Source organism: Coregonus lavaretus (genome assembly GCF_964263955.1).
Source record: "Coregonus lavaretus genome assembly, chromosome: 13".
Classification (NCBI taxonomy): domain Eukaryota; kingdom Metazoa; phylum Chordata; class Actinopteri; order Salmoniformes; family Salmonidae; genus Coregonus; species Coregonus lavaretus.
Genome location: NC_140000.1, coordinates 21,500,712 through 21,644,890, shown reverse-complemented (window position 1 = coordinate 21,644,890; position 144,179 = coordinate 21,500,712). Strand labels below are relative to the sequence as shown.

Below are 144,179 nucleotides of genomic sequence, written 5' to 3'. Positions count from 1 at the left end.
TTGAAATATTCTTGATATGTTCGTCAAAAGAGAGATCATGGTCCAGAGTAACGCAGAGGTCCTTTACAGTTTTATTTGAGACGACTGAACAACCATCAAGATTCATTGTCAGATCAAACAGCAGATCTCTTTGTTTCTTGGGACCTAGAATTAGCATCTCTGTTTTGTCTGAGTTTTTAAAAATGTCGCTTTCCACTTCATTACATCTGAAACACAGGCTTCCAGGGTAGGCAATTTTGGGGCTTCACCATGTTCAGAGAAGAACTGATATCTTTCCAACAGATAAGATCTAAACCAGGCAAGAACTTGACAGTGTAGACCAATTAGGGTTTCTAACCCTAACCTTAACCCTTTTAGCTAACTCCTAACCTTAACAACTTTAGCATTTTAGCAACTTTTCAACTACTTACTACTTTTTAGCTACTTTAAAACTACACAGAGTTTTTTTTAAACACAACATGCAACAATTTCAAAGATTTTACTGAGTTACAGTTCATATAAGGAAATCAGTCAATTAAAATAAATTCATTAGGCCCTAATCTATGAATGTCGCATGACTGGGATAACAGATATGCATCTGTTGGTCACAGATATCTTTAAAGTAGGGGCATGGATCAGAAAAACAGTCAGTATCTGGTGTGACCACCATTTGTCTCATGCAGTGCGACACACCTCCTTCGCATAGAGTTGATCAGGCTGTTGATTGTGGCCTGTGGAATATTGTCCCACTCCTCTTCAATGGCTGTGCGAAGTTGCTGGATATTGGCGGAAACTGAAATACGCTGTGTTACACGAAGATCCAGAGCATCCCAAACATGCTCAATGGGTGACATGTCTGGTGAGTATGCAGGCCAGCTTCCAGGAATTGTGCACAGATCCTTGCGACATGGGGTTGTGCATTATGAGGATGAAACATGAGGTGATGGCGGCAGATTAATGTCACGACAATGGGCATCAGGATCTCGTCACGGTATCTCTGTGCATTAAAATTGCCATTGATAAAATGCAATTGTGTTCGTTGTCCGTAGCTCACGCATGCCCATACCATAACCCCACTGCCACCATGGGGCACTCTGTTCACAACGTTGACATCAGCAAACCGCTCGCCCACACGACGCCATCTGCCCGGTACAGTTGAAACCTGGATTAATCTGTAAACAGCACACTTCTCCAGCGTGCCAGTGGCCACTCTAGTCTGTTACGACACCGAACTGTAGTCAGGTCAAGACCCTGTTGCGGATGACAAGCACACAGAGGAGCTTCCCTGAGATAGTTTCTGACAGTTTGTGCAGAAATTCTTTGGTTGTGCAAACCCACAGTTTCACCAGCTGTCCAGGTGGCTGGTCTCAGACGATCCAGCAGGTGAAGAAGCCAGATGTGGAGGTCCTGGGCTGGCATGGTTACACGTGGTCTGCGGTTATGAGGCCAGTTGGACGCACTACCAAATTCTCTAAAACGACGTTGGAGGCGGCTTATGGTAGAGAAATGAATAGTAAATTCTCTGGCACCAGCTTTGGTTGACATTCCTGCAGTCAGCATGCCAATTGCACGCTCCCTCAAAACTTGAGACATCCGTGGAATTGTGATGTGTAACAAAACTGCACATTTTAGAGTGGCCTTTTATTGTCCCCAGCACAAGGTGCACCTGTGTAATGATCATGCTGTTTAATCAGTTTCTTGATATGCCACACCTGCCAGGTGGATGAATTATCTTGGCAAATGCTCACTAACAGGAATGTACATTTTAGAGAAATAAGCTTTTTGTGCATATGGAACATTTCTGGGATCTTTTATTTCAGCTCATGAAACAAGGGACCAACACTGTTGCGTTTATATTGAAGCTGTTGAGTTTATATTTTTGTTCATTATACTTAGTATGTTAGCTAACTCTTCCCCTAACCTTAACCCATTTAGCTAACTGTTATGACTTGCCCTCATGGGCTGAGGATGAAAGATGCCGGCTAGGCAAAGGTTTGAACACCCCCTTTCCTGGGGGCCAGTTTTATGACCGGTCGTCAATTCCTTGCAGAAATGTTATTTTCCGTGCCATGCAGTATTGGGAGAGGGAATTACCCTGTGAGACAAAGGATATTCCTACTTAAAATAATGTGGGAAATGGTCGGTGGGGACTTAAAGAACAATCATGTCAAATTCGTTACTATGTTGTGATGTCATTAAAGACGGTGGAACAACCTAACTGTATCTCTGGGGGGGCTACACTTCCCAGTTATGAGGTTTTCATCTAATTGTTGTATAAAACGAATGATTAAGTATAATAATTATTTTGTGAAGATAACAATGTGATTTTAGCATTCTAGGTGAGATGATTGTTTTCCATATTGATTTGTTCTCAGTCAGTGGCCACGCCCAGATGAGCACAAACATGATGGAACGACCCTTTTACCCTGAGTGCATAAAAAGCCTAGTGACGAAATTCACCTCAGACCAACAGATGTGAAGCGTGAGCTAAACGTTGCAAATGGTTGAATTTCTACCAGACCAGGAAGCCCCACAGCTTAAAATGGTTGACACTCTACAAGACCAGCAGACTTGAAGCGTGAGCTAAACGTTGCAAATGGTTGAATTTCTACCAGACCAGGAAGCCCAGAAAACGTGAGACGTAAGTCCACACGTTTGAAATGGAGAAACTCTGAAACTCTTAACCTCTACACGAGGTGAAGAAGAAGACAATGCACTAGACCTTATAATTTCAGTCTGTAGCTGGCATGTATAGTTGTCTAGAGAACTTTCACTAAAGACACGAGAGGAGAGGACAATCCCTCTCAGACAACCGCTGGTACACCTGAAGTATTTATTCTAACCAGCACTATGACCAGAAACTATACCAAGGACATTGGGATCTCTGGTGGGCAAACCAGAGTCCTACATCATCAACTCAACTATCGAGGACAGCTACACGTAAATACATGTTGCATTTCTTATCCGAATGAGTGTTTAGTGGGGTTTTAAGCATTTGTATTTCCTTGAGCGTAGTTTCCAAAGTAACCACGATAGTTTGAATCTCTGTCTCTCCCTTCCACTCTGACCCTCCTTCTACCCAAGCATTCATGCTATTGTTAGTCCAGTCCACTAGGGACCTGTTTTCATTGTATTACGTTAGTAATCAATAACCCGTGTGTGTGTGTTTGTATTGTGTTATTATTTAGTTAGTTAGTAAATAAATAATTAAGCCAATTTGTGTATTGCTGATTCATCAAAAAGGTTAGGGTTCTTGCAGGTTCAATGATTATGCGACGTTCAGAATGCAACTGATAAGAGGTAATTATTTGATGAGTGACTGTTCTCGATATATAACATATATATCTTCTAAGAGTTTAATTCGGGAGATGGTAACTCGTTAAACAACTTCTTCCGTGGTGCCCCAAATTCCTAATGAGTTAATTGTTACATGATTAATTTAATCGAGTGACAATTAAACATAGTTAGTTGATTCAATAAATAACAGTCATACATTAAAGTAAGTCTCTAACCTGAACCTTTTAACCTAACTACTAACCTTAACTCTAGCCCTAACCCAGCTAATGCTAGCCAGCTAACTAACTTGAACATCTAGCAACCCAAAGGTTGAGTGTTCATCATGGATAACTTTAGCATTTTAGCTAATTAGCAACTTTTCAACCACTTACTACTTTTTAGCTAGACTACATGACCAAAAGTATGTGAACACCCGCTTGTCGAACATCTCATTCCAAAATCATGGTCATTAATATGGAGTTGGTCCCCCCTTTGCTGCTATAACAGCCTCCATTCTTCTAGGAAGGCTTTCCACTAGATGTTGGAACATTGCTGCAGGGACTTGCTTCCATTCAGCCACAAGAGCATTAGTGAGGTTGGGCACTAAAGTTGGGCGATTAGGCCTGGCTCGCAGTCGGCGTTCAAATTCATCCCAAAGGTGTTCGATGGGGTTGAGGTGCAGGCCAATCAAGGTTTTCCACACAAATCTCGACAAATCATTTATTGTATGGACCTCGCTTTGTGCACAGGAGCATTTTCATGCTGAAACAGGAAAGGGCCTTCCTTAAACTGTTGCCACAATGTTGGAAGCACAGAATCATCTAGAATGTCATTGTATGCTTTAGCATTAATATTTCCCTTCACTGGAACTAAGGGGCCTAGCCCGAACCATGAGAAACAGCCCCAGACCGTTATTCCTCCTCCACCAAACTTTACAGTTGGCACCATGCATTCGGGCAGGTAGCGTTCTCCTGGCATCCACCAAACCCAGATTCGTCCGTCGGATTGCAAGATGGTGAAGTGTGATTCATCACGCCAGAGGACGCGTTTCCACTGCTCCAGATTCCAATGGCGGCAAGCTTTACACCAATCCAGCCGAAGCTTGTGTGCAGCTGCTCGGCCATGGTAACCCATTTCATGAAGCTCCCGATGAACAGTTATTTTGCTGACATTGCTTCCAGAGGCAGTTTGGAACTCGGTAGTGAGTGTTGCAACCGAGGATAGATGATTTTTACGCACTACACGCTTCAGCACTCGGCGGTCCCGTTCTGTGAGCTTGTGTGGCCTACCACTTCGCAGCTGAGCCGTTGTTGCTCCTAGATGTTTCCACTTCACAATAACAGCACTTACAGTTGACCGGGGTAGCTCTAGCAGGGAATACATTTGACAAACTGACTTGTTGGAAAGGTGGCATCCTATGACGGTGCCACGATGAAAGTCACTGAGCTCTTCAGTATGGCCATTCAACTGCCAATGTTTGTCTATGGAGAATGCATAGCTGTGTGCTCGATTTTATACACCTGTCAGCAACGGGTGTGGCTGAAATACCCGAATCCACTAATTTGAAGGGGTGTTCACATACTTTTGTATATATAGTGTAGCTTGTATTCTAACAATTAGCATGTGTTGCATGAGTTTCAAGTTTTGGGGAAGCTATTTTTCACCATAAAAATGTACCTTTATAACAAAGGATTGCATGCCTCTATCATAGCATTTGCAGACTAATGTAAACCTGCTATTCCTAATGTGATGAGTAGATTGGATAGTGATAATTTAGGCTTTTAATAAGCGCGTAGTGGCATAGGTTTATAGGCTATATCAGAGAAGTTTCCTTTGTACAGGAAAGATGTGGCCTTTCATAAATATTTCATGCAATTCTACTACACTTTACATGACTGGAAACATTAGCAGAATCTTTTTTAATACGATAGTAGTTTAGGCCTACTCTACTGACACTGACAACGACAACAGATCAATAAAAACAACCTTGTCTTGAATGCAACCATGTAATCTAGATCTATGAAAAAGGGGTCCTGGCTAAAAGGGATCCAGCCTTTGTCAAATTTTCAAAATATTTTTTTGGGAATTTTAGCTAACCCTATCCATTTTCCTGACCTTAACCTAATTCTCCTAACCTGCTACGAAATGTCAAATATTACATTCATTTGACAAAAGCTGGATCCCTTCTAGCCATGACCATGAAAAGGGGAGATGCAAATTGTACAATATGACATCCATATAGCCTGGAGGACATTATTGTCCAAAGAAACTTGTGGTGATCATATATTCATATAATAACCCAGTGATAATTTCTTGAAAACTTTATTCTTCAAAGTAGGGAAAATGTATGGACATTACAGCATAGGACAATGGGATAGGACAACCTGTTGTGTTGACTATCGGTTGTTCCAGCCCAACAATAGATTTAATCTTTATATGACACTAAAACACCTGAATTAATTTAACACAACCAAACACTTAAGAGCCCTGATGATATACAGTTGAAGTCGGAAGTTTACATACACTTAGGTTGGAATCATTAAAACTCGTTTTTCAACCACTCCACAAATTTCTTGTTAGCAAACTATAGTTTTGGCATGTCGGTTAGGACATCTACTTCGTGAATGACACAAGTAATTTTTCCAACAATTGTTTACAGACAGATTATTTCACTTATAATTCACTGTATCACAATTCCAGTGGGTCAGAAGTTTACATACATTAAGTTGACTGTGCCTTTAAACAGCTTGGACAATTCCAGAAAATGATGTCATGGCTTTTGAAGCTTCTGATAGGCTAATTGACATAATTTGAGTCAATTGGAGGTGTACCTGTGGATGTATTTCAAGGCCTACCTTCAAACTCAGTGCCTCTTTGCTTGAAATCATGGGAAAATCAAAAGAAATCAGCCAAAATTGTAGACCTCCACAAGTCTGGTTCATCCTTGGGAGCAATTTCTAAACGCCTGAAGGTACCACGTTCATCTGTACAAACAATAGTACGCAAGTATAAACACCATGGGACCACGCAGCCATCATACCGCTCAGGAAGGAGACGCGTTCTGTCTCCTAGAGATGAACGTACTTTGGTGCGAAAAGTGCAAATCACTATCTACAGTGGGGAGAACAAGTATTTGATACACTGCCGATTTTGCAGGTTTTCCTACTTACAAAGCATGTAGAGGTCTGTAATTTTTATCATAGGTACACTTCAACTGTGAGAGACGGAATCTAAAACAAAAATCCAGAAAATCACATTGTATGATTTTTAAGTAATTAATTTGCATTTTATTGCATGACATAAGTATTTGATACATCAGAAAAGCAGAACTTAATATTTGGTACAAAAACCTTTGTTTGCAATTACAGAGATCATACGTTTCCTGTAGGTCTTGACCAGGTTTGCACACACTGCAGCAGGGATTTTGTCCCACTCCTCCATACAGACCTTCTCCAGATCCTTCAGGTTTCGGGGCTGTCGCTGGGCAATACAGACATTCAGCTCCCTCCAAAGATTTTCTATTGGGTTCAGGTCTGGAGACTGGCTAGGCCACTCCAGGACCTTGATATGCTTCTTACGGAGCCACTCCTTAGTTGCCCTGGCTGTGTGTTTCGGGTCGTTGTCATGCTGGAAGACCCAGCCACGACCCATCTTCAATGCTCTTACTGAGGGAAGGAGGTTGTTGGCCAAGATCTCGCGATACATGGCCCCATCCATCCTCCCCTCAATAAGGTGCAGTCGTCCTCTCCCCTTTGCAGAAAAGCATCCCCAAAGAATAATGTTTCCACCTCCATGCTTCACGGTTGGGATGGTGTTCTTGGGGTTGTACTCAACCTTCTTCTTCCTCCAAACACGGCGAGTGGAGTTTAGACCAAAAAGCTCTATTTGTGTCTCATCAGACCACATGACCTTCTCCCATTCCTCCTCTGGATCATCCAGAAGGTCATTGGCAAACTTCAGACGGGCCTGGACATGCGCTGGCTTGAGCAGGGGGACCTTGCGTGCGCTGCAGGATTTTAATCCATGACGGCGTAGTGTGTTACTAATGGTTTTCTTTGAGACTGTGGTCCCAGTTATCTTCAGGTCATTGACCAGGTCCTGCCATGTAGTTCTGGGCTGATCCCTCACCTTCCTCATGATCATTGATGCCCCACGAGGTGAGATCTTGCATGGAGCCCCAGACCGAGGGTGATTGACCGTCATCTTGAACTTCTTCCATTTCTTAATAATTGCGCCAACAGTTGTTGCCTTCTCACCAAGCTGCTTGTTTATTGTCCTGTAGCCCATCCCAGCCTTGTGCAGGTCTACAATTTTATCCCTGATGTCCTTACACAGCTCTCTGGTCTTGGCCATTGTGGAGAGGTTGGAGTCTGTTTGATTGAGTGTGTGGACAGGTGTCTTTTATACAGGTAACGAGTTCAAACAGGTGCAGTTAATACAGGTAATGAGTGGAGAACAGGAGGGCTTCTTAAAGAAAAACTAACAGGTCTGTGAGAGCCGGAATTCTTACTGGTTGGTAGGTGATCAAATACTTATGTCATGCAATAAAATGCAAATTAATTACTTAAAAATCATACAATGTGATTTTCTGGATTTTTGTTTTAGATTCCGTCTCTCACAGTTGAAGTGTACCTATGATAAAAATTACAGACCTCTACATGCTTAGTAAGTGGAAAACCTGCAAAATCGGCAGTGTATCAAATACTTGTTCTCCCCACTGTATTTATTATGGCCATTGAAATATTAGCTATTAAAATCAGATCCAACAATAATATCAAGGGGCTAGAAATCCAGGGCTTAAAAACAAAGGTGTCATTGTATGCAGATGATTCATGTTTTCCTTTACATCCACAATTTGTATCCCTCCATAGTCTCATAGAGGATCTAGATACTTTTTTTAACCTCTCTGGATTACAACCAAATTATGATAAATGTACTATATTACGCATTGGATCACTAAAAAATACAACTTTTACATTACCTTGTAGTTTACCAATAAAATGGTCTGACGGTGAAGTGGACATACTCTGTATTAATATCCCGAAAGAAATACATTCTCACTGTCACGGTTTCGGCCGAGGCTGCCTCTCTTCCTTGCTCGGGCAGGCTTCGGCGTTCGTCGTCTCCGGAATACTAGCCGCCACCGTTGCATGTTTCTATGTTCGTTTGCTTTTGTCTGATTGTTGTTACACCTGTTATCGTTTAGTGTAATTAGTGTCCTATAAGTTCTCGTTGTGTTTGTCTAGTGTTGTGTGTGATTGTTTTACTGTCGTGCCGGTAGGCTGTATTTCTACTGTTTGCTCGGTTGAGCTATATCTCCATTGTTTGGAGTGTTTTTGTCGCACCTGTTAGTGCGCCCGTTATTTTCGCCTACGTGCGGAGTTTCACCTCAGGGCGTTTGTTTGTGATTGTTTTTCGTGTGCATCAACTAAAGTCTGTTGGACTAACGTTCTGCGTCCTGCGCCTGATTCCACCACCACACCCACCTACATCTACCTTGACAGAATCACACACCCATACTCGATGGAGTCAGCAGGAGCCGCAGCAGCACAGGCGACGTTGGAGGACAGGATCCGCGAACAAAATGACCAGATCCTGCGGATGGGGTCCGCACTGCAGGAGGTGATCACCACCATCCGAGGCTGGGAGACCCGAGGGACTCCTCCACCGTCATCCTCCCTGCCCGCACCATCGGCAGGTCAGCCCATTCCCGCTCCGGAACCCAGAGGAGTTCGGCTCTCGCTCCCGAGGGCCTACGATGGGACCGCGGCCGGGTGTCAGGGATTCCTTCTCCAGGTGGAGCTTTACCTGGCCACCGTGCACCCGGCGCCCTCGGGACACGAGAGCGTGTCCGCCCTGATCTCCTGCCTTTCCGGGAAGGCGTTGGAATGGGCCAACGCAGAGTGGAGGAGAATCGACGCGAACACCATCACCTACGACAAGTTCTCCCGCCGCTTCAGGGCGGTGTTTGACCATCCCCCGGAGGGGAAAGCGGCGGGGGAGCGTCTGGTCTGCCTCCGGCAGGGGAAGAGGAGTGCCCAGGAGTTCGCCTTGGAATTCCGTACTCTAGCGGCGGATGCAGGGTGGAATGAGCGGGCTCTCATCGATCACTACCGATGTAGTCTACGCGAGGACGTCCGTAGGGAGCTGGCCTGTAGGGACACCAGCCTCTCGTTCGACCAGTTGGTCGACATGTCCATCAGGCTGGATACCCTGCTAGCTACCCGCGGACGTCCCGAGGGGGGTCCGTCCATTTCACCCTCCAGCGCTTCCGAGCCGTGCCCCATGGAGCTCGGGGGCGCTGGCGCTAGAGAGAGGAGGGGTCGGCTTACGAGGGGGTCCATCTCCTGCACCAACTGTGGTCGGGGAGGACACACCGCGGCTAGGTGCTGGGGATGGCCTCCTAGGGGAGAGGACGACAGGTCCCGCACTGGGGAGTCCTTCCAGGTGAGTAGGCGCCCCACTCACCCAGAGCTCTCTGTTGCACATTTCTGTATACCTGTGCGTTTTCCACAGGTAGCACCTCATTCCCAGCATAAGGCGCTGGTAGATTCAGGCGCGGCTGGGAATTTTGTTGATAAGAAGTTTTGCTTAGCCTTAGGGATTCCCCTTCTCCCAGTTGACGTTCCCTTCCCCGTTCATGCCCTAGATAGCCGTCCGTTGGGGGCGGGCTTGATCAGGGAGGTCACTGCGCCACTTAGGATGTGTGCGCAGGGGGGTCATCAGGAGATGATCCAGCTATTTCTGATCGACTCGCCTGCGTATCCGGTGGTGCTGGGCATGCCCTGGTTGAGTACCCATAACCCATCTATTTCGTGGCAGGAGAGGGCTCTGATGGAGTGGTCTGCCCAGTGTGTGGGTCGATGTTTAGGCGTTTCCGTAGGGGCTACCTCGGTGGAGAGTCCAAACCAGGTGCCCGCATTGCACGTTCCCCCTGAGTATGGGGATTTGGCTATTGTGTTCAGTAAGTCGAGGGCGACGCAGTTGCCTCCCCATAGGCAGGGAGATTGTGCGATAGACCTCCAGGCAGGAGCTGCGCTCCCACGGAGCCATGTGTATCCTCTGTCTCAGGAGGAGAAGAGAGCTATGGAGACGTACATAGACGAATCTCTGAGACAAGGATACATACGGCCCTCCACTTCCCCTGCGTCCTCGAGTTTCTTTTTTGTGAAGAAAAAGGATGGAGGATTACGCCCGTGCATTGATTACCGTGGTCTCAATCAGATCACGGTGAAGTACAGTTATCCACTCCCGCTGATTGCGACCATGACGGAGTCATTGCACGGGGCGCGTTTCTTCACTAAATTAGATCTCAGGAGCGCGTACAACTTGGTGCGCATTAGGGGGGGCGATGAATGGAAGACAGCCTTTAGTACCACCTCGGGCCATTACGAGTATCTTGTCATGCCATACGGGTTGATGAACGCTCCTTCAGTTTTCCAATCCTTCGTGGATGAGATCTTCAGGGACATGCAGGGGCAGGGGGTGGTCGTGTACATCGATGACATTCTCGTGTACTCGCCTACCCGAGTCGAGCATGTGGCCCTGGTGCGCCGAGTGTTGCGGAGACTGTTGGAGCACGACCTGTATGTCAAGGCAGAGAAGTGTCTGTTCTTCCAGGAGTCGGTCTCCTTTTTGGGTTATCAGTTGTCTGCGTCAGGGGTGAAGATGGAGGTAGACCGGGTGTCAGCCGTGCGTAATTGGCAAACGCCAACCACTGTGAAGGAGGTGCAGCAGTTTTTGGGGTTTGCGAATTATTACCGGAGGTTTATCCGGGGTTTTGGACAGGTGGCAGCTCCCATAACGTCTCTTTTGAAGGGGGGTCCGGTGCGTCTGCAGTGGTCAGCCGAGGCGGACAGGGCGTTTGGGAGGCTGAAGGACCTGTTTACCTCGGCTCCGGTGCTGGCGCATCCGGCTCCCTCTTTGCCATTTCAGGTAGAGGTGGACGCGTCAGAGGCCGGTATAGGAGCCGTGCTGTCGCAACGGTCCGGTGCGCCACCTAAACTCCGCCCCTGTGCTTTTTATTCCAAGAAGCTCAGTCCGGCGGAGCGAAACTATGACGTGGGGGACAGGGAGCTGTTAGCCGTGGTACAGGCCCTAAAGGTGTGGAGGCACTGGCTTGAGGGGGCTCAACACCCTTTCCTCATTTTGACGGACCACCGTAACCTGGAGTACATCCGGGCAGCGAGGAGGCTGAACCCTCGCCAGGCGAGGTGGAATATGTTTTTGACCCGGTTCACATTTAAGATCACGTACATCCCTGGGTCACAGAACGGTAAGGCAGACGCACTGTCTCGGCGGTATGACACGGAGGAGAGGTCCGTGGAGCCCACTCCCATACTGCCGGAGTCGTGTCTGGTGGCACCGGTAGTGTGGGAGGTCGATGCTGAACTCGAGCGGGCGTTACGCACCGACCCTAGTCCACCTCAATGCCCGGAGGGTCGGAAGTACGTTCCGCTCGAGGTTCGGGATCGATTGATCTATTGGGCTCACACGTCACCCTCCTCTGGACACCCTAGTATCGGCCGGACAGTGCACTGTCTTAGTGCCAAGTACTGGTGGCCCACGTTGGCGAGGGATGTGAGGGTTTATGTTTCCTCCTGCTCGGTGTGCGCCCAGTGTAAGGCACCTAGACATCTGCCTAGGGGTAAGTTACTACCCCTGCCCGTTCCACAACGACCATGGTCTCACCTCTCGGTGGATTTCCTCACTGACCTTCCTCCTTCACAGGGGAATACCACTATACTGGTCGTTGTGGACCGGTTTTCTAAGGCCTGTCGTTTGCTCCCTATGCCGGGCCTTCCTACTGCCCTGCAAACCGCCAAAGCACTATTCACCCATGTGTTCCGGCACTACGGGGTACCCGAGGATATTGTGTCTGATCAAGGTCCCCAATTTACCTCCAGAGTCTGGAGAGCGTTTATGGAGCGGTTGGGGGTCTCGGTAAGCCTCACCTCGGGTTACCACCCGGAGAGTAATGGGCAGGTGGAACGCGTGAACCAGGATGTGGGTTGGTTTCTTAGAACATACTGCCAGGACCGGCCGGAGGAGTGGGCAAGGTACGTTCCCTGGGCCGAAATGGCCCAGAATTCCCTACGCCATTCCTCCACTAACCTAACCCCTTTCCAATGTGTGTTAGGTTACCAGCCGGTTCTGGCACCTTGGCAGCAGAGCCAGATCGAGGCTCCTGCGGTGGATGAGTGGGCGCGGCGCTCGGAGGAGACATGGAACGCTGCACACGTCCACCTGCAGCGGGCCCTCCGTCGTCATAAGGCGAGCGCCGATCTCCACCGCAGTGAGGGACCGGTGTACGCACCTGGTGATCGAGTCTGGCTCTCTACCAGAAACCTGCCCCTCCGCCTGCCCTGTCGGAAACTGGGTCGGCGGTTTGTAGGGCCATTTAAAGTCCTGAGAAGGTTGAACGAGGTGTGTTACAAATTACAACTACCTGTTGAGTATAAAAGTATTAACCCCTCGTTCCATGTGTCTCTTCTCAGGCCGGTGGTAGCTGGCCCACTCCAAGAAAGTGAGATCAGGGAGACTTCTCCGCCCCCATTGGACATCTAGGGGGCACCGGCGTACTCCGTGCGGTCCATCTTGGATTCGAGACGTCGGATGGGGGGTCTCCAATATCTAGTGGAGTGGGAGGGGTACGGCCCGGAGGAACGGTGCTGGGTGCCGAGGAGAGACATTTTGGACCCGTCTCTCCTGACGGAATTCCATCGTGGGCACCCGACGCACCCTGCTCCGCGTCCTCCTGGTCGTCCCCGAGGCCGGAGTCGGCGCACGTCTGGAGCCGCGCGTCAAGGGGGGGGTACTGTCACAGTTTCGGCCGAGGCTGCCTCTCTTCCTTGCTCGAGCAGGCTTCGGCGTTCGTCGTCTCCGGAATACTAGCCGCCACCGTTGCATGTTTCTATGTTCGTTTGCTTTTGTCTGATTGTTGTTACACCTGTTATCGTTTAGTGTAATTAGTGTCCTATAAGTTCTCGTTGTGTTTGTCTAGTGTTGTGTGTGATTGTTTTACTGTCGTGCCGGTAGGCTGTATTTCTACTGTTTGCTCGGTTGAGCTATATCTCCATTGTTTGGAGTGTTTTTGTCGCACCTGTTAGTGCGCCCGTTATTTTCGCCTACGTGCGGAGTTTCGCCTCAGGGCGTTTGTTTGTGATTGTTTTTCGTGTGCATCAACTAAAGTCTGTTGGACTAACGTTCTGCGTCCTGCGCCTGATTCCACCACCACACCCACCTACATCTACCTTGACACTCACTACAATACATTTGTATAGAAAGTTAGCAAAAATAGATAAGCTCTTGCTTCCATGGAAAGGAAAAAACCTGTCTATATGTGGAAAAATCACCCTGATTAACTCTTTATTCATATCCCAGTTTACCTATTTGCTTATGGCACTGCCTACACCTAACGACTTGTTTTTTAAATTATATGAGCAAAAAATATTCAATTTTATATGGAATGGGAAACCAGAAATTTTTTTACGGGCCTATTTATATAATTCATTAGAATTCAGAGGGCAGAAATTATTAAATATTAAATCATTAGACCGCTCACTAAAGGCTTTAGTCATACAAAAGCTATACTTAAATCCAAACTGGTTCTCTAGCAGATTAGTATGAATCGCACAGCTGTGTTTAAGAATGGCCTGTTTCCCTTTATTCAGATTACAACCTCTCACTTTTGGTTATTTGAAAATGAAATATTGCTATTTTGGAAAATATGTTTAAAAACGGTATAATCTTTATAAATTATATCATAAATAGGACTGGTGGAGTTATGTCACACATACAGCTAACAAAAATATATGGAAATGTCTTCTCTATCCAAAACTACAACCAACTAATTGCAGCATTACTGCAAAAATGGAAAAGGCAAGTGGAAGGGGGAGAAAGTAAGGAACTTGTCTGTCGCCCTGCATTAAATACCAAAGTTGGTTAAAGAAAATTGTGATAAACAAACAAGTATACCAGTTTCATTTAAGGACCAAAACATTGACAGCTGTGCCATAGAGATTGCAAAATAGTTGGGAAGAGATTTTTGATGTATCGATGTACAGACACAGGAGGCGGATAGTACGAGTCTCAGAGTTTATTACAGTACAAAGGCAGGCAAGAGTCGTAATCCAAATCAGAGTCAGGCAGGTACAGGACGGCAGGCGGGATCAGGGTCAGGCAGAAAGGTCAGAACTGGGAAGACTAGAAAAAGCAAAACAGAAGACAAAAGGCTGTGAGACAGGGGTTTAATTCTAGATACATGGAAAGTGGGATGTACGGTTGAAGTAGGAAGTTTACATACACCTTAGCCAAATACATTTAAACTCAGTTTTTCACAATTCCTGACTTTTAATCCTAGTAACAATTCCCTGTCTTAGGTGAGTTAGGATCACCACTTTATTTTAAGAATGTGAAATGTCAGAATAATAGTAGAGAGAATGATTTATTTCAGCTTTTATTTCTTTCATCACATTCCCAGTGGGTCAGAAGTTTACATACACTCAATTAGTATTTGGTAGCATTGCCTTTAAATTGTTTAACTTGGGTCAAATGTTTTGGGTAGCCTTCCACATGCTTCCCACAATAAGTTGGGTGAATTTTGGCCCATTCCTCCTGACAGAGCTGGTGTAAGTGAGTCAGGTTTGTAGGCCTCCTTGCTCGCACACGCTTTTTCAGTTCTGCCCACACATTTTCTATAGGATTGAGGTCAGGGCTTTGTGATGGCCACTCCAATACCTTGACTTTGTTGTCCTTAAGCCATTTTGCCACAACTTTGGAAGTATGCTTGGGATCATTGTCCATTTGGAAGACCCATTTGCGACCAAGCTTTAACTTCCTGACTGATGTCTTGAGTTGTTGCTTCAATATATCCACACAATTTTCCATCCTCCTGCAGCAAAGCACCCCCACAGCATGATGCTGCCACCCCGTGCTTCACGGTTGGGATGGTGTTCTTCGGCTTGCAAGCCCCCCACCTTTTTCCTCCAAACATAACGATGGTCATTATGGCCAAACAGTTATATTTTTGTTTCATCAGACCAGAGGACATTTCTCCAGAAAGTACGATCTTTGTCCCCATGTGCAGTTGCAAACCGTAGTCTGGCTTTTTTATGGCGGTTTTGGAGCAGTGGCTTCTTCCTTGCTGAGCGGCCTTTCAGGTTATGTCAATATAGGACTCGTTTTACTGTGGATATAGATACTTTTGTACCTGTTTCCTCCAGCATCTTCACAAGGTCCTTTGCTGTTGTTCTGGGATTGATTTTCACTTTTCGCACCAAAGTACGTTCATCTCTAAGAGACAGAATGCGTCTCCTTCCTGATGACGGCTGCATGGTCCCATGGTGTTTATACTTGCGTACTATTGTTTGTACAGATGAATGTGGTACCTTCAGGCGTTTGGAAATTGCTCCCAAGGATGAACCAGACTTGTGGAGGTCTACAATTTATTTTCTGGGGTTTTGGCTGATTTCTTTTGATTTTCTCATGATGTCAAGCAAAGAGGCACTGAGTTTGAAGGTAGGCCTTGAAATACATGCACAGGTACACCTCCGGTTGACTCAAATGATGTCAATTAGCCTATCAGAAGCTTCTGAAGCCATGAGATCATTTTCTGGAATTTCCCTTAGTTTCAACTTAGTAAACTTCTGACCCACTGGAATTGTGATACAGTGAATTATAAGTGAAATAATCTGTCTGTAAACAATTGTTGGAAAAATGTCCTAACCAACTTGCCAAAACAATAGTTTGTTAACAAGAAATGTGTGGAGTGGTTGAAAAACGAGTTTTAATGACTCCAACCTAAGTGTATGTAAACCTCTGACTTCAACTGTATACATTTACATTTTAGTCATTTAGTAGACGCTCTTATCCAGAGCGACTTACAGGAGCAATTAGGGTCAGGACCGGAGCACGGGCAGAGTCCGGGACAAACATCCGGTTAGCCAGCCCCCCCCCCCCCCCCCCACCCCCCACCCAATGTCGTCGAGGTAGACAAACATAAATCGATTCAACATGTTACGGAGCACATCATTGACCAGGGCCTGGAACACAGCGGGAGTGTTGGTCAGTCCGAATGGCATCACCAGGTACTCGTAGTGCTCGCTAGCCATGTTGAAGGCTGTCTCCTTCCCGTATCTGAACCAGATGGTAGGCTTTCCGAAGGTCCAACTTGGTGAAGATGACCGCCCCCTGGAGACGCTCGAAAGCAGAGGAGATGAGTTGTAGAGGGTAACAGTTTTTAACCGTAATGTCATTAAGACCCCGGTAGTCGATACATGGACGCAGGGTCTTGTCCTTCTTCTCCACAAAGAACAACCCTGCACCGGCGGGGGAGGCAGATGGACGCATAATCCCTGCAGCGAGAGAGTCCTCAATGTACCCTTCCATTGGTCTCCGGACATGACAGGGAATAAAGTCGCCCTCGAGGCAGTGCGGTGCTCAGGAGAAGGTCGATTGCACGGTCGTAAGGCCGATGCGGAGGAACAGATGTGGCGTGGGCAGAGTTGAAAACCTCCCGTAAGTCCTGGTACTCTGCGGGAATGGCGGAGAGATCAAAGGCTTTACCCAAGCCCGCAGGGAGACGTCCCGGGGCAGGCTGCGCCGACTTCAGACAATGTGCATTGCAAAATGGACTCCAACCCATGATGGAACCCGTAGCCCAGTCGATTAGGGCTTGTGCCTCTGGAGCCATGAAAACCCCAAAACCATGGGTACATGAGGAGACTCCAGGAGCAGAAACTGCATAGCTTCGCTGTGGTTGCCTCACAGTCGTAGGTTGATAGGAACCGTATTGTGAGTGACTCTGCCCATAGAGCGCCCATCCAGCGCTCTGACGTCCATCGGGATGAAAGGGGTTGAGTGGAGATACCCAGCTCCAACACCAGGGTAGTGTCCATAAATCTCTTGTCGGCCCCAGAGTCAATGAGCATCCGGATGGATTTGGACTGGTTTCCCCACAACAGGGTAGCATAGAGGGGGTTACAAGTAGAGAGAGATTGGAAACTCCCCTTACGGCTCACCAGTGTACTCATACCTACTGATTAGCCTGTTCTTTTAATAGGCAGTTAGATAAGAAATGTCCCGTAGCGCCACAATACAGACAGCTCTTACTGTTCAGTCTGTGTAAGCTCTCAGCAGGAGACAATCTAGCCCTGCCCAGTTGCATGGGCTCCGGAGGAGGCGAATCGGCAGCCCTCGGTGATCTCTGAGGGAACTCGGGTGACACCGGACTCTCTCGGAAATGTAGACTTCGGGGATTTCCAGTATTGCCCGGAGGCGAGGTGGAATTCGAGGATGAGCGAGGGCGACAGGGAACAGACCCCCTCTCCCTAATACGTTCCCGTAGCCGTCCATCGATCCGGATGGTCAAGGCTGTGAGGGAGTCGAGGTCCATGGGCAGCTCCCGGACTGCGAGCTCATCTTTAATCACCTCTGATAATCCGTGAAGGAACGTGTCGAACAGGGCATCCGGGTTCCAGCCACTCTCAGCCACTAACGATGCGAAAATCCACTGCGTAGTCTGCCACACTACGGGAGTCTTGACGTAGTTGGAGCAGCTTACGAGCAGCCTCTCTCCCGGACAATGGAGAATCTAACACTTTTCGTGCCTCCGCCATGAACTCCTCCAGACTGAGGCAAATGGTGGACTGTTGCTCCCACACCGCCGGGGCCCAGGTGAGGGCCCTCCCGGACATCAGCATTATCAAGTACACTATCTTCGAGCGGTCTGAGGGGAACGAAGAGGCTGCAGCTCGAAGATGAGGGACCACTGGGAGAGAAACGACTGGCAGGTTCCAGAATCTCCAGAGTAGCGTTCCGGAGGAGGTAAGCGAGATTCTTGGGACACCGGGGTAGGCTGGGAAGAAGCGCCGCTGGTGGCGGGGTTGCTGAGAGTCTGGGGGGTTACTGTTGTGGCTTGCTGCCTAGTTGGGAATCCGCGGAATTGCTCCAGCAATGTATTGAACGCATGGTCATGGCATTCTGCCAGGATATGGAGTCCCTCCATAAGGCTTTGTATTAACCCCTCGTGTCTTCCAATGGTGGCTCCTTGGGAGGAGACAGCGTTGCGGAGCTGGTCCGAGTCTGCTGGGTCAGTCATGGCCAGTTCGTTTTATCACGGCTCAGGCTAAGACCCAGATGCAGACACAGGAGGCGGATAGTACGAGTCTCAGAGTTTATCACAGTACAAGGGGCAGGCAATCGGTAGGTCAAGGCAGGCAAAGAGTCATAATCCAAATCAGAGTCAGGCAGGTACAGGATGGCAGGTAGGATCAGGGTCAGGACAGGCAGAAAGGTCAGAACTGGGAAGACTAGAAAAAACAAAAACTAGAGCACAGGAAACATGGGAACACATTGGTAGGACTTGACGGGACAAGACGAACTGGCAACAGACAAACAGAAAACGCAGGTATAAATACACATGAGGTAATGAGAGAAACCTGATGGGGGTTGGAGACAATCACAAGACAGGTGAAACAGATCAGGGTGTGGCAGGCTCATGGTTTATAAACTGATACGCAAAATGACGCCGGATTAAAAAATGTTCCATTTAAATTATTATACAAAATTCTTGCAACCAATAGAATGTTATATACTGTATATGGGGGATAGAATCTTCCCAGCTCTGCAGATTCTGCTGCAAAGAGACAGAATCATTAGATCATTTGTTTTGGCACTGTCCATTTGTAGCTTGTTTTTGGACACAGGTCCAGGAATGGCTGAAGGATTGCAATATTGACCTGGAGCTAACCCTGCAGATAGGGTGATCACTGGGAGATCTGAAAAGTCATAGTCAATCGATCAATAATATAATAATACTTTTAGCAAAAATGTTTCTTTTCAATTTACAATCTGTAGAAACAATGAGACTAGAAGGGTTCAGAACTTTTGTGAAACATCACAGTACATATGGCAAATAGAAATCCAATATGGATGGTGTTAAGAGATAGATGGGAGGTGTTGAATGGAGCTGAAGGATGGGACTAATAACAACTAACAACAACTAATAACAACAAGATAACTCATGTAAAGCATACTGTGTCCATACTAAGTATATAGGTTATAGGTTGAGAGCTTTTGTGAAAGAGCACAGTTAGAAAGATATGGCATATAGAAGCAAACCGGATGGACATCATGAAAATGATTGGAGAGGTTGAGGGTAGAGGAAGTTCAGGAGTAAAAACAAACAAAATATAATTATTGTAAAATTGACTGTGTCCATAAAATATATATAGTATGTATAAGCTGGAAGTAGAGGCCTAAGCGTTGTTGTTCACTAGTTTACTCCAATTAGGGAAGGGGTGGTGGGGTTGTAAAGTAATAAAGGGAAATATATATTTTTTAAAGGATATGTATATATATGTATGTATTTGATTTAGATGTAAATTATGTATGTGCATGTGTATGTATACATATATACACTACCGTTCAAAAGTTTGGGGTCACTTAGAAGTGTCCTTGTTTTCGAAATAAAAGCAATGTTTTGTCCATTAAAATAACATCAAATTGATCAGAAATACAGTGTAGACATTGTTAATGTTGTAAATGGCTATTGTAGCTGGATTCATACAAGGACAGACTAGCTGCCGTATCCAAAGACATGGCTGCAGTCAAGCAGAGGGGAAGGAGAAAGGTCACCTGGAATGTATTTCAATTAACAGGTGTGCCTTCTTAAAAGTTAATTTGTGGAATTTATTTCCTTCTTAATGCGTTTGAGCCAATCAGTTGTGTTGTGACAAGGTAGGGGGTATACAGAAGATAGCCCTATTTGGTAAAAGACCAAGTCCATATTATGACAAGAACAGCTCAAATAAGCAAAGAGAAACGACAGTCCGTCATTACTTTAAGACATGAAGGTCAGTCAATGCTGAACATTTCAAGAACTTGAACCATCAAGCGTTATGATGAAACTGGCTCTCATGAGGAATGGAAGACCCAGAGTTACCTCTGCTGCAGAGGATAAGTTCATTAGAGTTACCAGCCTCAGAAATTGCAGCCTAAATAAATGCTTCACAGAGTTCAAGTAACAGACACATCTCAACTGGTCAGAGGGGACTGTGTGAATCAGGCCTTCATGGTCGAATTGCTGCAAAGAAACCACTACTAAAGGACACCAATAATAAGAAGAGACTTGCTTGGGCCAAGAAACATGAGCAATGGACATTAGACCGGTGGAAATGTGTCCTTTAGTCTGGAGTCCAAATTGGAGATTTTTGGTTCCAACCGCCATGTCTTTGTGAGACGTGGTGTGGGTGAACGGAAGATCTCTGCATGTGTAGTTCCCACCGTAAAGCATGGAGGAGGAGGTGTTATGGTGTGGGGGTGCTTTGCTGGTGACACTGTCTGTGATTTATTTAGAATTCAAGGCACACTTAGCAAGCATGGCTACCGCAGCATTCTGCAGCGATACGCCATCCCATCTGGTTTGGGCTTAGTGGGACTATCAATTGTTTTTCAACAGGACAATGACCCAACATACCTCCAGGCTGTGTAAGGGCTATTTTACCAAGAAGGAGAGTGATGGAGTGCTGCATCAGATGACCTGGCCTCCACAATCCCCCGACCTCAACCCAATTGAGATGGTTTGGGATGAGTCGGACCGCAGAGTGAAGGAAAAGCAGCTCAGCATATGTGGGAACTCCTTCAAGACTGTTGGAAAAGCATTCCAGGTGAAGCTGGTTGAGAGAATGCCAAGAGTGTGCAAGCTGTCATCAAGGCAAAGGGTGGCTACTTTGAAGAATCTCAAATATAGCATATATTTTGATTTGTTTAACACTTTTCTGGTTACTACATGGTTCAATTTGTGTTATTTCATAGTTTTGATGTCTTCACTATTATTCTACAATGTAGAAAATAGTAAAAATAAAGGAAAACCCTGGAATGAGTAGGTGTGTCCAAACTTTTGAATGGTACTGTATATTCCCCCAAAATATTGGTAATTTTTTTTGGGAAGCCTGTCTTCCCTTAGCATCCATGTCAGTAGCTATGACAATTCAATAATGATGAGATGGGAGCAATAATCAGTTCAACCATTTATCTACAATGTGCGCATCTCATACACAACAATACCCATGATGCTCTGTGCAGACAACTATGGTAAATAAAATAAAATAAAATGTTATACTTACAAGCCCTTAACCAACAATGCAGAGTAAGAAAATGTTAAATAAACTAAATGTTTAAAAAAGTAACACAATAAAAGAACAATAACAAGGCTATATACAGGGGGTACCGTTACAGAGTCAATATGCGGGGGTACGAGTTAGTCGAGGTAATTGAGGTCATATGTACATGTAGGTAGGGGTAAAGTGACTAAGCACAGATAATAAACAGCGAGTAGCAGCAGCGTAAGAAAGGGGGTCAATGCAAATAGTCCCGGTAGCCATTTGATTAACTGTTCAGCAGTCTTATGGCTTGGGGGTAGAAGCTTTCAAGGAGCATTTTGGACCTAGACTTGGCTCTCCTGTACCACCTGCAGTGCAGTAGAAGAGAGAACAGTCTATGACTTGGGTGGCTGGAGTCTTTGACAATTTTTAGAGCCTTCCTCTGACACCGCCTGGTATAGAGGTCCTGGATGGCAGGAAGCTTGGCCCCAGTTATGTACTGGGCCGTATGCACTACCCTCTGTAGCCCCTTGCGGTCGGATGCCGAGCAGTTGCCATACCAGGCGATGATGGAACCAGTCAGGATGCTCTCGATGGTGCAGATGTAAAACTGTTTGAGGATTTGAGGACCCATGACAAATATTGTCATTCTCCTGAGGGGGAATAGGCATTGTCATGTCCTCTTCATGACTGTCTTGATGTGTCCGGATTAGTGTCCCGCTCCTTGAAAGCGGCAGCTCTAGCCTTTAGCTCAATGCGGATGTTGTCTGTAATCCATGGCTTCTTGTTGGGATATGTATGTACAGTCACTGTGGGGACGACGTCATCGATGCACTTATTGATGAAGCCGGTGACTGATGTGGTATACTCTTAGGAGGCACAAAAGGTACAACCTTAACATATAACACTATGTCTTTTTAATTCTCACATGCACACACGCCCATATACACACACACACACACTTGGTCATGTAACAGTGTGGATTGCAATTGCACCAGGCCAGCAGATGTAAGGAAACATTGAAGTAATTTCATAATTGGACACTTTAAGTCTGACACCTACTACAAATCTTATTGAATTTAGTAATCAATCGCAGTAGAATATCTGAAGTGGAATAAGAATACACACAGTGTATAACATGTTGCCTGGTTCCTGTATGCCCTTGAGATCCCATGTGTAGCAATGTTAACTACTCTGTTACACATTGAACATGTGATGTTTCCTGTTATTCCCTTCCATATCACTCTATCCTGATCATTCAATTATACTGTCTTTATATCTCCATAAAATTTGAATCACGTTTTAGTTATCTATCTTAAAGACGACTCAGCCTTATCTATTGTGATAATAGCATGTGCTGCACGTTTTACATGTAGAAAACAAAGGTCACAAGGTCATTGACATAGTGACTGGTGTATAAATACCTCTGTCAGATTCAGCTTAGTCTACATAACCTTTACCTACATCAACATCAACAGTGACTTTATTATTTTGAGTGTGAAGGTAAGAGGATATATCTAATACTATTTGGAATTGCTTTATATTATATAATATTTTCTGCCTAACTACAACCCTTAATTTACATAACAGTTATGGCATAATAACAATGTAATCATTCAGCAGTGAATTAAATTGTATATTTAATCAAACCTGCCATGGGGAAAAAATTGTGGTATCTTTGTTTACACAACTAAGCTGTTTACATGTTAGGAGAGTCTATTTGCTTTTTTGTTTTACAATACAAACATATAAAAATATAAAACAGGGAGCACTGCTTTGTAAAGAATATAAATGGTATCAAACAAAAATGTATGTTTATGCTGGTGCAATATGGGTCTGTTTATATGTTACTGCAATGTGAGCCCTGTGCCTGAGCAATGTGTCTGTACCACTGAATCTGCAATGTGCCTCTACCACTGAATCTGCAATGTGCCTGTACCACTGAATCTCCTGCCACAGCATCTGTACATTTGCTTGATCTGTGTTTCCCCTCCAGGATGATGAGACAGGCCATGTTCTTCCTCTTGCTGGCTCTTCTAGGACTGCCTACTGGTGCCATTGTTCCAAGTAAACGCTTCCTCTTGTTGTTATCTCTAGATATATGATGCCCTTTAGATTGACAGAGAAATGCCTATATTTACCAACATTAAAAGTGGTATCAGTTCACAAGGAGCCAAGAGTAGCTTGTTTTGTTTATGACACACCTGTAATATAATCAATCCTTATCACACACAAATAACAAGGAACTGGTGCACCAGTGTTATTCCTATGGTAGATCTCTCACTCTGAGGTGAACATCAGGTGTAGAAGGACGTTATGTGTCTGTGGTTCTACCAGGTCAGAACAGTCTTCTAACACTCTGTAAAGTGGAGGATTATGGGTACCTTGCCCCAGCTGGTAAGGATAAGCCTCATCACGTTTAATTCCATTTGAATATTATTGAAGTAAATACTTTTAGTAAGTAACTCAGAGCAATCATGTCTTCTACTGACTCATTTAATGCAGACAAAGATTCAAGTGATGTCTTGGGTATACATACTGTATGATACGGTACACTATAAATCATGTATCATTGCCTAAATAGTAGTTAAAAAATTGGTTTAAAGTCTGCTGCCAAATCTGTAAAATGTGAAGCTGTATATCCTCTTTCAATTACAAGGGGATAACATGAACATCAGCATACTAATGCAGGTGCTAACAGGAAATAATGTAGTTTTACAAGGAAAACCCACCCAGTCATCATTGTATGGGTTTGGTTTTGCTTATAATGCCATTGATGGGAATCACAATGGTATTTTGGAAGATGGTTCCTCCTCCTGCACCCACACCAAAGTAAACTTTAACCCACACAAAGGGTTCTCTATCACCATTACCAACAGAATGGATGGGACTTTCAGTAGACTGAATGGGTCTGAGTTCCGCATTGGTGACTCCCTGAAAAAAACAAGAACAATGGCAACAACAATCCCAGGTGAACTATGGGAGTTAGAGTCAATGCTTTATTTATAGCAAACCTGTGTGCAGACCGTAGAGATAGTTACAGTGGCTTGCGAAAGTATTCACCCCCCTTGGCATTCTTCCTATTTTGTTGCCTTACAACTTGGAATTAAAATGGATTTACACAACATGCCTACCACTTTAAAGATGCAAAATATTTTTTGTTGTGAAAAAAACTAGAAATAAGACAAAAAAACGGAAAACTTGAGCGTGCATAACTATTCACCCCCCCCCCCCCCCCCCCAAAGTCAATACTTTGTAGAGCCATCTTTTACAGCAATTACAGCTGCAAGTCTCTTGGGGTATGTCTCTATAAGCTTGGCACATCTAACCACTGGGATTTTTGCCCATTCTTCAAGGCAAAACTGCTCCAGCTCCTTCAAGTTGGATGGGTTCTGCTGGTGTGAAGCAATCTTTAAGTCATACCACATATTCTCAACTGGATTGAGGTCTGGGCTTTGACTAGGCCATTCCAAGACATTTAAATGTCTCCCCTTAAACCACTCGAGTGTTGCTTTAGCAGTATGCTTAGGGTCATTGTCCTACTGGAAGGTGAACCTCCGTCCCAGTCTCAAATCTCTGGAAGATTGAAACAGGTTTCCCTCAAAATTTTCCCTGTATTTAGCGCCATCCATCATTCCTTCAATTCTGACCAGTTTCCCAGTCCCTGCCAATGAAAAACATCCCCACAACATGATGCTGCCACCACTGTGCTTCTCTGTGGGGATGTTCTCGGGGTGATGAGAGGTGGTGGGTTTGCGCCAGACATAGCGTTTTCCTTGATGACCAAAAAGCTCAATTTTAGTCTCATCTGACCAGAGTACCTTCTTCCATATGTTTGGGGAGTCTCCCACATGCCTTTTGGAGAACACCAAACGTGTTTGCTTATTTTTTTCTTTAAGCAATGTCTTTTTTTCTGGCCACTCTTCCGTAAAGCCCAGCTCTGTGGAGTGTACGGCTTAAAGTGGTCCTATGGACAGATACTCCAATCTCCGCTGTGGAGCTTTGCAGGTCCTTCAGGGTTATATTTGGTCTCTTTGTTGCCTCTCTGATTAATGCCCTCCTTGCCTGGTCCGTGAGTTTTGGTGGGTGGCCCTCTCTTGGCAGGTTTGTTGTGGTGCCATATTCTTTCAATTTTTTAATAATGGATTTAATGGTGCTCCGTAGGATGTTCAACGTTTCTGATATTTTTTTATAACCCAACCTTGATCTGTACTTCTTCACAACTTTGTCCCTGACCTGTTTGGAGAGCTCCTTGGTCTTCATGGTGCCGCTTGCTTGGTGGTGCCCCTTGCTCAGTGGTGTTGCAGACTCTGGGGCCTTTCAGAACAGGTGTATATATACTGAGATCATGTGACACTTAGATTGCACACAGGTGGACTTTATTTAACTAATTATGTGACTTCTGAAGGTAATTGGTTGCACCAGATCTTATTTAGGGGCTTTATAGCAAAGTGGGTGAATACATATGCACGCACCACTTTTCCGTTATTTATGTTTTTGATTTTTTTGAAACAAGTAATTTTTTTCATTTCACTTCACCTATTAGGACTATTTTGTGTATGTCCATTACATGAAATCCAAATAAAAATCCATTTAAATTACAGGTTGTAATGCAACAAAATAGGAAAAATGGCAAGGGGGATGAATACTTTTGCCAGGTACTGTGGAGGACGCAACATTGTATCTGTCCCATGATGGTGTCTGTGAGAGCATGGGCAGCGCCATTGAGGCCATCTCTATTTTGAAGTAGTCAAATGTTCTTCTTCTACTACTTCTATAAGTTGGTAAACAAACTGAAAGGGTGCATACTGCCACCTTGAATGTGTTGTTTGAACAGGTATAAAGCCAAGATTGACGATTTACCGCCACCTGCAGTTACAGAATATTTGTTCACAAGTATAATTTATTGGCTGATCCCTCCTGAACCCTTTAAGTGTCTAGATCGCACCTTTTCTAAGAGTGTATGTGTAGGGAAAATATGTTTAAATTCATTAACAGTTTAGCTTTTTAATTTCACACTGTAAATATAGTTATATTGAGTACATTCATTTAGATCTGTTTTATTGAAACTGTACATACTGTAATGTTTCCTATCATTGTACTGTATTGCATGTTAATGTATTTGGAGAAGATAAAGTGTAACACAACACCTACGTTTCAGAAGCATTTTATGGTTTCACCTAGAATGCAATTATCAAAGATGTTTTGATAGGAATATTATGGTCTATGCCCTATGTTTTTTGTATTCTCAAAACCAAGACATTTACTCAAGTCACCTGCGAATGCACAAAAGCATGCACGCACGCATGCACTCACATGCACGCACACACATACTGTATACACACTCACTTGGTCATGTAGAAGAGTGTGGATTGCAATTGTACCACGACCGTAAGGAAACATTGAAGTAATTTTATCATTAGACCACTTTTAGTCTACTTTTAGCTAATTGAATTTAGTAATCAACTGCAGTAGAATATCTGATGTGGAATAAGCATACGGAAAGTATTCAGACCCCTTGACTTTTTCCACATTTTGTTACGTTACAGCCTTATTCCTGGTCCTCTGTAGCTCAATTGGTAGAGCATGGTCCTTGTAACGCCAGGGTAGTGGGTTCGATCCCCGGGACCACCCATACGTAAAAATGTATGCACGCATGACTGTAAATCGCTTTGGATAAAAGCGTCTGCTAAATGGCATATTATATTATATTATATTATATTCTAAAATGTATTCAATAAAACATTTTCCTCATCAATCTACACACAATACCCCATAATGACAAAGCGAAAACAGCATTTTAGATTTTTTTGCAAATTTATAAAAAATAAAAAACAGAAATACCTTATTTACATAAGTATTCAGACCCTTTGCTATGAAACTTGAAATTGAGCTCAGGTGCATCCTGTTTCCATTGATAATCCTTGAGATGTTTCTACAACTTGATTGGAGTCCAACTGCGGGAAATTCAATTGATTGGACATGATTTGGAAAGGCACACACCTGTCTATATAAGGTCCCACAGTTGACAGTGCATGTCAGAGCAAAAACCAAGCCATGAGGTCGAAGGAATTGTCCGTAGAGCGCCGAGACAGGATTGTGTCGAGGCACAGATCTGGGGAAGGGTACCAAAACATTTCTGCGGCATTGAAGGTCTCCAAGACCACAGTAGCCTCCATCATTCTTAAATGGAAGAAGTTTGGAACCACCAAGACTCTTCCTAGTGCTGGCAGCCCGGCCAAACTGAGCAATCAGGGGAGAAAGGCCTTGGTCAGGGAGATGACCAAGAACCCGATGGTCACTCTGACAGAGCTCCAGAGTTCCTCTGTGGAGATGGGAGAACCTTCCAGAAGGACAACCATCTCTGCAGCATCCACCAATCAGACCTTTATGGTAGAGTGGCCAGACGGAAGCCACTCCTCAGTAAGGGCACATACAGCCCGCTTGGAGTTTGCCAAAAGGCGCCTAAAGGACTCTCAGAACATGAGAAACAAGATTCTCTGGTCTGATGAAACCAAGATTGAACTCTTTGGCCTGAATGCCAAGTGTCACGTCTGGAGGAAACCTGGCACCATCCCTATAGTGAGACCTGAAAATAGCTATGCAGCGATGCTCCCCATCCAACCTGACAGAACTTGAGAGGATCTGCAGAGAAGAATGGGAGAAACTCCCCAAATACAGGTGTGCCAAGCTAGTAGCGTCATATCCAAGAAGACTCAAGGCTGTAATCGCTGCCAAAGGTACTTCAACAAAGCACTGAGTAAAAGATATGAATACTGATGTAAATGTATATTTCAGCTTTTACATTTTTGACATTTCTAAAAACCTGTTTTTGCTTTGTCATTTTGGGGTATTGTGTGTAGCTTGATGAGGGGGAAGAAAAAAAACAATTTAATCAATTTTAGAATAAGGCTGCAATGTAACAAAATGTGGAAAAAGTCAAGCGCTCTGAATACTTTCCGAATGCACTGTACATATAATATGTTGCCTCCTCCTGTACATGCTCTTGAGATTCTATGTGTAGTAATGTTAACAACTACTCTGTTACAAGTTGAACATGTGTAGATGTCTCATGTTATTCCCTTCCATACCACTATATCCTGATGATTCAATTACACTGTCTGTATATCGCCATAAATTGGAATAATGTTTTAGTTATTTATCTCAATGATTATGTCACAGGGTGGAAAAGTGACAGGCTCTAAGGTCTGAGTTGAGCAGGCAGAGGCAAAAACTATATTTGTAACATTTATTTTCATAGGGCATAGTTTACAGTCGTCACCGTTTCAGTAATCAAGTTTCAACACATGAAAAATTATTTACAATTCAGTGAGAATGCTTCATCTCCATATCAAATCATCAGACAAGCATTCAATCCAAACCAAATAAACAAAGGGACCTGGTTGCAACAAGGATCCACCCAAAGCAAATGTTTCACACAAAAATAAATAAACCCCCATATTTACTCATAGCAAACAACAAAGTCCTCTTGAGCATGAAGTCCTCCAATACCTGCTAGCAGCCCTCCCACATGGTGCCCTGGGGCAGGCAGGGCCGTTCTTGTAGTCCTCTGTAGCTCAGCTGGTAGAGCACGGCGCTTGTAACGCCAAGGTAGTGGGTTCGATCCCCGGGACCACCCAAACACAAAAATGTATGCACGCATGACTGTAAGTTGCTTTGGATAAAAGTGTCTGCTAAATGGCATATTATTATTATTAGTCTTCTACTAGACAAAAGTCAACACATTATTTGTTCTTGTCATCGGGACGTTGTGTGACGGTCACAAGGAAACGTTCTCTAGGAGGCTTTTGTCTAGTTCCCTCTGTGGTCCTGGGACGTCAATGAGGACCAGATAAATATGTTTTTAGGACGTTCTCAAGACATTCAGTCTATCAGTTGTCAGGATGTATATAATGGTCCCAAAGAAACGTCACTAGGGTGTTGTAACGGATCCTGTCCGTCAGTGGTTAGATTCCAGCATTTTGCAGAAGTATCTCTTGTGTTCCCTCCTTAAATGCCCGGTCATGATACAAGCAGCCCTGTTGATGATGTGGTCCTCTGTAGCTCAGCTGGTAGAGCACGGCGCTTGTAACACCAGGGTAGTGGGTTCGATCCCCAGGACCACCCATACACAAAAAATGTATGCACACATGACTGTAAGTCGCTTTGGATAAAAGTGTCTGCTAAATGGCATATTATTATTATGATTCACTGGAGCTTGTTGAGACCTGTCTTATTGCACTGAAGTAGTGCTGGAAGTCAAACTATGGCACAGTAGTGCAGGTGATTAGTTATCATGGTATGGTAAATTATCAGGAGGATGTCCTTGGAGACGACATCGGACATTGGGTATAAATTAATCAATCAGATTCAGTTGTCTACAGAACTTTTACCTACATCAACAGTGACCTTATTTTTGTTGAGTGTGAAGGTAAGAGGATATTACAATCTAATACTATTTGGAATTGCTGTCTATTACATTATACTTTCTGCCTTACACAACCTTACATTAACTGTTGATTTACATAACAGTTATGTCATAACAATAATGTCATAATTCAGCAGTGGGTTGAATTCAGATGGGCGTGATGTTCCCATAATCCAATCCTTTACTTAAATGCATGCTGTTTGCAAGTAGGCTGTGATTGCAAAGAGACAGCAAGCTGGTCTGCATTTTATACTGAAAGACTTGCATTCTATTGAAAAAGGTAGCATGGTCACGACAGTAGAGAATAGTGCTAAGAGTAATGTAGCATCTCTCATTGTCCTCTCAGCTAATATTATACGCTCATGAATTACGTTCTTTAGTAAGTAGAAATAGTGCAGAAATTTAAAAGCCTGTTATATTAAATGAAGTGCCCTTTAAAGACCACAAGGAAAATTCTACAAATCTGATTTTTAATATAAATGAAGTATTGCTAAAGAGACAAAAATCTGCATTTTGACATGTCCCTTTTCTGAGGAAGATTTTAACCCAAAAATGTCCCCAAGTTTTCAGCATCATTGTAAAGCCCTAGTTATTTTATTGCTTTGACTATGTCATTTCTGAAGATTATTATTAATTTCATGAGATTAGTGATTCATTTACATTTGTCCCTCATTTTCAAGGTCAACCCTACTACGGGAACTGAACTCTCGTTTAAATATGGTGATTACTTTTTACATAATTTTTTCAATAAAAACATGGTGGAAATCTGAGCGGGTCAAGAATAACACGTCAACCACGTTACACATAGATGATAGGCTAGAATAAAAAAAACTAAAAAACAATTAAGTTAACCATGTGCTCTTAATGACAGAATTTTAAAATGAGTTAAAATGAATAGTAAAAAAAAATATATCTAAATTACACTGTCCAAAATGCACTCTCTTGGTGTTTATTGTTCTTCTTGAGAGGTGAGTAAAACAATGTTTAAAATGTTTTTCTTTGTTCAAGTGAGCTGAATTTATTAAAATTATCAATTGTGTGATTGAATTGCAGCCTAACAGATTGTTTCAGTGTTTGTGTCAATGTTTCTGTGGACTGGTTCCTATCAGACCATTTGTTGACTTGCTCTGTGCCTTTCCTACAGGATGATGAGATCAACCATGATGTTCCTCTTGTTGACTCTCCTGGGACTGGCAGGCTCTATTGGTGCGACTGTCCCAAGTAATTACATCTTTAATTCCATGTCCTCCTGTTAACTGACAGATATACAGCCTGGTCTCAGAGCATGTCGTATTATTCTGTACGTAAATCCAAAATGCTCCATTTAGTATGATATATTACGTTTGGTATGGCTACATAAGACAGATGGTTACTTAAGGCAAAAAACTAAAGTAGGGTGGTTGGTTGGTTGGTTGGATGGACGGATGGACGTATAACACAAACGTCTAGCAACCCAAAGGTTGGGAGTTCGAATCCCATCATGTACAACTTTAGAAAAAATTGCAACTTTTCAACTACTTACTACTTTTGAGCTACTTTGCAACTACTTAGCATGTTAGCTAACCCTAACATTAATCAGTTTCGACCAAACCTTCCCTTAACCCTTTAACCTAACTCCTAAACTTAACCTTAACTCCTAAGCCTAACCCCTAGCCTAGCTAACGTTAGCGAGCTAGCTAATGTTAGCCACCTAGCTAGTATTTGTAACTTATCATACGTTTTTCAAATTCGTAACATATCATACATTTTGCAAATTCGGAACATATCATAGTTTGCAAATACGTAACATATAAAACGTTTAGCTAATTTTTAAAATATTGTACGTTTTGCAAATTTGTAACATATCATACTAAGTGTGTTATGCATTTACATACAGAATAATACGAAATGCTCTGAGACCAGGTTGAGATATAATGCCCTGTAGATTAACAGGTCAATGTCTCTTACTATGAAACGTGAGGTTATATTATATGTCAATGTATTTATGACACCAACAGGCAGATTTATGTACTAGGATCACAGTCCGGGGCCTTGGCGTAAAAAAATGATGAAAGCGTACGGAGCCGATTAAAGCATCAAATTTAGTAGGGATGCTCTTTGGGATGTATTAATTGTCCCCAACGATGAAATCGGGGAGGGGCCTGTGGATCGGTCTGCGTCTGTCCGTCCGTCCATCTGTCCGTTCGTTAGTCACACCCGATATCTCAGACACCACTGGGTCGATTTTGTACAAACTTGTGTGAATGATGCGTCTTGCCATAGAGATCCGGCATTTACAAAATTACATTGATTGGCCCAAGGCGGGAGCTATAGCAATGAACTGAAATGTGTGAGTCACACCAGAGAGCGAAGTGAGAGGGATAACTGGGACCAAAATCTGTGGTGTTTTTTCTTTGGCACATGACATGGAGTACAGGGAGTGGACTAGCTAAAGAGACTGGTACCCAGGTTAATCACCTTCCATTTTTGAAGAATTTTCTGAGCAGCCAATTGAGTATCTGGTCAATATAATGGATAATCTGTGGTCACACAAGATAACATACATTTGTTTGTCACATGCGATATCTCAATTGGCCCAATTGGCACTGCATCCTTTCTGGGGGAAGATATGTTGTTGATATTAGAAGGGGTGCCCAAAAATGGGGGCATGGCACCACTATTTCATTTTTTTTACATAATATAGCTGACAATACGGAATCAGATTTTGGAAATGTGATATTACTGTTGACTTTTTGTAGCCATGTACATGTATAAAACAAATCTTGTGTATTTGTAAACTGGCAGAATTGGCCTGGAAACACCCCGACTCAACCTGTAAACCACTCAAATGTGGTTTGAATCACCTCAACAAATGTCCAAAAGGTTAAAAACATAATGTTATCAAATTTAAAAATTGCCAACACACCCAAGGAGTTGTATTATGTAGCTTATGGATGTGGCTAAAAACATTTCTCCCCACGCTGCAGACGTCTGTATCGGTCCGCCAATACAGGAGAAGTAAAGACCAAGTGCACTACTTTTATGAGAAAAAATGTTTCCCGCACTGCAGAGGGCTGTATTGGTCCGTTAATACAGGCAAGACCGTCACGCTCATTAGGTAGGATTAGACAGCCGCCTATGGAGGCAGATTGAAGAGGCCTTTTCTGTAGCCTACAGGCTGGAGATAAAATGTATGAAAATACAATGAGACAGACACTTTTTAGATCATGCAGGTTTCTCCGATCATAGCGTAACCTAAATGGCTGCCAATCAAAACAAAATGTGCTGACACGTTAACAAACAACATATCCTAAAAACAGGACAGCAGTCTTTTTTTTGGTGCATTCCAGACCTTGATTTGGCTCAAACATAGATGTCTATGTTCGGTTCAGATTTGGGGTGGTTCGGACCGGCCTTGATTTTAATGTCCATGGACATCGATTTTTGGTCCGGTCCGGACCAAATCTGAAGTAATCCTAGACGTCTATGTTTGGTTCAGTTTTTGTCTGGTCTGGACCAGTCTTGATTTGCCCCAAACATAAATGTCTAAATGATGTATTTTCAACTTTAATTCAGAACCGAAAATGAACCTGATTTCAACGTCCGGAAAATTATATTTTCAATGTCTGGAAAATAATATTTTCAATGTCTGGAAAATAGGTATTTTCAATGTCCGGAAAATACGTATTTTAGACTTCTTTTCAACGCCATTTGTATTACTGGGACTATTCTAGTTTTGTGGGGTTGCAATATTGAATACAGGAGTAGCAAAGGCCCAGTACACTACTTTTGAAAGAAAAACAAAGGGAAAGTTGTAAGGTGCTGGGTATGCCCATGCTGGGGTTGCCAATTTCAGGGACAGCAGACTCATTCTCGAAGGCAGCACGCTTGACCGAAACCAGGCACAGTCATCAATTTACTTTGCTTTCATTGTCAAAACTCCTGAAAGATGTCCACATGCTCTTCTTTTGATACATGGAAAGCAGAAAGCAGGTATCCAACCTTGAGGCTCTGGAACTTTGTTCTTGAATTTGAAAGACTGACCGTGCACACAGAACTAGAGATTTTGGTCTTTGTGTTGATAAGATGCCTTGACACCCTGGTTCTTTGCACTGGACATAATAAACTACGCAAGGTGGATTCCTATCCACATTCGAGACATGAAAGCTCTACCAGCTAAAATCAGAGAAGAATTCTCAGACTTCTGGGTCCTGCCAAAAACACAAAACAAGTCCTAATACATGCCACTTGACCAGGCCCATGAGCAAAACTATTAGCTGGTAAAAAGGAACAGGGGGAGCCATTGGTCTAACAGAGAACCCCACTGCCTTCCAGAGATGGATGGTAGCAGGACCTGAGCAGACCAGACTACTGGTTGATTTTGAATTTAAGCTTTTGAATTTAGAGTCCCCTTTTAAAACAAAATCTTGAACACGAGCAAAGTTCATCACAAAAGCAAACATTCAAAAAACAAGTAGCCAACTGTGCAACACAATCTCAAGCATTGGGATTCCATTCCTGGATAAATGTCCAGAGCTTCTGGTTTTGGATACACTTAATTGTGCAAGTAAAGATGCCATTACCACTGTCTGCACCATTGAGCAACTAGGCACTTAAAAACTACTACAATTGCTCAGAGAAAAAGTTTTTGTTTAACAAGTAATACTTTCTTTCTCTAAAAGGTAGGGGTCAAAATGATTGATTCTTATAAATAAAGTAGTCAAAAGTTTAGTATTTGGTCCCATATTCCTAGCACACAATGACTACATCAAACTTTTTTTCAGATTATTTTGTGCCCAATAGACATGAATAGTAAATGCATTGTGTCATTTTGGAGTCTCTTTTCCTGCAAATAAGAATATATGTTTCTAAACACTTCTACATTAATGTGGATGCTACAATGATTACGGGTAAACCTCAATGAATCGTGAATAATGATGAGTGAGAAAGTTACAGAGGATCAAAGATCCTGAGTGGCGCAGTGGTCTAAGGCACTGCATCGCAGTGCTAACTGTGCCACTAGAGATCCTGGTTCGAATCCAGGCTCTGTCGCAGCCGGCCGCGACCGGGAGACTCATGGGAGGCGCACAAGTCGTCCAGGGTAGGGGAGGGAATGGCCGGCAGGTATGTAGCTCAGTTGATAGAGCATGGCGTTTACAACGCCAGGGTTGTGGGTTCAATTCCCACGGGGGGCCAGTATATATTTTAAAAAAAAATGTATTCACTAACTGTAAGTCGCTCTGGATAAGAGCGTCTGCTAAATGACTAAAATGTAAATGTAAAGATCATACCCCCAAGCAGGGCTCTAAAGTGCGACCATTTTTGGTTGCATATGCTCCTAAATATTTTGCTGTGCGACCTGTCATTTTCATTTGAAATCTGCGCCTAGAAAAATAATCACCCAGATACAAATTGTTGTAATGACTAGGCTTCGCTGTTTTTGAGTGAACTGGAGATAAACTTTAGCACAGATTCATTACTGTCATCGTTGCACCATTACTACATTGAAAACTGAACTAACTAAAACTAGGTTTCTAGCACAAACAGGTAAAAATATATTCTCATATTACCGTGCATACTGTCGTCTTTTTCTTCCTATTATGAATTGGCTATACATTCATAAACCATTTGGCAAGATGTCCCAAAACAACTCACGGGGCATTTGTTTACACCTTGTTCAGTCATGTAACATCATTAGCTAGTTAGCTAACAATCTGGTTACTGAATTAACACTATATACAAACATTTGTGGGCACAGAAAGAAAGGAAAAGGGATAGCTTCTTCGGGAAATCAATGAATTCAATAGGTAGTGCTTTTACACAATATAGAAACCTAATATTTCAAAAATGACTGTAATTTCAATGACAGGTTTTTGTCTCAACATTTTAGCTTTTTATAATAAATCAATGTCTTTATAGGGTTAAAATATTAGTTTATAGGGCACAAAAGTAGCTAGACATTCATATAGGCCCAATATAGGCTATATCTCAATCAATTAAAACAATCTTATTTTCTGGTGCTCCTAAATGTTATGTTGTGCTCCTAACTTTTTAAAGTTGTGAGCACCAGTGCTACCAATGTAAAATGTTAATCAAGAGCCCTGCCCCCAAGATATGTTAATCTCTCACCATTACCAATAACAGGGAAGGTTTGTTAAAAGTATGGCCCTTTCTTAAACAAGCCATACAAAGCTGGTTACAATTTCAATTTTATCCTCCAGAAAAGACAGAACAAATATTACAACAAATATTATGGTTAAACTCAAATATACTGATTGATTTAAAAAAACATTCTTTATGGATTTTTAAAAAATTCAAATGGTATTATATTTATTAATGATATTATGAGTTACAGTGCCTTCGGAATGTATTCAGACCCTTTGACTTTTTCCACATTTTATTACGTTACAGCCTTATTCTAAAAGTCTTTGGGGACCTTTAACAGAATGTGACTGTCAGAACAGGTGTTGAATGTGGAGGATGAGGGCTGCAGTAGATAAATCAGATAGGGGGGAGTGAAGCCTAAGAGGGTTTAATAAATAAGCATCAATCAGTGGGTCTTGCGACGGGTATACAGAGATGACCAGTTCCACAGAGATTATATAATTTTGGACCCCACTGTACATTATGCACTTAGCAAAATAATTCCATCTGCACTGTTATTTTAGTTGTCAGTTAATCTGACTATTCTCTGATCATTGATTTTACTACTTATTTCAGCATTTTTTAAGGTTTTCTGTATAGTTGTCTGATGTTGGTGGGGCATACCATTATTTTTTTATGTTAATCCTGAATCACTATGATAAATATATACAGTACCAGTCAAAAGTTTGAACACACCTACTCATTCCAGGGTTTTTCTTAATTTTTACTATTTTCTACATTATAGAATAATAGTGAAGACATGAAAACTATGAAATAACACATATGGAATCATGTAGTAACCAAAAAAGTGTTAAACAAATCAAAATATATTTTATATTTGAGATTCTTCAAAGTAGCCACCCTTTGCTTTGATGACAGCTTTGCACACTCTTGGAATTCTCAGAGAGTCAACAAAGAGACCAAAGATAACCCTGAAGGAGCTGTAAAGCTCCACAGCGGAGATTGGAGTATCTGTCCATAGGACCACTTTAAGCTGTACGTTTCACAGGGAAGGGCTTTACGGAAGAGTGGCCAGAAAAAAGCCCTTGCTTAAAGAAAAAAATAAGCAAACACGTTTGGTGTTCGCCAAAAGCCATGTGGGAGACTCCCCAAGCATATGGAAGAAGGTACTCTGGTCAGATGAGACTAAAATTGAGCTTTTTGGCCATCAAGGAACACGCTATGTCTGGCGCAAACCCAACACCTCTCATCACCCCGAGAACACCATCCCCACAGTGAAGCATGGTGGTGGCAGCATCATGCTGTGGGGATGTTTTTCATCGGCAGGGACTGCAAAACTGGTCAGAATTGAAGGAAAAATGTAAGGCGCTAAATACAGGGAAAATCTTGAGGGAAACCTGTTTCAGTCTTCCAGAGATTTGAGACTGGGACGGAGGTTCACCTTCCAGCAGGGCAATGACCCTAAGCATACTGCTAAAGCAACCCTTGAGTGGTTTAAGGGGAAACATTTAAATGTCTTGGAATGGCCTAGTCAAAGCCCAGAACTCAATCCAATTGAGAATCTGTGGTATGACTTAAAGATTGCTGTACACCAGCGGAACCCATCCAACTTGAAGGAGCTGGAGCAGTTTTGCTTTGAAGAATGGGTAAAAATCCCAGTGGCTAGATGTGCCAAGCTTATAGAGACATACCCCAAGAGACTTGCAGCCGTAATTGCTGCAAAAGGTGTCTTTACAAAGTATTGACTTTGGGGATGTGAATAGTTATGCACGCTCAAGTTTTCTGTTTTTTTGTCTTATTTCTTGTTTGTTTCACAAAAAAAAATGTATCTTGCATCTTCAAAGTGGTAGGCATGTTGTGTAAATCAAATGATACAACCCCCCAAAAAATCAATTTTAAATTCCAGGTTGTAAGGCAACAAAATAGGAAAAATGCCAAGGGAGGTGAATACTTTCGCAAGCCACTGTAAAATATATATTGATTTGTTTAACCCTGTTTTGGTTACTACATGACTCCATATGTGTTATTTCATAGTTTTGTTGTCTTCACTATTATTCTACAATGTAGAAAATATTAAAAATAAAGAAACACCCTTGAATGAGTAGGTGTTCTAAAACTTTTGACCGGTAGTGTATATATATATATATATATATATATATATATATATATATATATATATATATATATATATATATAATATAATATATCTTATTCTTTGGAGTTTAAGGGCGGTTGGCATCCAATATGTTGCATTACCACCCCCAACTGGACTATGACATAAATCAATTTTACTTTGTGATACAAAATAAAGCAAATAAAAATAAATATTATTAATAATAATAATAATAATATGTAAAAACACCCTTCCAACTAACCCTACATTCATTAAAAACCCATTACCCCATTCCACTACTTTGACCCTATCTGCTCCTGCACCATGCCAACGGCCTGGGAGGACGGGACACCACCACTCAACACACACTGTAACTCTTCTGAAGTAAAATCTTGTATGTCCAAATACTTCTCTGTAGCTGCCACCACAAAATCTATTTTCTATGATTTTCGTTCCATTTCTGCGGTACCGTTGATAACCATTGCAATGAATGCTAAGAAGCCAACCTTACTGTATCACTTGTTGGCCTATCCCTCTGTGCTGGCACAGATCTACTACTATAGATTCATTACCGTCTACATCGGTGGCCATTTTGAATTCCGCATCCTCGTTAAGTTTGCAATGAGCACCCTTTCTAGGATGTTCATATCACCTGAGGAATGTTTGTACCAAATGTCATGCTTTAATCCATGACATTTTAGATTAGAAAACTATGTTATTCTGTTTTGACTGCATCATAAAAAATTGCTCCTCTATACTCACTCAATTATATATTTCACTGCAGGAAATCTTGCCTTGCGTGGAAAAGCTACACAGTCAGACCTCATCGAGAACCCAGGGCACGGTTATAGTCACGCCTCCAATGCCATTGATGGGAACCGCGATTCACATTTTCATCATGGGTCCTGCACTGCCACTGATGAATCCACTAACCCCTGGTGGAGAGTGGACCTGCTTGATACCTACATGGTCACCTCCGTCATCATCACCAACAGAGGGGATGGTGTTCCTGAGAGGCTTAACGGGGCTGAGATACGAATAGGAAATTCTTTAGTGGACAATGCCAGTCATAACCCTCTGTGAGTCAAGATACTGTGTTAAAAAAATTTTTTATATACAATGTGTTGCTACTGTTTATATCCTTGAAGAGTTAAATTAGAGTGACCACAGTATAAATAGCAGACATACTGTACATACAAACCCATGCAGGCAGGACAGATAGAATCAAGCAATGCTGGTGAAAAAATTCAACCCCACTCATAGGTTACCACCAGACCAGAGGCACAGTTGTAGACATCAGCATATCATCTCCTGTGCCTTGTTTATTTAGTTTAAATAAAGTTATATAGTATATGATGCAGTATCTTAACAGAGGTCAGTAAAAAACAATTTCTCTCTCCAGGGCTAAAACAATTGCCTCTGTGCCAGCTGGCAGTTCTATCACCCTGGACTTTGACCCAGGCTTTGAAGGACGTTATGTGACTGTAGTTCTACCAGGCCAGCAAAGACTTCTGACACTCTGTGAAGTGGAGGTTTATGGCTACCTTGCTCCAACTGGTAATAACTTATATTAATATATATATATATATATATATATATATATATATATCTATATATATATATATAGATATATATATATATATATATATATATATATATATATATATATATATTCTCTGTAATCATAGTCTAAACATTATCCACTCTTCTTAAAGTAACCTCTATGATTACAGTGCATGAATATGCTTACACAAGTTCAAACAAGTGTTTGATAAGATGACTTATGACAGTTATTGTCACGATCGTTGTATGAAGCAGACCAAGGCGCAGCGTGATATGCGTACATCTTTTAATGAGTACTATTACAATACAAAACAACAAAACGATACGTGAAGTCCTAAGGTTAACAAACACAAACCTCTCCGGAACAAGATCCCACAAATGACAAGTGCACAACAGGCTGTCTAAGTATGGTTCCCAATCAGAGACAACAAGACACAACTGCCTCCGATTGGGAACCACCCCGGCCAACACAGAAACACACGATCTAGAAAAGAACACATAGAAAACAAAACATAGACACTACACATATAAACTAACACCCTGGCTCAACATATAAGAGTCCCCAGAGCCAGGGCGTGACAGTACCCCCCCCCAAAGGCGCGGACTGCGACCGCGCCAACTAAACCCAACAGGGGAGGGGCCGGGTGGGCATTCCGCCTCGGAGGCGGATCCGGCTCCGGGCGTGACCACCACCCTCTAACTACCCCCCCGTAGCGCCCCTGCTCTGGTCCCGCTGGCTGGAGCTGGACATCGGTGGAGCGGATTGCTTAAGCTCCGGTGTGGAGCAGCTGACCGGTACCTGACCAGGCACCGGTGAAACAGGCACGGGCTGTGCCGGACTGACGACGCGCACCACTAGCTTGGTGCGGGGAGCAGGTACGGGCCAGACCGGGCTGACGACGCACACCACTGGCTTGGTGCGGGGAGCAGGAACAGGCCGGACCGGGCTGACGACGCGCACCACAGGCTTGGTGCAGGGAGCAGGAACAGGCCGGGCCGGGCTGGCGACGCGCACCACAGGCTTGGTGCGAGGGGCAGGAACAGGCCGGGCCGGGCTGGCGACGCGCACCACTGGCTTGGTGCGGGGAGCAGGAACGGGCCGGACCGGGCTGGCGACGTGCACCACTGGCTTGGTGCGGGGAGCAGGAACAGGCCGGACCGGGCTGGCGACGCGCACCACTGGCTTGGTGCGGGGAGCAGGACAGGCCGGACCGGGCTGGCGACGCGCACCACAGGCTTGGTGCGAGGGGCAGGAACAGGCCGGGCCGGGCTGGCGACGCGCACCACTGGCTTGGTGCGGGGAGCAGGAACAGGCCGGACCGGGCTGGCGACGCGCACCACAGGCTTGGTGCGGGGAGCAGGAACAGGCCGGACCGGGCTGGCGACGCGCACCACTGGCTTGGTGCGAGGGGCAGGAACGGGCCGGGCCGGGCTGGCGACGCGCACCACTGGCTTGGTGCGAGGGGCAGGAACGGGTCGGGCCGGACTGGGAACACGCAACACTAACTTAGTGCCGGGAGCAGGAACGGGTCGGGCCGTGCTGGGAACACGCACCATTAACTTAATGCGGGGAGCAGGAACGGGTCGGGCCGTTCTGGGAACACGCACCACTAACTTAGTGCGGGGAGCAGGAACGGGTCGGGCTGGACTGGGAACACGCACCACTAACTTAGTGCGGGGAGCAGGAACGGGTCGGGCCGTACTGGGAACACGTACCACTAACTTAGTGTGGGGAGCAGGAACGGGTCGGGCCGTACTGGGAACACGCACCACTAACTTAGTGCGGGGAGCAGGAACGGGTCGGGCCGGACTGGGAACACGCACCACTAACTTAGTGCGGGAAGCAGGAACGGGTTGGGCCGTACTGGGAACACGCACCACTAACTTAGTGCGGGGAGCAGGTACGCGCCGGACCGGGCTGATGACGCGCACCACTGGCTTGGTGCGGGGAGCAGGAACAGGCCGGACCGGGCTGACGACGCGCACCACAGGCTTGGTGCGGGGAGCAGGAACGTGCCGGGCCAGGCTGGCGACGCGCACCATAGGCTTGGTGCGAGGGGCAGGAACGGGCCGGGCCGGGCTGGCGACGCGCACCACTGGCTTGGTGCGGGGAGCAGGAACGGGCCGGACCGGGCTGGCGACGCGCACCACTGGCTTGGTGCGGGGAGCAGGCACAGGCCGGACCGGGCTGGCGACGCGCACCACAGACTTGGTGCGAGTGGCAGGAACAGGCCGGACCGGGCTGGCGACGCGCACCACAGGCTTGGTGCGAGGGGCAGGAACAGGCCGGGCCGGGCTGGCGAAGCGCACCACTGGCTTGGTGCGAGGGGCAGGAACGGGCCGGGCCGGCGACGCGCACCACTGGCTTGGTGCGAGGGGCAGGAACGGGTCGGGCCGGGCTGGCGACGTGCACCACTGGCTTGGTGCGAGGGGCAGGAACGGGCCGGGCCGGCGACGCGCACCACTGGCTTGGTGCGAGGGGCAGGAACGGGTCGGGCCGGGCTGGCGACGTGCACCACTGGCTTGGTGCGAGGGGCAGGAACGGGTCGGGCCGGACTGGGAACACGCACCACTAACTTAGTGCGGGGAGCAGGAACGGGTCGGGCCGTGCTGGGAACACGCACCATTAACTTAATGCGGGGAGCAGGAACGGGTCGGGCCGTTCTGGGAACACGCACCACTAACTTAGTGCGGGGAGCAGGAACGGGTCGGGCCGGACTGGGAACACGCACCACTAACTTAGTGCGGGGAGCAGGAACGGGTCGGGCCGTACTGGGAACACGCACCACTAACTTAGTGCGGGGAGCAGGAACGGGTCGGGCCGTACTGGGAACACGCACCACTAACTTAGTGCGGGGAGCAGGAACGGGTTGGGCCGTACTGGGAACACGCACCACTAACTTAGTGCGGGGAGCAGGAACGGGTCGGGCCGGACTGGGAACACGCACCACTAACTTAGTGCGGGGAGCAGGTACGCGCCGGACCGGGCTGACGACGCGCACCACAGGCTTGGTGCGGGGAGCAGGAACGGGCCGGGCCGGGCTGGCGACGCGCACCATAGGCTTGGTGCGAGGGGCAGGAACGGGCCGGGCCGGGCTGGCGACGCGCACCACTGGCTTGGTGCGGGGGGCAGGAACGGGCCGGACCGGGCTGGCGACGCGCACCACTGGCTTGGTGCGGGGAGCAGGCACAGGCCGAACCGGGCTGGCGACGCGCACCACAGACTTGGTGCGAGTGGCAGGAACAGGCCGGACCGGGATGGCGACGCGCACCACAGGCTTGGTGCGAGGGGCAGGAACAGGCCGGGCCGGGCTGGCGACGCGCACCACAGGCTTGGTGCGAGGGTCAGGAACAGGCCGGGCCGGGCTGGCGACGCGCACCACAGGCTTGGTGCGAGGGGCAGGAACGGGCCGGGCCGGGCTGGCGACGCGCACCACTGGCTTGGTGCGAGGGGCAGGAACGGGCCGGGCCGGGCTGGCGACGCGCACCACTGGCTTGGTGCGAGGGGCAGGAACGGGCCGGGCCGGGCCGGCGACGCGCACCACTGGCTTGGTGCGAGGGGCAGGAACGGGTCGGGCCGGGCTGGCGATGCGCACCACTGGCTTGGTGCGAGGGGCAGGAACGGGTCGGGCAGGACTGGGAACACGCACCACTAACTTAGTGCGGGGAGCAGGAACGGGTCGGGCCGGATGGGAACACGCACCACTAACTTAGTGCGGGGAGCAGGAACGGGTCGGGCCGGACTGGGAACACGCACCACTAACTTAGTGCGGGGAGCAGGAACAGGTTGGGCCGTACTGGGAACACGCACCACTAACTTAGTGCGGGGAGCAGGAACGGGTTGGGCCGTACTGGGAACACGCACCACTAACTTAGTGCGGGGAGCAGGAACGGGTCGGGCCGGACTGGGAAAACGCACCACTAACTTAGTGCAGGGAGCAGGAACGGGTTGGGCCGTACTGGGAACACGCACCACTAACTTAGTGCGGGGAGCAGGAACGGGTTGGGCCGTACTGGGAACACGCACCACTAACTTAGTGCGGGGAGCAGGTACGGGCCTGACCGTACTGGGAACACACACCACTGGCCTTGTGCGGGAATCAGGAACGGGCCGGACCGGACTGGTGACACACACCACTTGTTTGGTGCGAGGGGCGGGACTGGGTTTCCTCATAAACCTCCGCTCCCTCTGCTGCCTACTCAGTTCCTCTCGCCGTGCCTCCACACTCCTTCTCCCTCCTGACCAATGGCCCCCGAAACCTGGTGGCCTCCTCTCCTAGTCCACCAACTCTCCCTGTAGCTGCCTCCAGCAGCCCCGTCGTCCATGCCGTGTGTCCCCCCAAAAAAATGTCTTGGGGTTGCCTCTCGCCTGTCTGACGACGGCCCGGTTGGCGCCGCTTCTCCTCTCCTGCCTGGGCATCCTCCCTCATCGCCCTCCGGTAGCGGACGGCCTCCTCCTCGGTGATCTTCCCCCAACCGAGGAGGACATCCACAAACGTTACCTCCGGCGTTTGCTCCTGGACACGCTGCTTGGTCCTTATTTGGTGGGATCTTCTGTCACGATCGTTGTAATGAGTGGACCAAGGCGCAGCGTGATATGCGTACATCTTTTAATGAGTACTATTACAATGCAAAACAACAAAACGATACGTGAAGTCCTAAGGTTAACAAACACAAACCTCTCCGGAACAAGATCCCACAAATGACAAGTGCACAACAGGCTGTCTAAGTATGGTTCCCAATCAGAGACAACAAGACACAGCTGCCTCCGATTGGGAACCACCCCGGCCAACACAGAAACACACGATCTAGAAAAGAACACATAGAAAACAAAACATAGACACTACACATATAAACTAACACCCTGGCTCAACATATAAGAGTCCCCAGAGCCAGGGCGTGACAGTTATTGATCATTATGCTCTATTTTGTCCAGGAGATAATGTGGCTCTATATGGAAAGGCCAGCCAGTCGTCTTTGTATGAGTTTGGCATGCCCAGCAACGCTATTGACGGGAACCGCAACGCTATTTGGATAGGAGGGTCCTGCACCCACACTCTCGAGGACATGAACGCCTGGTGGAGGGTGGACCTTCTGAAGACCTACAAAGTGTTCTCCATCACCATTACCAACACAGTCGACACTGTTCCCAGCAGACTCAATGGAGCTGAGATTCGCATTGGAAACTCCCTGGCAAACAACGGCATCAACAATCCCAGGTGAATTACTGTAGTAGAGTTGAGGTCCTTTTTATAGGTTTTAAAGATTAGTTGAAGCAAAAAAGGATGGAAAACCAACCTAGCCAATCAGGACCCAAGTTGGAACTATAACCATATTCGTACATTTATCCTGGCTAAGGTACTTACCAGGTACCTTAAAGGGGCAATCTGCGAATGGTACATCCATTTTTTGACTTTTAAATTAATGATTTTATACCCATTGATTGTTGAAGTATATAGCTCATAAATACCTCATGAGCTTAGTTCAGAACCCAAAATATAAACTTGTTTTACTCCAATGTTTGTAAACAATGTAGATGTAAATTGACACGGTATAGTCTCAAAACACTGTTTTGAATCATGGTTGGTCAGTACTTGCATCCATAGCTTTGAAAGAGGTTACATTAATCTAGCCTCATCCCTCAGTTTTTTTTACCAAAACAGTTGCGGGGTGCCGCTTTGTTATTGTTTGAACTGCAGATGGGCGGCTAGAGATAGCGGCTAGATATCAATTTGAAATTGAGCAGAAGTTGATATAGTAGTTTGTTTATCTTTTATCCTGCAGGTGTGCTGTGATCTCCTCTATCCCAGGTGGCAATTCAAGCACCTTCCAGTGTAATGGCATGGAGGGTCGATATGTCAACGTGGTCATTCCAGGGAGGAAGGAGTACCTGACCTTGTGTGAGGTGGAGGTGTACGGGTCACCCCTGGATGGGACTGGGCCTACATGTAACTAAATCAGATCATAAAGTCTTAACAGCACCCTGCAATGTTTTGGGGGCTGTATTGTCTTACAGAAAACAATTAAACATTTTTTGTATACTTTCACTATGTTAATTATCAAAAATGTGTATTTACTTTCAGTATACAAAAACGAATTTGGTACACTATTCTGGAAGTTCTTTTTGCACACTGTTTTTGGACGTTTGGGTATAAATTGGCCAACATTTTTTGTAAAACTTTTAGCCTAATTATTGGTTAGATGGTTATCATTAATACCTAGAAAAACATGTAAAGCTGTAATACTAATGCTATTATGTTAGAATTAATGGTCTCACTTTAAATGACGTTCAGATGATAAAGGCTTCATAAAGCCTTCATAATGCCTTCATAAGCACTACATAAATCTGTTACAAAGCATCTATGACCGTATGTCATCCTTTATAAAGGGTTCATAAATGTGGCATAACTGTGTGACATAATCGCCAATGTCAAATGTGACATAACCCACTAGGTCGAATATGATGTAAACATGTGCTTTATAAAGGGTGACATGCTGAAGGATGGCAAACGCTCTAAAGTCATGTTAGTCACATTACACCTAATCTCGTTCCCAAACACTTCCGCCCAAATGCTCAGAAGGTCACTTCCTGGTGAGGCCTGATCACCCTCACTAGAAAGACTGGAGACATTGGGTGAGATTTAAATTGGCTATGGTAACACTAATAATTAGAAGAAGTTTATAATTCATCAATAGTCCTATGTGTATTTCGGATCACGAGAAGGACAGAGAGAGAGTGCTGCCTCTGAATGAGGGACACATGTCTCTAGTCTATTTTACCATTACCTTATGGGATACAATTATTTCCTTATGGAGTTATCAAGAGTTGTAATTCTAATTTGATTTGTTTTTGATTTAACAGGCAGTGTGGTTGTTTATTGGGTCTTGTCATCTTTTGGTCATTTTTTGGTCATTTCCCTCACGCTTCATAAAATGTGCTGCCGGTTTTCCACGCAGACCCCCACTGGAAAGCTCCGCAGGCAGAATCAATCATCTAGTCCATGATGCCAAATTGTCGTGGAAATTCTTACACAGGGACACTCGAAGTCAATCTTAAATTAATAATTGTTTATTGTCAGCGCGCTGGAGAGTTTCCAACAAACTTAATGCACCATAGTGAACGTCAGTCAGAAGCTCTAACGGGGCAGTCCCGTTAGTTCCCTTATATACTGACAAGCCATATTTGCATGATTTAGCTTATTCATAATTAATTAATCATTCATGTTTGCTTCATTCATGTGACCGACCAATTCTGGGTCATGAATGTGACAGACCAATACCTCACGAGGCTTCTTCTCTCTAAGCTGAGACCTTGAAACTGAGATATCCCTTTCTCTAAAGAAGGTTCTGGGCGTACTGTCAAATTGCAGACACTGGATAGTGAGGATTCGTTCAATCAGTCACTTGCATGAACACAGAAAATGGTTTATGGAAAAGCACAAACATAGAACATAGAAATTGATCAATAGAAAAGCACCAACATAACATTTTCCATCACACAACTTTAAATGGTTGATATCCCAGGCTTATGTGTGCTGTGTGTGCAATAGCCTGGGGATGACGTTACACCAAGAAACACTTACCTTGATGAAAGCCCCCAACCTAAAGAAATTGAAAGTGTCTTTCTTCTGGAACCAAGTTACATGTTCTTCAGAAGACAAACATCCAGACAACAAAAACGAGCCTTACCGCGCGGTGCTGGACCCAGTCAAGTCTTTGACACATTCACCCACTCCCCCGCTGAAAGATCAGCCACAAAATGTTAGCACCATTGTAACATGTTGTAATCAAGCCCTGGTCTCCAGCATGGGAACAGAAGAGGGAAATCTGGTGCGGTAGTCTCAGGTTGGACTACTCCAAATCATCTTGGTTCTGACACACAAACGCAAGCTTTGCAGGTCCATCATCCCATTTAACAGCCTCTCACACACTACAGTAACCTGTGGATCATGACAGAAACTTCATAAATCAGCAGAATGTTAATAACCTATTTATTGACACTTTATGTAGTGTCCTGTAATACTTAGTTTGAAATGAGACAACTTCGCATGATGCTGTACATAATTTAAAGTCAGACCCCTTTGGTCATTTATAACACATACATAAATGCCTTGTATCATATGATGCTGTACTTACTATAAAGTCAGACCCATTTGGTCATTTATAGCACATTAAGTACCAGTCCAAAGTTTGGACACAACTACTCATTCAAGGGTTTTTCTTTATTTTTACTATTTTCTACATTGTAGAATAATAGTGAAGACATCAAAACTATGAAATAACACATATGGAATCATGTATTAACCAAAAAAGTGTTAAACAAATCAAAATATATTTTATATTTGAGATTCTTCAAAGTAGCCACCCTTTGCCTTGATGACAGTTTTGCACACTCTTGGCATTCTCTCAACCAGCTTCATGAGGAATGCTTTTCCAACAGTCTTGAAGGAGTTCCCACATATTCTGAGCACTTGTTGGCTGCTTTTCCTTCCCTCTGCGGTCCAACTCATCCCAAACCATCTCAATTGGGTTGAGGTCGGGTGATTGTGGAGGCCAGGTCATCTGATGCAGCACCCCATCACTCTCCTTGGTCAAATAGCCCTTACACAGCCTGGAGGTGTGTTTTGGGTCATTGTCCTGTTGAAAAACAAATTACAGTCCCACTAAGCGTAAACCAGATGGGATGGCGTATCGCTGCAGAATGCTGTGGTAGCCATGCTGGTTAAGTGTGTCTTGAATTCTAAATAAATCACTGACAGTGTCACCAGCAAAGCACCCCCACACCAGCACACCTCCTCCTCCATGCTTCACTGTGGGAACCACACATGCGAAGATCATCCGCTCACCTACTCTGCGTCTCACAAAGACAAAAATGTCCAACGGTCTAATGTCCATTGCTCGTATTTCTTGGCCCAAGCAAGTCTCTTCTTCATATTGGTGTCCTTTAGTAGTGGTTTCTTTGCAGCAATTCGACCATGAAGGCCTGATTTACGCAGTCTCCTCTGAACAGTTGATGTTGAGATGTGTCTGTTACTTGAACTCTGTGAAACATTTATTTGGGTTGCAATTTCTGAGGCTGGTAACTCTAATGAACTTATCCTCTGCAGCAGAGGTAACTCTGGGTCTTCCTTTCCTGTGGCGGTCCTCATGAGAGCCAGTTTCATCATAGCGCTTGATGGTTTTTGCGATTGCACTTGAAGAAACTTTCAAAGTAAAAAATAGTACAAATAAAGAACAACCCTTGAATGAGTGGGTGTTCTAAAATGTTTGACCTGTAGTGTACATAATGGCTCAATGATGTAAACACAAATGTATTAACACTTAGGGAATTGTCACAAACAGCTAAAACAAGTGTCTAAACCATACATTTCTTTTTATTTGATGTTTCAAAAAGTCCAGCAATGCGATTACATTGAACATTACACAGGGCTGTGAATAGTGTGGCTTGTCCCTGAGCTGGTGGACGAATGGTTCTTGCCTCCCTTCTTGCTGGAGATACTGCATGTTGGTTCCAACCTTAAAGTAACAACAAATAAAGTTAATAGGTCTGTTAGGAAATGCCGTTGTCACACCATCTGGATAAGGGCATATCTGTGCCGTGCCATAAACTCTAAATGTGAAGATGGGAAACTCCATTAAATTAATATTATTATATTATTCTTTCATTTACAAATCTCATGACGTAACTATGAGACATAGCTGTATCTAAGGGATATGTATTTAGCTGAGCCTGCTAGCTAACTATATTTCGGCTAGCTAGCAATTGCTGTGAAGTCACCAATTATTTTTGAAACAATGATTGAGGTAGCTACAGTATGTAATCTCAACATGTAACTAGTACAAACGAGTACAAACTAATTTAAACTACAATAAATAAACATGATTGTTTTTCGCTGTCCAGTGGCAGCACAAGTGGGGCATTTGATTTGCGAACTCATCACATGATCAGCATCTCATCAGCAACACTAAAAAAGGACTTCCAGAGTCACGGAATTTCTGAAATGTTCTAAATAAAAGTCCCCCATGTAATAACAGAAAAGTGTAAATAACTATTCATGATATATGACAAATAATTATCTAAACATTAACAATGATTCATATTTGTTGATATTTAAGTGACGTTTGCATTAAATTTGGGTTTTAAAACATGTTCCAAGGTCAAATAAATGCCCCCAATGCGAATCACTGTATATGGAATACATTTTGGCTTAGAGCAAGAACTATTCTGGGTGCAGCAGTAAAAGTTTTGTAGGGAATACTCAATAGAATGTATTTATGGTGTCATTTCATGGGGCTCTAAATAATACGGCGTGTGGCCGGCCTTTTACTCCACCCATTCCATTGGCGGCCCAATCACATCACATGTGTGCTTACTGCACTACAGAAAACCTGCTAACCAAACAACAATGCAGGGCATGCTCACTGAATTAAAGGGCAACTACACTCAAAAATCTAAGTTTCTTAGATTTTTCCCAAAACTGGGGTAAACCAGAAAAAATGGGGGAAATCCGAAACCTGGAAAAACAAAACCAAGAAAACTGAATTTGGGAAAAAACTGAAATAGGCAAAAAATTAAAAACCTGTGTTTTTTATGATTGCATAATTTTCACTTCTTTACATTCTTCAATAGGCACTAAACAATCAGATGTTTGTTATACTCCACATCCCCATGTTATTACATCATTCTCATTCCTTTGCTGTATCTAAAACATTTCTTTCCAGGAATAAAATTATATTTGCTCTTAAAAAAAATAAAAAAATAAAAATAAAAATAGGATTATAAAAGGCCCTACCAATGTTTTTTGCTGTGCATGACTGCACTTTGGAGTCTGTGTTCTCCTGCAGCACAGCATTTTGTGGGGAGTTGAGGTCAGGTCCAATATTGACTATGTACCCAAGAGGGTAAGAGGTTGGGCCATTCTATAAATGTTTTAGTGAAATATAATCTAGTATATAACATTTTGCAGAAACTTTTATCGAAAGCAAATTACAGTCATGCGTGAATAAATTTTTACGTATGGGATGGTCCCGGGAATCGAACACAATATCCTGGCGTTGTAATGCTCTACCAAGATGTATGACAGGGTTATAAATGTTTTGTGAAGCCTCAATTTAATATGATTCATAAGGTCTTTATTAAGTGGTTCTTATGCCAACCTTCATAAAGCACAGGTTTATATCATATTTGACATTGGTGGTTATGTCAAACAGTTATGCCACATGTATGAACCCTTTATAAAGCATGACATATGGTTATAGATGATGTGTAACACATTTATGTAGTAGTCTTTATGAAGGATTTATGAAGGCTTTATGAAACCTTTATAAGCTGCACGTCATTTAAAGCGGGACCGAATTAATTAAAGGTGGAATCTGGAAAGTTTCCATTGTGTGTTTGGTTGTTTGTGCTTGTAGTATGTAAATAGCTAAATACATTGGGCAATATGCGCTCCTTCGTCCTTTGAACAACAATCCACTCTTTGCCATAGCCTGTTCCCTCTGAAGTTGTAACACTATCTTCTACTCGAAATTATAAGGGCCCGAAGTTATGGTCGGGATGACTGCAGATGACTTTATTGCTTGCAGCTTTATTACTTGCCGGCCTCATATCACATGGCAAACAAAGTTTGAAGAACCATAAACATAATAAATTATTAACCAGCTGCATTCATAAGGTAAGAGAATATGACAGAATCCACCAGTAGTCCATTGAATGCCTTTACCCTTATTTGGACATAATAGTAGTGATGTTAATTTGTTTACATAATGTGTATTTTAATTGTACTTAATAAAACAAGAAGATGAAAAATCAACACTTGAAAGTAGGCTTGAAGTGAATACTACCTAACTACCTTGAAATGAATAATGCCAAAAGGTCTACACCATGGGGTAAACAGTGCCCATGACCACGTTTCCATCCACAGTTTTCGTGTGAGTAAAGTCATACCATATAAAAAATCATCACGACAGCTGTGATGGAAACAGGACGTTTCGGTACAATAAAAAAAATACAAAATAAAATAGGCTACATTGTGAAACGAGTAGGTGATTACTGCGTAACGGTTTGATATAGGCTATCTGAAAATGTTGTACAGTAAATTACTTACTGGTTGATTCACCTTGGAAATTGAAATTAATCTCATGTTGAATAGCGACCTGGACGTTTTACATCATATTATGAGGCATGTCTTACCTTGCTTCAAAGTAGCCGATAGCCATAATCCCACCATAGAAACGGGCAATGATTTTTATAAAGACTTACTCATATGCGTTCTCCTGTTCTATTGGTTTTCTTTCAACTTTATTTTATTGTCTAGCAGCCAAAGGCATTATTCTAGTCATATTAGCAGCCCAACCCCAGAGTTGCATCTTTAAATCCCCCCTCTTTCTAAATTTCAAATGGATATTTCCATCTCTGTCCATGAAGCCGCTCACATATGTGGTGCACATTTTAGAATGGTGTTTTCCTGCAATTGCATTTTGGAACGTTCACGCGTAGGCCTTCCAACTTGTGTACATTGCTGTGCCTAAAATGTGAAGAAAAAATAGTTTATCAACATTTTAAGCTAAACATTCTAATCTGTTCCATTAGCCTTATTAGTGGGTATGTGGGTATGTGGCAGTGGAGGCTGCTGATGGGAGGACGGCTCATAATAATGGCTGAAATGGAGCGAATGGAATGGCATCGAACAAATGGAAACCATGTGTTTGATGTATTTATTTGATACCATTACACATATTCCGCTCCAGCACACTTGCTGTTGATTGGTGAGATAATGCTGCTGCGCTCAGCCATGAGGAGGTTATCATTTACCCAGTATGTCAAAGTTAAATATGATTGGATAATTTATCTAGCAAGTCATCAGATGATATTTGGGAGTTCTATATACTTTATTTGAGTACACTGAACTAGAAATAAATAAGTAACCATAAGGCATATTTTTGTGTTTCATGAACTCAAATCTGAGTTGATCATCAGACTCCGGATACATACAGTAAGTTCACCTTACTTAAATGAATTACGGCAATTGGATTCCATACTTTAAAAAAGCCAGCTTATTTGATTTCACAGTGCCTACAGAATGATAAGAAGGCGATACTCCACCTCGTACTGGGAGTGCCAGGTCTCCTTTGTGCTGTTGTTTCCCCAGGTAAACAGATTGATTAATAACAAATAAATGTCACTGACACCATAAGAATGTCAGACTATCAAGGCATGGGTATTTAACACACTGATCAAATGACAAGTACTAACTTTCCTTCATTTGTCCACATAATGTTGCTTGTAATACAAAACTTGAATGCTAATTGTTTAAATCTCCCTGCAGAAAACATTGCCTTACGTGGAAAGGCAACCCAGTCGTATGTGGTGAATAACGCATACACAGGTTATAGTCTTGCATCAAATGCCATTGATGGGAACCGTGAGTCAAATTTCATGGCTGGGTCTTGCACTGCCACTGAGACTCAGATGAACCCCTGGTGGAGAGTGGACCTGCTTGGTGTGTACATTATCACATCTATCATAGTCACCAACAGAAATGAAGCTCCTGAGCGGCTCGATGGGGCTGAGATCCGCATAGGAAACTCCTTACTGGACCATGGTGTTCGCAACCCCCTGTAAGACATATATTTAGTCAGGGTTCCACACTCTGTGTGTTTCTTTGATGACATTACATTTTGATCACACACATCACAAAAGCTAGATGTATGTCTACACAATCATGTAAAGACAGATAGATAATTAGACATGCTTTGTTCTATTTCTTTGAATAGAGTAATAATCTGATATGGTTCAATGTGTACAGTATGGTAAGTGTACACTCTTAGAAAAAAAGAGTTCCAAAAGGGTGCTTCGGCTGTCCCCATAGGTTTAACCCTTTTTGGTTCCAGGTAGAATCCATTTTGGTTCCAGATATAACCCTTTTAGGTTCCATGTAGAATCCTCTGTGGAAAGGGTTCTACATGGAACCCAAAAGGGTTCTACCTAGAACCAAAAGGGTTATACCTGTAACCAAAAAGGGTTCTTCAAAGGATTCTCCTATGGGGACAGCTGAATAACCCTTTTAGGTTATAGATAGCACATTTTTTTCTAAGAGTGCACTCTACTGTTCTATTGCAGACTCTTTCTTTAGGATAACTTATTATTTCTCTTCAGGGCTGGGGTCATTCAATCCATTCCAGCAGGTAGATCTCTCACTCTGAGGTGGACATCAGGTGTAGAAGGACGTTATGTGACTGTGGCTCTACCAGGCAAGAACATAATTCTAACACTGTGAAGTGGAGGTGTATGGGTACCATTCTTCAACTGGTAGGACTTCGTTTTCTTAAATGTATTTTCATTTATCTTCAGCAACATCTGCAACACTCATGGTCTAGCTTCTTTAGAAACAAAATATGAATATAGTGACCAGTAAACAAAGTATAATGTCCTGCTATTGTGTCCAGGAGAGAATGTGTCATTGAAGGGAAAAGCCACCCAATCTTCACTTCATAAATTTGGATCTGCGTACAATGCCATTGACGGGAACCGTGATGGCCGTTGGGTACATGGCTCCTGCACCCACACTGAAGTTGAACTGAACCCCTGGTGGAGGGTGGACCTTCTGAAGACCTACAAAGTGTTCTCTGTCACCATCACCAATAACTTAGACATAATTCCCAGCAGACTGAATGGTGCTGAGATACGTATTGGAAACTCCCTGGACAACAACAATGGCAACAACAATCCCAGGTGAAGTATGGGACTTTAAGTCCATAGATACTACACTGTGTGAGAGACCGTGTTGGGAAGTACTGAACTAGATGTAGTTCAACTAGTAATTAAACTACATTTTGCAGTAGCCTGGTGGTAGTTGAACTAAATTCAAATCTTGGTAGTGTTTTCAGTAGTTAATACTTTTTTTTGCGGTGTAGCCAACTACTAGAACTACACACTACTTATTCTGTAAAAAGAAAAGTAAATATGGGTGAAGAATTCCCTTTCTTTTTCAGCATCAGTCCTGTTTAAATCTCACTTGAAACATTGCTTTTGTTTAGCAGGCTAAACTACACATTCTGTTAACATATGACCCCAAAGTGATTTGTTCTTATAATTTGTAGTCTATGACATTTCGAATTTAGATATCATAATTTTCACAAAGTAGTTTGGATGTAGTGAACTACTTTTGAAAGTAACTATATTTTTCTTAAGGGTAGCTTTAGTGTAGCTTAATTTCTTCCATTGTGAAGTAATCGGTAGCTTGGTAAACTATATTTTTAGAGTAGCTTCCAGAACACTGGTGAGAGAGTAGTATTCAGCTGGGTTCAAGGTTAATTGGCCAAAGTTATTGCTCTTACTGCTGTTCTAAATCAGATTCAGATCCATTCAGATCCATTTATTTTGCATCCTGCAGGTGTGCTGTGATCTCCTCTATCCCAGCGGGCTTCTCCAGCACCTTCCAGTGTAACGGCATGGAAGGACGATATGTCAATGTGGTCATTCCAGACAGAAGAGAGTACCTGATTCTGTGTGAGGTGGAAGTGTACGGAGCACAGCTGGTTTGATAAATCAGTACTCACGATACAACCATGGCTTGCTAGTTCCTTGCAACCTGCCAAGGATTACATTCACCTGAAACACTGTTTTTGTGTGTAGATAAGTATATAATGTTTTGTAACACTACTGCCTATTGGCCCCATAGCGCAACCATCAAACGTCTTCTTCTCCAGAACCGCTGGACCGATCTGCAACACATTTGGTATGTTGCATCTATGGACATACATCTTTAAAGACAAAATATATATTGTACAGTATGAAGAGAGAAAAAAATGTGGTGATCCTAACTGACCTAAGACAGGGAATTGTTATTGTATAAATGCAGTTGAAGTTGGAAGTTTACATACACCTTAGCCAAATACATTTAACTCAGTTTTTCACAATTCCTGACTTTTAATCCTAGTAAAAAGTCCCTGTCTTAGGTCAGTTAGGATCACCACTTTATTTTAAGAATGTGAAATGTCAGAATAATAGTAGAGAGAATGATTTATTTAAGCTTTTATTTATTTCATCACATTCCCAGTGGGTCAGAAGTTTACATACACTCAATTAGTATTTGGTAGCATTGCCTTTCAATTGTTTAACTTGGGTCAAACGTTTCGGGTAGCCTTCCACAAGCTTCCCACAATAAGTTGGGTGAATTTTGGCCCATTCCTCCTGAAAGAGCTGATGTAACTGAGTCAGGTTTGTAGGCCTCCTTGCTCGCACACGCTTTTTCAGTTCTGCCCACACATTTTCTATAAGATTGAGGTCAGGGCTTTGTGATGGCCACTCCAATACCTTGACTTTGTTGTCCTTAAGCCATTTTGCCACAACTTTGGAAGGATGCTTGTAGTCATTGTCCATTTGGAAGACCGATTTGCGACCAAGCTTTAACTTCCTGACTGATGTCTTGAGATGTTGCTTCAATATATCCACATAATTTTCCTTCCTCATGATGCCATCTATTTTGTGAAGTGCACCAGTCCCTCATGCAGCAAAGCACCCCCACAGCATGATGCTGCCACCCCCGTGCCTCACGGTTGGGATGGTGTTCTTCGGCTTGTAAGCATCCCACTTTTTCTTCCAAACATAACGATGGTCATTATGGCCAAACAGTTCTATTTTTGTTTCATCAGACCAGAGGACATTTCTCCAAAAAGTACGATCTTTGTCCCCATGTGCAGTTGCAAACCGTAGTCTGGCTTTTTTATGGCGGTTTTGGAGCAGTGGCTTCTTCCTTGCTGAGTGGCCTTTCAGGTTATGTCGATATAGGACTCGTTTTATTGTGGATATAGATATTTTGTACCTGTTTCCTCCAGCATCTTCACAAGGTCCTTTGCTGTTGTTCTGAGATTGACTTGCACTTTTCGCACCAAAGTACGTTCATCTCTAGGAGACAGAACTCGTCTCCTTCCTGAGCGGTATGACAGCTGCGTGGTCCCATGGTGTTTATACTTGCATACTATTGTTTGTACAGATGAACGTGGTACCTTCAGGCGTTTGGAAATTGCTCCCAAGGATGAACTAGACTTGTGGAGGTCTACCATTTTTTTTCTGAGGTTTTGGCTGATTTCCTTTGATTTTCCCATGATGTCAAGATAAAAGGCACTGAGTTTGAAGGTAGGCCTTGAAATACATCCACAGGTACACCTCCAATTGACTCAAATGATGTCAATTAGCCTATCAGAAGCTTCTAAAGCATGACATCATTTTCTGGAATTTTCCAAGCTGTTTAAAGGCACAGTCAACTTAGTGTATGTAAACTTCTGACCCACTGGAATTTTTATACAGTGAATTATAAGTGAAATAATCTGTCTGTAAACAATTGTTGGAAAAATTACTTGTGTCATGCACAAAGTAGATGTCCTAACCGACTTGCCAAAACTACAGTTTGTTAACAAGAAACGAGTTTTAATGACTCCAACCTAACTGTATATAAACTTCTGACTTACATTTACCTTATAGCCAGTGGGATAACCACTTTACAATGTGTTTTTTTTTTTTTTTTTTTTGTGGGGGGGGGGGGGGGGGGGGGGGGGTAAGGGAGGGGTAGAAGGATTACTTCATCCTATCCCAGGTATTCCTTAAAGAGGTGGGGTTTCAAATGTCTCCGGAAGGTGGCGAGTGACTCCGCTGTCCTGGCGTCGTGAGGGAGCTTGTTCCACCATTGGGGTGCCAGAGCAGCGAACAGTTTTGACTGGGCTGAGCGGGAACTATGCTTCCGCAGAGGAAGGGGAGCCAGCAGGCCAGAGGTGGATGAACGCAATGCCCTCGTTTGGGTGTAGGGACTGATCAGAGCCTGAAGGTACGGAGGTGCCGATCCCCTCACAGCTCCATAGGCAAGCACCATGGTCTTGTAACAGATGCAAGCTTCAACTGGAAGCCAGTGGAGTGTGCGGAGGAGGGGGGTGACGTGAGAGAACTTGGGAAGGTTGAACACCAGACGGGCTGCGGCATTCTGGATGAGTTGTAGGGGTTTAATGGCACAGGCAGGGAGCCCAGCCAACAGCGAGTTGCAGTAATCCAGACGGGAGATGACAAGTGCCTGGATTAGGACCTGTGCCGCTTCCTGTGTAAGGCAGGGTCGTACTCTCCGAATGTTGTAGAGCATGAACCTACAGGATCGGGTCACCGCCTTGATGTTAGTGGAGAACGACAGGGTGTTGTCCAGGGTCACGCCAAGGCTCTTCGCACTCTGGGAGGAGGACACAACGGAGTTGTCAACCGTGATGGCGAGATCATGGAACAGGCAGTCCTTCCCCGGGAGGAAGAGCAGCTCCGTCTTGCCAAGGTTCAGCTTGAGGTGGTGATCCGTCATCCATACTGATATGTCTGCCAGACATGCAGAGATGCGATTCGCCACCTGGTTATCAGAAGGGGGAAAGGAGAAGATTAGTTGTGTGTCGTCAGCGTAGCAATGATAGGAGAGGCCATGTGAGGATATGACAGAGCCAAGTGACTTGGTGTATAGGGAGAATAGGAGAGGGCCTAGAACTGAGCCCTGGGGGACACCAGTGGTGAGAGCACGTGGTGCGGAGACAGCTTCTCGCCACGCCAGTTGGTAGGAGCGACCGGTCAGGTAGGACGCAATCCAAGAGTGAGCCGCGCCGGAGATGCCCAGCTCGGAGAGGGTGGAGAGGAGGATCTGATGATTCACAGTATCAAAGGCAGCAGACAGGTCTAGAAGGACAAGAGCAGAGGAGAAAGAGTTAGCTTTAGCAGTGCGGAGAGCCTCCGTGACACAGAGAAGAGCAGTCTCAGTTGAATGACCAGTCTTGAAACCTGACTGGTTTGGATCAAGAAGGTCATTCTGAGAGAGATAGCAAGAGAGTTGGCTAAAGACGGCACGCTCAATAGTTTTGGAGAGAAAAGAAAGAAGGGATACTGGTCTGTAGTTGTTGACATCAGAGGGATCGAGTGTTGGTTTTTTGAGAAGGGGTGCAACTCTCGCTCTCTTGAAGACGGAAGGGACATAGCCAGCGGTCAAGGATGAGTTGATCAGCGAGGTGAGGTAGGGGAGAAGGTCACCGGAGATGGTCTGGAGAAGAGAGGAGGGGATAGGGTCAAGCGGGCAGGTTGTTGGGCGGCCTGCAGTCACAAGTCGCAAGATTTTATCTGGAGAGAGAGGGGAGAAAGAAGTCAAAGCATAGGGTAGGGCAGTGTGAGCAGGACCAGCAGTGTCATTTGACTTAACAAACGAGGATCGGATGTCGTCAACCTTCTTTTCAAAGTGGTTGACGAAGTCATCCACAGAGAGGGAGGGGGGGGGGGGGGGGGGGGATTCAGCAGGGAGGAGAATGTGGCAAAGAGCTTCCTAGGGTTAGAGGCAGATGCTTGGAATTTAGCGTGGTAGAAAGTGGCCTTAGCAGCAGAAACAGATGAAGAAAGCTAAGTAAGCTAAGTGGCCTTAGCAGCAGAAACAGTAAGCTAAGTTTCAAAGTTAGTAGTAAAAGAGAGAACAGTGGTGAAGGACATTTTAGAGTTTAGTGGGAAGATAGATATGGTAGGAGTTTAGATCTGTTAGGAGCAGATGCATTGAGAAAGTATGCGTTGTTGAATGATAAGAGAAGATTAAGGGTGATTGAGTATCTATATTTACAATTCCCAGCAGGAAGATCAAGGTAATTGTGGGTGTATTTTTTTAATAATCAAAAGGTTGAAAGTCAGGGATTAGAGGTAGGACTGGGAGCAAAAAAAAAGTGACACTAGTGGTGATAGAGGGAAGTACAAGCAAAGAGTTCAAAGTCGTAGGGAAAATAGATGAAGTAACAACAATGACATTAACACTTCAGTATATTAAAACAACAGTGAGAAGCAATTTAACTCTTTCAACATTGATAGTTATTAAAGCCATAAATATATCGCATTTGATTATAAGGGAACCAATAGCTCCAGCACCAATTTTAGGGGGAAAAATACTGTTATTAGGGTTAGGAGAGGGGACGTTCCTCCCACATGGAGAGATAATTATGGAGAAGAAGTATTGTTATCAGGACCAGAAGTAGAAGCTGTTGCACCTAGTCAAAGGAGGTATAGTTTGTACAACGATATGAAGTGGAAGAGGGTTATGAGTGATTGTTCATTTATTTTGCGTAATGTTACAGAGAAAGATCAGGGAGAATATATGTGTACTTATCTAGTGCAAGCATTAAAATTTGTTCCGGTTAAGAATTATTGGTTAAAAGGCTATGTAATTCGTAAAGTGACGCTTATAATGGAAGATTTGAAGTCTGTTGAAGCTTCCACAGTCACCGAAGGAGTTCAGGAGGAGTATATTATAGTAGCCACTCCAACAGTAGATAATACACAGAGGATATCGGTAACTTTCCCACTAGAAGTAGTTAAGGGTGTTAATACATCAACTAAATCAACTACTTTAATGGTAACTTTGGAAGGGATTAATGATGCGACGGCAATAACAAATGTAGGAAGTATGACACCGACACCGACAACAACTTTTCTGAAGTTAAAGGGGGTAGCAAGAAGGACTCAGGGGTTTATGGTACGGATAGGGAGTGCTGTAAATGGTAAGGATAGGGTTAAAATAGGAGAGCAGATAGTAGTAGAGAACAATATAGATTCATCTGAAATAGTGAAGGATACTATCATGGAGGTACAGGATGAGGTCTTTGATTTTGATGATAGACAAGGAGAGGTATCTGATCAGTACCGCTCGTTAGGGAAGAGAGAAACTAAATGGATGGGTTTGATTCTTCTGTTGTGAAAATTAAAGATGGATGGGCAGGTAGGAATCTTTGGTTCCAGCAGTTAGCTCATTCTGTAAGATCAGTGAGGAATCTTGAGGGTCCATGTCTGTTGAGAATTCCAGCACCAAACATTTTAGACGGTCGCTCGACCTCTATCAAGTATGTGTCAGTCTTATGCTTTGTCATGACTGTTGTATCAGCAACAATCAGTAACAGATAAAATAATGTCGTTGTCAAAACATTTGTTTAAGCCTAGGTTTAAGTGTTCTTGGTTAAAGGAATTACCCTATGGTAATTTGTTAGATGGGAAGAAAAATCAGGTAACAGCGAACCCTGAAGCATTGGAGGTGAAACCAGTGAGGGCTAAAAGTTGTTTTTGTTCTAATAAAACATATGATGTAAGGGGTATGTTTATGGGAATATCATATTGCGATGATCATATATGATAACTTTGGGTATGCATGACCTTAAGGGTAGTAATGAGAAATATAATGTTACTTTTTATGTTCCAGTTAGTAAGAAGAGCAGGACTTTGAGGGTTAAAAGATTAGCTTTTGCCTGGCAATGTGACTATTGGGAATTTTAGAGATATTTGGAGGGTTTGTAGTGATAAAGCGTATATATTCTTACCCTATGGATGGACAGGATGTTGTTACATGTCAACGTTGAAGCTTCCATATGAGTTTCTACCATTATAAGAGGGGTAGCACCGGACACAGATAAATCTGAATCTAGGTTTGGAAGTAGGGTGAAAAGGGACATGGCGACATTTCATAGTCTTGACGCCTATCATTGGAGGATAAGGCTAAGAGAGAAGGGGGGACTTTTTCCATGGTATGGTGTAACATTTTTGGCAGATCATATTGATAATATTAGCTATACTTTGATTCCAGATAGTTCAGATAGTATCACTATGCGTTGAAATATATAAGGGATGCGTTTGGTAGATCTGAAGGAGCTGGATGGTCAGCGAAGACTTGGTTGCAAGATCAGTTAGGCCCAGTAGGAGCAGTGATGGATTAGATTTTAATGGCAGCTTTGATAGCACTGTGTGTGATGTTTGTAATTTGTTACTGACCTTTGAGAAAGCTATGATATTGAGCTAGGTTGGAGTAGTGATGCCTGGAGACAACACTCAGATGCCGTTGTTGACTGTTCCTGATCTGGATGAAGATGGACAAGTGGGACTGGATGATAAATATCCTTTTTGAATATTTGATCATTTTTCAAAAAAATTCAATATTAGGGTGATTTTAGTATGATTTTATGAATCAAAGGGGGGAAGTGTATAAATGAATCACATTATCCTATTTCATTATTCTATCATTTATATTGATTCATACATCATTTATATATAATTTTTATATTCTTAGTTGATATTGATGTTTAATTTGAAAGTGTTGTTTTGCAAAAGATACTGTTTGGTCTTTTCTTTTCTTCCAGAAGCATTTGGGGGAAAAGGTAGAGATTGAAATACTCAAACAAGGACAATATGAAGGGACAATATGAAAGGACAATGACTGGAGGAGATGGAACAAGAAAGGTGTGGAAAGGTTCCCATTCCATCATCAACAATGCATTGGAAGAGGAGACTACGGAGGAGATGAAGTATAGTGGACTACATTCCAGTGTCTGCAATGAAATATAGACATATTTGCATGTGTAATACATAATTTGTGTCATATTCTTAGGTATACATTTTTGTAGAATGATATTTGATGTTATTGAATACATGTGGGGAACTTAGATGTTTTTGTTTATTTTGTGAATGCTTAGGGACAGGGAGTCTAGGCAGGGAGAGGTCCACTGTAGGGTCCGATGGGTTGACCAGCCTTAGAGTGGACATTTTTTGGATAGTATTTTGTTTGCTGGGGCTTTCATGTGTATTTAATTGCATCATAGTTTCAAATGCATTTATAAAGATTTATGGATTCATCGGGAGTACCTAGGTGGTTGCCTGGGGCAGAGGGACCGTGAGAGAATTTTACTGTCTTGATTGATGGATGGATATTTGGAACGAAGGTTGCCAGACAGTTTTTCGCTCTCACACTCCATAAAGATTTGTTCATATTTCATAGTAATGTATTCACAGTTCATAAACATTTATTCATATTTCATGGAAAGGTATTTACACTCTAGAGAAGAATGTTTTTGGTTTAATGTTAAAGATACTCAATAAGATAAATTGTCACTTGTCATAATCCTATTCTGTTTGTTTTCGAGACTGTTTAGTCTCGAAGGGGGGAATGTCGTATATGAAGATTATGACGTTGTTAATGTTTTAAGTGGAACCGGAGAGGACGTTGATTTTAGTATCAAGAGGGAATGTTTTAGTGTAACGCCACATACAACAGACAGGAAGTGTGTTGTAGACAGGGGATTGGACAGTAGGGGGAGCCACCCACATCTTGGGGAGATTATATATACTGGGGGAAAAACGAAGGAGAGGTCAGAGCGACCATTGCAATCTGGGAAGTCGCTCTCCGGGTGTCATGACATCCGTCACTTATGCTGAAACCTTGTGATATGAATAAACCTTATGATCCAAGTTCAGTATGAGCAGACTCCTTTGTTTATCAGCAATAATTGCCAGCATTTACTCGATACGACACCATATTCTTTCAATTTTTTAATAATGGATTTAATGGTGCTCCGTAGGATGTTCAACGTTTCTGATATTTTTTTATAACCCAACCTTGATCTGTACTTCTTCACAACTTTGTCCCTGACCTGTTTGGAGACCTCCTTGGTCTTCATGGTGCCGCTTGCTTGGTGGTGCCCCTTGCTCAGTGGTGTTGCAGACTCTGGGGCCTTTCAGAACAGGTGTATATATACTGAGATCATGTGACACTTAGATTGCACACAGGTGGACTTTATTTAACTAATTATGTAACTTCTGAAGGTAATTGGTTGCACCAGATCTTATTTAGGGGCTTCATAGCAAAGTGGGTGAATACATATGCACGCACCACTTTTCCGTTATTTATGTTTTAGATTTTTTTGAAACAAGTAATTTTTTTCATTTCACTTCACCTATTAGGACTATTTTGTGTATGTCCATTACATGAAATCCAAATAAAAATCAATTTAAATTACAGGTTGTAATGCAACAAAATAGGAAAAATGGCAAGGGGGATGAATACTTTTGCCAGGCACTGTGGAGGACGCAACATTGTATCTGTCCCATGATGGTGTCTGTGAGAGCATGGGCAGCGCCATTGAGGCCATCTCTATTTTGAAGTAGTCAAATGTTCTTCTTCTACTACTTCTATAAGTTGGTAAACAAACTGAAAGGGTGCATACTGCCACCTTGAATGTGTTGTTTGAACAGGTATAAAGCCAAGATTGACGATTTACTGCCACCTGCAGTTACGGAATATTTGTTCACAAGTATAATTTATTGGCTGATCCCTCCTGAACCCTTTAAGTGTCTAGATCGCACCTTTTCTAAGAGTGTATGTGTAGGGAAAATATGTTTAAATTCATTAACAGTTTAGCTTTTTAATTTCACACTGTAAATATAGTTATATTGAGTAATTTCATTTAGATCTGTTTTATTGAAACTGTACATACTGTAATGGTTCCTATTATTGTACTGTATTTCATGTTAATGTATTTGGAGGAGATAAAGTGTAACACAACACCTACGTTTCAGAAGCATTTTATGGTTTCACCTAGAATGCAATTATCAAAGATGTTTTGATAGGAATATTATGGTCTATGCCCTATGTTTTTTGTATTCTCAAAACCAAGACATTTACTTGAGTCACCTGCGAATGCACAAAAGCATGCACGCACGCATGCACTCACATGCACGCACACACATACTGTATACACACTCACTTGGTCATGTAGAAGAGTGTGGATTGCAATTGTACCACGACCGTAAGGAAACATTGAAGTAATTTTATCATTAGACCACTTTTAGTCTACTTTTATCTAATTGAATTTAGTAATCAACTGCAGTAGAATATCTGATGTGGAATAAGCATACGGAAAGTATTCAGACCCCTTGACTTTTTCCACATTTTGTTACGTTACAGCCTTATTCCTGGTCCTCTGTAGCTCAATTGGTAGAGCATGGTGCTTGTAACGCCAGGGTAGTGGGTTCGATCCCCGGGACCACCCATACGTAAAAATGTATGCACGCATGACTGTAAATCGCTTTGGATAAAAGCGTCTGCTAAATGGCATATTATATTATATTATATTATATTCTAAAATGTATTCAATAAAACATTTTCCTCATCAATCTACACACAATACCCCATAATGACAAAGCGAAAACAGCATTTTAGAATTTTTTGCAAATTTATAAAAAAGAAAAAACAGAAATACCTTATTTACATAAGTATTCAGACCCTTTGCTATGAAACTTGAAATTGAGCTCAGGTGCATCCTGTTTCCATTGATAATCCTTGAGATGTTTCTACAACTTGATTGGAGTCCAACTGCGGGAAATTCAATTGATTGGACATGATTTGGAAAGGCACACACCTGTCTATATAAGGTCCCACAGTTGACAGTGCATGTCAGAGCAAAAACCAAGCCATGAGGTCGAAGGAATTGTCCGTAGAGCGCCGAGACAGGATTGTGTCGAGGCACAGATCTGGGGAAGGGTACCAAAACATTTCTGCGGCATTGAAGGTCTCCAAGACCACAGTAGCCTCCATCATTCTTAAATGGAAGAAGTTTGGAACCACCAAGACTCTTCCTAGTGCTGGCAGCCCGGCCAAACTGAGCAATCAGGGGAGAAAGGCCTTGGTCAGGGAGATGACCAAGAACCCGATGGTCACTCTGACAGAGCTCCAGAGTTCCTCTGTGGAGATGGGAGAACCTTCCAGAAGGACAACCATCTCTGCAGCATCCACCAATCAAGCCTTTATGGTAGAGTGGCCAGACGGAAGCCACTCCTCAGTAAGGGCACATACAGCCCGCTTGGAGTTTGCCAAAAGGCGCCTAAAGGACTCTCAGAACATGAGAAACAAGATTCTCTGGTCTGATGAAACCAAGATTGAACTCTTTGGCCTGAATGCCAAGTGTAACGTCTGGAGGAAACCTGGCACCATCCCTATAGTGAGACCTGAAAATAGCTATGCAGCGACGCTCCCCATCCAACCTGACAGAACTTGAGAGGATCTGCAGAGAAGAATGGGAGAAACTCCCCAAATACAGGTGTGCCAAGCTAGTAGCGTCATATCCAAGAAGACTCAAGGCTGTAATCGCTGCCAAAGGTGCTTCAACAAAGTACTGAGTAAAAGGTCTGAATACTTATGTAAATGTAAATTTCAGCTTTTTAAATTTTTGACATTTCTAAAACCTGTTTTTGCTTTGTCATTTTGGGGTATTGTGTGTAGCTTGATGAGGGGGAAGAAAAAATACAATTTAATCAATTTTAGAATAAGGCTGCAATGTAACAAAATGTGGAAAAAGTCAAGCGGTCTGAATACTTTCCGAATGCACTGTACATATAATATGTTGCCTCCTCCTGTACATGCTCTTGAGATTCTATGTGTAGTAATGTTAACAACTACTCTGTTACAAGTTGAACATGTGTAGATGTCTCATGTTATTCCCTTCCATACCACTATATCCTGATGATTCAATTACACTGTCTGTATATCGCCATAAATTGGAATAATGTTTTAGTTATTTATCTCAATGATTATGTCACAGGGTGGAAAAGTGACAGGCTCTAAGGTCTGAGTTGAGCAGGCAGAGGCAAAAACTATATTTTTAACATTTATTTTCATAGGGCATAGTTTACAGTCGTCACCGTTTCAGTAATCAAGTTTCAACACATTAAAAATGATTTACAATTCAGTGAGAATGCTTCATCTCCATATCAAATCATCAGACAAGCATTCAATCCAAACCAAAGAAATAAAGTCCGTCAGTGGTTAGATCCTGTCCGTCAGTGGTTAGATTCCAGCATTTTGCAGAAGTATCTCTTGTGTTCCCTCCTTAAATGCCCGGTCATAATACAAGCAGCCCTGTTGATGATTCACTGGAGCTGGTTGAGACCTTTCTTATTGCACTGAAGTAGTGCTGGAAGTCAAACTATGGCACAGTAGTGCAGGTGATTAGTTATCATGGTATGGTAAATTATCAGGAGGATGTCCTTGGAGACGACATCGGACATTGGGGTGTATAAATGAATCAATCAGATTCAGTTGTCTACAGAACTTTTACCTACATCAACAGTGACCTTATTTTTGTTGAGTGTGAAGGTAAGAGGATATTACAATCTAATACAATTTGGAATTGCTGTCTATTACATTATACTTTCTGCCTTACACAACCTTACATTAACTGTTGATTTACATTACAGTTATGTCATAACAATAATGTCATAATTCAGCAGTGGGTTGAATTCAGATGGGCGTGATGTTCCCATAATCCAATCCTTTACTTAAATGCATGCTGTTTGCAAGTAGGCTGTGATTGCAAAGAGACAGCAAGCTGGTCTGCATTTTATACTGAAATACTTGCATTCTATTGAAAAAGGTAGCATGGTCTCGACAGTAGAGAATAGTGCTAAGAGTAATGTAGCATCTCTCATTGTCCTCTCAGCTAATATTATACGCTCATGAATTACGTTCTTTAGTAAGTAGAAATAGTGCAGAAATTTAAAAGCCTGTTATATTAAATGAAGTGCCCTTTAAAGACCACAAGGAAAATTCTACAAATCTGATTTTTAATATGAATGAAGTATTGCTAAAGAGACAAAAATCTGCAATTTGACATGTCCCTTTTCTGAGGAAGATTTTAACCCAAAAATGTCCATAAGTTTTCAGCATCATTGTAAAGCCCTAGTTATTTTATTGTTTTGACTATGTCATTTCTGAAGATTATTATTAATTTCACGAGATTAGTGATTCATTTACATTTGTCCCTCATTTTCAAGGTCAACCCTACTACGGGAACTGAACTCTCGTTTAAATATGGTGATTACTTTTTACATAATTTTTTCAATAAAAACATGGTGGAAATCTGAGCGGGTCAAGAATAACACGTCAACCACGTTACACATAGATGATAGGCTAGAATAAAAAAAACTAAAAAACAATTAAGTTAAACATGTGCTCTTAATGACAGAATGTTAAAATGAGTTAAAATGAATAGTAAAAAAAAATAATCTAAATTACACTGTCCAAAATGCACTCTCTTGGTGTTTATTGTTCTTCTTGAGAGGTGAGTAAAACAATATTTAAAATGTTTTTCTTTGTTCAAGTGAGCTGAATTTATTAAAATTATCAATTGTGTGATTGAATTGCAGCCTAACAGATTGTTTCAGTGTTTGTGTCAATGTTTCTGTGGACTGGTTCCTATCAGACCATTTGTTGACTTGCTCTGTGCCTTTCCTACAGGATGATGAGATCAACCATGATGTTCCTCTTGTTGACTCTCCTGGGACTGGCAGGCTCTATTGGTGCGACTGTCCCAAGTAATTACATCTTTAATTCCATTTCCTCCTGTTAACTGACAGATATACAGCCTGGTCTCAGAGCATGTCATATTATTCTGCACGTAAATCCGAAATGCTCCATTTAGTATGATATATTACGTTTGGTATGGTTACATAAGACAGATGGTTACTTAAGGCAAAAAACTAAAGTAGGGTGGTTGGTTGGTTGGTTGGATGGATGGATGGACGTATAACACGAATGTCTAGCAACCCAAAGGTTGGGAGTTTGAATCCCATCATGTACAACTTTAGAAAAATTGCAACTTTTCAACTACTTACTACTTTTGAGCTACTTTGCAACTACCTAGCATGTTAGCTAACCCTAACATTAATCCGTTTCGACCAAACCTTCCCTTAACCCTTTAACCTAACTCCTAAACTTAACCTTAACCTTAACTCCTAAGCCTAACCCCTAGCCTAGCTAACGTTAGCGAGCTAGCTAATGTTAGCCACCTAGCTAGTATTTGTAACTTATCATACTTTTTTCAAATTCGTAACATATCATACATTTTGCAAATTCGGAACATATCATAGTTTGCAAATACGTAACATATAAAACGTTTAGCTAATTTTTAAAATATTGTAAGTTTTACAAATTCGTAACATATCATACTAAGTGTGTTATGCATTTACATACAGAATAATACGAAATGCTCTGAAACCAGGTTGAGATATAATGCCCTTTAGATTAACAGGTCAATGTCTCTTACTATGAAACGTGAGGTTATATTATATGTCAATGTATTTATGACACCAACAGGCAGATTTATGTACTAGGATCACAGTCCGGGGCCTTGGCGTAAAAAAATTATGAAAGCGTTACGGAGCCGATTAAAGCATCAAATTTGGTAGGGATGCTCTTTGGGATGTATTAATTGTCCCCAACGATGAAATCGGGGAGGGGACTGTGGATCGGTCTGCGTCTGTCCGTCCGTCCATCTGTCCGTTCGTTAGTCACACCCGATATCTCAGACACCACTGGGCCGATTTTGAACAAACTTGTGTGAATGATGCGTCTTGCCATAGAGATCCGGCATTTACAAAATTACATTGATTGGCCCAAGGCGGGAGCTATAGCAATGAACTGAAATGTGTGAGTCATACCAGAGAGCGAAGTGAGAGGGATAACTGGGACCAAAATCTGTGGTGTTTTTTCTTTGGCACATGACATGGAGTACAGGGAGTGGACTAGCTAAAGAGACTGGTACCCAGGCTAATCACCTTCCATTTTTGAAGAATTTTCTGAGCAGCCAATTGAGTATCTGGTCAATATAATGGATAATCTGTGGTCACACAAGATAACATACATTTGTTTGTCACATGCGATATCTCAATTGGCCCAATTGGCACTGCATCCATTCTGGGGGAAGAGATGTTGTTGATATTAGAAGGGGTGCCCAAAAATGGGGGCATGGCACCACTATTTCATTTTTTTACATAATATAGCTGACAATACGGAATCAGATTTTGGAAATGTGATATCACTGTTGACTTTTTGTAGCCATGTACATGTATAATACAAATCTTGTGTATTTGTAAACTGACAGAACTGGCCTGGAAACACCCCGACTCAACCTGTAAACCACTCAAATGTGGTTTGAATCACCTCAACAAATGTTCAAAAGGTTAAAAACATAATGTTATCAAGTTTAAAAATTGCCAACACACCCAAGGAGTTGTATTATGTAGCTTATTTATGTAGCTAAAAACATTTCTCCCCACGCTGCAGACGTCTGTATCGGTCCGCTAATACAGGAGAAGGAAAGACCAAGTGCACTACTATTATGAGAAAAAATTTTTCCCGCACTGCAGAGGGCTATATTGGTCCGTTAATACAGGCAAGACCGTCACGCTCATTAGGTAGGATTAGACAGCCGCCTATGGAGGCAGATTGAAGAGGCCTTTTCTGTAGCCTACAGGCTGGAGATAAAATGTATGAAAATACAATGAGATAGACACTTTTTAGATCATGCAGGTTTCTCCGATCATAGCGTAACCTAAATGGCGGCCAATCAAAACAAAATGTGCTGACACGTTAACAAACAACATATCCTAAAAACAGGACAGCAGTCTTTTTTGGGTGCATTCCAGACCTTGATTTGGCTCAAACATAGATGTCTATGTTCGGTTCAGATTTGGGGTGGTTCGGACCGGCCTTGATTTTAATGTCCATGGACATCGATTTTTGGTCCGGTCCGGACCAAATCTGAACTAATTCTAGATGTCTATGTTTGGTTCAGTTTTTGTCTGGTCTGGACCAGTCTTGATTTGCCCCAAACATAAATGTCTAAATTATGTCTTTTCAACTTTAATTCAGAACCGAAAATTTACCTGATTTCAACGTCCAGAAAATAGGTATTTTCAACGTCTGGAAAATACTTATTTTAGACTTATTTTCAACGCCATTTGTATTACTGGGACTATTCTAGTTTTGTGGGGTTGCAATATTGAATACAGGAGTAGCAAAGGCCCAGTACACTACTTTTGAAAAACAAAGGGAAAGTTGTAAGGTGCTGGGTATGCCCATGCTGGGGTTGCCAATTTCAGGGACAGCAGACTCATTCTCGAAGGCAGCACGCTTGACCGAAACCAGGCACAGTCATCAATTTACTTTCCTTTCATTGTCAAAACTCCTGAAAGATGCTTGGTTGTTGGAGTCCACATGCTCTTCTTTTGATACATGGAAAGCAGAAAGCAGGTATCCAACCTTCCAGCTTTGGAACTTTGTTCTTGAATTTGAAAGACTGACCGTGCACACAGAACTAGAGATTTTGGTCTTTGTGTTGATAAGATGCCTTGACACCCTGGTTCTTTGCACTGGACATAATAAACTACGCAAGGTGGAATCCTATCCACATTCGAGACATGAAAGCTCTACCAGCTAAAATCAGAGAAGAATTCTCAGACTTCTGGGTCCTGCCAAAAACACAAAACAAGTCCTAATACATGCCACTTGACCAGGCCCATGAGCAAAACTATTAGCTGGTAAAAAGGAACAGGGGGAGCCATTGGTCTAACAGAGAACCCCACTGCCTTCCAGAGATGGATGGTAGCAGGACCTGAGCAGACCAGACTACTGGTTGATTTTGAATTTAAGCTTTTGAATTTAGAGTCCCCTTTTAAAACAAAATCTTGAACACGAGCAAAGTTCATCACAAAAGCAAACATTCAAAAAACAAGTAGCCAACTGTGCAACACAATCTCAAGCATTGGGATTCCATTCCTGGATAAATATCCAGAGCTTCTGGTTTTGGATACACTTAATTGTGCAAGTAAAGATGCCATTACCACTGTCTGCACCATTGAGCAACTAGGCACTTACAAACTACTACAATTGCTCAGAGAAAAAGTTTTTGTTTAACAAGTAATACTTTCTTTCTCTAAAAGGTAGGGGTCAAAATGATTGATTCTTATAAATAAAGTAGTCAAAAGTTTAGTGTTTGGTCCCATATTCCTAGCACACAATGACTACATCAAACTTTTGACAATACAAACTTGATGGATACATTTGCAGTTTGTTTTGATTGTGTTTCAGATTATTTTGTGCCCAATAGACATGAATAGTAAATGCATTGTGTCATTTTGGAGTCTCTTTTACTGCAAATAAGAATATATGTTTCTAAACACTTCTACATTAATGTGGATGCTACAATGATTACGGGTAAACCTCAATGAATCGTGAATAATGATGAGTGAGAAAGTTACAGAGGATCAAAGATCATACCCCCAAGCAGGGCTCTAAAGTGCGACCATTTTTGGTTGCATATGCTCCTAAATATGTTGCTGTGCGACCTGTCATTTTAATTTGAAATGTGCGCCTAGAAAAATAATCACCCAGATACAAATTGTTGTAATGATTAGGCTTCGCTGTTTTTGAGTGAACTGGAGATAAACTTTAGCACAGATTCATTACTGTCATCGTTGCACCATTACTACAGTGAAAACTGAACTAACTAAAACTAGGTTTCTAGCACAAACAGGTAAAAATATATTATCATATTACCGTGCATACTGTCGTCTTTTTCTTCCTATTATGAATTAGCTATACATTCATAAACCATTTGGCAAGATGTCCCAAAACAACTCACGGGGCATTTGTTTACACCTTGTTCAGTCATGTAACATCATTAGCTAGTTAGCTAACAATCTGGTTACTGAATTAACACTATATACAAACATTTGTGGGCACAGAAAGAAAGGAAAAGGGATAGCTTCTTCGGGAAATCAATTAATTCAATAGGTAGTGCTTTTACACAATATAGAAACCTAATATTTCAAAAATGACTGTAATTTCAATGACAGGTTTTTGTCTCAACATTTTAGCTTTTTATAATAAATCAATGTCTTTATAGGGTTAAAATATTAGTTCATAGGGCACAAAAGTAGCTAGACATTCATATAGGCCCAATATAGGCTATATCTCAATCAATTAAAACAATCTTATTTTCTGGTGCTCCTAAATGTTATGTTGTGCTCCTAACTTTTTAAAGTTGTGAGCACCAGTGCTACCAATGTAAAATGTTAATCAAGAGCCCTGCCCCCAAGATATGTTAATCTCTCACCATTACCAATAACAGGGAAGGTTTGTTAAAAGTATGGCCCTTTCTTAAACAAGCCATACAAAGCTGGTTACAATTTCAATTTTATCCTCCAGAAAAGACAGAACAAATATTACAACAAATATTATGGTTAAACTCAAATATACTGATTGATTTAAAAAAACATTCTTTATGGATTTTTTAAAAATTCAAATGGTATTATATTTATTAATGATATTATGACTTACAGTGCCTTCGGAATGTATTCAGACCCTTTGACTTTTTCCACATTTTATTACGTTACAGCCTTATTCTAAAAGTCTTTGGGGACCTTTAACAGAATGTAACTGTCAGAACGGGTGTTGAATGTGGAGGATGAGGGCTGCAGTAGATAAATCAGATAGGGGGGAGTGAAGCCTAAGAGGGTTTAATAAATAAGCATCAACCAGTGGGTCTTGCGACGGGTATACAGAGATGACCAGTTCCACAGAGATTATATAATTTTGGACCCCACTGTACATTATGCACTTAGCAAAATAATTCCATCTGCACTGTTATTTTAGTTGTCAGTTAATCTGACTATTCTCTGATCATTGATTTTACTGTGGGGATGTTTTTCATCGGCAGGGACTGCAAAACTGGTCAGAATTGAAGGAATAATGTAAGGCGCTAAATACAGGGAAAATCTTGAGGGAAACCTGTTTCAGTCTTCCAGAGATTTGAGACTGGGACGGAGGTTCACCTTCCAGCAGGGCAATGACCCTAAGCATACTGCTAAAGCAACACTTGAGTGGTTTAAGGGGAAACATTTAAATGTCTTGGAATGGCCTAGTCAAAGCCCAGACCTCAATCCAATTGAGAATCTGTGGTATGACTTAAAGATTGCTGTAGACCAGCGGAACCCATCCAACTTGAAGGAGCTGGAGCAGTTTTGCCTTGAAGAATGGGTAAAAATCCCAGTGGTTAGATGTGCCAAGCTTATAGAGACATACCCCAAGAGACTTGCAGCCGTAATTGCTGCAAAAGGTGTCTTTACAAAGTATTGACTTTGGGGTTGTGAATAGTTATGCACGCTCAAGTTTTCTGTTTTTTTTTCTTATTTCTTGTTTGTTTCACACAAAAAAATGTATCTTGCATCTTCAAAGTGGTAGGCATGTTGTGTAAATCAAATGATTCAACCCCCCAAAAAATCAATTTTAAATTCCAGGTTGTAAGGCAACAAAATAGGAAAAATGCCAAGGGAGGTGAATACTTTCGCAAGCCACTGTAAAATATATATTGATTTGTTTAACCCTGTTTTGGTTACTACATGACTCCATATGTGTTATTTCATAGTTTTGTTGTCTTCACTATTATTCTACAATGTAGAAAATATTAAAAATAAAGAAACACCCTTGAATGAGTAGGTGTTCTAAAACTTTTGACCGGTAGTGTATATATATATATATATATAATATATCTTCTTCTTTGGAGTTTAAGGGCGGTTGGCATCCAATTTGTTGCATTACCACCCCCAACTGGACTATGATATAAATCAATTTTACTTTGTGATACAAAATAAAGCAAATAAAAATAAATATTATTAATAATAATAATAATAATATATAAAAACACCCTTCCAACTAACCCTACATTCATTAAAAACCCATTACCCCATTCCACTACTTTGACCCTATCTGCTCCTGCACCATGCCAACGGCCTGGGAGGACGGGACACCACCACTCAACACACACTGTAACTCTTCTGAAGTAAAATCTTGTATGTCCAAATACTTCTCTGTAGCTGCCACCACAAAATCTATTTTCTATGATTTTCGTTCCATTTCTGCAGTACAGTTGATAACCATTGCAATGAAAGCTAAGAAGCCAACCTTACTGTATCACTCGTTGGCCTATCCCTCTGTGCTGGCACAGATCTACTACTATAGATTCATTACCGTCTACATCGGTGGCCATTTTGAATTCCGCATCCTCGTTAAGTTTGCAATGAGCACCCTTTCTAGGATGTTCATATCACCTGAGGAATGTTTGTACCAAATGTCATGCTTTAATCCATGACATTTTAGATTAGAAAACTATGTTATTCTGTTTTGACTGCATCATTAAATTGCTCCTCTATACTCACTCAATTATATATTTCACTGCAGGAAATCTTGCCTTGCGTGGAAAAGCTACACAGTCAGACCTCATCGTGAACCCATGGCACGGTTTTAGTCACGCCTCCAATGCCATTGATGGGAACCGCGATTCACATTTTCATCATGGGTCCTGCACTGCCACTGATGAATCCACTAACCCCTGGTGGAGAGTGGACCTGCTTGATACCTACATGGTCACCTCCGTCACCATCACCAACAGAGGGGATGCTTTTCCTGAGAGGCTTAACGGGGCTGAGATACGAATAGGAAATTCTTTAGTGGACAATGCCATTCATAACCCTCTGTGAGTCAAGATACTGTGTTTAAAAAAAATTGTATATACAATGTGTTGCTACTGTTTATATCCTTGAAGAGTTAAATTAGAGTGACCACAGTATAAATAGCAGACATACTGTATATACAAACCCATGCAGGCAGGACAGATAGAATCAAGCAATGCTGGTGAAAAGATTCAACCCCACTCATAGGTTACCACCAGACCAGAGGCACAGTTGTAGACATCAGCATAGCATCTCCTGTGCCTTGTTTATTTAGTTTAAATAAAGTTATATAGTATATGATGCAGTATCTTAACAGAGGTCAGTAAAAAACAATTTCTCTCTCCAGGGCTAAAACAATTGCCTCTGTGCCAGCTGGCAGTTCTATCACCCTGGACTTTGACCCAGGCTTTGAAGGACGTTATGTGACTGTAGTTCTACCAGGCCAGCAAAGACTTCTGACACTCTGTGAAGTGGAGGTTTATGGCTACCTTGCTCCAACTGGTAATAACTTATATTAATATATATATATATATATATATATATATATTCTCTGTAATCATAGTCTAAACATTATCCACTCTTCTTAAAGTAACCTCTATGATTACAGTGCATGAATATGCTTACACAAGTTCAAACAAGTGTTTGATAAGATGACTTATGACAGTTATTGTCACGATCGTTGTATGAAGCAGACCAAGGCGCAGCGTGATATGCGTACATCTTTTAATGAGTACTATTACAATACAAAACAACAAAACGATACGTGAAGTCCTAAGGTTAACAAACACAAACCTCTCCGGAACAAGATCCCACAAATGACAAGTGCACAACAGGCTACCTAAGTATGGTTCCCAATCAGAGACAACAAGACACAGCTGCCTCCGATTGGGAACCACCCCGGCCAACACAGAAACACACGATCTAGAAAAGAACACATAGAAAACAAAACATAGACACTACACATATAAACTAACACCCTGGCTCAACATATAAGAGTCCCCAGAGCCAGGGCGTGACAGTACCCCCCCCCCAAAGGCGCGGACTGCGACCGCGCCAACTAAACCCAACAGGGGAGGGGCCGGGTGGGCATTCCGCCTCGGAGGCGGATCCGGCTCCGGGCGTGACCACCACCCTCTTACTACCCCCCCGTAGCGCCCCTGCTCTGGTCCCGCTGGCTGGAGCTGGACTGGACATCGGTGGAGCGGATTGCTTAAGTTCCGGTGTGGAGCAGCTGACCGGTACCTGACCAGGCACCGGTGAAACAGGCACGGGCTGTGCCGGACTGACGACGCGCACCACTAGCTTGGTGCGGGGAGCAGGTACAGGCCAGACCGGGCTGACGACGCGCACTACTGGCTTGGTGCGGGGAGCAGGAACAGGCCGGACCGGGCTGACGACGCGCACCACAGGCTTGGTGCAGGGAGCAGGAACAGGCCGGGCCGGGCTGGCGACGCGCACCACAGGCTTGGTGCGAGGGGCAGGAACAGGCCGGGCCGGGCTGGCGACGCGCACCACTGGCTTGGTGCGGGGAGCATGAACGGGCCGGACCGGGCTGGCGACGCGCACCACTGGCTTGGTGCGGGGAGCAGGAACGGGCCGGGCCGGGCTGGCGACGTGCACCACTGGCTTGGTGCGGGGAGCAGGACAGGCCGGACCGGGCTGGCGACGCGCACCACAGGCTTGGTGCGAGAGCAGGAACAGGCCGGGCCTGGCTGGCGACGCGCACAACAGGCTTGGTGCGAGAGCAGGAACAGGCCGGGCCTGGCTGGCGACGCGCACAACAGGCTTGGTGCGAGGGGCAGGAACAGGCCGGGCCGGGCTGGCGACGCGCACCACAGGCTTGGTGCAAGGGGCAGGAACAGGCCGGGCCGGGCTGGCGATGCGCACCACAGGCTTGGTGCGAGGGGCAGGAACAGGCCGGGCCGGGCTGGCGACGCGCACCACTGGCTTGGTGCAAGGGGCAGGAACGGGCCGGGCTGGCGACGCGCACCACTGGCTTGGTGCGAGGGGCAGGAACGGGCCGGGCCGGGCTGGCGACACGCACCACTGGCTTGGTGCGAGGGGCAGGAACGGGTCGGGCCGGACTGGGAACACGCACCACTAACTTAGTGCGGGGAGCAGGAACGGGTCGGGCCGTGCTGGGAACACGCACCATTAACTTAGTGCGGGGAGCAGGAACGGGTCGGGCCGTTCTGGGAACACGCACCACTAACTTAGTGCGGGGAGCAGGAACGGGTCGGGCCGGACTGGGAACACGCACCACTAACTTAGTGCGGGGAGCAGGAACGGGTCGGGCCGTACTGGGAACACGCAGCACTAACTTAGTGCGGGGAGCAGGAACGGGTCGGGCCGTACTGGGAACACGCACCACTAACTTAGTGCGGGGAGCAGGAACGGGTCGGGCCGTACTGGGAACACGCACCACTAACTTAGTGCGGGGAGCAGGAACGGGTCGGGCCGGACTGGGAACACGCACCACTAACTTAGTGCGGGAAGCAGGAACGGGTTGGGCCGTACTGGGAACACGCACCACTAACTTAGTGCGGGGAGCAGGTACGCGCCGGACCGGGCTGACGACGCGCACCACTGGCTTGGTGCGGGGAGCAGGAACAGGCCGGACCGGGCTGACGACGCACACCACAGGCTTGGTGCGGGGAGCAGGAACGGGCCGGGCCGGGCTGGCGACGCGCACCATAGGCTTGGTGCGAGGGGCAGGAACGGGCCGGGCCGGGCTGGCGACGCGCACCACTGGCTTGGTGCGGGGACCAGGAACGGGCCGGACCGGGCTGGCGACGCACACCACTGGCTTGGTGCGGGGAGCAGGCACAGGCCGGACCGGGCTGGCGACGCGCACCACAGGCTTGGTGCGAGTGGCAGGAACAGGCCGGACCGTGCTGGCGACGCGCACCACAGGCTTGGTGCGAGGGGCAGGAACAGGCCGGGCCGGGCTGGCGACGCGCACCACAGGCTTGGTGCGAGGGGCAGGAACAGGCCGGGCCGGGCTGGCGACGCACACCACAGGCTTGGTGCGAGAGCAGGAACGGGCCGGGCCGGGCTGGCAACGCGCACCACTGGCTTGGTGTGAGGGGCAGGAACGGGCAGGGCCGGGCTGGCGACGCGCACCACTGGCTTGGTGCGAGGGGCAGGAACGGGCCGGGCCGGCGACGCGCACCACTGGCTTGGTGCGAGGGGCAGGAACGGGTCGGGCCGGGCTCGCGATGCGCACCACTGGCTTGGTGCGAGGGGCAGGAACGGGTCGGGCCAGACTGGGAAAACGCACCACTAACTTAGTGCGGGGAGCAGGAACGGGTCGGGCCGGATGGGAACACGCACCACTAACTTAGTGCGGGGAGCAGGAACGGGTCGGGCCGGACTGGGAACACGCACCACTAACTTAGTGCGGGGAGCAGGAACGGGTTGGGCCGTACTGGGAACACGCACCACTAACTTAGTGCGGGGAGCAGGAACGGGTTGGGCCGTACTGGGAACACGCACCACTAACTTAGTGCGGGGAGCAGGAACGGGTCGGGCCGTACTGGGAACACGCAGCACTAACTTAGTGCGGGGAGCAGGAACGGGTCGGGCCGTACTGGGAACACGCACCACTAACTTAGTGCGGGGAGCAGGAACGGGTCGGGCCGTACTGGGAACACGCACCACTAACTTAGTGCGGGGAGCAGGAACGGGTCGGGCCGGACTGGGAACACGCACCACTAACTTAGTGCGGGAAGCAGGAACGGGTTGGGCCGTGCTGGGAACACGCACCACTAACTTAGTGCGGGGAGCAGGTACGCGCCGGACCGGGCTGACGACGCGCACCACTGGCTTGGTGCGGGGAGCAGGAACAGGCCGGACCGGGCTGACGACGCGCACCACAGGCTTGGTGCGGGGAGCAGGAACGGGCCGGGCCGGGCTGGCGACGCGCACCATAGGCTTGGTGCGGGGGGCAGGAACGGGCCGGGCCGGGCTGGCGACGCGCACCACTGGCTTGGTGCGGGGACCAGGAACGGGCCGGACCGGGCTGGCGACGCGCACCACTGGCTTGGTGCGGGGAGCAGGCACAGGCCGGACCGGGCTGGCGATGCGCACCACAGGCTTGGTGCGAGTGGCAGGAACAGGTCGGACCGTGCTGGCGACGCGCACCACAGGCTTGGTGCGAGGGGCAGGAACGGGCCGGGCCGGGCTGGCGACGCGCACCACAGGCTTGGTGCGAGGGGCAGGAACAGGCCGGGCCGGGCTGGCGACGCACACCACAGGCTTGGTGCGAGAGCAGGAACGGGCCGGGCCGGGCTGGCAACGCGCACCACTGGCTTGGTGCGAGGGGCAGGAACGGGCCGGGCCGGGCTGGCGACGCGCACCACTGGATTGGTGCGAGGGGCAGGAACGGGCCGGGCCGGCGACGCGCACCACTGGCTTGGTGCGAGGGGCAGGAACGGGTCGGGCCGGGCTCGCGATGCGCACCACTGGCTTGGTGCGAGGGGCAGGAACGGGTCGGGCCAGACTGGGAACACGCACCACTAACTTAGTGCGGGGAGCAGGAACGGGTCGGGCCGGATGGGAACACGCACCACTAACTTAGTGCGGGGAGCAGGAACGGGTCGGGCCGGACTGGGAACACGCACCACTAACTTGCTGCGGGGAGCAGGAACGGGTTGGGCCGTACTGGGAACACGCACCACTAACTTAGTGCGGGGAGCAGGTACGGGCCTGACCGTACTGGGAACACACACCACTGGCCTTGTGCGGGAATCAGGAACGGGCCGGACCGGACTGGTGACACACACCACTTGCTTGGTACGAGGAGCGGGACTGGGTTTCCTCATAAACCTCCGCTCCCTCTGCTGCCTACTCAGTTCCTCTCGCCGTGCCTCCACACTCCTTCTCCCTCCTGACCAATGGCCCCCGTAACCTGGTGGCCTCCTCTCCTAGTCCACCAACTCTCCATGTAGTTGCCTCCAGCAGCCCCGTCGTCCATGCCGTGTGTCCCCCCCCAAAAAAATTATTGGGGTTGCCTCTCGCCTGTCCGACGATGGCCCGGTTGGCGCCGCTTCTCCTCTCCTGCCTGGGCATCCTCCCTCATCGCCCTCCGGTAGCGGACGGCCTCCTCCTCGGTGATCTTCCCCCAACCGAGGAGGACATCCACAAACGTTACCTCCGGCGTTTTCTCCTGGACACGCTGCTTGGTCCTTATTTGGTGGGATCTTCTGTCACGATCGTCGTAATGAGTGGACCAAGGCGCAGCGTGATATGCGTACATCTTTTAATGAGTACTATTACAATACAAAACAACAAAACGATACGTGAAGTCCTAAGGTTAACTAACACAAACCTCTCCGGAACAAGATCCCACAAATGACAAGTGCACAACAGGCTGCCTAAGTATGGTTCCCAATCAGAGACAACAAGACACAGCTGCCTCCGATTGGGAACCACCCCGGCCAACACAGAAACACACGATCTAGAAAAGAACACATAGAAAACAAAACATAGACACTACACATATAAACTAACACCCTGGCTCAACATATAAGAGTCCCCAGAGCCAGGGCGTGACAGTTATTGTGCATTATGCTCTATTTTGTCCAGGAGATAATGTGGCTCTATATGGAAAGGCCACCCAGTCGTCTTTGTATGAGTTTGGCATGCCCAGCAACGCTATTGACGGGAACCGCAACGCTATTTGGATAGGAGGGTCCTGCACCCACACTCTCGAGGACATGAACGCCTGGTGGAGGGTGGACCTTCTGAAGACCTACAAAGTGTTCTCCATCACCATTACCAACACAGTCGACACTGTTCCCAGCAGACTCAATGGAGCTGAGATTCGCATTGGAAACTCCCTGGCAAACAACGGCATCAACAATCCCAGGTGAATTACTGTAGTAGAGTTGAGGTCCTTTTTATAGGTTTTAAAGATTAGTTGAAGCAAAAAAGGATGGAAAACCAACCTAGCCAATCAGGACCCAAGTTGGAACTATAACCATATTCGTACATTTATCCTGGCTAAGGTACTTACCAGGTACCTTAAATGGGCAATCTGCGAATGGTACATCCATTTTTTGACTTTTAAATTAATGATTTTATACCCATTGATTGTTGAAGTATATAGCTCATAAATACCTCATGAGCTTAGTTCAGAACCCAAAATATAAACTTGTTTTACTCCAATGTTTGTAAACAATGTAGATGTAAATTGACACGGTATAGTCTCAAAACACTGTTTTGAATCATGGTTGGTCAGTACTTGCATCCATAGCTTTGAAAGAGGTTACATTAATCTAGCCTCATCCCTCAGTTTTTTTTACCAAAACAGTTGCGGGGTGCCGCTTTGTTATTGTTTGAACTGCAGATGGGCGGCTAGAGATAGCGGCTAGATATCAATTTGAAATTGAGCAGAAGTTGATATAGTAGTTTGTTTATCTTTTATCCTGCAGGTGTGCTGTGATCTCCTCTATCCCAGGTGGCAATTCAAGCACCTTCCAGTGTAATGGCATGGAGGGTCGATATGTCAACGTGGTCATTCCAGGGAGGAAGGAGTACCTGACCTTGTGTGAGGTGGAGGTGTACGGGTCACCCCTGGATGGGACTGGGCCTACATGTAACTAAATCAGATCATAAAGTCTTAACAGCACCCTGCAATGTTTTGGGGGCTGTATTGTCTTACAGAAAACAATTAAACATTTTTTGTATACTTTCACTATGTTAATTATCAAAAATGTGTATTTACTTTCAGTATACAAAAACGAATTTGGTACACTATTCTGGAAGTTCTTTTTGCACACTGTTTTTGGACGTTTGGGTATAAATTGGCCAACATTTTTTGTAAAACTTTTAGCCTAATTATTGGTTAGATGGTTATCATTAATAACTAGAAAAACATGTAAAGCTGTAATACTAATGCTATTATGTTAGAATTAATGGTCTCACTTTAAATGACGTTCAGATGATAAAGGCTTCGTAAAGCCTTCATAATGCCTTCATAAGCACTACATAAATCTGTTACAAAGCATCTATGACCGTATGTCATCCTTTATAAAGGGTTCATAAATGTGGCATAACTGTGTGACATAATCGCCAATGTCAAATGTGACATAACCCACTAGGTCGAATATGATGTAAACATGTGCTTTATAAAGGGTGACATGCTGAAGGATGGCAAACGCTCTAAAGTCATGTTAGTCACATTACACCTAATCTCGTTCCTAAACACTTCCGCCCAAATGCTCAGAAGGTCACTTCCTGGTGAGGCCTGATCACCCTCACTAGAAAGACTGGAGACATTGGGTGAGATTTAAATTGGCTATGGTAACACTAATAATTAGAAGAAGTTTATAATTCATCAATAGTCCTATGTGTATTTCGGATCACGAGAAGGACAGAGAGAGAGTGCTGCCTCTGAATGAGGGACACCTGTCTCTAGTCTATTTTACCATTACCTTATGGGATACAATTATTTCCTTATGGAGTTATCAAGAGTTGTAATTCTAATTTGATTAGTTTTTGATTTAACAGGCAGTGTTGTTGTTTATTGGGTCTCGTCATCTTTTCGTCATGTTTTGGTCATTTCCCTCACGCTTCATAAAATGTACTGCCGGTTTTCCACGCAGACCCCCACTGGAAAGCTCCGCAGGCAGAATCAATCATCTAGTCCATGATGCCAAATTGTCGTGGAAATTCTTACACAGGGACACTCAAAGTCAATCTTAAATTAATCATTGTTTATTGTCAGCGCGCTGGAGAGGTTCCAACAAACTTAATGCACCATAGTGAACGTCAGTCAGAAGCTCTAACGGGGCAGTCCCGTTAGTTCCCTTATATACTGACAAGCCATATTTGCATGATTTAGCTTATTCATAATTAATGAATCATTAATGTTTGCTTCATTCATGTGACCGACCAATTCTGGGTCATGAATGTGACAGACCAATACCTCACGAGGCTTCTTCTCTCTAAGCTGAGACCTTGAAACTGAGATATCCCTTTCTCTAAAGAAGGTTCTGGGCGTACTGTCAAATTGCAGACACTGGATAGTGAGGATTCGTTTAATCAGTCACTTGCATGAACACAGAAATTGGTTTATGGAAAAGCACAAACATAGAACATAGAAATTGATCAATAGAAAAGCACCAACATAACATTTTCCATTACACAACTTTAAATGGTTGATATCCCAGGCTTATGTGTGCTGTGTGTGCAATAGCCTGGGGATGACGTTACACCAAGAAACACTTACCTTGATGAAAGCCCCCAACCTAAAGAAATTGAAAGTGTCTTTCTTCTGGAACCAAGTTACATGTTCTTCAGAAGACAAACATCCAGACAACAAAAACGAGCCTTACCGCGCGGTGCTGGACCCAGTCAAGTCTTTGACACATTCACCCACTCCCGCGCTGAAAGATCAGCCACAAAATGTTAGCACCATTGTAACATGTTGTAATCAAGCCCTGGTCTCCAGCATGGGAACAGAAGAGGGAAATCTGGTGCGGTAGTCTCAGGTTGGACTACTCCAAATCATCTTGGTTCTGACACACAAACGCAAGCTTTGCAGGTCCATCATCCCATTTAACAGCCTCTCACACACTACAGTAACCTGTGGATCATGACAGAAACTTCATAAATCAGCAGAATGTTAATAACCTATTTATTGACACTTTATGTAGTGTCCTGTAATACTTAGTTTGAAATGAGACACCTTCGCATGATGCTGTACATAATTTAAAGTCAGACCCCTTTGGTCATTTATAACACATACATAAATGCCTTGTATCATATGATGCTGTACTTACTATAAAGTCAGACCCATTTGGTCATTTATAGCACATTAAGTACCAGTCCAAAGTTTGGACACAACTACTCATTCAAGGGTTTTTCTTTATTTTTACTATTTTCTACATTGTAGAATAATAGTGAAGACATCAAAACTATGAAATAACACATATGGAATCATGTATTAACCAAAAAAGTGTTAAACAAATCAAAATATATTTTATATTTGAGATTCTTCAAAGTAGCCACCCTTTGCCTTGATGACAGTTTTGCACACTCTTGGCATTCTCTCAACCAGCTTCATGAGGAATGCTTTTCCAACAGTCTTGAAGGAGTTCCCACATATTCTGAGCACTTGTTGGCTGCTTTTCCTTCCCTCTGCGGTCCAACTCATCCCAAACCATCTCAATTGGGTTGAGGTCGGGTGATTGTGGAGGCCAGGTCATCTGATGCAGCACCCCATCACTCTCCTTGGTCAAATAGCCCTTACACAGCCTGGAGGTGTGTTTTGGGTCATTGTCCTGTTGAAAAACAAATTACAGTCCCACTAAGCGTAAACCAGATGGGATGGCGTATCGCTGCAGAATGCTGTGGTAGCCATGCTGGTTAAGTGTGTCTTGAATTCTAAATAAATCACTGACAGTGTTACCAGCAAAGCACCCCCACACCAGCACACCTCCTCCTCCATGCTTCATTGTGGGAACCACACATGCGAAGATCATCCGCTCACCTACTCTGCGTCTCACAAAGACAAAAATGTCCAACGGTCTAATGTCCATTGCTCGTATTTCTTGGCCCAAGCAAGTCTCTTCTTCATATTGGTGTCCTTTAGTAGTGGTTTCTTTGCAGCAATTCGACCATGAAGGCCTGATTTACGCAGTCTCCTCTGAACAGTTGATGTTGAGATGTGTCTGTTACTTGAACTCTGTGAAGCATTTATTTGGGTTGCAATTTCTGAGGCTGGTAACTCTAATGAACTTATCCTCTGCAGCAGAGGTAACTCTGGGTCTTCCTTTCCTGTGGCGGTCCTCATGAGAGCCAGTTTCATCATAGCGCTTGATGGTTTTTGCGATTGCACTTGAAGAAACTTTCAAAGTAAAAAATAGTACAAATAAAGAACAACCCTTGAATGAGTGGGTGTTCTAAAATGTTTGACCTGTAGTGTACATAATGGCTCAATGATGTAAACACAAATGTATTAACACTTAGGGAATTGTCACTAACAGCTAAAACAAGTGTCTAAACCATACATTTCTTTTTATTTGATGTTTCAAAAAGTCCAGCAATGCGATTACATTGAACATTACACAGGGCTGTGAATAGTGTGGCTTGTCCCTGAGCTGGTGGACGAATGGTTCTTGCCTCCCTTCTTGCTGGAGGTACTGCATGTTGGTTCCAACCTTAAAGTAACAACAAATAAAGTTAATAGGTCTGTTAGGAAATGCCGTTGTCACACCATCTGGATAAGGGCATATCTGTGCCGTACCAGAAACTCTAAATGTGAAGATGGGAAACTCCATTAAATTAATATTATTATATTATTCTTTCATTTACAAATCTCATGACGTAACTATGAGACATAGCTGTATCTAAGGGATATGTATTTAGCTGAGCCTGCTAGCTAACTATATTTCGGCTAGCTAGCAATTGCTGTGAAGTCACCAATTATTTTTGAAATAATGATTGAGGTAGCTACAGTATGTAATCTCAACATGTAACTAGTACAAACTAGTACAAACTAATTTAAACTACAATAAATAAACATGATTGTTTTTCGCTGTCCAGTGGCAGCACAAGTGGGGCATTTGATTTGCGAACTCATCACATGATCAGCATCTCATCAGCAACACTAAAAAAGGACTTCCAGTCACGGAATTTCTGAAATGTTCTAAATCAAAGTCCCCCATGTAATAACAGAAAAGTGTCAATAACTATTCATGATTATTGACAAATAATTATCTAAACATTAACAATGATTCATATTTGTTGATATTTAAGTGACGTTTGCATTACATTTGGGTTTTAAAACATGTTCCAAGGTCAAATAAATGCCCCCAATGCGAATCACTGTATATGGAATACATATTGGCTTAGAGCAAGAACTATTCTGGGTGCAGCAGTAAAAGTTTTGTAGGGAATACTCAATAGAATGTATTTATGGTGTCATTTCATGGGGCTCTAAATAATACGGCGTGTGGCCGGCCTTTTACTCCACCCATTCCATTGGCGGCCCAATCACATCACATGTGTGCTTACTGCACTACAGAAAACCTGCTAACCAAACAACAATGCAGGGCATGCTCACTGAATTAAAGGGCAACTACACTCAAAAATCTAAGTTTCTTAGATTTTTCCCAAAACTGGGGTAAACCAGAAAAAATGGGGGAAATCCGAAACCTGGAAAAACAAAACCAAGAAAACTGAATTTGGGGAAAAAACTGAAATAGGCAAAAAATAAAAAACGTGTGTTTTTTATGATTGCATAATTTTCACTTCTTTACATTCTTCAATAGGCACTAAACAATCAGATGTTTGTTATACTCCACATCCCCATGTTATTACATCATTCTCATTCCTTTGCTGTATCTAAAACATTTCTTTCCAGGAATAAAATTATATTTGCTCTTTAAAAAAAATAAAAATAAAATAATAATAATTGGATTATAAAAGGCCCTACCAATGTTTTTTGCTGTGCATGACTGCACTTTGGAGTCTGTGTTCTCCTGCAGCACAGCATTTTGTGGGGAGTTGAGGTCAGGTCCAATATTGACTATGTACCCAAGAGGGAAAGAGGTTGGGCCATTCTATAAATGTTTTAGTGAAATATAATCTAGTATATAACATTTTGCAGAAACTTTTATTGAAAGCAAACACAGTCATGCGTGAATAAATTTTTACGTATGGGATGGTCCCGGGAATCGAACCCAATATCCTGGCGTTGCAATGCTCTACCAAGATGTATGACAGGGTTATAAATGTTTTGTGAAGCCTCAATTTAATATGATTTATAAGGTCTTTATTAAGTGGTTCTTATGCCAACCTTTATAAAGCACAGGTTTATATCATATTTGACATTGGTGGTTATGTCAAACAGTTATGCCACATGTATGAACCCTTTATAAAGCATGACATATGGTTATAGATGATGTGTAACACATTTATGTAGTAGTCTTTATGAAGGATTTATGAAGGCTTTATGAAACCTTTATAAGCTGCACGTCATTTAAAGCGGGACCGAATTAATTAAAGGTGAAATCTGGAAAGTTTCCATTGTGTGTTTGGTTGTTTGTGCTTGTAGTCTGTAAATAGCTAAATACATTGGGCAATATGCGCTCCTTCGTCCTTTGAACAACAATCCACTCTTTGCCATAGCCTGTTCCCTCTGAAGTTGTAACACTATCTTCTACTCGAAATTATAAGGGCCCGAAGTTATGGTCGGGATGACTGCATATGACTTTATTGCTTGCAGCTTTATTACTTGCCGGCCTCATATCATAGCACATGGCAAACAAAGTTTGAAGAACCATAAACATAATACATTATTAACCAGCTGCATTCATATATGGCTGAGTGTTACCAGACCAGGACAAGACCAAATCAAGCATATATCAACATACGTCTAAACTCCACTGGACATTAAGGTAAGAGAATATGACAGAATCCACCAGTAGTCCATTGAATGCCTTTACCCTTATTTGGACATAATAGTAGTGATGTTAATTTGTTTACATAATGTGTATTTTAATTGTACTTAATAAAACAAGAATATGAAAAATCAACACTTGAAAGTAGGCTTGAAGTGAATACTACCTAACTACCTTGAAATGAATAATGCCAAAAGGTCTACACCATGGGGTAAACAGTGCCCATGACCACGTTTCCATCCACAGTTTTTGTGTGAGTAAAGTCATACCATATAAAAAATAATCACGACAGCTGTGATGGAAACAGGACGTTTCGGTACAATATAATAAAATAAACAAATTAAAATGGGCTACATTGTGAAACGAGTAGGTGATTACTGCGTAACGGTTTGATATAGGCTATCTGAAAATGTTGTACAGTAAATTACTTACTGGTTGATTCACCTTGGAAATTGAAATTAATCTCATGTTGAATAGCGACCTGGACGTTTTACATCATATTATGAGGCATGTCTTACCTTGCTTCAAAGTAGCCTATAGCCATAATCCCACCATAGAAACGGGCAATGATTTTTATAAAGACTTACTCATATGCGTTCTCCTGTTCTATTGGTTTTCTTTCAACTTTATTTTATTGTCTAGCAGCCAAAGGCATTATTCTAGTCATATTAGCAGCCCAACCCCAGAGTTGCATCTTTAAATCCCCCCTCTTTCTAAATTTCAAATGGATATTTCCATCTCTGTCCATGAAGCCGCTCACATATGTGGTGCACATTTTAGAATGGTGTTTTCCTGCAATTGCATTTTGGAACGTTCACGCGTAGGCCTTCCAACTTGTGTACATTGCTGTGCCTAAAATGTGAAGAAAAAATAGTTTATCAACATTTTAAGCTAAACATTCTAATCTGTTCCATTAGCCTTATTAGTGGGTATGTGGGTATGTGGCAGTGGAGGCTGCTGATGGGAGGACGGCTCATAATAATGGCTGAAATGGAGCGAATGGAATGGCATCGAACAAATGGAAACCATGTGTTTGATGTATTTATTTGATACCATTACACATATTCCGCTCCAGCACACTTGCTGTTGATTGGTGAGATAATGCTGCTGCGCTCAGCCATGAGGAGGTTATCATTTACCCAGTATGTCAAAGTTAAATATGATTGGATAATTTATCTAGCAAGTCATCAGATGATATTTGGGAGTTCTATATACTTTATTTGAGTACACTGAACTAGAAATAAATAAGTAACCATAAGGCATATTTTTGTGTTTCATGAACTCAAATCTGAGTTGATCATCAGACTCCGGATACATACAGTAAGTTCACCTTACTTAAATGAATTACGGCAATTGGATTCCATACTTTAAAAAAGCCAGCTTATTTGATTTCACAGTGCCTACAGAATGATAAGAAGGCGATACTCCACCTCGTACTGGGAGTGCCAGGTCTCCTTTGTGCTGTTGTTTCCCCAGGTAAACAGATTGATTAATAACAAATAAATGTCACTGACACCATAAGAATGTCAGACTATCAAGGCATGGGTATTTAACACACTGATCAAATGACAAGTACTAACTTTCCTTCATTTGTCCACATAATGTTGCTTGTAATACAAAACTTGAATGCTAATTGTTTAAATCTCCCTGCAGAAAACATTGCCTTACGTGGAAAGGCAACCCAGTCGTATGTGGTGAATAACGCATACACAGGTTATAGTCTTGCATCAAATGCCATTGATGGGAACCGTGAGTCAAATTTCATGGCTGGGTCTTGCACTGCCACTGAGACTCAGACGAACCCCTGGTGGAGAGTGGACCTGCTTGGTGTGTACATTATCACATCTATCATAGTCACCAACAGAAATGAAGCTCCTGAGCGGCTCGATGGGGTTGAGATCCGCATAGGAAACTCCTTACTGGACCATGGTGTTCGCAACCCCCTGTAAGACACATATTCAGTCAGGGTTCCACACTCTGTGTGTTTCTTTGATGACATTACATTTTGATCACACACATCACAAAATCTAGATGTATGTCTACACAATCATGTAAAGACAGATAGATAATTAGACATGCTTTGTTCTATTTCTTTGAATAGAGTAATAATCTGATATGGTTCAATGTGTACAGTATGGTAAGTGTACACTCTTAGAAAAAAAGAGTTCCAAAAGGGTGCTTCGGCTGTCCCCATAAGTTTAACCCTTTTTGGTTCCAGGTAGAATCCATTTTGGTTCCAGATATAACCCTTTTAGGTTCCGTGTAGAATCCTCTGTGGAAAGGGTTCTACATGGAACCCAAAATGGTTCTACCTAGAACCAAAAGGGTTATACCTGTAACCAAAAAGGGTTCTTCAAAGGATTCTCCTATGGGGACAGCTGAATAACCCTTTTAGGTTATAGATAGCACCTTTTTTTCTAAGAGTGCACTCTACTGTTCTATTGCAGACTCTTCCTTTAGGATAACTTATTATTTATCTTCAGGGCTGGGGTCATTCAATCCATTCCAGCAGGTAGATCTCTCACTCTGAGGTGGACATCAGGTGTAGAAGGACGTTATGTGACTGTGGTTCTACCAGGCAAGAACAGAATTCTAACTCTCTGTGAAGTGGAGGTGTATGGGTACCATTCTTCAACTGGTAGGACTCCGTTTTCTTAAATGTATTTTCATTTATCTTCAGCAACATCTGCAACACTCATGGTCTAGCTTCTTTAGAAACAAAATATGAATATAGTGACCAGTAAACAAAGTATAATGTCCTGCTATTGTGTCCAGGAGAGAATGTGTCGTTGAAGGGAAAAGCCACCCAATCTTCACTTCATAAATTTGGATCTGCGTACAATGCCATTGACGGGAACCGTGATGGCCGTTGGGCACATGGCTCCTGCACCCACACTGAAGTTGAACTGAACCCCTGGTGGAGGGTGGACCTTCTGAAGACCTACAAAGTGTTCTCTGTCACCATCACCAATAACTTAGACATAATTCCCAGCAGACTGAATGGTGCTGAGATACGTATTGGAAACTCCCTGGACAACAACAATGGCAACAACAATCCCAGGTGAAGTATGGGACTTTAAGTCCATAGATACTACACTGTGTGAGAGACCGTGTTGGGAAGTACTGAACTAGATGTAGTTCAACTAGTAATTAAACTACATTTTGCAGTAGCCTGGTGGTAGTTGAACTAAATTCAAATCTTGGTAGTGTTTTCAGTAGTTAATACTTTTTTTTGCGGTGTAGCCAACTACTAGAACTACACACTACTTCTTTTGTAAAAAGAAAAGTAAATATGGGTGAAGAATTCCCTTTCTTTTTCAGCATCAGACCTGTTTAAATCTCACTTGAAACATCGTTTTTGTTTAGCAGGCTAAACTACACATTCTGTTAACATATGACCCCAAAGTGATTTGTTCTTACAATTTGTAGTCTATGACATTTCGAATTTAGATATCATAATTTTCACAAAGTAGTTTGGATGTAGTGAACTACTTTTGCAAAGTAACTATCTTTTTCTTAAGGGTAGCTTTAGTGTAGCTTAATTTCTTCCATTGTGAAGTAATCGGTAGCTTGGTAAACTATATTTTTAGAGTAGCTTCCAGAACACTGGTGAGAGAGTAGTATTCAGCTGGGTTCAAGGTTAATTGGCCAAAGTTATTGCTCTTACTGCTGTTCTAAATCAGATTCAGATCCATTCAGATCCATTTATTTTGCATCCTGCAGGTGTGCTGTGATCTCCTCTATCCCAGCAGGCTTCTCCAGCACCTTCCAGTGTAACGGCATGGAAGGACGATATGTCAATGTGGTCATTCCAGACAGAAGAGAGTACCTGATTCTGTGTGAGGTGGAAGTGTACGGAGCACAGCTGGTTTGATAAATCAGTACTCACGATACAACCATGGCTTGCTAGTTCCTTGCAACCTGCCAAGGATTACATTCACCTGAAACGCTGTTTTTGTATACAGTATGAGATTGAATTGCATGAGAATATAAAATCCACTCATTTTCTTGTTTACATTCAAAATGTTTTCTTTATTAAATCATTTATTACATTTTTGGTTTGTTTTTCTTCCACTAAGACCCAATGTTTGAGGTCTAAAATATATATATTTTGAACCATCTGATGGTGTTGTATTGCACATGTTGATTCCCCTGGTGTAATAGTGGACTTCTCCAGCGTGTTCCAGTGTAACGGGATGGAGGCACAATACATCAATGTGGTCATTTCAGGAAGAAGTGAACACCTGACCCTGTGTGAGGTGGAGGTCTATGGGTCACCACTGGACTGACAAATCCAGAGCATTTATTTCCATAACTTAATCTGATGCACAGGATACACTGTTTTCTGGTCTTAATATACGTGGATAACATATTGTAGGTAAGATTTTCTCTGTGTAGGGAAAAACCATGTTTAAATTCAGTTGAGTTTTTTTATTTCACACTATACATATTGATACTCTAAGTACAGTGCCTTCGGAAAGTATTCAGACCCCTTGACTTTTTCCACATCAATCTACACACAATACCCCATAATGACAAAGCAAAAACAGGTTTTTAGAAAGTTTTGCTAATTTATTAAAAACAAAAAACCGAAATATCACATTCACATAAGTATTCAGAACCTTTACTCAGTACCTTGTTGAAGCACTTTTGGCAGCAATTACAGCCTCGAGTCTTCTTGGGTATGACGCTACAAACTTGGCACACCTGTATTTGGGGAGTTTCTTCCATTCTTCTCTTGAGCTCTGTCAGGTTGGATGGGGAGCGATGCTGCACAGTTATTTTCAGGTCTCTCCAGAGATGTTCGATCGGGTTCAAGTCCGGACTCTGGCTGGGCCACTCAAGGACATTCAGAGACTTGTTCCAAAGCCACTCCTGATTTGTCTTGGCTGTGTGATTAGGGTCGTCGTCCTGTTGGAAGGTGAACCTTCGCCCCAGTCTGAGGTCCTGAGCGCTCTGGAGCAGGTTTTCATCAAGGATCTCTCTGTGCTTTGCTCCGTTCATCTTTGTCTCGATCCTGACTAGTCTCCCAGTCCCTGCCGCTGAAAAACATCCCCACAGTATGATGCTGCCACCACCATACTTTACCGTAGGGATGGTGCCAGGTTTCCTCCAGACATGACGCTTGGCATTCAGGCCAAAGAGTTCAATCTTGGTTTCATCAGACCAGAGAATCTTGTTTCTCATGGTCTGAGAGTATTTAGGTGCCTTTTGGCAAACTCCAAGCTGGCTGTCATGTCCCTTTTACTGGGGAGTGGTTTCCGTCTGGCCACTTTACCATAAAGGCCTGATTGGTGGAGTGCTGCAGAGATGGTTGTCCTTCTGGGAGGTTCTCCCATCTCCACAGAGGAACTCTGGAGCTCTGTCAGAGTGACCATCAGGTTCTTGGTCACCTCCCTGACCAAGGCCCTTCTCCCCCGATTGCTCAGTTTGGCCGGGCAGCCAGCTCTAGGAAGAGTCTTGGTGGTTCCAAACTTCTTCCATTTAAGAATGATGGAGGCCACTGTGTTCTTGGGGACCTTCAATGCTGCAGACATTTTTTGGTACACTTCCCCCTCCAACACCACTTTCAGTACCAACCAGATTTCCATAGGTAGTCTCCAATCCAGGGACCAACCAGGCCCGACCGTACTCGGAGTATACAGTTAATGTTCACAGTGGTGTTGGCATAACTCCAGTACCTACCTCTTGGAGTGTGTAACTGAGGTGCTCTTTCGGTGGAGGTTTCAGAGAGGAGGCACACAGATTGGTATGGTTCAAACTCAGGATTAGGGTGTTTATACAGGAGGTGAAATCAAGCTGGGGAAAACTGTACAATAAGTACATTATGTAAAACAAATATAACAAACATGACGATAACTGAGACAGAAAACATAAAACTGGGAATAGCTAAGAATAAATCAAAATATAACTGCAAGCAGCCTTGCCGGGTTTCAAGCTGTTACACACAGTGAGACCATTTGGGTACATTTCCCTAGGATGAGTTACATTGCTGCTATAAGCCAATGAGCTGGCATGTATTGTTTATTCTATTTGTGTGTAGATAAGTATATAATGTTTTGTAACACTACTGCCTATTGGCCCCATAGCGCAACCATCAAACGTCTTCTTCTCCAGAACCGCTGGACCGATCTGCAACACATTTGGTATGTTGCATCTATGGACATACAGTGGGGGAAAAAAAGTATTTAGTCAGCCACCAGTTGTGCAAGTTCTCCCATTTAAAAAGTTGAGAGGCCTGTAATTTTCATCATAGGTACACGTCAACTATGACAGACAAATTGAGAAAAAATAATCCAGAAAATCACATTGTAGGATTTTTAATGAATTTATTTGCAAATTATGGTGGAAAATAAGTATTTGGTCACCTACAAACAAGCAAGATTTCTGGCTCTCACAGACCTGTAACTTCTTCTTTAAGAGGCTCCTCTGTCCTCCACTCGTTACCTGTATTAATGGCACCTGTTTGAACTTGTTATCAGTATAAAAGACACCTGTCCACAACCTCAAACAGTCACACTCCAAACTCCACTATGGCCAAGACCAAAGAGCTGTCAAAGGACACCAGAAACAAAATTGTAGACCTGCACCAGGCTGGGAAGACTGAATCTGCAATAGGTAAGCAGCTTGGTTTGAAGAAATCAACTGTGGGAGCAATTATTAGGAAATGGAAGACATACAAGACCACTGATAATCTCCCTCGATCTGGGGCTCCACGCAAGATCTCACCCCGTGGGGTCAAAATGATCACAAGAACGGTGAGCAAAAATCCCAGAACCACACGGGGGAACCTAGTGAATGACCTGCAGAGAGCTGGGACCAAAGTAACAAAGCCTACCATCAGTAACACACTACGCCGCCAGGGACTCAAATCCTGCAGTGCCAGACGTGTCCCCCTGCTTAAGCCAGTACATGTCCAGGCCCGTCTGAAGTTTGCTAGAGTGCATTTGGATGATCCAGAAGAGGATTGGGAGAATGTCATATGGTCAGATGAAACCAAAATATAACTTTTTGGTAAAAACTCAACTCGTCGTGTTTGGAGGACAAAGAATGCTGAGTAGCATCCAAAGAACACCATACCTACTGTGAAGCATGGGGGTGGAAACATCATGTTTTGGGGCTGTTTTTCTGCAAAGGGACCAGGACGACTGATCCGTGTAAAGGAAAGAATGAATGGGGCCATGTATCGTGAGATTTTTAGTGAAAACCTCCTTCCATCAGCAAGGGCAGTGAAGATGAAACGTGGCTGGGTCTTTCAGCATGACAATGATCCCAAACACACCGCCCGGGCAACAAAGGAGTGGCTTCGTAAGAAGCATTTCAAGGTCCTGGAGTGGCCTAGCCAGTCTCCAGATCTCAACCCCATAGAAAATCTTTGGAGGGAGTTGAAAGTCTGTGTTGCCCAGCGACAGCCCCAAAACATCACTGCTCTAGAGGAGATCTGCATGGAGGAATGGGTCAAAATACCAGCAACAGTGTGTGAAAACCTTGTGAAGACTTACAGAAAACGTTTGACCTGTGTCATTGCCAACAAAGGGTATATAACAAAGTATTGAGAAACTTTTGTTATTGACCAAATACTTATTTTCCACCATATTTGCAAATAAATTCATTAAAAATCCTACAATGTGATTTTCTGGATTTGTTTTTCTCATTTTGTCTGTCATAGTTGACGTGTACCTATGATGAAAATTACAGGCCTCTCTCATCTTTTTAAGTGGGAGAACTTGCACAATTGGTGGCTGACTAAATACTTTTTTTCCCCACTGTACATCTTTAAAGACAAAATATATATTGTACAGTATGAAGAGAAAAAAAATGTGGTGATCCTAACTGACGTAAGACAGGGAATTGTTACTGTATAAATGCAGTTGAAGTTGGAAGTTTACATACACCTTAGCCAAATACATTTAACTCAGATTTTCACAATTCCTGACTTTTAATCCTAGTAAAAAGTCCCTGTCTTAGGTCAGTTAGGATCACCACTTTATTTTAAGAATGTGAAATGTCAGAATAATAGTAGAGAGAATGATTTATTTAAGCTTTTATTTATTTCATCACATTCCCAGTGGGTCAGAAGTTTACATACACTCAATTAGTATTTGGTAGCATTGCCTTTCAATTGTTTAACTTGGGTCAAACGTTTCGGGTAGCCTTCCACAAGCTTCCCACAATAAGTTGGGTGAATTTTGGCCCATTCCTCCTGAAAGAGCTGATGTAACTGAGTCAGGTTTGTAGGCCTCCTTGCTCGCACACGCTTTTTCAGTTCTGCCCACACATTTTCTATAAGATTGAGGTCAGGGCTTTGTGATGGCCACTCCAATACCTTGACTTTGTTGTCCTTAAGCCATTTTGCCACAACTTTGGAAGGATGCTTGTAGTCATTGTCCATTTGGAAGACCGATTTGCGACCAAGCTTTAACTTCCTGACTGATGTCTTGAGATGTTGCTTCAATATATCCACATAATTTTCCTTCCTCATGATGCCATCTATTTTGTGAAGTGCACCAGTCCCTCATGCAGCAAAGCACCCCCACAGCATGATGCTGCCACCCCCGTGCCTCACGGTTGGGATGGTGTTCTTCGGCTTGTAAGCATCCCACTTTTTCTTCCAAACATAACGATGGTCATTATGGCCAAACAGTTCTATTTTTGTTTCATCAGACCAGAGGACATTTCTCCAAAAAGTACGATCTTTGTCCCCATGTGCAGTTGCAAACCGTAGTCTGGCTTTTTTATGGCGGTTTTGGAGCAGTGGCTTCTTCCTTGCTGAGTGGCCTTTCAGGTTATGTCGATATAGGACTAGTTTTACTGTGGATATAGATATTTTGTACCTGTTTCCTCCAGCATCTTCACAAGGTCCTTTGCTGTTGTTCTGAGATTGATTTGCACTTTTCGCACCAAAGTACGCTCATCTCTAGGAGACAGAACGCGTCTCCTTCCTGAGCGGTATGACAGCTGCGTGGTCCCATGGTGTTTATACTTGCATACTATTGTTTGTACAGATGAACGTGGTACCTTCACGCGTTTGGAAATTGCTCCCAAGGATGGCTGATTTCCTTTGATTTTCCCATGATGTCAAGATAAAAGGCACTGAGTTTGAAGGTAGGCCTTGAAATACATCCACAGGTACACCTCCAATTGACTCAAATGATGTCAATTAGCCTATCGGAAGCTTCTAAAGCATGACATCATTTTCTGGAATTTTCCAAAGGCACAGTCATCTTAGTGTATGTAAACTTCTGACCCACTGGAATTTTTATACAGTGAATTATAAGTGAAATAATCTGTCTGTAAACAATTGTTGGAAAAATTACTTGTGTCATGCACAAAGTAGATGTCCTAACCGACTTGCCAAAACTACAGTTTGTTAACAAGAAATGTGTGGAGTGGTTGAAAAACGAGTTTTAATGACTCCAACCTAACTGTATGTAAACTTCTGACTTCAACTGTATGTGCCCGTTATAGTGCCACTGTGTGGTCGATTTGAATGTGCTTGCATACGTTGAGTCCTGACAGTGTTTGGAACATATGTATCAAGTTTTGTTACAATACGAATCTGTCTCATTTATACGTTGTTATGTGCCAGGTCAAGCCCACTTGAATGTTTATTGGTTAGCAGCGGCCATGTTGTTTGAAATGCCTTCCTGGAAAATGTTGTGTTGTGAGAACTTGGTCCATAGATGCCATGTATCAAGTTTCGTGCAGATCAGTCATTTGTTGCAAGAAGTGTTTTTCACAAAATTCAAAATGCAGGAAAATCCATAGTGGCGGACCTTACGTGTCCTTGAGACACATTTCTTCCTTGTGAGGAGAAGGACCTACGTATTGAATTTCAGGACTCTAGGTCACACGGGGTTGTAACCTTTTAAAGTTAGCGTATTCAATCGCTTGTTATAGTGCCAGCATGTGGCCAATTGGCATGGCATTGCATGAGAGGGTGTGGCCCTTGGCCCTTTACCATCTTACAAAGTTGCACCCTCCTGGGTCTTACCATCTCACAGGAATGTGATTTCTTTCCACAAAATTGGCAGAAGAAGGAAAATAATAATCAACACCGACAAATACAATAGGGTTTTACCCAGCTTTGCTCTTTGACCCCTAATAATAAGCTGAGCTGAAATAAATTAGGCATCAATCATGCCTGCAAACTGGTAGTATGCCAACCTTACCCCTGTCTGACTAGAAGAGGAATGACCAGGGTTTTGTAGTTTACCTGAGATAGGCCTACCTGGAAAATACCATTATCAACTAATCAAATATCACTGGCATTAAATAAATACATAAAATGACCAATAACAACATACAGACATTCACATTCCATAAATACATAATTCTCAATAACAGTGTAGAACAATGCTTAAAGCATACAATAAACCCGGGTAACATTTATTTCCCCCCTTCGGTGTCACGGTTTCGGCCGAGGCTGCTCCTCTTCCTTGTTCGGGCAGGCTTCGGCGGTCGTCGTCTCCGGAGTACTAGCTGCCACCGTTCTATGTTTCATGTTCTGTTGGTTTTGTCTGTTTCATAACACCTGTCCCTTATTTGTGTCTTTATTGTTTCCCTTATTTAGTTCGTGTGTTTGGGTCAGGTGTTATGCGTGATTGTTTATTGTCAGACTGCCTCGTTAGGGTATTTTCTCTCGTTGTTTGGCTTGTCCCGAGAGTTCGCACTGCGTGCGCTTTTCTTGTGTTTTACGCACTGTGTTTTGTGCGTAATTGTTTTGCGCCACCCGGTTGGGTTGGCGACTATTTTGTTCACGTGTTGAACGTACATTAAAGACTATTGAAGTCATCCTGGATCCTGCGCTTGATTCCTTCCACTCATCTACACACACCATTCTGACAGAATCACGCATCACCACCATGGAATCAGCAGGAGCGACCGCGCCGACGGCCGAGATGGCTGAACGTCTTCGTGGTCAGGAGGACCGCATCAACCAGGTCTGTCATGCCCTGGAGGGGGTGATGAATACTCTGCACCGATGGGAGACCAGCGGGGTTCCCACACCTCCAGGAACCGAACCAGCCCCATCGGCCAGCCCCCCCGTCTCATCTCCGGAACCTAGTAGGATTCGGCTCTCGCTCCCGAGGGCGTACGACGGCTCCACTGCCGGGTGTCAAGGATTCCTGCTGCAGGTGGAGCTCTACCTCGCCACCGTCCACCCGGCGCCCTCGGGACACGAGAGCGTCTCAGCCCTCATCTCCTGCCTCACCGGCAAGGCGTTGGAGTGGGCCAACGCCGAGTGGAGGAGAATGGACGCCGCTACTACGAACTATGCGGAGTTCTCCCGCCGCTTCCGTGCTGTGTTCGACCATCCACCGGAAGGGAAGGCGGCGGGGGAACGTCTGTTCTACCTCCGACAGGGGATGAGGAGCGCCCAGGACTTTGCCTTAGAGTTCCGGACCCTAGCGGCTGATGCAGGGTGGAATGAGCGGGCCCTTATCGACCATTTCCGCTGCAGCCTCCGGGAGGACGTCCAGCGAGAGTTGGCGTGCAGGGACACGTCGTTGACGTTCGACCAGCTGGTCGACATGGCCATCCGGCTGGATACCCTGCTCGCCACCCGTGGGCGTCCCGGAGGGGGGGGTTCGCCCATTCCACTCTCCAGCACCTCCGAGCCGAGCCCTATGGAGCTCGGAGGTGCTGGCGCTAGGGAACGGAGGAGGAGGAGCCCGAGGGGACCTGGCCCTTGCACCAACTGTGGTCGTGGAGGACACACCGCGGCTAGGTGTTGGGGCGGGTCCTCCAGTGAGGGAGATGGCAGGTCACGCATTGGGGGGTCCCCCCAGGTGAGTAGGCGCCCTGCTTACCCAGAGCTTTCTGTCGTGCACCTAACCTTGCCTGTTTGTTTCCCACAGGTTGCACCTCGTTCCCAGCATAAGGCGCTGGTAGATTCAGGCGCAGCTGGGAATTTTGTAGATCGCCAGTTCTGTATAGAGTTAGGGATTCCCCTCCTTCCAGTGGATAAACCTTTCCCCGTCCATGCCCTAGATAGCCGTCCGTTAGGGTCTGGGTTGATTAGGGAAGTCACAGCACCCATTCAGATGACGGCGCAGGAGGGTCATGAGGAGAGAATTCAGCTCTATCTGATTGACTCTCCTGCGTATCCGGTAGTGCTGGGTCTTCCCTGGTTGATGACTCATGACCCTATTATTAGGTGGCGAGAGAAAGCTCTTAAAGGGTGGTCTGCTCAATGTGAGGGGCGGTGTCTGGGTGTTTCCATAGGGGCGACCTCGGTGGAGAGTCCGAATCTAATGCCAGCACTGCAGATTCCCCCCGAGTATGAGGATTTGGCACTGGCGTTCAGTAAGACTCGGGCGGCGCAGCTGCCGCCTCATAGACGGGGGGATTGTGCGATAGATCTCCAGTCAGGAGCAGCTCTCCCGCGGAGCCATGTGTATCCCTTGTCTCAAGAGGAGAGAAAGGCTATGGAGACATACATCTCTGAGTCTCTGAGACAGGGATACATACGGCCCTCCGTTTCACCCGCTTCCTCAAGTTTCTTTTTTGTAAAGAAAAAGGATGGAGGGCTGCGCCCGTGTATTGATTACCGCGGTCTCAATCAGATCACAGTGAAGTACAGCTATCCACTTCCTCTGATTGCGACTATGACGGAGTCACTGCACGGTGCGCAGTTCTTTACAAAATTGGATCTTAGGAGCGCATATAACTTGGTACGCATTCGAGCGGGCGATGAATGGAAGACAGCGTTTAGCACGACTTCCGGACACTACGAGTATCTAGTCATGCCATATGGGTTGATGAATGCTCCCTCAGTCTTCCAATCCTTCGTCGATGAGATTTTCCGGGACATGCAGGGACAGGGAGTAGTAGTGTACATCGACGACATTCTGGTGTATAGTCCTACCCGTGCTGAGCATGTAGCCCTGGTGCGCCGAGTATTGAGGAGGCTGTTGGAGCATGACCTATATGTCAAGGCAGAGAAATGTCTGTTTTTCCAGAAGTCGGTCTCCTTTCTGGGTTACCAGTTGTCTGCGTCAGGGGTGAAGATGGAGGTAGACCGGGCGTCAGCTGTGCGTAATTGGCAGACCCCAACCACTGTGAAGGAGGTGCAACGGTTCTTGGGTTTTGCGAATTATTACCGGAGGTTTATCCGGGGTTTTGGACAGGTGGCAGCTCCCATAACGTCTCTGTTAAAGGGGGGTCCGGTGCGCTTGCGGTGGTCAGCTGAGGCGGACAGGGCATTTGGGAGACTAAAGGACCTGTTTACCTCGGCGCCGGTGTTGGCGCATCCGGATCCTTCTTTACCGTTCCAAGTAGAGGTGGACGCGTCAGAGGCCGGGATAGGGGCCGTTCTTTCCCAGCGTTCTGGCACTCCACCTAAACTCCGTCCCTGTGCGTTCTACTCTAAGAAGCTCAGTCCGGCGGAGCGGAATTATGACGTAGGAGACAGGGAGCTGTTAGCCGTGGTACAGGCCCTAAAGGTGTGGCGGCATTGGCTCGAGGGGGCTCAACACCCTTTCCTCATTCTAACTGACCATCGTAACCTGGAGTACATCCGGGCAGCTAGGAGACTGAATCCTCGCCAGGCTCGTTGGACTATGTTCCTAGCCCGGTTTGTGTTTAAGATCACATACATCCCTGGGTCCCAGAACGGGAAGGCAGATGCTCTGTCTCGGCGGTATGACGCAGAGGAGAGGTCAGTTGAGTCCACGCCCATACTACCGGAGTCTTGTCTGGTTGCTCCGGTGGTGTGGGAGGTTGATGGTGAGATCGAGCGGGCGTTACGCACCGACCCGAGTCCTCCACAGTGTCCTGTGGGTCGGACGTACGTTCCGCTCGAGGTACGAGATCGCCTCATTTGTTGGGCTCATACGTCCCCCTCCTCTGGCCATCCGGGTATCGGCCGGACAGTGCACTGCCTTAGCACGAAGTACTGGTGGCCAACGTTAGCTAGGGATGTGAGGATTTATGTCTCCTCCTGTTCGGTGTGTGCCCAGTGTAAGGCGCCCAGACATTTGCCCAGGGGTAAGTTACAACCCCTGCCTATTCCACAACGACCCTGGTCCCACCTCTCGGTGGATTTTGTTACCGACCTCCCCCCCTCACAGGGGAATACTACCATCCTGGTCGTTGTGGATCGGTTCTCTAAGGCCTGTCGTCTCCTTCCCATGCCGGGTCTACCCACTGCCCTACAGACCGCTGAGGCTCTGTTCACCCATGTCTTCCGGCATTACGGGGTACCCGAGGATATAGTGTCTGACCGAGGCCCCCAGTTCACCTCTAGGGTGTGGAGAGCATTTATGGAACGGTTGGGGGTTTCGGTAAGCCTTACCTCGGGGTACCACCCGGAGAGTAATGGGCAGGTTGAACGTGTCAACCAGGATGTGGGTAGGTTTCTGAGGTCATACTGTCAGGGCCGGCCGGAGGAGTGGGCGAGATATGTGCCCTGGGCCGAGATGGCACAGAACTCTCTTCGCCACTCCTCCACCCAACTAACCCCTTTTCAGTGTGTATTAGGGTACCAGCCGGTTCTGGCACCATGGCATGAGAGCCAGATCGAGGCCCCCGCTGTGGATGAGTGGGTGCGGCGCTCGGAGGAGACGTGGGACGCTGCACACGTCCATCTGCAGCGTGCCATACGTCGACAGAAGACGAGCGCCGACCTACACCGCAGTGAGGGGCCAGTGTACGCACCTGGAGATCGAGTCTGGCTCTCAACCAGAAACCTGCCCCTCTGCCTGCCCTGCCGGAAGCTGGGTCGGCGGTTTGTGGGGCCATTTAAAGTCCTGAGGAGATTGAACGAGGTGAGTTATAGGTTAGAACTACCTGTTGATTACAAAAATATTAACCCCTCGTTCCATGTGTCTCTCCTCAGGCCGGTGGTAGCTGGTCCACTCCAGGACTTTGAGATTGAGGAGACTCCTCCGCCCCCGTTGGACATCGAGGGGGCTCCGGCGTACACCGTGAGGTCCATCCTGGATTCTAGACGCCGGATGGGGGGTCTTCAATATCTCGTGGAGTGGGAGGGGTACGGCCCGGAGGAGCGGTGCTGGGTGCCAAGGAGGGACGTCTTAGACCAGTCCCTACTGACCGATTTCCATCGGGGTCATCCTGCGCGCCCTGCTCCGCGTCGTCCGGGTCGTCCCCGAGCTCCGGGTCGGCGCACGGCTGGAGCCGCGCGTCAAGGGGGGGGTACTGTCACGGTTTCGGCCGAGGCTGCTCCTCTTCCTTGTTCGGGCAGGCTTCGGCGGTCGTCGTCTCCGGAGTACTAGCTGCCACCGTTCTATGTTTCATGTTCTGTTGGTTTTGTCTGTTTCATAACACCTGTCCCTTATTTGTGTCTTTATTGTTTCCCTTATTTAGTTCGTGTGTTTGGGTCAGGTGTTATGCGTGATTGTTTATTGTCAGACTGCCTCGTTAGGGTATTTTCTCTCGTTGTTTGGCTTGTCCCGAGAGTTCGCACTGCGTGCGCTTTTCTTGTGTTTTACGCACTGTGTTTTGTGCGTAATTGTTTTGCGCCACCCGGTTGGGTTGGCGACTATTTTGTTCACGTGTTGAACGTACATTAAAGACTATTGAAGTCATCCTGGATCCTGCGCTTGATTCCTTCCACTCATCTACACACACCATTCTGACATTCGGACATGGCCAACCGAATTGCAGTCCTGGTTTGGCCCGCTCTCTGCCAGAGCATGGCAGAGAGGAAAAAACAATTCACCTTCAATAACCAGGAAAATACAGGTAAGTTCTAAATATATGTAGATATAGAGATCTAATTACCAGAACATTTGCATTTTGTAGTTAGTCTTGGAAATCCCAGACTTTGGGCAACAGCACTAGGTCTGCAAGACTGCAGCTGGATGCATCTCCACTGATTAACCAGAGGCTCATTATAGACTATTACGACTACAGAGAAATTGTGCAACATTTTTGTTTTTTTGTGTGTCCATTTCGACCGGCCCACCCAACTAAGAGATGGTCCATCTGGCATCTGCCAAAATTGCCAGATGGCCTATCCGTCCCTGCAGACAGAGCATCAAGGGAATGCACACAGCAGTACAGGACCGGCAACTTTTTCGTCCACGGTTGGGGTGGGGTTATCTGGGAAACAAAGACTTGTAAACAAAACCAGGTGGCCATCCTTCAATGGGATGGCCACCTGGTCATGTACATCACACACGGCGAGCCCATTTGGAGCAGTGGTGTCTACTTTGCTGATAACCTCACCTTCAACAATCACCTCACCCTCACTGATGAAGGTGCCTGATCCTACAGAGACTGAAAGGTGATATGGTGCTCTCATGATCATCGCCGTACCTGTCAGTAACATTATCACCATACTTGTCTATGTCTACTACTAAAATCTCCTTTGGAGGCTCTCTTACCCTCAAATTTGATAAATAAAGAAGACTGAATATTCATATTCATTGCTTTCCTATTAAACAGTTGTAATCCTCATACCGTCACCCCACACTGACAGAACCCAGATCCTATTTAAGTTATTAAAGGAATAATCCACCCAAAACCACAAATTCCTATGAATTACAGTGTTAAATAACAAGAACAATATTTTTTGGTGAAGGAATGTTTAATGTTGTTGTTAATGAGGCTGGTAGCAACGTGTAAAAAATGTTTTCGTTCTGGAAATCTGTTGCAACTCAAGTCGACTACAAAACCCACAATGTAATGTTATCTCTCTGGGCTGGCAGGGTAGCTAGCTAGCAAACGTAGCTACACACAATAATACCAAAGTCAATATCAGCATGTGAAGTAGCTAGCTAGCTGTAAAATCCCCAGACAGACAATTCCTATAGACGGCCCCATAGAGAAGTCAAATTAGAAAATTCATAATAAGACACTTTAGACATCACCTTTGTGCACAAAACATCCATTACATTATTCAAATAAATGTAACCGAGGCCAAATCTTTCCCCATCACTCACAGACGAAGATATTAACATTTTATATTCATGCTTGTTTACCTGTCCACGTGCTTAGTATGAAGATATGTAGAAACTGCTTCTCTAATAGAAATCCCTGATCACGCTTGTAGGCGATGTCATGGCGATGTTTGCTAGCTAAACTAATGCGCAGAAACACGTCATCACGCCGATCTGCGCATGTGCAGGCCTTCAAATCAAAGGCACTCCTTCAATATGAAGTTGTTTTTGACGAAAATTTAAATGTGTCAGTTTGTCACTTTGACGAGGTTGGAATAATAACACGTTCAGCTACTTAAGACATTGGCTCGAATCTAGGATGTGCCTTCAGATGTAATTTTTATTTTTTTTAAATAAGGAAGGATTTTTCACTTCTCTCCTTGACTTCTCAAATCCCAAACCCCGGTCTGGTCTGCCAAGTCTGCTTCGCAAGCGTTCCTGGAAGTCTTGCGATGTTGGGCCTCTGGGTTTAGAAACTCTGTGGTGCTAGTGCACAGGCGTATTAATCCCAGTAAGAAAGATGGCAGCAACCACGAAATGGCCAATGCGAACGTGAGTAGATTACATTGAAAACAACGGTCGGCCATCTTGGATGCCGTCTCCAGTTCTTTTATACTTCAATGACAGCCACAGACTCAGGCCACGGCAAGGAGCCAGGGGAGAAAATCGCATTGCATGATGGTCATTGAAGGAAAAACTGAGTTGAATAATTTTGTCCACTGTTTAGTTTGAGCACATCTAAGCGAAATACATACTTTGTCATGACGATATAGACAGATGGATGTGTTCTAGATAAGTGTGCCCATACCATCTATTGGCTGATTTGGCAATCTGGAGTGAAGGTAATAGTTTTAAAAGCGTTATGAAATGTGACAGTGTGTTATTCCCTATCTCCAGTGACGAGAACCTTATCGTGACGATGCTTTACAACATGATGTCCTGATTTCACAGATGGACCAGTTAAATAATGGTGAAAATAGTCTATGTTCTATGAGGCATAAGCGACATACAGTGGCTTGCGAAAGTATTCACCCCCCTTGGCATTTGTCCTATTTTGTTGCCTTACAACCTGGAATTAAAATTGATTTTTTGGGAGTTTGTATCATTTGATTTACACAACATGCCTACCACTTTGAAGATGCAAAATATTTTTTGGGGGTTTGTATCATTTGATTTACACAACATGCCTACCACTTTGAAGATGCAAAATATTTTTTGGGGGTGAAACAAACAAGACATAAGACAAATAAACAGAAAACTTGAGCGTGCATAACTATTCACCCCTCCAAAGTCAATACTTTGTAGAGCCACCTTTTGCAGCAATTACAGCTGCAAGTCTCTTGGGGTATGTCTCTATACGATAGGCACATCTAGCCACTAGGACTTTTGCCCATTCTTCAAGGCAAATCTGCTCCAGCTCCTTCAAGTTGGATGGGTTCCGCTGGTGTACAGTAATCTTTAAGTCATACCACAGATTCTCAATTGGATTGAGGTCTGGCCTTTGACTAGACCATTCCAAGACATTTAAATGTTTCCCCTTGATATAGAAATTAAAATATATACAGGTTAAAAGTAATGACTAAATGTTCCACCCTTAAATATAGTTGTGAAATGTTCTTGTTTTAAGTATGATTAGTACTTTCTTAGTAGTGACTAATTATTACACCGAAACTGTGTGAGATCTGTGTTAGAATCTACTACCTGGTAATGTGTGAGTGTAGGACCAGTAAAGATTATGACATTGTGTTACTATTTAGCAATGTGAGTAGGAGTTAGACCGGACGGCGAAGAAGAAGGAGAACTGTTAAACAGGGTGCAGAATATTGTGAGAACGGCGATAACTGAGGAATTTAGGGAGGAGAGAGACTATGATAAGAACATGTGTGTATGTATGTGTGTGTGTGTGTGTGTGTTTATGTGTGTGTGTGTGTGTGTGTGTGTGTGTGTGTGTGTGTGTGTGTGTGTGTGTGTGTGTGTGTGTGTGTGTGTGTGTGTGTGTGTGTGTGTGTGTGTGTGTGTGTGTGTGTGAACTGATGGTCAGGAGAGCAGTTTTAAAGTGGAAAACTACAGCCCGCCTTTTCGTATGACGCGTGCGTATACAAATATTGTACGACCATTTTGTGGCAGAGTTCTCAATGAATAAAGATCTCTGACTATTGCAACTGGGAGCTCTGTCCGTTTCTTGATCCAAAAGACTTACAACCTTTTTGGAGACGCACAGAGACACTGAAATAGTTTGTTAAATAAACACCCCTTAAACCACTCAAGTGTTGCTTTAGCAGTATGCTTAGGGTCATTGTCCTGCTGGAAGGTGAACCTCCATCCCAGTCTCAAATCTCTGGAAGACTGAAACAGGTTTCCCTCAATAATTTCCCTGTATCCATCATTCCTTCAATTCTGACCAGTTTCCCATTCCCTGCCGATGAAAAACATCCCCACAGCATGATGCTGCCACCACCATGCTTCACTGTGGGGATGGTGTTCTCGGGGTGATGAGAGGTGTTGGGTTTGCGCCAGACATAGCGTTTTCCTTGATGGCCAAAAAGCTCAATTTTAGTCTCATCTGACCAGAGTACCTTCTTCCATATGTTTGGGGAGTCTCCCACATGCCTTTTGGCGAACACCAAACGTGTTTGCTTATTTTTTTCTTTAAGCAATGCCTTTTTTCTGGCCACTCTTCCGTAAAGCCCAGCTCTGTGGAGTGTACGGCTTAAAGTGGTCCTATGGACAGATACTCCAATCTCTGCTGTGGAGCTTTGCAGCTCCTTCAGGGTTATCTTTGGTCTCTTTGTTGCCTCTCTGATTAATACCCTCCTTGCCTGGTCCGTAAGTTTTGGTGGGCGACCCTCTCTTGGCAGGTTTGTTGTGGTGCCATATTCTTTCCAGTTCTTAATAATGGATTTAATGGTGCTCCGTGGGATGTTAAAAGTTTCGGATATTTTTTTATAACCCAACCCTGATCTGTACTTCTCCACAAGTTTGTCCCTGACCTGTTTGGAGAGCTTCTTGGTCTTCATGGTGCCGCTTGCTTGGTGGTGCTCCTTGCTTAGTGGTGTTGCAGACTCTGGGGCCTTTCAGAACAGGTGTCAAATTGATCAAAAATACAGTGTAGACATTGTTAATGTTGTAAATGGCTATTGTAGCTGGAAACGCCAGATTTTTTATGGAATATCTACATAGGCATACAGAGGCCCATTATCAGCAACCATCAGTCCTGTGTTCCAATGGAACGTTGTGTTTGCTAATCCAAGTTTATCATTTTAAAAGGCTAATTGATCATTAGAAAACCCTTGTTAACAACACAATTGCTGAAAACTGTTGTGCTGATTAAAGAAGCAATAAAACTGGCCTTCTTGAGACTAGTTGAGTATCTGGAGCATCAGCAATTGTGGGTTCGATTACAGAATCAAAATGGCCAGAAACAGAGAACTTTCTTCTGAAACTCATCAGTATTTTTTTGTATTTTTCATACATATTTCCCTATCACACTTTTCATCCTTCTACTAAATATACTTTCCTACAACCCGCCTTACTCAATGTGGAATGGATTATATTATTGATTTACCTTTAATCTAGAATATCCAGTTGAAACTAGCTAGCCAGCTAACTAGCTACTTGCTATTAGCCACCGTTAGTGGTTTTTCACCCAGAACACCGGATTTTCTGCCGGAATAACTGAATCACTGGACATTAACACCGGATCGCAACTAGCTAGCCGCAACCGAATGGATGTTGCTGTTGGCTAATCACCACTGCCCCCGAAGCAAGCATCAGTTAGCCTTGAGCTAGCCTTGAGCCAGGCCCATATCCCGGCTATCTACCTCTCTGTCTACTGGACGGGAGTAGCCAGCTAACTAGCTACTTACTATTAGCCACCGTTAGCGGATTTTCACCATTGTCCGTGGCCTGCACTACCTACCAGCCAGCTCTAGCCTGGACTATTATCGGCCAGTCTGCACTGTCTGCACAGTGCGTTATCGACCCAGAACATATCGATTTTTCTGCCGGAATCACTGAATCACTGGACCTTTAACACCGGTTCATTGCAACTAGCTAGCTGCAACCAAATGGATGTTGTTGTTGGCTAATCAGCCTGAGCTAGCCTCGAGTCAGGCACATCTCCCGGCTATCTACCTCTCTGTCAACCGGACGGGACCTAATCGTCTGTGGTTTCAACAAGCTTCCCGTTGCGACGACCATGAAGATCCATCTGCTAGCCCCGGCCCGCTAGCACACGCAAACAACAGCCGTGCTTCCTGCTCACCTGTGCTATAGCATCAATTCGAACTGCTCTCGGACTCACATATTGCTGTTCACTGGACCTTATGATCACTCAGCTGCACAGCTGATGCCTGCTGGACTGTTCCTTTACACGGTACCCTGTCCTGTTTATCTGTTTAGCCTCAGCCCAAACTTTCATCGCCATTACCAGTTGTTGTCTTAGCTCTCTCGAATAACACCTGTGATTGCTTTATGCCTCTCTCCCATGTCAATATGCTTAGCCTATTGCTGTTCCAGTTAGTTCTTATTATACAATTTCACTGTAGAGCCCCAAGTCCCTCTCAAACTGCCTCAAATAGCTCCTTTGTTCCACCCCCCATACTAACAGAGACCGGCTCAAATCGGTGCCTCCAGTGATGATCTCTTTCATTGTTACCCAACGCTTAGGTTTACCTCCACTGTACTCATATCCTTCCATATCCTTGTCTGTACATAATGCCCTGAATCTATTCTACAACGCCCGGAAATCTGCCCCCTTTATTCTCTGTACCCAACGCACTAGAAGACCAGTTCTTAAAGCCTTTAGCCGTACCCTTATTCTAGTCCTCCTCTGTTCCTCTTGTGATGTAGAGGTTAACCCAGGCCCTGCAGCCCCCAGTATCACTCCTACTCCCCAGGAGCTATCATTTGTTGACTTCTGTAACCGTAAAAGCATTGTTTTTTTGCATGTTAACATCAGAAGCCTCCTCCCTAAGTTTGAGTTATTCACTGCGTTAGCACACTCCACCAACCCTGATGTTCTAGCAGTGTCTGAATCCTGGCTTAGGAAGGCCTCCAAAAATTCAGAAATGTCCATCCTCAACTACAACATTTTCCATCTAGATAGAACTGCCAAAGGGGGTGGAGTTGCAATCTACTGTAGAGATTGCCTGCAGAGCTCTATCATACTATCCAGGTCTGTGCCCAAACAGTTTGTGCTCATACTTCTAAAAATCCACCTTTCCAGAAATAAGTCTCTCACTGTTGCCACTTGCTACAGACCCCCCTCAGCCCCCAGTTGTGCCCTGGACACCATATATGAATTGATGCCCCTCATCTATCCTCAGAGTTTGTATTGTTTGGTGACCTAAACTGGGATATGCTTAACACCCCGGCCATCCTACAATCCAAACTAGATGCCCTCAATCTCACACAAATTATCAAGGAACCTACCAGGTACAACCCTAAATCCGTAAACATGGGCACCCTTATAGATATCATCCTGACTAACTTACCTTCTAAATACACCTCCGCTGTCTTCAACCAGGATATCAGCGATCACTGCCTTATTGCCTGCGTCCGTAACGGGTCCGCGGTCAAACGACCACCCCTCATCACTGTCAAACACTTTAGCGAGCAGGCCTTCCTAATTGACCTGGCCCAGGTATTCTGGATGGATATCGATCTCATTCCGTCAGTAGAGGATGCCTGGTTGTTCTTTAAAAGTTCTTTCCTCTCCATCTTAAATAAGCATGCCCCATTCAAAAAATGCAGAACTAAGAACAGATATAGCCCCTGGTTCTCCTCAGACTTGACTGCCCTTGACCAGCACAAAATCATCCTGTGGCGTACTGCATTAGCATCGAATAGCCCCTGCGATATTCAACTTTTCAGGGAAGTTAGGAACCAATATACACAAGCAGTTAGGAAAGCAAAGGCTAGCTTTTTCAAACAGAAATTTGCATCCTGTAGCACAAAAAGTTTTGGAACACTGTAAAGTCCATGGAGAATAAGAGCACCTCCTCCCAGCTGCCCACTGCACTGAGGCTAGGAAACACTATCACCACCGATAAATCTACAATTTCAACAAGCATTTTGCTACGGCTGGCCATGCTTTCCACCTGGCTACCACTACCCCGGCCACCTGCACCCTCCGCTGCAACTTGCCCATGCCCCCCCCCCCCCCCCCCCCCCGCTTCTCCTTCACACAAATTCAGACAGCTGATGTTCTGAAAGAGCTGCAAAATCTGGACCCCTACAAATCATCTGGGCTAGACAATCTGGACCCTTTCGTTCTAAAATTAGCCGCCGAAATTGTCGCAACCCCTATTACTAGCCTGTTCAATCTCTCTTTCGTAATGTCTGAGATCCCCAGAGATTGGAAAGCTGCCGCGGTCATCCCCCTCTTCAAAGGGGGTGACACTCTAGATCCAAACTGTTACAGACCTATATCCATCCTGCCCTGCCTTTCGAAAGTTTTTGAAAGCCAAGTTAACAAACAGATCACCAACCATTTCGAATCACACCGTACCTTCTCTGCTATGCAATCCGGTTTCCGAGCTGGTCATGAGTGCACCTCAGCCACGCTCAAGGTCCTAAACGATATTATAACCGCGATCGATAATAGACAGTACTGTGCAGCCATCTTCATCAACCTGGCCAAGGCTTTCGACTCTGTCAACCACCGCATTCTTATTGGCAGACTAAATAGCCTTGGTTTATCAAATGACTGCCTCGCCTGGTTCACCAACTACTTCTCAGATAGAGTTCAATGTGTCAAATCGGAGGGCCTGTTGTCTGGACCTATGGCAGTCTCTATGGGGGTGCCACAGGGTTCAATTATTGGGCCGATCTCTGTGTATATCAATGATATCGCTCTTGCTGCTGGTGATTCTCAGATCCACCTCTACGCAGACGACACCATTTTGTATACATCTGGCCCTTCATTGGACACTGTGTTAACAAACCTCCAAACGAGCTTCAATGCCATACAACACTCCTTCCGTAGCCTCCAACTGCTCTTAAACACAAGTACAAGTAAATGCATGCTCTTCAATCGAACGCTGCTTGCACCCGCCCTCCCGACTAGAATCACTACTCTCGACGGGTCTGACCTAGAGTATGTGGACAACTACAAATACCTAGGTGTCTGGTTAGACTGTTAACTCTCTTTCCAGACTCACATTAAGCATCTCCAATCCAAAGTTAAATCTAGAATCTGCTTCCTATTTTGCAACAAAGCCTCCTTCACTCATGCTGCCAAACATGCCCTCGTAAAACTGACTTTCCTACCGATCCTTGACTTCTGCGATGTCATTTACAAAATGGCCTCCAACACTCTACTCAGCAAATTGGATGTAGTCTATCACAGTGCCATCCATTTTGTCACCAAAGCCCCATATACTACCCACCACTGTGACCTGTACGCTCTTGTTGGCTGGTCCTCACTACATATTCGTTGCCAAACCCACTGGCTCCAGGCCATCTATAAATCACTGCTAGGCAAATCCCTGCCTTATCTTAGCTCATTGGTCACCATAGCAACACCCACCCGTACTCTGCGCTCCAGCAGGTATATCTCACTGTCATCCCCAAAGCCAACACTTCCTTTGGCCGCCATTCCTTCCAGTTCTCTGCTGCCAATGACTGGAACAAACTGCAAAAATTTCTGAAGCTGGAGACTCTTATCTCCCTCACTAACTTTAACCATCAGTTGTCAGAGCACCTTACCGATCACTGCACCTGTACACAGCCCATCTGAAATTAGCCCACCCAACTACCTCATCCCCATATTGTTATTTATTTTGCTCATTTGCACCCCAGTATCTCTATTTGCACACCATCTTCTGCACATCTATCATTCCAGTGTTAATACTAATTGTTATTATTTTGCACTATGGCCTATTTATTGCCTTACCTCCATAACTTGCTACATTTGCACACACTGTATATATATTTTCTGTTGTATTTTTTTGACTTAATGTTTTTTTGTTTTACCCCATATGTAACTCTGTGTTGTTGTTTTTATCGCACTGCTTTGCTTTATCTTGGCCAGGTCGCAGTTGTAAATGAGAACTTGTTCTCAACTGGCTTACCTGGTTAAATAAAGGTTAAATAAAAAAAATTAAGCACTGCATGAGGAGCTATGTCTCTGCAGGTGATCTGTCTATTTGGTCAAAATCACTGATACAGTTCCCCCTCCACACTTTGGTGGTATGGATAACTTGTTATTATGTCTCCAGAGAAACCTAGATATGAAATTACTACAGGCAGAATTGGGTGTTTTCAAAATGATCCCAAAGGACTATATTGATACAGAAACACACACAAAATGATTTAGATTTTTTACAGTTTTTTTTGATTGCTTAAGCACGATTTTCAAAACAGGGCCCGTGTTTTCAAAACACTACACACAATTAGCACAACCACACACCCAATTAGCAAAACACTACAGATCCTTTGCAAAATTAAACACTCTTGTAAAAACTATACACTTCTTTTTAAAAACCACACTTTGTTACCATATGAAACACACACGTTTCACATTACTATACTCTGTTTGCACGAGTTACACTCTGCTGTGATAAACCTAAAACACTTTTAGCACTTCTACTTCCCTATGATTAGAGTAGGCTACTCTCAACAAAGTACAAATATAATGTAAATTCACCAAACACTACACAAGACCAATGTTGCAGACTGAAGAAACTCATTTATTTCTCAACACGCCCAAAATGTTGACATGGAGATTCATAATACTGTAACCAAACGTCACTTTACGTATTGTAAGTTCAAAAAAAATTTAAAAAAATAACTAGACATTGTCTCTTCGCCTAGCTGGATCTGGCCAGAGAATTTCATCAACATCGCAGGCAATGTTGTCATTAGCAAGACACCTTGGAAAGAAACGTCTTGAATGACGAATCCATCCTTGCATTGCTGCTACCTCCATCTGGTCACAGGCCAGGGGTACCTCAGCCTGGAGACGGAGATCATATACCTTCCACCGCCATGCCGAGAAAAACTATTCTATAGGGTTGAGGAATGGAGAGTATGGTGGAAGATATAGGACGGTGAAATGTGGATGTTGCTGAAACCAGTTCTGAACCAGAGCAGAGCGGTGGAAAGACACATTGTCCCAGACAACAATGTATTGCATATGATCGATTTGATGCTGTTATGTTGTGCAATTGGTCCAAGAATGTAAGTATGAGTGCTGTGTTGTAAGGGCCCATATGGGCATGGCGGTGGAGGACCCCATTCTGTGTAATGGCTGCACAGAGTGTTATATTACCCCCACGTTGCCCTGGGACATTGACTATAGCCCTGTGGCCAATGATGTTTCTTCCCCTCCTTCGTGTTCTCGTCAGGTTGAACCCAGCCTCATCTACGTAAATGAACTCATGCTGGATCTCCTCTCCATCCATTCGTAAAACTCTCTGAAAAACAGTGTCAGGCAAAATTGTGTAGTTCAGTGTAGATCTAGTATACATATTACAGTACAGTAAAAGATTATGAGACAGTATGCAAGATCACACTGCTAAAGTGAATACATACCTCTGCATAATCATGCCGCAGTCGTTTCACCCTTTCGGAATTGCGCTCGAAAGGCACTCGATAAATTTGCTTCATTTGAATATGTTTTTTTTTTAGGATGCGTGCCAGTGTTGATGTTGAGACCTGATGGATATCGTTGAAAATGGCGTGGTTATTGACAATGTTAGCTTGGAGCTGCTTGAGTGTTATAGCATTGTTGGCCAAAACCATGTTTACTATCTCCCTCTCTTGCTGTTCTGTGAACATAGGAGGCCTTTCCCCTTGTCGTCCCTGACCCTCAATCCTATGTAGAAAAAAAAAACAGTATACAATAGTACAGTAATTTCACAGGAAAAGGTAACAGAAGTGCTGATTGTTTTTTTTATCATGTTTTTGATATGATGATATTTTTACAATACCTATTTTCCAGTCGAAATGTTCTCATCACACTTGCCACTGTATATCGGCTTAGATTTGGCTGTACTCGCAGTCCAGCCTCCCTCAGCGTCAGGCCGTGGTTGACAATGTGGTCAACCAGTGTTGCGCGGATCTCATTTGTCAGATTCGGTCCTCTTTGAGCACCTTCTTGTCTTCCTCTTCCTCTTCCTCTTCCTCTTCCTCCTCTTCCTCCCCCTCCTCCCCCTCCTCGTCCTCCTCGTCCTCCTCGTTCTCCTCGTCCTCCTCCTCGTCCTCCTCGTCCTCCTCCTCGTTCTCCTCGTTCTCCTCGTCCTCCTCCTCGTTCTCCTCGTCCTCCTCCTCGTCCTCCTCCTCGTTCTCCTCGTCCTCCTCCTCGTTCTCCTCCTCCTCCTCCTCGTCTTACTCTTTCTCTGACTCTTTCCATTGTGCTTGAAGACCGATGAACTCACCTGCTGCTTTTTATAGTGCTTATACACCTGATTGGTGTGTCTACAATTAAGCAAACGAGTGTTTGCACACCTGATGACTGTGTTGAACCAATTGGTTGGACGGTGTGGTAATTTGACAGTCAGTGCTTTGGTATTGCAAGGACGTGACTTCATGATAGATTTTTGTGTGTAATGTATGTTAAGTGTGTTTAGTGTTTTGCAAATCACTGTGTGTAGAGTTTTGCAACAAGTGTAAGGTTGACAATGTGCTTATAGTTGTGCAAATATGGGCTGATGTTTTGCTTCTTGAGTGTAAGGTTTTGCTAATAGTGTACTACTTTTAATTTTAGTGTGTAAGCAATCCAAAAAAACTGTAAGAACAAGCTGATTGACAAAATCATGTTTTTTTTTTTTGCCTCTGTTAAGTGGTGTAAGCACTAGAGTGGAATAATAATAATAATAAGTATAAAACAAATCTAGTGGTGTTGCTTTTAACTTTCTACTACAAATCATATAGAACACCGCAATAAGTGCAGCCTACCGCCTCACAAGTTGTTAAAAAATACATTTCCAAAGCAAAAGACAACCCATCACTAAAGCAAACAATAGAAGAAGCAATACCTTACAAGGACAATCCTGTCTCCACCCTACTGGACACCTGACCTAGAAAGGTGCAAAACGCCAGGGTTGTGGGTTCGTTTCCCACGGGGGACTAGTACGGAAAAGTACAAACCTGTATGCACTCACTACTGTAAGTCGTTCTGGATAAGAGCATCTGACTAAAATGTAAATGTAAAGAAAACTACTTAACTCTACCCCTTATCCTAAACCGTGTCCGTAACCAAACCCCCCCTATCCAAGCCCCAACCCTTTCCCCGACTCGGGCTCCCAAAATAGAAGAAGCAAGACAATTTAACGATGCTCTCCTCCCACCGAAAGGGCCCCCCCAAAATATAATTTTATAATTTCTATATTTCTTTATCTTATCCTATAAGCTTATCATTTTAACTATTTTATTTACTTGTTGCACAGCCTTATCTGCTTATTGACTTGCTTCCCTAGAAATTGAATTGTATAACAGTTTCATTCACTCCTCCTTTACACACATACACAAATGCCTTGCCAACCATGCTCCACACCCTCCACGAAGCCAACCAATCCAAGACAGAAGCAATGGATAGAAAAAGAGCTGACACTCTGAGCTATCTCACCAAGACCAAGCTACTAACCTACTACTACCTGCAGTACCACTGCTCCTCACCTGCCTGTCTACCAGCCCAGGCCAGCCCAGAGTACCACTGCAGTTAACCTGTCTGTCTATCCGTTCACAATGAAGCGGATCTGACCTCCCACACTGAGACGGGTATCTACCGAGATAAAGAGTTTCTTGACTGCATCACTCCCAAATACCTGTGTAAATATTCTTCATAGCTAAATTGCCTTTACAGAATATAAGTACATTTTCTTATTTGATGTGTATTTGTATTTTCTTGTTTTTCAGTTGAGATGGTGCAGTGTCTGCATCCAGAGTGTATAAACTCATGTTTAGTTACCTGCCCAGCCTCTTTCAACGAAACATGTGTCACTAGTGTGACCACTATCATAACCGTAACAGGTGTGTTTAGAGTTTGTTATCTACTTAGAAATGCTTCAAGCCAAGCCATGATGCTGTTAGCTTCCTTATGAAGGATGTTTTGAAACCTGATGTAAAATTACAATGTACAATATTTATGGTTAATTGACTCTTTGCTCTATACTACTATTTAATTAGATTCTATTCTAAATTGATCTATTTTTATCTTGTTTTGTAAAGGGCCTGTTACTGGTGAAGGTTCCATCAAGCTAATCAGGGCATGTGGCATTAAAGCAACATCCATCACTACCTCCAACTGCAGAACTCCTCTGAGCACTGAAGCCACAGTGTCAAAGAACAAGGGCTTAATATGCACTGCCTCTAACCAGCTCTGCAGTCATAGTTTGAAGAAATACAGTATATGATCTGAGTGTGTCTTACAGATCTAGTATCTTAATTTGAGCCAGTTTGCTACAGCAGGAAAATAATCCTGCAGCAACAGGAAATGTGAATTATTATGTGGATTATAATTAAATACTTTTTTTTGTAGGGTTTGATAAATTTTTTGTTAGGGCAAATCAAGTCTCACATTTTAAAGTGGAAATTACAAACTTTAGAAGCATTTTTAAACCTCGAATACAATACAAGTTTGCATTTCCTGCTGTGCAGGAAAATTCTCAGCAACAAAAGAGTGATCAAATTAAGATTCTACATCCGTACTTACATAATAACAGAACGCTTGTGCAAATACAGCAGCTGAGATTTATTGCCTGTTCTGGAGATTTTCTCATTTAGTACAGTCTCAAAGCAACCGATGTCCCTGATGGGGATTTTTCTTTTAAAAAGACAGTGTTCACTTACAAATACTGTAGCCAGAAGTTGAAATCCTTTGTTGCTGCCCCTTACACCAGAGTGAGTGAGTGAAGTACATAGCTAAATCATTAGAAGGGTATTTTTTATATATTTTTTTAGCACAGGAGGAATATTTGAGCAATTGATGTAGTCAGCAATTTATGTAGTCAGTCACGTAGGTGGTTAAGGATTTTAACCAGTTAGGCCACTGATCTAACTGTCCAGTCAGTCTTTGGAGTTGAGCACATACTGTAGGTAAGACATCAGATTTCACTACCTTTCTCAGGAGGGTTATACATTTTATATTTGACATTTTAGTCATTTAGCAGACACTCTTATCCAGAGTGACTTACAGTTAGTGCATTCATCTTAAGATAGATATGTGGGACAACCACATATCACAGGCATAGTAAGTACATTTTTCCTCAATAAAGTAGCTATCAGCAAAGTCAGAGCTACTATACTGTAATATCTCATTGCCTCAATTCCACTCTCAGAACCAGGACAAATGAGAACTAGGGAGAACCAGACAACAAGGTTCTTGAATGTCTTTCCATTGCCCTACCAACAATGAGATCAGAACAATAGTTATTTATAGCTACTGTACAGTAGCTAGCTATATGACCCCTGAATGGAAAATACATATCCACTGATATCCATCTCTGTTCTCCTCCTACAGCTCTCCTCCCCAGTTCACTGGCTAAAGGACTACAATGTAACACAGCCCCTGTAACTGTAACTACAGCTCCTGTACCAGTAACTACAGCCCCTGTAACTGTAACTACAGCCCCTGTAACTGTAACTACAGCCCCTGTAACTATAACAACAGCCCCTGTACCTGTAACTACAGCCCCTGTAACTTTAACTACAGCCCGCTAACTACAACTACATCCCCTGTACCTGTAACTACAGCCCCTGTAACTGTAACTACAGCCCCTGTACCTGTAACTACAGCCTCTGTAACTATAACAACAGCCCCTGTACCTGTAACTACAGCCACTGTAACTTTAACTACAGCCCGCTAACTACAACTACATCCCCTGTACCTGTAACTACAGCCTCTGTAACTATAACAACAGCCCCTGTACCTGTAACTACAGCCCCTGTAACTGTAACTACAGCCCCTCTAACAGTAACTACAGCCCCTGTAACTATAACAACAGCCCCTGTACCTGTAACTACAGCCCCTGTACCTGTAACTACAGCCCCTGTAACTGTAACTACAGCCCCTCTAACAGTAACTACAGCCCCTGTACCTGTAATTACAGCCCCATGTAACTGTAACTACAGCCCCTGTACCTGTAACTAACTACCGCCCCTGTAACTGTAACTAACACCCCTGTAACTGTAACTACAGCCCCGCTAACTACAACTACATCCCCTGTAACGGTAACTACAGCCCCTGTAACTTCAGCCTTTGTACCTGTAACTACAACTCCTGTAACTGTAACTACAGCCACTGTAACTTCAGCCTCTGTACCTGTAACTACAGCCCCTGAAACTGTAACTACATCCCCAGTACCTGTAACTACAGCCCCTGTAACTGTAACAACCGCCCCTGTAACTGTAACTACAACCCCTGTAACTGTAACTACAGCCCCGCTAACTACAACTACATCCCCTGTAACATCAAGAGTGTGCAAAGCTGTCATCAAGGCAAAGGGTGACTATTTGAAGAATCTCAAATATAAAATATATTTTGATTTGTTTAACACTTTTTTGGTTACTACATGATTCCATATGTGTTATTTCATAGTTATGATATCTTCACTATTGTTCTACAATGTAGAAAATAATAAAAATAAAGAGAAACCCTTGAATGAGTTGGTGTGTCCAAACTTTTGACTGGTACTGTATATATACTGAGCTTACAAAACATGACATAGACTTACCAGGTGAATCCAGGTGAAAGCTATGATCCCTTATTGATGTAATTTGGTAAATCCACTTCAATCCGTGTAGATGAAGGGGAGGAGACAGGTTAAATAATAATTTTTAAGCCTTGACACAATTGAGACATTGATTGTGTATGTATGCCATTCAGAGGGTGAATGGGCAAGATAAAAAATATTTAAGAGACATTGATTGTGCTAGCTGTGCCACTAGAGATCCTGGTTCGCGACCGGGAGACCCATGGGGTGGCGCACAATTGGCCCAGCATCGTCCAGGGTAGGGGAGGGAATGGCCGGCAGGGATGTAGCTCAGTTGGTAGAGCATGGCGTTTGCCATGCCAGGGTTGTGGGTTCGATTCCCACGGGGGGGCAGTATGAAAAATAAAAAAAGAATGTATGCACTCACTAACTGTAAGTCGCTCTGTATAAGAGCGTCTAATAAAATGTAAATGTAAATATTTGAACGGGGTATGGTAATAGGTGCCAGGCACACCTCTACATTGTAGAATAATAGTGAAGACATCAAAACTATGAAATAACACACATGGAATCATGTAGTAAACAAAAAAGTGTTAAACAAATCAAAATAGATTTGAGATTATTCCAATAGCCACCCTTTGCCTTAATGACAGCTTTGCACACTCTTGGCATTCTCTCAACCAGCTTCACCTGGAATGCTTTTCCAACAGTCTTGAAGGAGTTCCCACATATGCTGAGCACTTGTTGGCTGCTTTTCCTTCACTCATCCCAAACCATCTCAATTGGGTTGAGGTCAGAAGATTGTGGAGGCCAGGTCATCTGATGCAGCACTCCATCACTCTCCTTCTTGGTAAAATAGCCCTTACACAGCCTGGAGGTGTGTTGGGTCATTGTCCTGTTGAAAAACAAATGATAGTCCCACTAAGCCCAAACCAGATGGGATGGCGTATCGCTGTAGAACGCTGTGCTAGCAATGCTGGTTAAGTGTGCCTTGAATTCTAAATAAATCACAGACAGTGTCACCAGCAAAGCACCCCCACACCATAACACCTCCTCCTCCATGCTTTACGGTGGGAAATACACATGCGGATATCATCCGTTCACCCACACTGTGTCTAACAAAGACATGGTGGTTGGAACCAAAAATCTCTAATTTGGACTCCAGACCAAAGGACACATGTCTGATGTCCATTGCTCGTGTTTCTTGGCCCAAACAGGTCTCTTCTTCTAATTGGTGTCCTTTAGTAGTGGTTTCTTTGCAGCAATTCGACCACGAAGGCCTGATTCACACAGTCCCTTCTGAACAGTTGATGTTGAGATGTGTCTGTTACTTGAACTCTGTGAAGCATTTATTTGGGCTGCAATTTCTGAGGCTGGTAACTCTAATGAACGTATCCTCTGCAGAAGAGGTAACTCTGGGTCTTCCATTCCTGTGGTGGTCCTTATGAGAGCCACTTTCATCATAGTGCTTGATGGTTTTTGTGACTGCACTTGAAGAAACTTTCAAAGTTCTTGATATTTTCCATATTGACTGACTTTCATGTCTTAAAGTAATGATGGACTGTCATTTCTCTTTGCTTATTTGAGCTGTTCTTGCCATAATATGGACTTGGTCTTTAACCAAATACATCTATCTTCTGTATACCCCCCTACCTTGTTACAACACAACTGATTGGCTGAACGCATTAAGAAGGAAAGAAATTCCACAAATTAAATGTTAACAAGGCACACCTGTTAATTGAAATGTATTCCAGGTGACTACCTCATGAAGCTGGTTGAGAGAATGCCAAGAGTGTGCAAAGCTGTCATCAAGGCAAACGGTGGCTACTTTGAATAATCTCAAATATAACATATATATATCTTTTATTTTTTTAAATTGGTTACTACATGATTCCATATGTGTTATTTCATAGTTTTGATGTCTTCACTATTATTCTACAATGTAGAAAATAGTAAAAATAAAGAAAAGCCCTGGAATGAGTAGGTGTGTGCAAACTTTTGACTGGTACTGTATGTATTTTCTTGTTGTTGTATTTTACCAAATTTTTCTCATTGCTGCAACTCCCCAACAGGTTCGGGGGGCGAAGGTTGAGCCATGCGTCCTCCGAAACATGACACACCAAATCACGCTTCTTAACACCTGCCCGCTTAACCCAGAAGCCAGCAGCACCAATTTGTCGGAGGAAACACCGTTCACCTGATGACGAGGTCGGCCTGCATGTGCCCGGCCTGCCACAAGGAGTCACTAGAGCGCGATGAGTGAAGTAAAGCCCCCCCCCCCCCCCGGCCAAACCCTCCCCTAACCCGGACGACGCTGGTCCAATTGTGCGCCGCCATGTGGGACTCCCGATCATGGCCGGTTGTGATACACCCCGGGATCGAACCTGGGTCTGTAGTGACGCCTTAGACCGCTGCGCCACTCGTGAGGCCCCGCTGCAGTGTTTTTGATGCTCAACAGTTTCCCGTGTGTATCAAGAACTCGGGTCTCCCGAGTGGCGCAGTGGTCTAAGGCACTGCATCGCAGTGCTAGCTGTGCCACTAGAGATCCTGGTTCGAATCCAGGCTCTGCTGTAGCCGGCCGCAACCGGGAGACCAATGGGGCGGCGCACAATTGGCCCAGCGTCGTCCAGGGTAGGGGAGGGAATGGGTAGGGAGGTAGCTCAGTTGATAGAGCATGGCGTTTGCAACGCCAGGGTTGTGGGTTCGTTTCCCACGGGGGGCCAGTATGAAAATAATAATGTATGCACTAGTAAGTCGCTCTGGATAAGAGCGTCAGCTAAATGACGTAAATGTAAATGTAAGAATGGTCCACCACCCAAAGGATATCCAGCCAACTTGACATAACTCTGGGAAGCTTTGGAGTGAACATGGGCCAGTATCCATGTGGAATGCTTTCAACAACTTGTAGAGTCCATGCCCCAATTAATTGAGGCTGTTCTGAGGGCAGAAGGGGGTGAAACTCAATATTGGGAAGGTATTCCTAATGTTTTGTGCACTCAGTGTACATGTGGCCAGTGACCCATAACCCCATGTGAGAGTACCTCTAGTGGACAAAACAGGTTAAACATCATTAGACAGAAAACACATACACAGGCCAAAATATTTCCTACATATTAATTTTACTCAAAGCAAGACTGCTGTCAATGACTAAGTAACACTAGTTTTAAAAAAAGTAATAAAACATGATAAGCATATGTAATGCATATTTATATTATACAGCATTTCACAGCTTTGTTTTAAGGAGACAGTTTAGGCTCTGTCGCTGCACTCTCCTGGAAGTGCAGGTCCACATATTGCAGGATGTGGTCAACTGCACTGAGCAGAAGGATGTCTGTGTTCTCATCAATGTTCAGCACAGATGAGTAGTTCTTCAGTGGGATGATGTAGGCGGTGGACATGCCAAGCAGAGCCCCAATCTTGGTCATTTACACACACACGTGTGCATGCACAAACACACATGTGCACACACACACACACGTTTGTTTTACTATCCCAGTGGGACTAAATAATTTATTCCCATTCAAAATCCTATTTTCCCTAACCCCTAAACCTAAACCTAACCCTAACTCCTAAACCTAACCCTAAACCTAACCCTAAATCCTAAACCTTCCCCTAAACCTAACCCCTAACCCTAATTCTAACCCTAACCCTAACCCTAATTGTAACCCTAACCCTAAACCTAACCCCTAAGCCTAAAATAGTATTTTTCCTTGTGGGGACCTGAGGAATGTCCCCACTTGTCCGAATTTTCCTCGTTTTACTATCCTTCTGAGGATTTCTGGTCACCACAATGATAGTAAAACCAAAAACACACACACACAGTTATTAAATCATATACTTGGTTTTTTAGATTAAATGAAGCTCCTCTTTTGAACCATCTGATGGTGCTGTTGTATTGCAAACATTTATTCCGCTTGTGCTATATAGTGGGTGTAGGACGTGGCATACCGTGATTCTGCAATGCTGCTATATTTATTCAGTGGTGTTCAGTGGTCTTCCTGGATTTTGTTGTTGTTGCAAAACATAAAATTAGTTTTAAATGACCATTTCAGACTGATTTAGCTGTGTTTTCTGGACTATATGCATGTGTATACTACAGTATGATTATAGGGCAATGGCCAGGTTGATGTCACCAGGTTGTTCCACTGAGCCTTTACAACAATCAAGGCCGTCTTAGTGTGTCTGTGAAGCTGCATCATGTCTTATAAACATACTTATAAGCATACTGTACAAGGAATATAAAAAGTGCAGTTCAAACAAAAAGTATAGAGATTGGAATAAGATTACTAAATGTGACATGCCTGTGTTAGTGCTCTGTATATGTAATGCTCCATGGCACAGTCTTGTTTGCCACTTTTGAAAAGTAAACAGTTCTTTGTACATTGCAAACATAGTGACTTAGTGGTCAGTGGACCCTTCCTACAGTGGGGAAAAAAAGTATTTAGTCAGCCACCAATTGTGCAAGTTCTCCCACTTAAAAAGATGAGAGAGGCCTGTAATTTTCATCATAGGTACACGTCAACTATGACAGACAAAATGATAAATAAAAATCCAAAAAATCACATTGTAGGATTTTTAATGAATTTATTTGCAAATTATGGTGGAAAATAAGTATTTGGTCAATAACAAAAGTTTCTCAATACTTTGTTATGTACCCTTTGTTGGCAATGACACAGGTCAAACGTTTTCTGTAAGTCTTCACAAGGTTTTCACACACTGTTGCTGGTATTTTGGCCCATTCCTCCATGCAGATCTCCTCTAGAGCAGTGATGTTTTGGGGCTGTCGCTGGGCAACACGGACTTTCAACTCCCTCCAAAGATTTTCTATGGGGTTGAGATCTGGAGACTGGCTAGGCCACTCCAGGACCTTGAAATGCTTCTTACGAAGCCACTCCTTCATTGCCCGGACGGTGTGTTTGGGATCATTGTCATGCTGAAAGACCTGCCACGTTTCATCTTCACTGCCCTTGCTGATGGAAGGAGGTTTTCACTAAAAATCTCACGATACATGGCCCCATTCATTCTTTCCTTTACACGGATCAGTCGTCCTGGTCCCTTTGCAGAAAAACAGCCCCAAAGCATGATGTTTCCACCCCCATGCTTCACAGTAGGTATGGTGTTCTTTGGATGCAACTCAGCATTCTTTGTCCTCCAAACACGACGAGTTTAGTTTTTACCAAAAAGTTCTATTTTGGTTTCATCTGACCATATGACATTCTCCCAATCCTCTTCTGGATCATCCAAATGCACTCTAGCATACTTCAGATGGGCCTGGACATGTACTGGCTTAAGCAGGGGGACACGTCTGGCACTGCAGGATTTGAGTCCCTGGCGGCGTAGTGTGTTACTGATGATAGGCTTTGTTACTTTGGTCCCAGCTCTCTGCAGGTCATTCACTAGGTCCCCCCGTGTGGTTCTGGGATTTTTGCTCACCGTTCTTGTGATCATTTTGACCCCACGGGGTGAGATCTTGCGTGGAGCCCCAGATCGAGGGAGATTATCAGTGGTCTTGTATGTCTTCCATTTCCTAATAATTGCTCCCACAGTTGATTTCTTCAAACCAAGCTGCTTACCTATTGCAGATTCAGTCTTCCCAGCCTGGTGCAGGTTTACAATTTTGTTTCTGGTGTCCTTTGACAGCTCTTTGGTCTTGGCCATAGTGGAGTTTGGAGTGTGACTGTTTGAGGTTGTGGACAGGTGTCTTTTATACTGATAACAAGTTCAAACAGGTGCCATTAATACAGGTAACGAGTGGAGGACAGAGGAGCCTCTTAAAGAAGAAGTTACAGGTCTGTGAGAGCCAGAAATCCTGCTTGTTTGTAGGTGACCAAATACTTATTTTCCACCATAATTTGCTAATAAATTCATTAAAAATCCTACAATGTGATTTTCTGGAAAAGAAATTCTCAATTTGTCTGTCATAGTTGACGTGTGCCTATGATGAAAATTACAGGCCTCTCTCATCTTTCTAAGTGGGAGAACTTGCACAATTGGTGGCTGACTAAATACTTTTTTCCCCCACTGTATACAGTATTTTTACTTTTGTTGTACTATAGAGAATGCAATCACTGTTTTAGAAAAGGTTTTCATTGAGATCATTGATTAGTACAGCTATGTACTGCATCTTGAACTGACAATGAACCATTTTTATACCCATGATTTTAATCTTGTTTGTTCTGCCACTGGCGGCATAGCCAGTCAGTCGTCGCAGTGGGACACGTTTGGAGATGCCAACAATGCCATTGACCTGAACTGGACCAATCGGTATCTGGAGGGGTCCTGTAACCACACGAAAGCAGAGATCGACCCCTGGTGGCGGGTGGGCCTGAGCAAGACCCACAATGTCACCTACGTCACCATTACCAACAGAGGGGACTGCTGCTCCGACAGGATCAGTGGAGCAGAAATCCACGTTGGGGACTCCCTGTTCAACAATGGCAATAGCAACCCACTGAGTTATCTTCATAACACAACTTCTGGCTGGCTACACAACCCACTATGTGTCATCCCAGTAACACAACTCTCCCTTAAACAATCCAATCATCTCCATAACTCATCATCATTAACTATGAGACTTTAACCAGACTTAAAGGGGTAATCTGCAATTGAAACAATAACAAACTGTTCTTCCAGCCCAGGGATGGGGCTAGACAAATGTAATCACTCTTAAATTCATAGACATAGCTATGGATGCAAGGACTGACCATCCATGATATCAAACTTATAGTTTGAACCATGTTATGAGGCTATATAGTTTGTTTACATTTACTTTATTTAAGAACATTGGATAAAACAAGATTATATTTTGGGTTCTGACGACAGTTGAACTAAGCTCATGAGGCATTTCTAAGTTATATTCTTCAAGAATCAATGTCCAAAAATAGATTTAGCAACTGCAGTTTGCCCCTTTAAGCTTTCAGGACACTCATCCCTGATCCCTTATTTTGAGCAAATACTGTTTGTCCCGCAATCATCTTATAACATATAACAATGCTCAACATTCCTATACCTGTAGGTGTGCTGGGATTCCATACATCCCTGCTGGGCAAACCAGGACATTTCCGTGCGGTGGGATGTTGGGGCGCTATGTCAACATTCTCCTCCCAGGAAAGAGAAGTACCTGACTATGTGTGAGGTGGATGTGCACGCAAGCACATTTCAGGCAGGTATGAGCTCCATCATTCTGAATGTACACCTTCTCCAGCAGATGCCTTTTTTTATTATTGTTTACGGATACAAATGTTTTACTCCACTCCCTTTCTCCCTGTCTCTCTCCTCCTTTTTGCAGCCCTGCCTTCAACTGCCCCCAAGACAGCTGTTACAGCTCCAAACCTAAACCTAGCCTGGCTGTTGGATCTTCTGAGATCCCTCAGAAGACCTGCTATTCTGAAAGGTCAGCTACTCCTACATCCAATCATACAGTACCCTCCAGGCTAAAATTGGGACCAGAAATCAGAAATCCTTAACCAGAAGCTTGGATTTTACACAATATTCCATACTCACTAAGTAATTTTTCTAAGCAAACCCCATCCCTCATATTTGAATGAAGGCAACATGGCACTGATGGACAGAGCGACCTAGTTGTCCAAGCTAAGCCGTCTGACCCACGCCGAGAACGCCATCGATGGTCGCCTGGACGCAGAGTACCTCTCTGGCTCCTGTGCCCACACCCGGCTCCAGAGCGACCCCTGATGGAGGGTGGACCTGCTGGCTGTTCACAGAGTCACATCCATTACCGTCACTAACAGAGAGGACTGCTGCCCCTGGAGGCTGGACGGGCGGAGTTTCTCATCGGAAGTTCCCTGAAGAACAACGGCAACAGTAACCCTCAGTGAGTAGGCTGAGCAAATATGTTTACAATAAACTACTGACAACTCAGTTCAACTAAAGGACTAGTACATGAAAAGCACAATATCAAGGGTGTGCAAAGCTGTCATCAAAGCAAAGGTGGCTACTTTGAAGAATCTCAAATATAAAATATATTTTGATTTGTTTAACACTTTTTTGGTTACTACATGATTCCATATGTATTATTTCATAGTTTTGATGTCTTCACTGTTATTCTACAATGTAGAAAATATTACAAATAAAGAAAAACCCTTGAATGAGTAGGTGTGTCCAAACGTTCGACTGATACTGTATATATTTGTTTTTTTAACCTAAAGACTGTAAAAACACCAGCAAATCAGCTCCAAGTGATTTTAGTTTTGGAAATCTGTTCCAAAGTATTCCCACGCATAATAGAGAGATATGTGACCATGTTCTAAGTAAGCATGGTTTGAAATGATTATGTTTTAATAAAATATCTGTTTGTACTTCTTGCGGTCAATTTGCAGTTTACAAATTATTTGTAATTATGTTCCGGCCCCCTGACCATCCGCTCCAGTAAAAATCGGCCCACATGTGAATCTAGTTGAAGATCCCCGTCTTAGAGACTTACCGAGAAAGACTGACTGCTGTAATCACTGCCAAAGGTGCTTCTACAAAGTATTGACTCAGGGGTTTGAATACTTAAGTAAATTAGATATTTATGTATGTCATTTTGAATACATTCGTTGAAATGTCAAAAAACATGTTTTCACTTTATCATTATGGGGTATGGGATAGAATAAAATATTTTTAATCCATTTTGAATTCAGGCTGTAACACAACATGTGGAATATGTCAAGGGGTATGAATACTTTCTGAAGGCACTGTATTTCCCCCTAATTCTTATTGTGTGCCCCTCAGAGAATCTAGCCTCCGGTGGAGTAGCGGTCAATTCCTCCCAGTACGACAGCCACGGTGCTGCCAGGAATGCCATCGACAGGAAGCGTAACCCACTGTACCATGCTGGCTCCTGCAGCCACACGAAGGCAGAGACTAACCCCTGGTGGAGAGTGGACCTATTGGACACATACCAAGTCACCATCACCAACAGAGGGGACTGCTGTCTCCACAGGATCAACGGGGCTGAGATCAACATTGGAGACTCACTGGAGAACAACGGCACACGACCAATCCACTGTGAAAAAGATAAGATATGATTCATGAAGCCTTGGCTTAGCTGATCCACAGCGGTCATGTTTTGGAGATGTTGTGGCGAATTTACCGGTTTACATCAACGATTGCAGGTTTCATGATCAGGAAAAACCTCTGGCTGTATGCTCTAACTTACTGGTATGTGTGCTTTTCAGGTTTGCTGTGATCTCCGAGATGAGAGAAGGGCAGCCAATGGATTTTCCATGTAACATGGAGGGACATTATCTCACTATCTTTCTCCCAGGAAGAGAGAAGTACCTGACACTGTGTGAGGTAGAGGTGTATGGGGGGGGAAAGAGATGACCCTAGCCAATCATAAATGACCCCTTTTACAGGAAAGTCCAAATAAGGCCAACATAATGTTACCATCTAACTGCATAACTACTACAGAATCACTTAATATTTTGGGAAGTGTGGAGAAAGTCACTCACTATTTCTTGTCATACCCAGTGGAACCTTTTTTCTTTGTGGGAGGCGGCCCCCATATTATAACCAAATTATAAACAGTCACGTTTGTATTCAGGTGTGTATTCTATTAATAAAGGCTTCTTACTGTGAATCCAGAAACCATTTAAATGAATGAAATATCAAATTCTTTCATAAATGATCAACCAGCACAAACTTTTACTCATTGGTTTGACTGTTAATCAAAAACAAGAGAAAGAAAGATGCTGATAAACATTTTATTTTCAAAATACAGATGAAATAGACAAGCATTAGACAAAGCTAGGCCTGTCACTAGAAATGTTGACGTCACTCAAATTGGTGATGTCAAAATATTTCAGGTTGTGTGGTCACCGCCCAACCACTAAAAACGGCACTTTGCTTTCAAGATCACTTCAGTACCTTACAGTATATCTTGGACATAACAAAAAATAAAACCCCATAAGCACCTGCAGTGCTATTCGTGAACAGTCACAGAAATAGCAGAATACATTGAAATAAACTTCTAGCTTTCACCTTGCATTTAATTGAAACCGTTACTTGATACTATTACAATTGCTGAATGTTGTATTAAATGTATAAACATTAAACAAAGTCTTTATGAGTAACTAACTATGCTTATTGCTAAAAAGCCTCACCTGTATTGGTGAGATGATTTTTACCCAACAATAGTGTAGCTTTTACACTGGAATGATTACACTGGGGTTGTTGTAAGTAACTTCAATGCCACACTGGTAAAAGGCAGAGTGAGTCACAGGGATTATGACAAGGACACTCCGGTTAAGCGGAGCTCCGGAGCACTCTCCTGTTTGACCCTTGACCTCATCAGAGTGGCAAAGGGACTTTCACAGTCACAAAAGGAGAAAGTGGTTTTAAGTGGGTAGAGCACACCAGTGCTATTGAGTGTAAAGTGGAGTCCACAGAGTGGCGTAGTCTTTCACAGCTATGGGGAAGTAACCACAAGCGCGTTACAATTCAAATACCGGTAATAAAAATAAAAAAAAGTGTTGAGTCATAATACATTGTCGAATTCTAATATGTTGCTGTTGTGACATGTGCAAGGCCACATTTTGAGGTGCAAAAAAGGCTACAAATTCATGACGTACCTTCCTGTGTGGTAGAGTACAAAGCAATGACGCTAAATTGGCATAATTACTTTAACAACTCCAAAAGATGCCTAAAAGTCTCTAGTGTTTTCTGTATGTCAATACAGGCTCCTAAACCACTGATATTTGGTGGTAGGTCATTTTGCTAATGCTTAAAATAATGCACTGCTACAAGCTGCAATGGGTGGTTGGAAAAAATCAGTTTGTAAATTATTATATTCCGCTTCTCTTAAAGGTCATTTCAGGTGGGCTACATTAACCTGACACTTGCAGCTGTAACACCAGTAGTTATACTAACTACACTTTGCTTTGGCAAATAACACAATTATAACACACAGCAGTGGAAAAAAAATAACACTGTCTAAATACTGACAATTCTTAATATGCAAAAAAAGGGCATAAAAGTACGAAAACTAAATATGCCTGACATCCAAAATGTACTAATACACACTCAAATAAAATGAATTCAGTCTTTAAGAACAACTTTCAGTATAAGCTTGCATAAAACCAAATTAAATTAAATGCTTATACAACACAAGTGGGGACTCTAATCTAGCCCATCATATCAGTCCACTGTTCTAACAGAGCCTCAGAAAAGGGAGACGTAAAACGCAGCTGTGGCAGTGGTACCTCCAAAGGGAGACAGACCAACAGGAAAAGGAACTATATAAAAACACCACCAGGCCGGAGCCGGTGGAAATACTAGAAGGTAGCACCAAAAACAGGCCGACCCTGCTGTTATCTGAGGTCTTTAGCTGCTTTGGGAACTTTTAGGACTTTGTAAACGTTGTTGTGAAAGACGGTAGTAAAGTGGGGCCTGGAGTCCCTGGACATGAGCGTACAGAGGGGGACTTTCCCAGCGTTCTGAGGGTCCTCCACGTCCCAGATCTCAGGCATACTGCAGCCAGGCCTGGGGAGAGCACAGAGAAAGCCAGGAAGGGAGAAAGAGGGGGGCAGAGAAAGAGAAAATATTTCAGCAAAGAAACAAACTAAAGAAAAACATTGTGTGATTGATTGGCTGCGAAACAGACTGTTCAAAAGGTCACTTTGCAGCAGAATTGGGTTCAGTTCAATTCAGAGTCATTTCAGAGTGAGTTGGAAAAATGCCCTGCACTGACTGGAATTACTTGTTGACAATGTCACAAGAGCATATGACAGTGTAAACAGCAGTGGGTTACTGACAGGAAGGCCACCCAGGTTTACCTGGAGCGCCGGGTGCACCACGAGTCCTCCAGGACGAAGTAGTCCACCTCCAGCTGCATCAGGTTCCTCTTCACCACCTCGGCAGACTTGCGGCTGTACATGGCGTACACCAGCTTGGTCCTCTCTCTGAGTGGAACAGACCACAACAACGTTTAGACAACGCTGAATTGGTGTTAGCCTGGCACATAACATTGATACTACTGTACTAGCTATGTCCACACCTCAGTCCAGCGTCCTCGTAGTGTGGGTGGTTGACGATGGGCCGGCCGGCTGACAGCTTCACACTAGCCATGGTGGGCATGGCTCCAGCAAACACAGCGTCTGCACCACACACACAAAACAAAACATCTAAGAGAAGAGTCCACAAAGGCATGGGTCATGATCACTGATCTGAAAGGGACTGGATCCATGAAAGTGAGGTTACCAGCCAATTGCTTTCACCAATCCAACCTAGTCAGATCAGTCAATTCCATAATGAAGGACACCATTTAGAATGATTTAAATTATTATTTTGTTTTGAGCGCCAGGGGCTTGGTTTCAGGCGTAGGATGATGACATCACTCACTGGGCCGGGTGCTGTCTTTGATCCAGTCCAGCAGCTGCTCCTGGGGTAGGTTGCTGAATTCTCCCATGATGCCCCACTGGGCCTGCAGGTTGGCCGCCCCTTGCATGGCCATGATGGACAGGATGCCAAACACCATCATGTGGAGCTTGAACTTCTCCCCTATCCAGCCAAACAACTGACACACAGACAGACAACACATGAGCATCACAGAGAACACTGGTTTGTAGTCTGTCTGTGATGAAGGTCTGTGGTGGTAGTGGGGTTGTGATCTATCTTTGGTACCGTTATGTACTCTGTGGTATCTGTGTGGTGTCAGTGCTAATTGTGTTGTGGTGTGTTGAATCTCATTGAGTCGCGTTGAGTCGTGTTGTGTTGAGTCCTGTTGTGTTGAGTCGTGTTGCATTGAGTGGTGTCGTGTCATGTTGAGTGGTGTTGTGTTGAGTCGAGTCAGGGACTGACCTGTTTGGAGCAGATCAAGGAGGCCATGATGCACATGTGGGGCGTGAGGAAGAGCTTGAGACGCATGATGAGCATCGCCAGCACTGCAAAGGCTATCAACTGTAGGCTATGGTACACCAGCTGAGACCATGACAGAGAAAGAGAGAGAACAGAGAGAGAGAGAGAGAGAGAGAGAGAGAGAAAGAGCCCAGGTAGAGAATGAGGGTTGAAGGCCACAGGGAGTGAACAAGATTGGGGGAGGGATGGATGGAGGAAGCGAGAGAAATAAATGGTTTGAGCTAGAACTGGTAATAAAGCGAGCACAATTTAACTGGCAGGAGAAAATTGCCTCTGTATGCAGGTAATGAAAATCACTTAGAAGATCATTACTATTGTAGCTGAAGCAGATGAACATTACCGCATTTAAGAAAAAAGAAGGCTTGAATCATATGACATGATGAGACAGCAGTAACATTCAGGGAAATCAGGATGCTTGCTTACCTCTCCTTTTGCTAACATTTCTGGCCTGTGAAAAATTTGAAAAAGTTGTCAAAATGTCAAGTTGTGTTGTCTTTATAAGAATGAACGGGCAAAATGCACACAGGTTTGCCTTTTGACTTGTGCTGTTAAGAGGGTGAGTTTTACAACAGAGAGAGGACAGAGGGAAAGATACTCACTCTTCGTCGTCGTCGTCGTCATCAGGTTTGACAGAATACTTCTCTCCTTCCCTCAGGAACCTCACAACATCCTGGATCGTCTGTACAGAGTAGGAGAATGGACAAACAGTGTCACAAATAAAAAAGGCAAACCTCAGAAGGGATATAACGTTGACCAGGATGACTCCGCCTTCTATTATATGCTAACAGCGAGCATACTCACAGCAAATATCAAACAATTAACCATTTCAATTTTTACCAGTGTCACTATTTAGAAGGCCTCCAGTTCTTCACTTGCAAAGCAAGTCAAGCAGAATAAAAAATGGCACTTGTCATTTTTTGTGACAGTTTTTATTTAGTTGTACGCCTTTTTCTCCCCAATAGGTAGTTACTGTCTTGTCCCATCGCTGCAACTCCTGTACGGTCGAGAGCCATGCATCCTCCGAAACACGACCCTGTCAAGCCGCACTGCTTCTTGACACACTACTCGCTTAACCCGGAAGCCAGCCACACCAATGTGTCGGAGGAAGCACCGTACAACCGGCGACCGTGTCAGCGTGCATGCTCCCGGCCCAACACAGGAGTCGCTAGAGCGCCATGGGACAAGGACATCCCGGCCGGCCAAACCCTCCCCTAACCCGGACGACGCTGTGCAAATTGTGCGTCGCCTCATGGGTCTCCCGGTCGCAGCCTGGGATCGAACCCGGATCTGTAGTGACGCCTCAAACACTGCAGTGCCTTAGACCACTGCGCCACTCTGTGTTATTGATTCTGCATTGACACACAATTAGATCAAACGGACACATTTGGACACGCTCGCGGAGATTCTTGAATATTTTTGGAACATAATTCTCTTGCCGTTTCTTCAAGCCTGCCTCAAATATGACAAACTGAGCTCAACAGGCATGTCAAAAGCAGAACGGGAGAAATGACATTTCAAGGATGCCTGCCTTGTTCTCTAACAGTGGATTGTGTGGAGTGCCTGGTTTATGGTACACAAATGAAGTCTTACCCGTCCTGCTATGACAGTAACCACCAGCATGTTGATGGGAAGCAGCAGTGTCTTGATGTAGCGCAGTGGGGTCTGAGAAGAGCAATGTTACACACGTCATATCGACTGGAGAAAAACATTTATTTCTGACACACACACACACACTACATGACCTTTACAAAATGAGTTGCCAAATACTATGAAAGGATCCCTTCTAACACTAGTACCATGTTGCTTTGCCAAATATGGCCAATAGTGTCTTTCATACCTCAATTTCCATGAAGTCAAACTCAGCAGCACAGGTATACATCATGGTGTCAAAGTCCTTGTAGCTGGTGAACTTGGACTTTATTAAGCTACTGATGTGAGCCTGGGAGAGAGAAATTGTTGTAAAAATAGCTGCAATTTCAAATAGTTTGCATATTCCTATTTACTTGTATTACTATCATTCTTCTGAGTGACGGCTTGTTTCAAAATGCACAGTGATTCTTCCAGAAAAGGGCACCAAAATGTAAGGCAATATAGCTAGGTTGTTTCAAATGCACAATACTATTTTGAAAGACTTACATCATCAGAAGCTCCAAAGATGGCTGACAGCATGAACTTGAGAATGACCGTGGAGACGACCCATACCAGGCCCTGCATGACCTGAGAGCAGACAGACAGGTCAACCAGGAAACACACACGTGCCCTCGCACATACACAGTTTTGTTTTACTAAGCTTGTGGGGACACACAATTGATTCCCATTCAAAATCTTATTTTTCCTAACCCCAAAACCTAACCTTAACCCTTAACACTAATTCTAACCCTAAACCCCATAGAAATAGCCTTTTTCCTTCTGGGGACCGGCAAAAGGTCCCCAGTTTTTGTTTGTTTAACATTCTTGTGGGGACTTCTGGTCCCCACAAGTAAAGTTAAACATGTTCACACACACTTATGTGCTCTTACCCATGTGATGAGGCCAGGTTTGAAGGCTTCTGCAAATTTGTCCCGCAGGGTGATTATTCCCTGCAACCAGGAAGGAACTGATTTCTACACCATACCATTTTCAACATCACACCATGCTTAACATAAGACACATCCTCTACACATTGAAAGCATGAGGAGAGTGCTAGTCCAGCTCACCCAGATGGATACCAGCGAGGAGGCGTAGAATGACGTCAGCAGCATGGAGTTCCCGAACATCAGAACAAAACACACAGCAAGTGTGATCTGGAGATGGAATCGGGTGCAAAGAAGTTTGGTGACATAGTCCGAGTCGATATTCACGTAATAATAAGGAATTCCCCTCGACCACACCCACAAATTGGGGAAAATAAACATAATTTCCCAATGACCCCCAGTGTAAAAGAGACAACTTTGTTGTAGATTTTTTGTATACAGAAAAAGAAAAGAAATGCAGAAAAGCTGCTGTGTTGCTCATTATACATGTAACCAGGTCAAAAATCCTGACCTACGGTTCGCAATGCTTCCAGGTAGGGAAATAGAGCGAGAAGAGCCCTATGGCTTCAGGCTATTCAGTGTGGGAAATGTGGGGACCCAGTGTCCAAGTAAGCGACACGTAGCTACAGTATGTGTGTGGAAAACATTTCATCACAGGTAAGACATTTAACTTGTTTAGTAGAGTATTTTTGAAGCCTTCAGTCACCGTCTTAATGCTACTATTTGTAGCTGCATAGTCCGTTATAGTCTGTTTGTTTGTGTTGTTTGTCTTGGCTAGCTTAATGTTCTGGTCGGTAGCCGGTCAGTAGCACTCATGTGGCTGCTAGCACTGTCATGAAAACAGACATGAGGGAAGCTCTACAATATTATGGGTTTCTAAGTAGTGAGAACACTCGGGAGCAGGCAATGTTGAAAAGTCATCTTTAGACATAATGTGCTTTTCTTAAATGTAGTTTTGTAATTGACTAAAACAGGTTGACAACAAGGAAATTGCATTTGAAAAAGGTTACATTTTTGCTGTGAGCCAATGGGGTAACCTAAGTAACCACAGGTTGTTTTCCCCACAGGTGGGCAGGGCTGCGACGTTCTATCGAATACCGACTGGGACTATGAAAAGAGTGTGTGAATATTTTTTTTTTTACTGTTGTCATGGCACACAGACACACCAAACTTGTTTCAGCCAAAGTGGGCTTAACAATGCTGTAGGTCGTCGAGGACACAAGCCTGTGTGTGTCCCCGTTTTCTTCACGCTGCCACTTCTTGCCAGGCAGATGAATTATTCACAGCCATATGTCCTCTTTCTTCTCTCCTCCTCCAATGACACAAATCTCAGCATCATCTTAATACAAAGGGATTCTTCTCTTATCTCCCCAGCACACTGGCCCCAGCCCGCTATGCTAGCCACGCTAACAGCCTGTGTTGCTGAGACGATTAGGAGAGCTGGAACTGTGGTGGAGGAGTAACGTAGCTACGGCCAGAATCACACACACAGATAAACACACTCCTTGGCAGAACGCACAGCCCTGTTTTACGATGCACGGCCACGAGTACAGGTTAGTTAGGAACCAGAAAATCCATTTACCATGTGTGTCACTAGGAGGGACTGCATTTTGGTGGGGCTGATGTATCCCAGGATGTACGAGGCAAAGAGAGAGGCCACCTGAAACAAGTACTCAAACGTGTAAACACAAGCAATAAGTAGTGTCTACAACAACAGTGAAAGGGTGCATGCTTACTTTCGACGACAATACACATTGTAAGTAAGCATTTCACGGTAAGGTGAATGTATTCGGCGCATGTGACAAATACAATTTGATTTGATGTAATAAGTACTTAGATTACAGTGTGTTGTAAAATCCCCATATAGAAGGATCTGATTAGGATAGGGAACTGTAGCTAGCTGAGGGATACTTGATAGCAAAGCTGTTGCTAAGCAAAGATGCCAGCAGATCCCATTAGTGTGAAAGACTAACCTTTGACGCTTTTGTCTGCTTCCCCTCCAGAGTCTATTTGTCTCCATCTGTCTCACACCCTCCCTCCTTTTTCAGTCTGTTGCTTTTTTTGTTATCCTCTTCTCCATTTCTTACAATGTCCCTTTACCGGTCTACTCTTCTCCCTTTCTCTCTCTCTCAATCTCTCTTTCTCCTGGCTCAGTCTCTTTTTCTCACAGCGTCCCTTCGCTCTATCCCTCTCAGTCTTCCTCTTCTCCACCCCTCTCACAGCCTCCACCTTTCCACCCTTCCCTATGTTTCTCTCTTACCTGGGTTAGCAGCACAAACTGGGCAAACTGCCAGGGAAGCATGAAGCACAAATTGGAGATGCCCAGCGCCCACATGGCCTTTCTGCTGGGGTTGCGTGTCCTTTGGAGAGATAGATGTGGAAAAGGGCAGGAGGCGAGAGGTAAGGAAATCCATTAACACAGGCACACACTAACACTCCCATTCAGGCTGCCTCTAGATAGAATGTATCAGTCACCAAACCATCCACTCACACTGACAGCTTTAGAGAAGAAGTTAACATGGTCAAATAGCAAACACTAACTCCATGTGAACAATGCGGGAACGGAACCAACAACCTTGGTATTACCAACACCAAGCTTTACAAATCAGATATCTGAACCACAATGAATTGAGATCATAACAATTGCAGAGCACTCAATATCCTCTACATCAGTGGTTCTCAACTGGTTTTTCCTCAGACCCAAATTGAACTAGGTTGTCTCAGTCGCGACCCAATATTCTTATCGCGAAAAAGAATCGCCAAAATACAATCTTGAAAAAAAAAAGGAATGGTATATTGATAGTTAATATAGCAATTATATGACAAGGGAACAACATTCCCAGCTACCTCGTTCATTGTCAATAATTACATTTTGCCCATATTCTTGATGAAAAATGTTAATAAAGTCACCTCACTGGCTTGAGACCACAAAATCAACCAAAATAGTGCTGCTAATAGCTCTATATCGAAAATACTGTGATTTAAGAAAAAATGTTCAAGGATGAAATTATTAAAATATGTAAGTACATTATCATTTCTACACACTTTCTACCTGGTTTAGTTCAGACTGGAGTATTTTTTTATTTAAAAAAACAAACATTACTCGTCCCATCAAAAAGCTTCCGCGACCAAACTTTGGGTCGCAACCCACCAGTTGAGAATCGCTGCTCTACATTCCATATCACGAGGCAGCCAGAGAGTATTGATAAGAGAAGGAGAGAGAAAGGAAGGAGAAAGGAGCGGAAGGAGGGATTGTAAGTTACCGGAGGATGTGGGTGAGCAGTAACATCTGCAGGACCAGGAAGGGATAGGAGAAGCTCTCCCTCAGGGGCGGAGTCCACATGACCCGGGTGCTCTGGGACACAGAAACACACACACACACACACACAATCCCACTTTATTTTGCGACAACACATTGTTGCGTAGGAGGGGATTTTCTGTACCGCTACGCAATCAATCAATGACAACTGTGAAAAGCTATTTGTACATAAAGATGCATCCAGTAATCTCATCCAGTACATTTAGTCATCATCCTACAACCCACACTGCACCAATGCTCCTATAATAATGATGCGGATACATTCACACTTCTGCGTTGAAACCAGCACAGACTGAGAAGGCCAAGGAGACAAGTGGGTGGGGACTGGGGAGAGGAGACAGGAGAGCTGAGAGTATGATTGAAATGTCAGTATCTATTGGTGTGAAGAATACAATAGAGAAACCACTCAGCCCATCTGATACTGGCTGAGACAGAGCTCCTTTTGATGGCTGCCTGCATTGTATCCATCCCCCATCTCCACCTTCACCAGTCTACCTCCACGGTCCTGTACGGTACACACTCACCTCTCCATGGTTGAAGAAGAAACACAGCACCGTGACCATGCCCCCAAGCCGACTACCACTAGAGAGAGGAAGGGAGGGAGATAAATGTTTTCTTATTTGATCAGTCTTTGTTAAAACATTAAACTGACTAAATGACTTTAAAGTCCTAATCTGAACCCTAACCGATGCAGAATCAAAGGAGGGTAAAGGTTAAGTTACCTGAGGTAGGTCCCGTAGATGAAGAACAGACTCATCATCAGACCGTTGAGGAGGAACACAAAGGTCACGTAGAAGTAGGCGGGGTCACCCATACCTGACACACACAGATAGAGAGACTATTAGGATTGAGACTGGCAATGGCAAGGACCTTGGATAGCCAAATACCATAACTTCAAAGCACTGATTCTCATGCCCAGGGATTCTATTACATTACTATATGTTCTTCTATGGCCATGACCTGAAGTCCTGGACAAAAATGAGTGAGAATATTGTTTGCTTGTCATATTACTGTCCCAAACAAATTACCTTACTTTTAGAACATGTTTAGTCAACTGATGGAATGCCTCAAAATAAGATGTTTGAAGCATGATGGAATATTGATTGATTGACACCTGACACATGGCACGCTCATAGTGAAAGACAGGCCTAATGGAAACCTTGAAGCCTTCAGTCGCCGTCTTAATGCTTTCCTGAAGTGAGAGGCTTTCTTTCATTTTACTACCATAGAACTGCTGAGGATAAAGGGCTATTCTGAGTCTGTTCTAATTTGCTGTGCACTCAGCTAGTGGAAACAGGAACAAAAGGCAGGCGGCACTTACATGTACAGCAGCACCTTCAAACTACATAGAGTGTGCTTTCACAGAATTCACACCTTAATTAGAAAGAAGTGTAACTTGCACCAGTCTTAACTATATGCCTATATGTATATATATATATATATATATATATATATATATATATATATATATATATATATATATATATATATATATATATATATATATATATATATAACACTGAGAAGTACCATGTCCACGCATATAACATGCTATGGAGTGCTAATAAGAAGTCAAGAGAACAGTTCAACAAGTAGAAAAGGGGAACAACCTCCCCTCACAAAACACCTCCCCCATATTCATAGATTTCATTGAAGTTGGCCCTGATAAATGTGTTTTGTGAAATAAGAAAAAGCTTTTCCTTTCTGCAGCAGCTCAATAAAAATGCAACGAAAGCAAGAAATAGCCTAATGGATTGCAATTATTCATAAGCTAAGCAACTGTATGGTATTCCTATGGGAGACACAGATCTATATTTTCCTGAAATTAACTGGTATTCAGTCAAACTTGCACATTTGGAAAGCCACGATTCAGAAAAATAACATTGATCCAGTGCAGTGGAATATATTGTGCTGCTTGAAAGTATGTGAACCCTACAGGGCTGGTCATTGTTTTGCTATAAAATAGTAAAATAAACATAAATTCCTTATCTAAACCCCAATTCGTAATAAAAGACATTCCAAGTAAATGACAGAAGAAAAAAAAAAGATATATTTTCATTGTTTATTTAACAATGTGGTTTATTTAACAGAAACTCAGATTTGATGTGTGCATAAATGTGAACCCCTTTAGTCAATAGCTTGTGGCACCTCCATTAGCAGCAATAACTTGGACTAAACATCTCCTATAGCCAGTAATCAGTCTCTGACATCTGTTTTGAGGGATTTTTGCCCACTCCCCCTTACAGAACTCAGCCAATTGAGTGAGGTTTGAGGGGTGTCTGGCATGAACTGCCCGCTTTAGGTCCTGCCACAGCATCTCGATTGGATTTAGGTCAGGACTTTGACTTGGCCAATCCAAAACACAAATCTTCTTTCTCCTGAGCCATTCTTTGGTAGACTTGCTTGAACGCTTTGGGTCGTTGTCTTGTTGGAAGACCCATTTTCGGCCCAGCTTTAGCTCCTTGACTGATGCCCTGACGTTCTGTTCAATAATCTCCTGGTATACCTCAGAATTCATGGTTCCCTTAATGATGTGGAGTTGTCCAGGTCCAGAGGAGGAAAAGCAGCCCCAGATCTTGACATTTCCACCACCATGCTTGACTGTTGGGATAAGGTTATTTTGGTGGTAGGCAGTGTTGGGTTTTCACCAAACATAGCAGTGTTGATTGTGACCAAAAACGTCAATTTTGGACTCATCGGTCCAGAGAATGGACTACCAGAAATCTTCAGGTTTGTCCAGGTGGTCTCTGGCAAAGTTAAGACGGGCAATTTGGTTCTTTTTTGACAGCAGAGGCTTCTTCCTAGCAACCCTCGATTCAGTGTTCTTATTGTTGAAGCACGCACAGTTACCTGAGATGCAGCAAGGGAGGTCTGCAAATCTCTAGATGTTATGTTTGGATGGCTTTTGCCTGATTTATTATTGTTCTTGTAGCTCTTGGGGATATTTTGGAAGGGCGTCCACTTTTAGGCTGAGTTGCTGTCATGTTAAATGCTCTCCATTTGTACATTATTTGCCTCACAGTGGACTGATGGAGCTCAAATATTTTTTAGATGATTTTATAGCCTTCCCCAGACTGATGTCCTCTGAGATCTCCTTTCCTATCGGCATGGTGTGCTTTGCATTCACCTGGATGGGTAACACCAAACTGACCAGGTTTCTTATCTCTATTTATCAGAGTCCCGCCCAAACTCTTTGCTAACGATCTCTCCTTTGATTGGTTCATTTGGTAGATAATTATTTACCCACCTGATTCTACTTACCTACTTGATTTAACCAATGCAACTTAATTCACTTATTTTTGCACCTGCACTAATTCCTTTTTAAATTTTGTTTTTCTACTACTCATGATTTCCTCTACACCAACATATGGTATTGGTAAATATAAACCTGTTATGTCAGATCAAAAAGACTGGTTCTGATTAAATTAAGATTTGATGGTAAAAACTGAAAGAATCTGTAATTGCACAAGGGGTTCACATACTTTCAAGTAGCACTGCATATGTTGAATTAAAATCTAACAGTTTGGCTTTGTGTCATCAAGCAGTCCTCTCTCTACAGAGTGGAACACTGGCGTTATGCCAACTTTCAATTTCATATGCAGCAATAATGAGTTTTTTTACAACTAATATTTCAGATGAACCACTTCAGCTGGATGGCACAGGAATAACACTTGTTTTCTTTATTATTTCCCATAGTGCTGGTTCGATTGCGTCCGGCCTAGCGAGTTGTGTGTCTGTGTGTGTTCAGGTCAAACAAGACTGCATTGGTACCTTCACAGCCGTCCACTGCAGCCATACCCTCTCCTCTATTGATGGACCAACACATCTTGGTGGGGAGTCCAAAGAATTCCATTATATCTGTGTAGATTCTGTACCAGCTGGCCAGGACAACCTAGAGAGCAGTGGAGGAAGGATTTCAGCATGAAGACCCTCAACAAAGTCTGTTGTCCAATTAAATGCCAAGGATGTCCATTTCCACAAATGTTACCTCTGGATAGAGATTGAACCTTTTCAGTGTGTTTATAACCAGTGGGTACTCTGTAAGCCGATCGTTCATGACCAGATACAGGCCGTTGAGAAAAGTTGGGGCCTCAATGATGGTCTTGAAGTAGGAGTAGTATAAGCCCTAGAACAGGATCATATAACAAATTGATTAAATTCCCACATAAAAGCCCTGATCAGGTATTGGCTCATGGCCTGCTACAGAAACAAGGCTCTAAGATTTTGCAAGACACAGTATCAAACACAATCATATAGAATAGGTCATCATTATTTAATTAGTTTCTTCTTCTGTCATCTTTCAACAACACAAGACTTACCATTTCTGTCCGAAATGCCATTTCCTTTTCCAGTCCTGACAGATGTGAGAAGTGTCTGTCATTCTCAAAGAGGCGTGAGAGATGGTACCTACACAAACAACAAATAGGCTTTAGGGATATCTAGTTAGCTAGCTAACGTTAGTTATCTACAATCAATGTACACAGGACACATTCAAGACTTTGAAGTACATGTCAATGACCTGAACTGTTGTTAGACACGAGGTTAGCTACTTACCAATGTAAATACCCAGTCAGAGCAGCTATGAAGAAGAGACAGAGAAACAGATAAATATAACTAGTTAATGATATTAGGAAAGTTGTGGGGTTTAATCATAGTTCTATTATGAGTTAGCTAACTAGTTAATAATATAATTACCGTTAACTAACTACAGTAACGTTAAATTGGCTAGCATAATTTGATAGCCACCAATGACCATGGCACAGCCTGGGATAGCAACCTCAGAAACGTTAGCTGTCGTTGTGGTTGTGCACTGTGAGCTAGCATTAGCTAGCAAACTAGCGTACGCTACTGTTTGCTAGCTAACGTAAGCTAACAGCTACGTTAGCAACATAGTTACAGTACTTGTAGCTAGCTAACTAACTAGCTAGCTACTGTAGATGTGTTGTTGTGTGACACTTACCAAGAACCAGAGTGATTCCAAGTTTCACAAAAGCAGACGGAGTAAGGCCAAGCTTACTTCTGATTAATGAAAACCCAGGAAATAGTCCATTCTTATTGTGAAGCAAGCTGTTGAAAGAGGTTCCTTTGCCTGATCGTCTACTTTTCCCGGTTCCTGGCGATACAAGCGGACTCCTGTCTCTGTCGTTGACGTTGGCCTGCGGCGGTTGATCCTTCACGTTTTGTTTTCTAGTTTTTACGACCATATTTTCATAATCGTAAGTCTTCGGCTGTGAAAGACGTTTTGTATAAGTAACTGGATGGGTAGCTTCTATCCACCGCTCAGGGTCTACACCTTTTGCTTGCTACCTGAGTGATGCTGTGTTCACTGCACAAATCTTTGAAATGTTCGCCCCCAACTGGAGTTAATACAGACTGCATGCGTTAGTAACCATGGTAACGCAAATGTCAGTTTGTAGTTGGAACACTTCAGTTCAAAATGTAGTTTTTCTAACGTAAATAGAATCCTAATGCTACAGTGGCACATACCAGCAGAATCCCTGCTGGCAGACTCAAGACCTCTCTCTCTCTCTCTTTCGCTTTCTTTCTTTTCTACTTCGATGAGGTTTAACGGCCATTGGCATCCAATAAATGTTGCATATACTGCCACCTACTAGACTGGAGTATAACTCCCTTACACTTCGCTTTAATTTAAAAAAAATACAATCATCTAACACTACACTCACAAAAAAGTATAATAATAACTACCATACTCCACTATTTAAATCTATTTATTCCTACTTCAAGCCAACAGCCTGAAAGGATAGGACACCACCACTTAACACACCCTGTAACTCTTCTGATGTCAAGTCTCGCACACCCAAATAACTCTCTGCATCTGCCACCACAACCTCTATTTTCTGCGACTTACATTCCATCCCTGCAGTACAGTTGATAACCATTGTTATAATTGCCAAAAATCCAATCTTACTGAAACATATATCACTTGTTGGTTTATCCCTCTGTACTGGTACAGATCTACTAATCACACCACTCCTTTCAGGATCCCACCCACTTGACCCATCTTCCTCTACTTTCTTCACTGCCTCAGTATATGACAACTTCTGCACTACTCTAACCCTGGAAACCTCAACCTGCCTCTCTCGCACCGGACATTTCGGATCCCCAGCCCCATGGGCACCCCTACAATTAACACATACCACTACTTTCCCCAATGCTACACATTCCTTTGTCTCATGCCCTATCTGCACACTTCTTTGGAACCTCCCTCCTACACACTGCTGCCACATGCCCATAAGATTGACACCTGTAACAACGTAATGTATTCAGCACAAAAGCTCGTACTGGATAACTTATATATCCTAACATCACTTTGTCGGGCAAAACTCAAAAGAACAGACAATGACTCTTCTGTTTCTCCACTCACGCCACCCTGTCTGCGTTGCACCAAATGACGAGCATCACAGACACCGGGAATCTTCCCCTTCAGTTGGTCTGCTTTCACATTTACCGCTAACCTAGTAATCACGCCTTTCAATGGCACCCTTTTCTTGAGAGCAAAACAATTCACATCTCTTGCCCCCATTCGTTCAACACGGAGCTCTTGCTCCCTCTGACCAGCAGAAACACAAACAATTATCACTAGACCACTTCTGGTTACCCTCACCGATTCCACAGCACCCAACTCTGTTTTCACCCACCCTGAAACCACAAATTGATCAGCCAAATGGCAAGGGTCCACTTTCTCCAAAAACTTCACTCCTACTGTCACAGACTCATCTTTATCCTGACCCTCGGTGCAAGCCTCGGGCTCCGAGAACTTCACCACACCGACCACCTCCGATACATCGCCCTCATTCA

General features: G+C 43.8%; 2 protein-coding genes and 2 pseudogenes across 4 annotated transcripts; 3 read left to right on the top strand and 1 right to left on the bottom strand.

Annotated features, from left to right (window-relative positions):
- Positions 1-29,587: 29,587 nt before the first annotated feature.
- LOC311140284 (fucolectin-1-like) lies at positions 29,588-45,594 on the top strand. The gene is made up of 6 exons (XM_084175267.1): positions 29,588-29,790; positions 30,932-31,008; positions 38,769-39,063; positions 39,387-39,541; positions 44,484-44,766; positions 45,332-45,594. Exons 2-6 carry the CDS (start codon positions 30,933-30,935, stop codon positions 45,501-45,503), a joined length of 981 nt encoding a protein of 326 aa, XP_084031393.1. The 5' UTR covers positions 29,588-29,790; position 30,932; the 3' UTR covers positions 45,504-45,594.
- Positions 45,595-52,985: 7,391 nt separating this feature from the next.
- LOC311139968 (fucolectin-like) lies at positions 52,986-55,153 on the top strand (annotated as a pseudogene). The gene is made up of 4 exons: positions 52,986-53,167; positions 53,706-53,858; positions 53,996-54,281; positions 54,943-55,153. The product of its transcript is annotated as a fucolectin-like (transcript).
- Positions 55,154-66,291: 11,138 nt separating this feature from the next.
- On the top strand, positions 66,292-127,997 carry LOC311139967 (annotated as a pseudogene). Its single transcript, XR_014615497.1, has 15 exons — positions 66,292-66,504; positions 67,645-67,721; positions 74,428-74,722; positions 75,046-75,200; positions 80,286-80,568; positions 81,134-81,303; positions 88,964-89,054; positions 89,593-89,747; positions 89,885-90,170; positions 90,833-90,977; positions 124,780-125,126; positions 125,689-125,839; positions 125,962-126,094; positions 127,343-127,679; positions 127,850-127,997. The product of XR_014615497.1 is annotated as an uncharacterized misc_RNA (transcript).
- A 366-nt stretch (positions 127,998-128,363) lies between these two features.
- Positions 128,364-142,888, bottom strand: LOC311140506 (protein C-mannosyl-transferase DPY19L1-like). Its single transcript, XM_084175594.1, has 22 exons — positions 142,321-142,888; positions 141,915-141,939; positions 141,680-141,767; positions 141,349-141,486; positions 141,132-141,252; positions 138,083-138,176; positions 137,885-137,942; positions 137,305-137,396; positions 136,302-136,401; positions 135,624-135,701; positions 134,225-134,311; positions 134,048-134,107; positions 133,665-133,745; positions 133,366-133,467; positions 133,119-133,190; positions 132,128-132,207; positions 131,952-131,976; positions 131,472-131,591; positions 131,013-131,187; positions 130,669-130,768; positions 130,448-130,573; positions 128,364-130,154 (listed from the first exon to the last, which is right to left on the bottom strand). Exons 1-22 carry the CDS (start codon positions 142,562-142,564, stop codon positions 129,983-129,985), a joined length of 2,238 nt encoding a protein of 745 aa, XP_084031720.1. The 5' UTR covers positions 142,565-142,888; the 3' UTR covers positions 128,364-129,982.
- Positions 142,889-144,179: the final 1,291 nt, after the last annotated feature.

Excerpts from the sequence above, each read along its gene's own strand:
- LOC311140284 (XM_084175267.1), top strand. The coding sequence starts at position 30,933 with ATGATGAGATCAACCATGATGTTCCTCTTGTTGACTCTCCTGGGACTG. Across the intron at positions 31,009-38,768 it reads TATTGGTGCGACTGTCCCAA|GAAATCTTGCCTTGCGTGGA; the intron begins GTAATTACATCT and ends ATTTCACTGCAG. Across the intron at positions 39,064-39,386 it reads AATGCCAGTCATAACCCTCT|GGCTAAAACAATTGCCTCTG; the intron begins GTGAGTCAAGAT and ends TTCTCTCTCCAG.
- LOC311140506 (XM_084175594.1), bottom strand. The coding sequence starts at position 142,564 with ATGGTCGTAAAAACTAGAAAACAAAACGTGAAGGATCAACCGCCGCAG. Across the intron at positions 141,253-141,348 it reads GGTTCAATCTCTATCCAGAG|GTTGTCCTGGCCAGCTGGTA; the intron begins GTAACATTTGTG and ends ACTGCTCTCTAG. Across the intron at positions 134,312-135,623 it reads CCCTCCTAGTGACACACATG|ATCACACTTGCTGTGTGTTT; the intron begins GTAAATGGATTT and ends TTCCATCTCCAG.